General features: G+C 41.8%; 6 protein-coding genes across 16 annotated transcripts; 2 read left to right on the plus strand and 4 right to left on the minus strand.

Annotated features, from left to right (window-relative positions):
- The first annotated feature begins 9,863 nt into the window (after positions 1–9,863).
- Positions 9,864–20,096, plus strand: ACTA2 (actin alpha 2, smooth muscle). The gene is made up of 9 exons (XM_032695678.1): positions 9,864–9,970; positions 12,501–12,672; positions 14,008–14,136; positions 15,458–15,568; positions 16,069–16,153; positions 16,242–16,403; positions 16,650–16,841; positions 17,735–17,916; positions 18,647–20,096. Exons 2-9 carry the CDS (start codon positions 12,544–12,546, stop codon positions 18,788–18,790), a joined length of 1,134 nt encoding a protein of 377 aa, XP_032551569.1. The 5' UTR covers positions 9,864–9,970; positions 12,501–12,543; the 3' UTR covers positions 18,791–20,096.
- Positions 20,097–20,560: 464 nt separating this feature from the next.
- Positions 20,561–42,413, minus strand: STAMBPL1 (STAM binding protein like 1). 4 transcript variants are annotated; one of them, XM_032695675.1, is made up of 11 exons: positions 42,209–42,413; positions 30,988–31,182; positions 29,848–30,065; positions 28,431–28,506; positions 26,922–27,017; positions 25,898–26,252; positions 25,235–25,317; positions 24,174–24,311; positions 23,438–23,550; positions 21,808–21,907; positions 20,561–20,864 (listed from the first exon to the last, which is right to left on the minus strand). In XM_032695675.1, exons 2-11 carry the CDS (start codon positions 31,069–31,071, stop codon positions 20,808–20,810), a joined length of 1,320 nt encoding a protein of 439 aa, XP_032551566.1. In that variant the 5' UTR covers positions 31,072–31,182; positions 42,209–42,413; the 3' UTR covers positions 20,561–20,807. The 4 variants fall into 4 exon arrangements, with proteins under 4 accessions (XP_032551566.1, XP_032551563.1, XP_032551564.1 ...); XM_032695672.1 differs by having other exon boundaries at positions 25,193–25,317; positions 42,209–42,408; XM_032695673.1 differs by lacking the exon at positions 42,209–42,413 and adding an exon at positions 41,979–42,099 and having other exon boundaries at positions 25,193–25,317.
- Positions 42,414–42,735: 322 nt separating this feature from the next.
- On the minus strand, positions 42,736–52,495 carry LOC116790239 (lipase member M-like). Its single transcript, XM_032695020.1, is given in 11 exon segments — positions 42,736–42,866; positions 44,735–44,796; positions 45,470–45,537; positions 46,846–46,887; positions 46,890–46,922; positions 47,750–47,890; positions 48,833–48,969; positions 49,834–49,943; positions 50,717–50,924; positions 51,177–51,291; positions 52,364–52,495. Coding segments are annotated over 11 exon segments (1,179 nt in total).
- An 824-nt stretch (positions 52,496–53,319) lies between these two features.
- On the plus strand, positions 53,320–65,741 carry ANKRD22 (ankyrin repeat domain 22). 2 transcript variants are annotated; one of them, XM_032695681.1, is made up of 7 exons: positions 53,320–53,910; positions 54,851–55,164; positions 61,039–61,230; positions 63,026–63,133; positions 63,460–63,537; positions 64,406–64,504; positions 65,274–65,741. In XM_032695681.1, exons 2-7 carry the CDS (start codon positions 55,144–55,146, stop codon positions 65,349–65,351), a joined length of 576 nt encoding a protein of 191 aa, XP_032551572.1. In that variant the 5' UTR covers positions 53,320–53,910; positions 54,851–55,143; the 3' UTR covers positions 65,352–65,741. The 2 variants fall into 2 exon arrangements, with proteins under 2 accessions (XP_032551572.1, XP_032551571.1); XM_032695680.1 differs by having other exon boundaries at positions 53,320–55,164.
- A 1,482-nt stretch (positions 65,742–67,223) lies between these two features.
- Positions 67,224–80,467, minus strand: LOC116790575 (lysosomal acid lipase/cholesteryl ester hydrolase-like). 2 transcript variants are annotated; one of them, XM_032695676.1, is made up of 11 exons: positions 80,393–80,467; positions 80,099–80,180; positions 76,333–76,471; positions 75,110–75,224; positions 73,868–74,066; positions 73,156–73,265; positions 71,503–71,639; positions 70,784–70,924; positions 69,276–69,347; positions 68,282–68,350; positions 67,224–67,709 (listed from the first exon to the last, which is right to left on the minus strand). In XM_032695676.1, exons 3-11 carry the CDS (start codon positions 76,462–76,464, stop codon positions 67,476–67,478), a joined length of 1,209 nt encoding a protein of 402 aa, XP_032551567.1. In that variant the 5' UTR covers positions 76,465–76,471; positions 80,099–80,180; positions 80,393–80,467; the 3' UTR covers positions 67,224–67,475. The 2 variants fall into 2 exon arrangements, with proteins under 2 accessions (XP_032551567.1, XP_032551568.1); XM_032695677.1 differs by lacking the exons at positions 80,099–80,180; positions 80,393–80,467 and adding an exon at positions 77,251–77,320 and having other exon boundaries at positions 67,231–67,709.
- A 2,603-nt stretch (positions 80,468–83,070) lies between these two features.
- Positions 83,071–116,536, minus strand: LOC116790420 (lipase member M-like). 6 transcript variants are annotated; one of them, XM_032695338.1, is made up of 11 exons: positions 116,090–116,536; positions 112,159–112,225; positions 91,749–91,860; positions 90,484–90,601; positions 89,621–89,819; positions 88,813–88,922; positions 88,005–88,141; positions 87,341–87,487; positions 86,238–86,309; positions 84,620–84,691; positions 83,071–83,447 (listed from the first exon to the last, which is right to left on the minus strand). In XM_032695338.1, the coding sequence occupies exons 1-11, from the start codon at positions 116,157–116,159 to the stop codon at positions 83,214–83,216; spliced, it is 1,338 nt and encodes a 445-aa protein (XP_032551229.1). In that variant the 5' UTR covers positions 116,160–116,536; the 3' UTR covers positions 83,071–83,213. The 6 variants fall into 6 exon arrangements, with proteins under 6 accessions (XP_032551229.1, XP_032551230.1, XP_032551231.1 ...); XM_032695339.1 differs by lacking the exons at positions 112,159–112,225; positions 116,090–116,536 and adding an exon at positions 93,300–93,493; XM_032695340.1 differs by lacking the exons at positions 83,071–83,447; positions 84,620–84,691; positions 86,238–86,309; ... (4 more) ...; positions 90,484–90,601; positions 91,749–91,860 and adding exons at positions 109,317–110,619; positions 110,805–110,944; positions 111,678–111,749.
- Positions 116,537–141,911: the final 25,375 nt, after the last annotated feature.

The following is a 141,911-nucleotide window of genomic DNA, read 5'->3' on the forward strand; positions in this document are numbered from 1 at the left end:
CCTACCTTCACCTACTAACCCATTTCTATCACACACATGCACAAAAAGCAGAGAGGCCTGGGTAGCTTATGCAGCTGCAGGAGTGAGTCATATCTTCTCTGTTCAGCTGCACAGCCCACTGCATAGTAAGTTTTTATGAGCTGTAGCAAATGAATTGAGTATATAGTACAAACTGATTCATGTTTCTTTCAAGATGCAGTTGGTTGTTTTCTGTCAGTGGTTCTCATCAGCAATTAAGTGATGGGCTTAGAAAGCTGTGTGTTTCTAAGGGTGGTCATAACAAGAAGGGATACATCTGTGTTTGCTGTCTGAAGCAGTCTGCTAAATTCCCAGATAAGACGTTAGTGATATTTTTCAGCTGAATCATTTATCAAATATTTCTTGGAAGTGAAGTATTTTGAAAGAGGCAGCCTTTCCACACTGCACAGTAGCTGCCTCTCCTGCTGTCAGCCAGCTCAGATGCAGGAATAGGAAACTGGATGAGGGATTGAAGAAGGATGGACAGCAGAATGTGCATTTCTCATTTCCTGGGATAGACAGGAGAATCTGGTGCCAGTGCAGGCCACTGTTTTAACAGCCACAGGTTTCCCATGTGTTTCTCCCAGCTTGGGGATACTCAGAAACCTCCCTGCCTGGAGGTAGCCAGCTGAGAGGAGAGTAGTCCCTCAGTTTCAGGTGGGAAATGAAGAGGGACTCACAACCACTTGCTGTAATAGTATAGGGAAATTGTCTTATCTTCTTGAAGTAGAGGTTTTGGACTGAATTCTCAGCTTTTGTTTCATCACTTCAGTGAGCCATGTTTTTTTTTACTTGAGACCAATGGTAATTTTGATGTTGTCTTGTTTGAAGATAAGATTTCACTACACATGCACAAAGCACATGTAAAGATATGCGATATTGATATCTGGGGACTTCCCTCTTTTTGGGAGGCAGGGCTGGCCACCAACCCCTTCTCCATCAGCTCGCTGAAGGGGCAGCCCAGTCTGCCCTGCACTAACCACATGGCAGAGCCTGGGGCGTCTCATCTTGCTGCAGTGAAAGGCTGTTGATTCGTGGAACTTGTTCCTTGCCCTCCCAGCTGCTGTTCCACTATTCCTGAGTGACCTGGTACAAACCCCACATGTTTTCTTTTCAGGGGGCCTACCTGAAAAACGGGATCTGACAAAAACAATTTACAGAAAAATAACTATAAATTATTAAAATATAGGCAATAGGGAAGGTTTTGCCCTCATGCAAACAGTAGCTTGTATTGTGTATGCAGAATAAAAGAACACAGATGTTAGATCTTTTTCCCAAGTGTGGTTGTCTCCTGTTCCTCCCAACCTCTTTTTCTGAGAAGGCCTGGCCATTTGCAGTGCAAGTGGCACTGTACCAGCACTATTTTATTTAAATGCAATTCAGAAAGGGGAACATATTTATGCGGAAGATCTGCTAATTGCATAATTTTCTCCTTGTATTAAACAATGTGTTCATGCTGTGTAGCACAGACTAATCAGTGTGCAGGGAAATGATTTATATTGTTTTGAAGAGGTCTGAGCATTTGACCTTGTAAATGAATTTCCAGAGAGAGCTAAATACAATGCAGTAAGTAACAGGCTCTAATTAAGAAGCTGGAAGAGTTGTGTAGTTCTGGTATCCTGATGTGGAAACTATCCAGGCATTTTCAAGATCCTTGGACAAAAGTGTTTTGCAGCAGTGAAAGGATTTACTACATCTTTTCAACAAGTTACTAGCAAGGAACTGAAAGAGAAAGAAACTTGGGAAGTACTTACAGGACTGACAACATGGTAGAAATTATAATTCTAAGACCTTCTTTTAGTGCTGTTACTGACTTGCAGGAAGAACAGAATATGAATCAGCAGGCTTTAGCATTTTCTGCCCAGAGGTACTTGGAATATTCTTGAAGTCCTTAAAATTGCAGTGAAATCAGGGAAATGTTAGCCTGTCCGTGGAATGGAGAGCTGTACCTGTACCAATCCCTATGGAAACACTATATGGATGTGTGTAATACAGGACAGTATATATGATCTTATCCTAGTTAAGAAATGGATCAAAAAGCAGTTGAGGTTGCAGAAATCTCCCACTGAACTGTAGGCAGATTAGACCTGAGTCCTGACAGTTTTCATCCCCCATGACACCAGTGGTACAACAATTGGTCTTGAAATGGGCTAGAATGAGGAAAAGCTTTGCAGAATTCTGAGTTTTTCTGTATTTCTGAAAGATGGTTATGTTTGTTTCAGAATTGTGTATCTAAGTCTTCCTTACAGTCATAAAAGGGAAAGAATAAATCTTTATTTGGCCTGAGAAGGAAATCTGAGCAAACAGTTAAAGCTGGGCATGTAAAACACATTTAGTGGAAAAGAAAACCCTGAGTTTGACTGGAAAGTACTGGTACGCTTTCAGAAAACCAACCAAATTATTAAACAAAAATAGCATGTTATCTGTACTTTTCCATAGTTCTTACAACTGCCTGTAAGAAAGAGGAAGAAGAAACTACCTTATGTAACTAAGACGCATCTGCAAAGCAAGGACCAAAAACCTACCTGCTTCAGTTTTCTTGTGAGGCTTTAGCATTGTTTGGGGAGTGGTTTATAAGCCAAATATGTTAGAGCATGAATAATAGCTGTGTGCTAAGTTCCTCCTGGCTAAATGACCAACCATCATCAGCTATCTGTCTCTTGGGGCACCACACTAGGTAGCAGGACGGTCTTCCAGGCCCAAGCAGCTGCCAGGATGCGTGCAGGAAGGTGTGACAGAGGCAGGGTGACACTGCTCACGAGGCAGAGGAGAGCACCAGTGAAGTCCTGTCCTTCCTGCAGGCTGCAGTGTTTAGGCACCTCTTTGCCAGGTGTGTTTGTCTGTACCTTGTTTTCATGAACCAAAATGACATTCAGCAAAAGTTCCATGGAGGTAAGGAGGGGCAAGGATCCTTTTGTACAGGTCAGAGGTGGAAAGAGTCTTCTCAAGGCTTCATATTACAAACAGGATTCTGTTGGGGACAACTCTGTTTTATCTTAGATCAGTAATGTAGGTTGTATCAAGTTATAAAAACACATTTTATCTGTGATATTTTTCTGTAACTTATGTTATTTTTAGATCACTGATGAAGGCCAGTGATGGGTAGGGAAGGTCCCACAGAAATGCACCCACTCAGTGGTGATTTCCCTGTGCTGTGCTGAAAGGCTTCAGCTTCAGGGGCAGTTTGCTTGCTACTCTGCATATGTCGGACCTGCATTTGCTTTATTTGTAATTATTTCATGTTTCAGAATATAAAAGGCTTTAGAGGGCTTTGCAAATGTGTTTATAATATTCCTCTAAAAAAGCTTTACAAGAAGTCATTTTCATAAAGCCTTACTCATCAATGTTTATTATATTATCTCATTTTATTTTTTATTATTTGAGTTCTGTATTGGCAGCTGTGATAGGTTAACTCAGAGTGGTGTGTTCATCTGGCAAGTTTGTAGTTAGCTACTTCTTTTCATTATATGCTTGAAATTTTTGTTGAACTGCCTTTCTTCCTGGGGAAAACCCCTTAAGCATTTTTAAGAGCTAATGGAAATAAGTGTTAATTGTTCTGGAGGCACTTTGGCCTGTTCTTTGGAACACCTGTGTGGATGCAGGCTGTTCATACCTGCTGCAATGTGCATGCCCAGTTTTACTGCTCTTTTAGCACCCTCTTCAAGTGGAGTTGAAATAAAAAAAAAAAAGAAGCCACAAACAATTTTGCAATTCTGGCTTTCCCCACACCCCGGTACAGAAAATGCACATGTATTAAATATGTTTGCATTTGCCACATTATTTTTTACTCTTGCACATAACAACATACACTTTCATATAATGGCATGCCAGTTCCAAAAGTAGGTTTCCTTTTTATCTTAAGGCATTTTTAAAAGTATATGTTCACTTTCGTCACACAGGTGGTAGATTTCTGCTTGTATATTTTGTACGTTCTTGTGTTTATTGCCAGTAATGCTCATTCCTTCACTGTGATACAGTTGTTCTTGTGTAGATTTTAAAAAAAATAAACAGTTCAGTTGTGCTCTTGGTTGTTTGCAGGTTGTGCTGAGTGACTCATACAGAAGATGAGGAAGCTGCAGCAGAGCCACGTCTCCTTGTCCTGCCCAGCAGCGACACCTAACTGCTCCGAGTGCTCCAACCCAGGTGCCAGCAAAAAGGGGCTGGAGACCAGAGATGAACGCTTGGGAGAGGCAGGTACTGGCTTGGTGACATTTGTGGTGAGAGTAACTCTGCAGTTTGTCATAATCCAGAGCCTATGGGCAAAGAAGATGTGTTGACTACAAAAAGTGAAACTCTGGCACTTCGACAAATTATTAAATTCACCAGTGAAAGAGATGACCTTGTAGAGGTCCTTTTCCTTATGGTTTGCTGGAGGGCCAGCCAAACTGGCTGATACAGGCATTGAGTTTGTGAGGCTTTGTGATATAGCTAAGCATGCAGAGCCCACAGGTTTGATCTGTAAGTAATAGCTCCATGAAACTCACTTCCAGCAAATTTCTCTCATGGGAACCATCTGATTTCTTATATTGTGCAAGCTCACCTTGAAACTTTGCTCTCAGTGAAATAATAACAGGAAAGCCACTTGCAGAAATGTAATGGGAATTGGCCTCCTTGTTGCTGTCAGCCTGGGAATATGTTGGTTGGGGAGCTTGGAAGTCATTGTGGAGGAAGGACCACTGTGCTCTGCCTGTCCCACACACATGTAGTGTAGGTCTGACTTCCTTAGAAGTACAGGACTTGTCTTCCACAGTGGGAAGATTTCATTTACATTTTGACAAATTTAGACAGCATGTTACTGAAGAGGTTCTGATAATAGTCTAGGGGAATCTGTTCTCCTGTAACTCTTGAGAGATCTGCCAATGTAACATTATTGTGAACCCTTATCTACAATGTAATTTCAGACAGATATGTCATCATGAACTGTGAACAAGCTACTGAGGTGCTGCTGATAGTTTGCATAGTGGGGCAGAGCTTGGCCTTGGCCAGTGGCCTGAGGGCTTATCCATGATCTCTGGTGGATTTGCAGCTCTTGGTATAGACAGTGTTCCTTTGACTATGCTTCTGATATATTTGAGGTTTTCTTTCTAATATTAGGCAAGTCTATACCAGCTGGAGTGTGAACTATGGGTGATGCCTTGCAGACAAAATGTAGAGCTTATATCTACCAAAAAAAAAAAAAATCATCAAGGGCTTTCAAAATTATGTGTTTAAAATTATGCAAATTTATGGTGGAAAAATCTGCATCTATTATGCATGAGGACATGAGTACAAACTCCTGTCTCAAGAAATCCTTCTGTTGCATATATGAAAGGAGAAAGGCTATAGGAAAAAAAATACCACTGTAGAAGTCCTATTTCTTTCCTGAGATCTGGTATCAGGAAATCTCAGAGACAGGATGCTGAGCTATATGGATATCAGCCTGACCCAGCAGGGCTTGTACTTATGTTCTGTTTATTTATCTAAGAAGGAATGAGGAGAGAGCCATTATCTCATTTTTACTTTGAACGTGTTCCTTTGATTTTGAATGAAAGATAACTACCGCATTACCATGGAGGAAGATACCTTGTCAAGATGAAGGAAGGTTGTGAATTAACATTCTTCATCACCGTGCTCAAGAGGCCCAGGAGGCAAACACTGGCTCTGTTAGCTCTTGAACAGCAGAGGCAAAACTATTTTCTAAACTTTGTAGGTTGAAAACTGCCATATTTGAGAATGATTAGAGTAATTTTGGCTTAGTTCTTAGAGAGACACCAGTGCAAGAGCCTGACAATCAGAGAAAGCTAATCTATGGGTCTGACAGTTTATGGTTAATCTGACACTTTACAGATGCATACTGTGTGACAGCTGCAATGAATCAGATTATTAGAGCAACTTTCTGCTCCCTAAAGCTTATTTATTCCTATCTTTCTCAAAATGAGGCTGTGTGTGAGTGGGTGGGGTGGGGAAGTGTAAAGCCTATCAATGAGATAGAGGGCCTGAAGCCAGACAAACCAAAACATTTAAAGATTCTGCTAATGTTACGAAGATGAAAGGAATCCCCAAATAAAAAGGAGCCAGATACATATTTAGCAGAGCCTCATTCCTAAACAGCCAATTGGATGCAGGCAGGAAGGTCTCCACGCACATCTTAGAAGTTGTTTTCCCTTATAAAGTAAAGCAAAGAGTTTACTTTATTCACAGTCTTCTATAGCAGTTGGGATAAGCCTGCAGCTTCTGTCCTCCTTTACCAAAAAAGTATGGCATCTGCTCACTGGTGTGGAGCCTCTGAGCTGGCATTCTTCAGGCCAGCTGGAGCCCTTTTCCCAGGCATGGTGGCTGCACAGCTGCTGTGGAGTCCCAAGTAGACTTTGGGCCCATATGGAAATCTTCACAAATTACTGAAAAAGAAAGAACTTAAGGAAGATGTAGCTAAGAGTTTCCACTGATATATTGAAAGATGCTTGAAATCAATAGGGAAGTTCCCAATGTGCATTGGAGCTTTGCTAGTGTCTCTATAAAGAGATCAGGGAAAAGGGTATTAAGAGAGAGGCAAAATTACTTTTTCCTCTTGTTTTTCTTTCTCTCATTGCACTGCAGACATACTCCTGTGATAGAGACTGCGAAAGGGTTTAGTATGGAAAAACAAAGTTCTGAGGGGAAGTTAATGAAAAACATAGGTTTTGGCTATGGATACAAAGAAAGAATACCTTGGGATACAGACACACCAGGCAATTGGGCTCTGTGATTTCTATACAAATGAGTGGCATAAGAACTGAAAGATAGGCAGCAGAAACTGGTGATGGAAGTAGCCTCCAGAGGAAAAGGTAAACTACTTTCAGGAATGGTGTTGTGTTGTTTTTTGAAGAAAAAAAGAAACAAATAAAACCAATCTACCTTATATATATATATATGTATATACACACATATAATACACATACATACATACATATATACATATTTGGGCTAAGCTCTTTTGTGTCGATAGCTGCAGAGGAGAGTTCAGAGTTTTGATCCCCAGCATTTAGGTTTGATTCTCAGAAGACTTGTTCTATTCAGTTCTCTTTAGGTTATTATTCATATCTCATGCCGAGTACATTCTCCCCTTCCCCCCCGCCGACAATAACCTAAGCTGCTGACAAAAAAGGTGTAAACTACTGATGTACTTTTATGTCTAGTAATAACTGTGTGACTGTAACTTCAGCGTGGACTCACCAAAAAGAAAGGAATATTTTCATTCTATAATGTCCCTTGAGCTGGACTGACCTAATTTCCTTGCATAGTTCACCTGTTTGCCTGCTTCCTTCCTGCCTCAGCCCTTTCCATAACATCACACTGCAGAGACATGCTGCCTGCTGAGCACTGCTCTTCACTGTGTGCTGGAGGCATGGCTGGGCAGCATCTCTACATTTTTCCTTTGCTGTTTCTGTGTATCCATCACTACTGCTTAGTCAAGCCTCTGGCTTACTTCTTCCTTCTAGTCTGCCTATGTCTGTCTCAAACAAATGTCCTTCATACAGCAGGTCCTTCCAAACAACTGGTGTTTACTCTGTGTCACCATAACTACCTGCTCTGAGTGAGACTGTGTCAGCTGTGTCTTTTTCATGAGCACCCTGAAAACTAGGACTCCTACATCTTTGGTGCCCATGACAGGGTAAGGTGATGTGTGATCCCCACCCAAAAAACCATTCCTCAAAGCAGCCAAGATGCTGCTGCTGCCATCATTACCACCAACAGGAATTGTGGTGTGCACCAGGCTAAATTTATAGGTGTCGTGATGAAGCTTAGTAGAGGTACAGGTCTATGGTATCTGCATGGCAAATCTTTCCTTAATGTTCACAGAGGCCTCTTGTAGAAAACTGTTGCTGATATTTCTAGTTATGCTGAGATGCAGTGTGAATGATGTATCAGTTCTACTGAAGGGTTGTTTACTTGGCTCTGCAATCTCATATATGCTGTATCTGCTATAGCATCATCACTAGTAAGCTTTTTTGGGAGTGTAAACTTCTGCTCAGTAAGGCAAAAAGTTTGGATTCTTTTGAATCTGTGTCCCAGTCTTGATATTTCCAAGGAGTAGTAGCTGATGATGTTTCTGAAAACCTAGGATTGTGTTTCTTCTAATCTAGAAGGTAATTGATGTTTTTATCAAAATCAGACATGATACTGCATTGAAGGGTTATGCTGTGTGAAATTCTTCCCCTTGACCAAAGTTCCCTATCTAGTACCATATGTTCTATATGATGTATACGAGTTTTCTCAGCTGCGTTATTGAGTGTTATTTGAAAACAAAGAATTTGGTTTTGGCTGTCCTTTGAGTGTCAGTTGGAGATATGCAAAAAAGGGCCTGTTTAGATCCTCTCTTTTAGGTTGCTTACCTTGGTGGTTTGAGTTTTTAAAATTTTTTTCCTTTTTTTCTTTTTCTACTTTTTTTTTTAAATCTTTGTCTTTTGCCCCGATGCTAGCAGTGAAATAATAAATAGCTTTTGCATGGCTCATGTTTCAACATTTGATAGCTTCTGTTTCTGACTCTCCAAGGCAGTTACATTCCTTCAAAGTTCCTTTCCTTAAAAGTTAAATTCCTTTTGGTCTTCAATCCATAATTCTGTCTATCTGCTATCTCCACTACTAGCTTATTCCTTAAATTTTCACATCAGAAAAACTTTCACTGTGGTTTTGTGGGAGATTTTCTCGTATTAAGGCTGCTCAATTAGGCAGCAAGCACTCCGTAAGCAAACGCACGATGCCTCTCCCTATTGCAACAAGACTCACAAAGCAAGGATCTCACTTGGATTTTCACATCCTCCCTATTGCAACAAGACTCACAAAGCAAGGATCTCACTTGGATTTTCACATCTTTCTTGGCTCGTGTGCTTGGACCAGTTTTAAATTTGTAAGGTTTAGCATTGGAGTTAAGACATGCTGTTTCTGGTATTTTGTAAAAACTTAATGACAAAATGTTGGCTATGAAAGAGCTGCTACACTAGAATTAGCCTGTCCAGAGAACAGTTGGCTACAGCTGTAAAAATTGAGACCTGTGATGAAAATAACTTGTACAGGGAGAACTGTTCCTTTATTTGCTAAAAATATGTTCAATGGAAAAGCTAACTGGGGTTATAAAATTCAACTACTTTACTACAAACAATTTGAGACGTGAGTTTATGGCAGTCCAAACTTGTGGCCTTCAGTGAAGTAGCACTAGGGCATATTTGGCCTGCAGGTCCCAGGGTTGAAAAACAAGCTGACTGAGAAACAGAATGGATTCTAAACCATCATAATCCAGAGGGGTTCATAATAATCTTTTAACTGAACTTTTTCACAACCTTCAAAGACTTCTCTGTGAACCATAAACAACAGCAGGTACTTTTTTTTATTACCTTTAAGCCTATGGGCAATATTTATATACAAGCAAAATGCCAAGCTTTTAAAGAGACTTTGTAGAAAAACTGAGAAGCTGTTTAGCTGGCCAGAAATATTTTCATTGTTTTTGTCAAAATCTTTAAGGACAGGAAAGTGTTTCTTTAAAAACACCTTCCCTGTTATAAATGACTGCTCTTCCAATTTCTCATTCTGCCTCTTGGATGTTACTGTGGAGTCCTGGACCTGTCCTGTTTGAACACATGATCCTCCTGCCAGAAGATGTCTATTGTGGGCATGCTCTGACTCTCTGTATTTTAGCAACTCTCCTCAAGTTTTAAAGTGTTTAGATTACACAGCTGAAACTCTCCTCCTGTTTCATGAGCTCTACACTGGAATGCAGTGGAAGAGACCCAGGGCCTGTGGCCACCCAGATTAGAGTTTTTGTATTAAGGTCCCTATATGGTTTTGTTAAAGACTTCAGCTCTGTCTCTGTCTGTCTCTGCTCCTTGTTTGGGAGGCTAGTGGGAGGAGAAGAGCTGAAGGGGCTATATAACCTCAGAGCTTTCAGATACAGAGTGCACCATCCCAGAGCAGCTAACCCCAGCCAAGCACTGTCAGGGTAAGTGGCACGGAACCAATAGTATGATTTACAGATTGCTGGAGGACTTCAATTAAATAATGTCAAATGGAAGCTATTCAGGAGGATGTACTGCTGTGCTGTAGTTTGCTTAGGCAAACTTACTTATTAGAATTGAGTTGATAAAATACTTGTAGTATCTGTACTGAGTTGACTTTATAGCACTTCTGAAAGGGACAGAAAAGTTCTACCTAATAATTTTGCTGATTCTACCAGCACTTCAGTAATTGTATAAAGAAATGGTTTGTGTAATGCCACAGCTGGAATTACAGCTATGTTCAGGTTTAAATGAGCTCGTGTGACCTTGGGGTGTTAGTCTGTGACAGAACAAAATTCCTGAAGGGGTATGCAGTCGTGTTTCTTAGCAGATTTGCTTCGGTGCAGTTAACCCAGTGTAATGTATATGAGTGTTTTGGGAAATATGACTGCAAGAAGAGCTGGAAGTGTGCAAATTAGCAGTGTCTAACAGGATAAAATGAGGATGTGTGTGTATTCATCCTTGTCTCTATGTATACGAAACTACCATTCTGTAAAATGCCAAACATTAAGAAACACACACAGACTTCTTGTGGAGGTGGAGTTCTCTTTAATAGCTTGTTGTGGAGATTGGTGAAGTGATTGATTATATTTAGAAATAAGGCAAGGAGAAGAGACTAGAGACTATTGATTGCTTGGGAGAAAAATGTCCTGTCTTCCACAGTACTCAGTGACATTTGCTGCTCTTAAATGTTGCTACTGCATGCCATAGCAGTCCTGAGCTGTAACTTGCTGGTTGGCAGCAGAGCCCTCTGTCTGATTTTTCAGCTTTTTGTGCTTTATTACTAAATATGGTTTTCATTTAGAGTCCACTAGGCTCAGAAATGTAGCCTTTCCTGCCCCCTTCTTTCCCCTCCCCCCAGTGATTTTTGGCATTGCATTAGCTGCATTGGTTTGAACAAACCCCCTGACCTCGAACTCAGTTCCAAAAACAGATGGTTGAAAAGCCTATTTCCTAATTAGGAAATGGTTTGTCCAAACCAGTCTGTTCATTCATGTTAGATAACAGTTGTACTCCATTCAGTAAATATTTGAATGTAAAGAGCCTGGTTCCCCAGGAATTTAATAAATGAAGAAATTGCAACCTACTTTCCCAATTGTAATGATAAAATATCTGCAGTACACAAATTTAGGATTTCTTTATCCATGTCTTCTCCTGGGAATTCTGGCCACTCATTCTGCGGGAGCAGGGTTGCAGCCATGTCTGGTGGCTGCCTGGGCAGAGGCAGAGGATCTCGAAGCATTTGGAAGAACTGTCCATGCTTGTTCCATCCAGGTAGAGGATGAACAGATTGTGGACTCCCTTGCCCATCGGCCATGACTCTTGCTGACTGCATTTCCACTTTGTCCTGTGTTTCCAGTATTCCTGTGGCAGAAGGTTTTGACTGCATGTGGAGCCAGCTGGTCCATGGATGACAGCTGTCTCCTTTAGCTGTTAACACATTGCAATTTGTTGAACTCTGCATGGAAGCCCAGGCTTGGAGTGAGCCAAGTGATTCCCTAACACACTATAAATTGCAAGCAAATAGTTCTTCTTGAGTCCTGGTATTCAGTGCTTGTTTTTGTAATTGACTTTAATACAAAGCCTTTGAAGTATTTTTATTACCCATATTATCTTCCTATTGCCAGAGGAAGAAAACAGTTTCTTTTTACTGAGTCAAGGAGCCAACATGAATTGCTCTGTCACTCTACAAATGTAGTTTATTAGCTGCTTTGAAATGATGAAATGGCCTGTTTTAAAAATACATACTGTCTCTGGCTTCATTTTAAAAGTGGTGTTTTTTTCTGAGTGATTAGGGGAGGACTGAAAAATTCTTAGGTTTTTTTTTTTTTTTCCTTTTTGATTTAGAACATTTCTTTTCTTTTAAAAGGTTCAACACAAACTTAATTGGCCATCTTCACCCAGTGGGTTAATATCTGCCTCCAGAAAACACCCTTGGTACATGCATAGCATTTCATGTGGTTAGTTGTTGGGAAGCACAGGACTAAAAGGGAAAGATGAAGTGCTCTTACCTTTGACAGTTTTCCACATGTGTCAGGATTTTATCAGGGTGATAGAAAAGTGGAAGAAGTTGTGCTGAATCCCATGCAAATGGATCTTTGTTTTTGCAGCTGTCAGTCCAGTTCTGTCTTTTATCTCCCACCCCCAGCCATGGATTTCTGTGACCAAATTTAGATAAACATTTGCTGCTCCTTGATCTCTCTGGCCATGCCGCAGGGCTGGAAGTCTCCTCTGGAATTCCCTGGATAATGCCTAGTGCACACAGCCCCTTGGCAGACATGATTGAAACCTCTCACGCTTTCAAAAGGAAGCCCATTCCCTTGGATAGCCCAGCAGCCCTTGATTGCCAGACCGGGACCTTGCCCCTCCTTGCTGTGCTGCTGCTTTCATACAGCCATCTCTGTCTTCAGGGGGGATCTGATACCTGACTGTGTTTTTTGGTTTTGTTTTAATTCTTCTCTGCTGTTTTCATAGGGCTGTTTTCTGTCTGGAGGGCCAGAGGACACTGACATAGAAGATGTGTGAGGAAGAAGACAGCACTGCCCTTGTGTGTGACAATGGGTCAGGGCTCTGTAAAGCTGGCTTTGCCGGGGATGACGCTCCAAGAGCAGTTTTCCCATCCATTGTGGGTCGTCCGAGGCACCAGGTGATGAACAACATTGATTATTCCTTACTGGACTTGTAGAAGGCTTTGCTGTCCTGGCCCCAGCTCTTCACCATTTCCTATGTCTGGAGCTAGTCCAGCCTGGGGTGATCTGTGTAACACAGTATTTCCAGGCAAAATAAGTCCAGCAGTGCATTCATCTGAGTGAAAGCAAGTCTCTTGCCTTATGAAAGGAATCCTTCTAAAATTTTTCTCTCCCTTCTATACCACCTTTTCTGTGCCCCTTAATTTTGAATCAACCAGAAAATTTGGTGAGTACAGCTGGTTTAAAAAACAAACAAACAAAAAACCAACCCAAACCCCAAGTAAGCCCAACAGAGAAATATCTGAAAATTTTGACTGCCCTTAAAGTTAATGATAGGTAATATGTGGAAAACTAAAGGAGGAAGAAGTTTTTAGTCAGCTTCCTACTAACCTTCCTGAGTTTATTAATTTAGTTGTATCACAAATGGGCACCCGCCTAGGGTTGAGTTTCTTTTAGCTTCAAGGTTTACATTTGAGTATATGATGCATTCCACTATATTTTAATAGTTTGCAAAATACATTTATTATCTGAGCTGTTAAATATAGGAAGTTTATGGGATGGATCATCATTAGCATGAACTAGAGCAGCTTGGCTAGGCCACAACAAACTAATTCACATAATTAGCAGATCCACCTAATTGCTTCTACGTCACCTAAGGCCCTGGTGGAAAGAAACAAGCTGGTTGTAAGATGTGGCACTTTATATACTCAGCAAATGCATTTTAAGTTCTTCAGGACTGGAGAAATATCTGCCTGTCAATATAGAAGCTAGGATTACAGGATCCATGAAAATACCTATAAAAAATCCTGTACCATTAGATTTAAATTGTCTTTCTCTAATTACAATATTATAGTGTTCAAAAAGAGGATTAAAAAATGTGGAAACTTAAGCTTTGGGAAATATAAAGTGTGTATCGCTCCATCTTGACCCTTAGATGGCACAATATCACTTTCTGCTTTTACTCTACTGTATTATAATTTAGCAGACATTTCATCCCTAAATAATAACAAGCATTAAAACAACTTTATTTTTCCACTTTATCTTGATGTATTTAATATTGTACTTGTTCTGTTTACTTAAACTGTAGTGCAAACATGAACTCCAGGGATTTAAGTGAACTAAACGTTTAATATTGGCAATTTAAAAGCAATGAATAATTCTACATTAGTTCGTATTTTTAAAGTATGTTGTAACTAGTGTAACTGGCAACTGGATTTATTTCACAGGTAATGTTTTGTCTACTTTGTGACACTTCTCCCTGAGAGACTAACTCAATTTGTATTATTTTATAGGGTGTGATGGTTGGTATGGGTCAAAAAGACAGCTACGTAGGTGATGAGGCTCAAAGCAAGAGAGGAATCCTGACCTTGAAATACCCCATAGAACATGGCATCATTACGAACTGGGATGACATGGAGAAGGTATTTCAGCTTTGAAAAGTTGATGTGTATCACTAGTAAGCAAAATTACTTGAACCAAATATTTACCCACTAAATTTTAGATGAAAGTGTCATGCTATCCAGTGCGGTTTAATGAGAAGCTTGTTAACAGCCAAGCTTAACTTGCATCTAAAGCTTGAGTATCACTAGAATTCCATCAAAATAGTCATTGGGAGTTCTTTTACTCCCATCTGATCTTTGCTGATTACTGGGGGGGAGGGGGGGCAAGGTAAGGAGAGGGAAGAGAGAGGAGGAAAGAAAGAAAAGGAATATGTCAATTTGCTAGTAAGAAAATGGAAATTAAGAAGGTGTCTGTTTCTGCAAAAATGCAAAGTATGTATGTGATTCTTATGTGAAGGGCACTGTTTATACACACACTTTTTAATGCTAGAAAGATTAGCAATATTGCAGTGCAATGCATCCATTTCAGAGACAGTATTTGGATGAAAGGCTTCCAGAACTATGTGTATAGTCATAATTTGTACAGATAATATAATTTCTGTGATTCTAAAATGGTATCTCCATTTAATGTTGTTCTGTGAAAATGGAGCTATTTGGAACAGTGAGGACATCGCAACACACTGTAAATGTGTGGAGTCACAGTACTGTAGATTTTACTTGAAAGCAAAGTCTTTTAGATCCAAACATATTAACTGATCCCTAATCACCACCACCTTGAAAACAAGCTTAGCAAAAACTTCTTGGCCTTTAGACTAAAGTTTCTGGTTGGTTTACTTCTTATTGGTGTCTTAACCTCCTCATTGCAATCCACTTGGCCTCAGATTTTTACAGCTTGTAGGAATGAGTTGTGTGGAGGTGATAAATACAAGTTGCCTTTCAACCCCACAAACCATTTACCTTCATTTCTTTTTATGAATTCTCGGGCTGGCCTCTACAAACCAAATTGTGAAATTGTCAAGAAATCTATTATTTGTTGAACTCTGTGTATGTTCTAGAGTTGTTCCTAGAAGTGTTTAACTTTCAGTAGTTGAAATAGCTTTGCTGGAACCAAATCTGTCCTGCTCACTCTTTTCTACTGTAAGAATAACATCATTTTTTATTAACTTATGCGTCCTTAAAGTAAATCATATATTACTGGCAATAAAACTTGAGGATAGTGCTTTTATTTCTACACTTATTCTGGTAATCTCTATGAAGGCAGTAAGAACAACTGCATGAGAAACATCACTAGTCTATATCTAGTGCTGTAAGCAGAGTGCTGGAGCCCAATTCCTGTCTGGAAGTGATCCTGACCTGCTGGATGATGGTGTTTCTTTCCTTTGGCTTCTTCCATTATCCTCAGATCTGGCATCACTCTTTCTACAATGAGCTCCGGGTTGCACCTGAAGAACACCCGACTCTGCTGACTGAAGCACCACTGAATCCCAAAGCCAACCGTGAGAAAATGACCCAGGTGAGCTCACACTAAAGCTATGGGATAATCCAACTTTGCAGTTCAACAGGATATGACCTTCATCATTTCAGTTAGTCATGTTGTCCAGCAGTCTCTCTCCCTTTGTTATGGAAGATGGAAAGTGCATAGTGACCACCTGTTTTATTTACATGTTATTACATTTACTTTAGAAAATCAGTGTATCCACTTCACATGTGAATACTTTGGTCTGTCCAAGTTTTATGTCATCTCAATCTATTTTTATGCCCAGATCTATTACAAAATTATCTTTAATATGAACATATGTCTATATTAATACCTTAAAGATATAGGCCAAATACAGGGAGATACCTTACTGGACAAATATTTTTGGATTTAGATTTTGTGTTTTACTTCCTTGTAACACCTTGTAAAACCATTGAGAAATATGAAAATCTTTTATTCTACCTCTCTTTCAGTCAATTGCTTCAAGTAAGCTAAACCCCTCCAGTATTAAGACAATTATTTTCATTGCATTTCAGATTATGTTTGAGACATTTAATGTGCCAGCCATGTATGTAGCTATTCAAGCTGTTCTGTCCCTCTATGCCTCTGGACGTACCACAGGTAGGCCTCTGGGGAGTGTGACACAGAGTTAGAAATAGTTACGTGTGTTGATGAGGGCCTGGGAATGAATCGTGTTGTCTTCTCAAAGGGATCGTGCTTGACTCCGGGGATGGTGTCACCCACAACGTGCCAATTTACGAAGGCTATGCCCTGCCACACGCCATCATGCGTCTGGACCTGGCGGGCCGTGACCTGACAGACTACCTCATGAAAATCCTGACAGAGCGTGGATACTCCTTTGTGACCACTGGTAAGGACATGCTGCTGACTGAGAAGGAGAGTTTTTAATGTGCAATGTTTCTACTGGCCTTAGAAGGACTAGCAGTGGTCCTGCAGTTAAACAGGCAAAAGAAGGATTCAACGTGAAAGTCCCTTGCAAGACTAGCAATGATTTGTTTAAAATATGGGGAGGGTGTTGGAGGATGAAAGGGAACAACCTGTCAGTATGTCTGGGTCCTTCCTGAATGCCATTGTAAAGACTGAATCTTCTTGACAGCGGAGCGTGAAATTGTCCGTGACATCAAGGAGAAACTGTGTTACGTGGCCCTGGACTTTGAAAATGAGATGGCCACTGCTGCATCTTCCTCCTCTCTGGAAAAAAGCTATGAGCTTCCTGATGGTCAGGTGATCACCATTGGAAACGAACGCTTCCGCTGCCCAGAGACCCTCTTCCAGCCATCTTTCATTGGTAAGTTGAATGACTGTTCTACCTTGGTAAACTGCACATAAATAACAGGTCCCTATTTTCTTTTGACTGTGTTCCATTACTATAACTCACTCAGACCTATACACAAGCTGTCCTAGAATCCATTATAAAATAATCTTTCAGAACAGTACTATTAATGTGGTGGGAAGAACCTCATGTCAAACAATTAGGCAAAATACTTTCCCAAAATAAACCCACAATGTTTATTCCTGGCTTCTGGCATTGGACCTGTGCCATTTTGAATGTTTGAATGTGGTTGCCAGGAGTGAGGAGGGGTGGCAGGGGAAGGCAGGCAGGCAGGCAGGAAGACCTACTTTTATTTTTCCAAAAGACTGCTCAACATCCAGTATCCATGGTTCATCGCATTTTCAGAGCAAAGCCAAGGCAATGCCATGCTAATCAACATCCATGAAGGCAGATTTGCAACTAGATCACACAGAAATCCAATGTCAGTTCTGCCAATCGGCAGAATTTCAGCTCAAACATAAAGTAGTTGCATACCTAGAGGTATTAGGACATATTTTGACTGTTCTGTGTCTAAGCTAACTTAATTTAAAAAGAAAAAAGAAAACAAGTTATTCCAAGACCATATAAGGAGTTCTTAGTACAATTGAGATTGCCTGCAAAAGCCGAGTGGAAACTTTACTATTCCACACCCCCAGCTTTCTTTTTAAGGAGGAGATGTGTGCATAAGGGGGAGAGGAGAGCTGTACACCAAGGAACTCTTAAGCAAGAGTTGCAGAATGACCTTCCAGATTTCCAAAGCTCTGAAGACTGGTATCTTCTAAAGAGATGCTAAAGTTCATGTTTTATGTTAACAATTTTCAGTCTCTGTACAGAGCTGCTTCCTCAGTGTTGTTCTGTACCTTCCCCAGGCATGGAGTCTGCTGGCATTCACGAAACCACTTACAACAGCATCATGAAATGTGACATAGACATCAGAAAGGATCTTTATGCCAACAACGTGCTGTCTGGAGGCACTACAATGTACCCGGGTATTGCAGACAGGATGCAGAAGGAAATAACTGCTTTGGCTCCTAGCACTATGAAGATCAAGGTATGTAGGGTGGAATAATTTGTAGACTATATAAGCTGGCATTTACAAAGTCCTTAAAGATCTAGTGAAATATAGTGACACTTTACAAAGTAAGTGCTTTTAACATATTTTGAATCACATGTGGACTGTTCAGCAAATAATCACCACCTGGTAACTTCGGTGCTGGAAGAAGAGTCCTCTCATCTCTCATTTCTGCGTTCATGTTGAATTCTGCCAACTGCCCTAACATGGCCAAAGAAGAATACCGTGGACCCAGCAGCATAAATTTTCCTCTAGGGCTGTATGTGATATTTTTTCAGTCCTTTTTATCTGATGGACATGGGAGAGAGAAATGCTGGCTTTGTCTTTGGCCTACAAGTTCAAAAAAGGAGACTGACAAACCAATCTTCTTCCTTCTTGTTTTTTCCAAGTCCTCCTGGACTATCATTATTTGTTTCCAGAGCAATTATCTCTCTTTTCTCATATGAGGCAGTGAGTATACAAATACATCAGGGATAGAGGTTAATGTGGAGGCTGACTCAGGAAGAGAAATTGAAAGTATACACTTATATAACAAATTGTTAACTTTACTGCTTGCAGCAAAGGCTAGATATAATGCCAGTGATGACACTAGCACATATATGCAGTATTTTTGTTAATATCATGTATCACTGCTTTACTAATTTTGTATAAAAAAATGCATTTTATTCACAGTAGACAATTGTAATTAATGCTTTTATTTTTTAAACAGATCATTGCTCCTCCTGAACGCAAGTATTCTGTCTGGATTGGAGGTTCTATTCTTGCCTCCCTGTCTACTTTCCAGCAGATGTGGATCAGCAAACAGGAATATGATGAAGCTGGCCCATCCATTGTTCACCGCAAATGCTTTTAAATTGCTTTGTCTTTATATGTCTCCTTCGTGTGAATGTATTCAGGAAAATACATTCTTATAATTTCATTCCATAAATCCGTCATCGTAATTAATCTAATTAATTGGATACTGTGTATTTTTTTAAAATAAATTTTAATTATGCTATGAAATTGCTGCTCCTATTTAAACAAACAAAACCAAAAGCCAAGCTGTGCATGTGTGGAGATGCCATTATGGCTGGTCTGAAGCACCATCTTGTGACATGAATTTGTTACTACACTGTACTGGGCTTAACAGAAAAGGGGTACCTTTACCTCCTCAATGATACCAATGCCAGAAAATGCTTACCTATCAGGCTGCACGTTCTCAAAGTTCAGCCTCAGAAAACATTTTAATTTGCAAACAGAACATGTTGTGGTTTTTTCCAAAGTTCTGGGCCAGTACCAAAGGAGCATAGCATGTGTCCGATATCAGGATGAGCATGGGCACTCTGCTTTGCATCTGCTCTATCCGGAAATATTCTATCTCTACGTCACTTCTTAATTCACAGCTGTCATGCTGGAAAATCTAATTGCTTACAGGACATGGCCCAGAGGTGTACAATGTGTACCACAACATTTCTTTGAAGAAACAAAACCTGTTCCTTTGGGAGCATATCTAAACATTAATATTAGGTTGAACATATGCCCTCAGGATGAGTGCAGCCTATTATTTTTATGTTGTGATTTCTAGCAAGATCTAAAGAGTAATTAAGCTGGCTTAATACACTTTCTCTTCAGAACTTTTTTTTAGGGGGGCTGGTGGGTGAGTAATGTAATCAAAGTAGCTAAAATAATTTAGACAATTTTCTTTTTCTGTGATTTTTCTGATTCCTTTTGTAATCTTAAATACATCAAAACTGATAGTCAGCTAAAAGCATATGCACAGAAGCTGAAGCCAGTAATACTATCTGAAAAGTATATATATATATATATATATATGAATAAAGAATTCACTGAGACAGACCTGGAAAAGGTCACTTCTAAGGAACTTGCTGCAATCTGTATTCATTAGAGTTCAGGATAAAGGATGCTATTTATTTTTGTTAACCTGTTTTCCTCCCTAAACTCAGTAGTTTATCTCACTTGCCTGTTACTTGTTATCTTTCAAACTGTAAGCTCTTTGCAACAGCACCTGTTATTTACCTGCATAACCCCGGAGTTCCAGATCTTGTCCAGCTTCTGAGTGTTAGCACATGTTGCAAACCTCTTTGTACTAACCTCGCATTTAAAGTATAGGTCATCTAAGTTCTTGGAACAATTACTAAATAAACTCTTGTAAAAGCAAATAACTTTGTATGGTTCTTCCTTCTAACTCTATCTAGTTCCTTTTATCTAACTCTAGAGAGATCCAGGGACTCCTTTGCAGGATAAGAAGTGTCTTTAAATTGAAAGTTTCTACTAGAGGATTGCTGGAGGAGACACATTTCTCCAAAGGACTCTGATGCATCTTTGCTATCCCAAGATGTGATAGGGGTCAGCTCTCAGGTAAAGGATTTGTGTTTTCCTAAGTGTTTCCTGTTAGCTGAAACTTGAGCTATACCAAGTCGGAAGAGGGGAAAGGATGGAAAAAAGAACCACCCAAACTGATCTATTTGCCGCTACTACATAATGTAAATTCACTGAAGCATTGAATAGATGTACATGGCTGGAAATCACAAAAAGTCAACAACTGTTAAAGATCTCTGATTCTCAGAAGTCAATTAATTCCAGCAAGTGATAAAAGAAATATTACTTATTTCAACACAGTTACTGTTGTTTGAAGTTCATTTTATTGTGTTTTACAGGTGAGGTTTGTTTACAGATTCAGGGGTAATGCCACTGAAGACCACCTTGACAGAGCAACAAAATAACTCCAAAACAGGCTACAGCAATAAATATCAAACCATTCAATCTAAAATGTATAAATATAAAAGTAATTTCTGAAAATGTAGGAAAAACAGGAATCCATTTTTCTGTTTTGGCCTTTTGTAGAACAACATCAGTTTCATCCATCCGTATCACCTCAGATCCAGCACAATTATCTTTATGTCTTTCCCAACCACATGGGTACATGGCTGCAGAAGAAGTCAACCCATTACTGACAGAAATCAGTTTCAGTAAAATAGCCAGTAACTTCATTCATGAATCAGGTTTGTAAAGGACCAGTGAAAAGGGCCCACTTGGAACAAAAAATCTTAACGTTTTTCAGAGCTGGACTACCTTCTCATTACCCCTACAATGAACAATAAAAGAACAGAACAAAACAAAGAACCCTGACTTCTTCTTTTGAGGACTAATACTGACATTCAGAAAGTCTGACAACAAAGTAATTTCCACTGTCTCTCAGCATTACTTCTCTGTATTTGATCACTTTGTTTTGAGCTATATGAGATGCTTAAGTATTTAAAGTGAGGCCTATTTAAAAACCCCAAATTATTCAAAGGTAAAGACTTATAAGAAATATTACTGTTATCTGGAAGACAACTCTGACTGACTCTACTGTTGAGCCATACATATAGCTTACTGTGTTATTACAACATAGTTGTTACTATCAAAAGATATGGTAGCCAGGGGGAAATTATGGGCAATGGAAGAAATAGGGCTTAACCTACTCATAGCTGCACTTTTTAGCAGCTAGGATGTTCTGTTGGGACACTACAGTTGGAGAGATGAACTAAACTGATTCTCTGTTTAAAAACTGAAGAGCTCAGGAATAACTCCCATTTGAAAATGTGGTTTTTGCTCCTTCAGAAAGCAGCGAGCAAGAAGTGTTGACTGATGGTAACTGCCTCTGGTTAGCCACCATTTAAATGGCAGCATGTAACACTCATTTCATGGCTGCTATTGATTGCTTAAGCAGTCTCCTGCTGTCCACCTTAGTCAACTAAGGGTAATGAAACATTAAGACAGCAGGAAAGTTATTAAGAAATCTAACCTCAAGCACATGTGATTTCTGCTCATAGCAGATTCATGGGCAAGAATTTAAATAGTCAAAACCATGTTGGATTATATACTTACATTAAATAACCTAGGGTCCTTTGTATGTGGATGGAATCCCTTCTTTTTACAAGCAGATACTTCTAGCATGCCAGCATTAGTAAGTCTGAAGATGCCGGTGCTGGAAAGCAAAACAAGAAACTCCTGTTACACACTGCTCCCATAATACATGTCCAAGGTTTCACACACAAATGGCTTAGCTTAAGAGAAGGACAACAGAATGGCATTTGGTGACCTTCAATACACAAGAGCCCAGGCTGAGTTGGATTTTTAAAGGTATTTTAAACCAAAGGGAGTTGCATTCCTATAAAGGAAGAGATGATGAAGGGAAGGGGATAGAAAAAGAATCACAGTAGTGGTGCTACCCCCATTAGGCAGGTTAGCCTACTGAGGGCTAAGGCTAGTTCCTACAGAAACTTAGGTGTTCTGGATTGCATTTCACCCAGGGCAACTTAAAAGAAAACAGCCTTTAAGCTAGCTGCCTAAATGACTAGTGGTGATTACCACTCCTTTAGGTAATCATGTAATGCAAAGCATTAGAAAATGCACTGCTGCACATGTGTGAGCTAATACTTTTGGTATTGAATAAAATGTTAGAAACCCCACCCTTCTGTAAATAAGATTGATACCTATTAACTGCAGGACAGCACCTCATAATAAATGTTACAGGTTAGAGTTGGTTACAGGGTATCAGCATAAACTGTGAAAGAAGTTCGGAAAACCAGAAATTTTAAAAGGTATACAGATATGCTCAAGGTTACAAAGCCTAGTGCTTGTGCTCTTGCCACTCAATCTTTATTCACAGCTCTGCTACCTGAATGGCCCATATAGGAAGTTAGGTACCCAGGACAGGGTTCATTGAAGTCATCTAAAGAGGCAGAAGGCCAGAAGAAAAGGTTGAAGAAATGCACAGTCTAAACAATGGAGTTAGCCCTGGTGCCCTGAAATGCCAAGCACACCAAAGGTGAATCAGAAAATTGATGAGGCTGGGAGGAACCTCTGAAGATTGTCTGGTTCAACACCCCTGCTCTGGCAGAATCACCCCGAGCAGGTTGCCAGGACCATGTCTAGTCAGGTTTTGAATATCTCCTAGGGTTAAGAGTTCACACCCTCTCTGGGCAACATGTTCCATTACAAACCTTCACATTAATATTTACACGGTTCCATATTTTTTTCAGATATATATTGTTTATATTTTATGAAATAGAAAAATAGACTTTTATTATCAAAAAAGGTAATCTTTATCCTTCTGCTTCGCAAACTGCAATTTTCATACAATTCTAGAGAAATATACCTAATCTCCCTCCACTTCTTTAACTAGACAGAATGAAGATAGATCTATGGTAGGTCACTGGCAATGAGGACTCCAGAAGAATAGCTCTTGTCCCTACTACGTTGTTGAGCAGAATATAAAAATAAACAAAATTTAAAACCTGGGTCTGGGAAGGGAGGAGGAGAGAGAAATCAGAAACAATGGTGTGCGTAGGGACTGACTGAAATGCAAGTCTGAGCTACTTATAGAAAACAAACACTCAACTCAATATTCATGCCCTTTATCTGAACTGGCATGTACTTTTTGCATTTGACCAAATTTTATGAGAAGGAGCAGGGAAAAATATCTAAATATTACTTAAAAAAAATCAGAACTTACTCATTATGCTTTGGTGAACAAACAATTGCAATGGCCTCTGGCAACATTAGCTGATAAGAACAATGAGTATGAAGATCAACACTGGATAAGAATGCAGTTTGTGTTGGATGTGTCTAGGAAAAGAAAGGGAAAACTCAACATCATGAAATAATTCTTACAGATCAAGGTCAACATAAATTCAAGAAGGAACAATTATTTGTGACAAGTGAAAGCATCAGTACTTTCTCAGATTGGTTTCTTAAGTTCTTATTAACCCAGATTCTTTATTGTTAAGGTGGCTCTTCAGGATGAGATTCATGGAGGCACATTCACAGTCAGGTACATAAGCAGTTTTCTGATTACAGGGAGGGAAAGGTTGAATGAAAAAGCACAAGACAAAGGGAAATTCCTTGATTGTACAAAATCCCTAAGAGTGAAATGAATATAAAGTTTCAACAACACAATACCTCCCCTCCCCAGCTTTTGAATACGGCATTAGAAAGTAATAAAATACCCTTAAATATAAACAAAAGTTGCACAGGCAGAAGCAGGCCCATTGTGTCAACAGGATGCCTCAACTGCATAAAGAAATACTCTGTGGACAACATTAGTGCTCATTTACATCACTACAATTAGAATTAAGTAAGCAAATTAATTTGGATTATTCCAGTTGTTTCTTAAGTTTATTTCCAGGTTTCTTTTTCATACAGTACTTAGAGCCAATATAGAAAAGCCAGAATTTATGAATCATACGTACATGGATCCAACCCAAAGTGAGGAGATTATACTGATCCTGAATACCAAATAATTCTTCCACGTTCTCCATGTCACAGTAGTCTGGTCCTGCAGTTTGCTTTGGCACTATTACATGTGTAATAGTAAATTCATTATGTGTCTGTAAAACAAACGTTGACTTAGAGTGGAACAAACGAACTAATGAATAAATGCTGAATCAGAATCTGAAAGATGTCAGCCTATCAGCTAAAACAAAACAGGATGGGCTCCACTGATTCCAGTGCGGCTCTACTAACACACTGCACCTGAAAATATGCCTCAGCACTTTATTATAAAAGCATACAGGGTAGCATTAGTCACAACACGAGACTGTTGTATTGAAATATTCTCAGAGATCACTGTGAAAAGATTATCCTTTAAAATAATTAAAAACATATACAAGAGGTTTGAGAAAACTATAATTATTTTCTGTGAAATGTGGAACATGACTACTGTTGCTATTCTTTCTCTCCATACAATTCAAATACACTTGAGATCATCTTCAGAATTCGTTGGATGCCAGCATCAGCCATGACATCTTTTCCTGCTCTGAAGGACATTAAGTGTTATCTAGGTCAAAGGGAAAAAAACCAGACTGAAAATCAGATGTTCTACAGTTTGATAGGGGGATTTTCTTCTTCTTTTTTGTTGTGGCACTATGAATTTGATGACTCCAGTGGATTCTAGCAGTCTTTATATTTCATTGTCCTGTAACTAAACCTCACTTACCTTAGATGAATGCCAGAGAAAGTACTCGCAAAAGCCTGTGTTGTACACCAGCTGAAAAACTTGCTACATTTTATAACAACAACAGAGTACTTTGATCAGATGTTTTCCCAGTAAAGCAAGCCCACCATGCTGAAGTGATCACTCAGATTATAATATGAAGTTAATTACATTAAAGACTGATCATTTAGATCTACTCTGAAATCAATACATCACAGGATAACACAGTACAATCAAATACATCTTCCCCATACAAATGTGAGCATTAAACTGTACCAGTTTTCCACAGAGAATTCCACATGTCTCTATTCCTCTTACTGTATTTGCCTCTGCTAGCAGCAGAAATTTGTGACAGAGATCCCTGGGCAAAATGACACCTCTGAGCGCTTCAGCCAGTTGAGCTAACCAAGAATAAAAAAAATTTAAAAAAAAAGAAAGAGAAAGAGAGATAAAAAGGCAATTACAGCTTACACAGTGAAGATCCTTAAAATAAGGAAATACACAAAGTATATTATATTCTATTATTAAAGGTGAAAGAATTATATTTACCACATCATAGATTTCTAATAAGAATAAATCTACAGAACAAGCACTTCATCTAAACTGAAGTGGCCAGCCCATAAGATATGCTCACTAGCCTGTCCCTGAGGTGACAGTGAGCTGATATTATCTCCCAGACCAGGGCTTTTCAGGGTGAACCACTGCAGGTTCTGCCTCTGCTCCCTTGAGGTCCCATGGCAAGATTCAGACTACATTCCAGAGGAACACTAAGTCTCACTCTCTAGATCCATTCATTGGTACTCAACTGGAAAATGTGAAACTGTAACTAATGTCCTCCTTAAAATGAAGAACCTATAAAGAACTACTGTGTGTACACTAATCGATTCACGGTTATTTCCCTATGGAAATCCTCACAGTGAATAAATACATATGCACATAGATAAAAAAAAAATAGGAGAAAAAAGAAATCTGTGGACTTACTCTGAACAGCACTTAGAGTAGCAGCTGGCTTTAAGACCCGGTTTACTGGAGGTGAATGTCCAGCACAGCCAGATGTGCCGCTCCTCTCTTTTTTCTCAAGCACTGCAGTAGATAGGGAATTGTTCTCTGGTACAGAAATACAAGATAGCATACTTCCATCTATCTGTTCAGACACAGCCACACTCTCTTTGATTTTCTGATCTCGAGCTAGTTCTTGCTTCTTAAGTTGATCCTCAAAGAATTGAAACTGTTCTGATTCAAGCTGCTGTTGCCTCATATGTGCAATTCGTTTCTTCTCTGCCTCTATGAGCTTTTGATGCTCTAATTTCTTCAGAATTTCAGTGTTACATTTGTTCTGAAACATATGCAATATAATGGCATTCTCAGAACACAGAAAAAGTTACAAAAAATGAAAGCAAAGCAGCAATCTAGCAGTTTAATAAAGCCATCAAATCCTGTCATAAAAAATGGAGTCTTTTGGAACCTATTTGCTGAACTGGAATATAAAACTATACCCCCCAAAGGTAGTAAGGAAAAGATAATAAGTATTTAAGTGAGGGAAAGAAAAATACATGTTTTCTCAGATGCTTTTTCCAAGACAAGTTTTTAAACTATAAATCCCGTTTTCAGTGACTTCAAAACAAAAGATGCAGGTATTTACAGTTACTTAGAGACTCAATTCAAACTTGAGCATATTTGGATTCAAGGGACTTTTTCCATATACTGATATAAATATCAACTGAATCCTCTTTATAAAACAGAATCAGTGCACCAAAGGCCTATCCAGATATTTGTAGACAGTTATTAAGTAAATATCACAGGATATGTATTTCCTAGCACACACTTGCATCACTTATTTTCAAAGGACAAGTTGATTCTAAAGAAGAAATGAAAAGTCATTACTAATCAGCCCAGAAAATTATTAGGTTATTGCAGACCTGGCATTTTACTGCTTAATTTTAAAGTTTTATATGACAGAAAAATATTCATGCAAACCATTATTTAATAACCATATAAAACTTACTTTTTTTTGCATGTATTCCTGGTATTCTAAGTTGTATTTTTTTAAAAGATCTCTTTTCAATTCATCTGTCCGTGGAAATGCAACCTCCTTCAATTTCTTTGGGGTGGAATGGGGGAGAAAGATAGGTAAGTTTACTTTTCACTTTTTAAAAGAACCACCTGGAAAACAAACTCAGCTGTAATAGATTTAAAAAAATACAAAATAGAAAAAAACCCTGCTCTTCTCTCAGGAAAAAAAAAGGAAGAAATACATACTAAATCACCAGCTTATGAAACTTCTATAGTACACTGATTTCAATAAAGTTATATTAATTTATATTAGTGAAAGGTGTGACATGGCTACTCGTTATCTCAAGGAAAGATCAGCTCTTTTAATAGCAATCTGTTATCTCTGTTCTGTTTAAACAAACAGAGTGTGGTGACTAACAATTTTGTTGCAGGTGTAATTTATAAAAAAAACTAAGGCCAACTTTCAAAGTTTCAGGTAGGATCATTGCATTGACTTCCTAGTCATAAATATGTCTAAATATGCCTGTTTCCAGGTGGGGGGAAAAAAAAAAGTTTCTTTGAAGAGCCCTGTAGCTTACTCTGACAGCCCTGGAAGACAAAACAATATTGTTTGTAAAACAAAACCAATGCTCAATGTTTTCTACTAATGTGAAGGCTACTACAAAATAATTCAGGGGCTGTAGGCAAGGAAGGGAAAGAGACCATTTGCTTAATCCTGCTGAGTGCCATAGGGGAGGCATGTTGGATGCCCCTTCTCAGTAGGGATGTTTTCCCTCGACTGTGGCCACAGTCGAAACTTTGGCATAAAGCATTTTGATTTTGATTATAACACTCAGCTTTAGCAGCAGAAAAAGCATGCAAATATGGGAGCATGAAGCAAGAGACAATTGTGCTCCTTCTAACAATTCTCACTGGGCAACTCCAACTGTTTAAAGCTCAGTATAAGGCTACATTTGAAATTCATTTTCTAGAGGGGGAAAAAACCCAAGTAAAACTATTTTGTATAGAAATGGAGGGAAAAAAATCTGGTAAAAACTATATAAATATATATTTGGTAATAAAGAAAGCAAAAATATACTTTGCTTATTTAGCAGAGTAAGCAAATACTGCACAGACACCAGTAATGTCACATATCTCTCCCTCTGTTTGCAATCATTAGCTTGGACCATTATCCATGCACATAATTGGGACCAGAATCAAACTAAGTACTGTTAATATATTGTATTTTTAATATGTAAACTTTCAGAAAGAGATGTACCTGAGTTTCCAACAGCCTAGCAACCATTCTCATTCATCTTCTAGACTGATAATTTAATTTCCAGTAATGATCAAATAATTAAACCAAAATAAAACATGAATGGCTAGTGGAGAAAGGTATCAGAAATTCAAGCTGTGGTGGCTGCCATGGACTACGTGTGCATAGGGGGAAAAGGAGTGCTGGGAAAAAACGGAGAGATTCTGTGCAAAATATTTCTTAAATGCTAGGAAACCATAACCCTACCTTAATAATATCTTGTTTTTCTGGTACTGCGCATTGGTGATAGTCTCGGTGACTGGGCAGCTTTTCTACAAATAATCTAGAAAATTAAACATGCATGTGTTTGCCTCAGAATTCAGAGAAATATCCATAATAGCTTTTACGCTGGCAGAAAAATCAGTTTCACATAACTGTTAAACACTGAATTCCAGATGATTTGGAGCAGGTTTCTACACACATGTTTAAAATAACACATTATTGTATGGACCTGCATGAGACACACAGGATAAAGACAGGAGATTATTTTCCACATCTGATATATAGTTTGGCTTTCATTAGTAGTGGGTTGGATTAAAAGAAAAGGACTAACTAGCAGGCAGCACCTAAAAATATCCATGAAAAGCACCCTCCACTCTACTCAGCATTAATAAATACTATTTCTACTGTCTTTATCTATTCTTAGCCAAAACGCTGAACCTTAAAGAAAGAATGTGACACTGACTATCATTAAAGCAGTTATTTTTACGAGACCAAGCTGCACAGCTACCTGACAGATAAATTATGGCAACACTCAACTGCACAGAGTTTGGAATATACAGCTGCTATCATTCTTTCAGCAAGTTGCACAATGTTCACCTCTAGACCCTCTTTTTATGGACATAGATAAATTTAAAATCAAGTGGGATAAGAAAGGTTTGGTCTAGTTTTCAGAGCATGAGGAAAATAAGGAGGGAGGGAGGATGTTTCCTATTATAAAAATTTTAGAATATGCATAAAAAAAAACTTTCAGAAGTAATAAAACAAACCAAGCAACACTACAGCAAAACTACCTAGGTTAAACATTTAAATCTGCCACTAATATATTTTTTGGCTGTCTATTTTGAGAGTTGTAATGAAAGCTGGCCAGAACTGTTTTTTTGCAGTGGGGAGAATAATCATACGATGAACATATATTATAGGTTTTGCATTTATTCCTGTAACAAACTTGATCATTTTGGGGAAGAAAAGTGAAAAATAAGCAAAAAGCCATTTTTTTTCATGTTTTTGAAGTGCTGTGCATCTTTAAGATCAGTAGACACTCATAGGGCATAACTACTAAAGGCTCAGAAATCTTAAAACATCGCTTTGTAAGTCAGACACTGTATTTAACCAACATGCTGATATATACAGAATAATCTGTGGGCAACAGTGCTCATGGTTTGGCCTGCACAGTAAACTCCAACCTCTGTATATTAGGATAATTCATGCCTAGCAGTTAAGAGATGGGTAGGACTACCATACAGGTGAGATGCAATTTTAACAAAGCCTGTGCTTAGCATAAAGACCTCCAGAGAACAAAGTCATTCTGCAAGAGCACACTGAACAAAGGGGTTTTCACTGCAGCTCTCTATTTCAGTTCACTCAGAATTATAAGCTGTAAAGACTCCAATTGGTTTCTTACGTTATGAACTTATTATAAAAAACAAAAGCGTTCTCCAGGTTTCCCTCCTCCATGTACACTGACGCCATTCGCTCCATCTCTACTCCAGACCTAAAGTAGCGGCGTGGAGTGATATCTTCATTGATTGTGATATTGCTGCCAAGCTTGCTTAAGGCACGTACTCTCTCTTCTGGAGTCACAGAGATGTCTGTGTGGTCAGGAATAGCTACTAGCTTTTTCTGAAAAGGAACAGACAGATTAGCAAAGAGAATATTCCGTTTCACTTTCAGTAAGCGGTCTCAGTCCTAAGAAGCTCAAGGGAAAAATCTTCAGCTAATTTTTTTCTCATGACAGGCATTGGTTTCCCCACTGCTAGCCACAGCTGAAACATCCTAACATGTTTCTCAGTTGAAAAATAAATTGTGATTACAATTAAAATAAAAAGTGATCTCTTCCCCCTTTCCCCCTCCCCCCCAAAAAAAGACAAAATTAGGAAAACCCCTGTAGAAAAAAAAAAGAAAAAAAAAGATAAAATCAAGTAACCCCCTACAGAAATTACCAAAGGCAATAGAACCCTTTAGAATGCCCTACACATGTATTCTACAAGGGTCTGTCTTAAGTATTGAAATTATTGAAATAATTTGATGGAGGTCCTGAATACTCAGACCCTATTACATGATGTATAGCTCTGACTGCTTGGAATAGTTCAGGTAACAAAGAGTAATAAGTTCCCCTGATTCAGTCAACAGCTCACATCAAATCTTCATTTCTAATTTTAAATGAGGCCACTAAATAAATCAGAACTAACTAGTGAAGAAGAAGCACAGCTGCTTATTGTGGTCATTACCTTCCTGTTAAGTAGCTCAATAATTGGCTAGTGCAAGTTGTTTCCTCTCACTTTGATGAAATTTTTTACTCTTTCTACTCAAAATGTCCATTTCAACTTTTTAAAAATCTGATTGCTGAAACCCCATAAACCACGCATACAGAAATAAAAAAAAATTCCAACAAAACCATCAGGCAGAATGTGGGAGGAACTGGCAGCATGCAGAAAGAGACCCATGGAGCTGATAGCCAACACTGCTAAACAGCTCTCTTGAACTGATTCCTAATTGAAAGAGGAGTTGCTCAGCCACTGAAGCATTTCTTTGTAATACACACCAATGAGCTGACAGTGAATGGTTGTTCCATGCTGTTGTCTGCCTGCAAACCAAGGAGATTGCTCTTTTCCTCCAGAGTCTCCATCTGACTGAAAAGGGCAGTGTCAATCCAGCACTCAATATTTGCAACCAGATGTCTCAGGGTTTAATAGCCCAAGGGAAACTTGAAAATAGATATGTTGATTGTGGTTGTGTGCTGGAAAAAATAAGACAAGTCATTCAGATTAGAAATACATTCAAATGTCACATAAGTTTGCATGCCAGCACTCACTTATTACTTTGATGACACAGTACTTCCATGTTTAATAACAATTTAGAACTCACCAAGCATCTAGAATTTAAATTGGGAATGCATGGAGGCTTCAGTGCAGTTGTGGACTAGCTGACCTTCACTAATGTTATTACAGTGGATTTGAACATGATATAACAAATTACTTTTACAATTTTTACAGCAACTTAAAAAATGCCCAACTTTCAAGCATTAAGTGAAAAACTCAGAAGTTCGAGGACTAATCACAGAATCTGTGCTTCCTTGAGCATATGTTTTGATGAACAGTGTGAATCTGGCATCTTTATTTCCTGCTAAGCCTGTAATTAAAAATAAAATTTTACACACAAACATTTGTATCAGTAACATAAAGCAGAGAAAATACTTCAAGCACCATGTGTTCCACCTGCACAGCTTGCTGACTTCAAAAACACTCAAAATACGATGAACTCTGATGAGTCAACTGATAATAACTGCTCCTTGCACAGCTTTGAACAAGTTAAGACAAGTATTTAGATGTTGTGGTCTTCAGAAAAAAACCTGACCAAAACTAAACCAAAACCAAAAAAAACCCAACACTGAAAGAGGAATGAATTATTTAAATTACACGGGAAATGTGAAAATTAAGTTTCTAGTGTGTTTTTTCCCTTCTGTGCACTCAGTCTAAACAGATTTGATCCTGAATGTCGAAGGCACTTTATATGTTGCAATAAATATGCTTATGCTTCTGTAAAAGCATAGAGTGGGTTCAGCAAAGATATTTCCTCAGCCTACCTCTTTCTAGAGGCCAGAGGACTCTGGGTTAGAGAAAAACAACCCTAATGTGTTTTTAGCTGGCTGTATTTCTCAAGTATTGATTTTTGTATTTGTGTCTTCCTCATTTTTTCCCCAAACCAACAGTATCTATTAGATTAGTCCTAAACTTTAACCATTAGTGCAAGTATTATAGGAGACATTAAATTCATTTAAGTAATACACTTTATTTAGAATAGTCAGAATCATCCTGTTTTACTTGTAAAAGCCATTACTGATAGATTCATTCCACCTTATTGAATCAATCTTACTCCATTTTTATGTATGACCTCCCGATCTCAATGATTATATTCTTGACTGCCTTTATACCAATGTTTTTCATTTTCAAGATTTTTATTCTCATCACAAGGTATGGTCATAGATATGTGAATTCAATTTCAAGGCCTGCTTTTTGGAAATTTAGGTATTCAAACTGTTTGCACCATTTGTAACCAAAAAAACCGGAACACAGCTTATACACCCAAGAAAGCAATCTTAGTTGTGGTTGCTGTGCTAATGGAAACTGCTCTCTAAACAATTCAATTTTATATACATGGAGCTCTGGCGTAAATGATCAGCCTGGCAGGAGAGCCTACTCATTACCTATTCACAAACTGTAGAAAGGCCCTTTGGGACAACAATAATGAAATATTTTTGCTTTAGCCTGCTCCAGGAAATACTCTGCTTTACACCTAGTTCCACCTGAAGCCCTTCTTCAGCTGAAGCACTGGTAGACTGTGAAAGGAGAGGGCTAAAAGCTTGGCCAGTGCAGAGCTCATGTTAATCTTCTGCCTATGCAGCTCAGACTCTAAGCAGAAATGAAATCATCAGTGAGAGACTGCATTCATATGATCTGTGGAGCTCAGGAACAAAAACTGAAAACCAAACCAAACAAATAAATGAGCAAAAAAAAAAAAAGGAGCTAAAAAGCATATATTTTAAAACTATTTATCCATTCTCTTATCCATTACTTTTGGATTTTTTATTTTATTTCCCCTAGAAGCAACTGCGACATCTACAACACCTGAATGAAAGGTTGGATTTGGTCTAAAGTATGCATCCAAGCATAACAAACTGCAAAATAGTCTAGTCACTCAATGTATAACAAAAGTTTTTCCTTCAAAAGTAAAGCAGCAGAAATGCATTTCTGTTCAATTCCTTATTTCAGTTAGCAGCTTCTGAGCAAGAAAACCATTTTTCAAGGCTTTCTCTCTCAACAGACTTTCACCAAAGTCTAGTGAGGAAATGGACATTGAAGAGACTGTTCATGAGATGCTTTCCTACTGAGGACATGGGCTATTGATCAAATACTTCTTTCAGCTGTCACCACTGCTTGAAGACCTCTCAGCCGAGCTGGTAGGCAAGTGGAAAAAAGTTGGTGCAGCAAGCGGCAAACAAGAGCCACTAATTAGTGGTTTGGTTTGGTTTTGGGGGGCCAGTATTCCCAAACAGATCTTTGTTAAAGAGGCCTATGGTATTCCCCAGTCAAAATCTCTTCAAAAAATGGCACAGGGAGACATCACAGAACCCTTTACTTGCAAATATTTGTCAACTTGGTTTCCTCTAATATTAAAGTTATAAACACAAGTTAATTCAGTGAATTTTTAACCTAAAGAAGGATTAATAGTAATAGCATTAAAAGTGTAAGAGTAGGTATTTTAAAGAGGAGACATCTGGTAATAGCAGAAACTCACACTTCCTCAGAGCCTGGAAAGGATGAAGAAGCTCTGCACAGAGCATATGACAAGTCACAGTGCAAGAGCTTAGCAGAAGAATGGCTACAAATAAAAGAGGAAACAGACTTTTTAAATTTAGCTTCAGGAACACTTTAAAAACCAGACATTGCAAATAAAGAAGAAATACTGAAATGAATTTGTATCACTTTTACAAAAACCTCAAATAAGACTCAAATATATTAGCTATTACAGGTGGCAGTGTAACTTAAGAAAAAAATTCTGAAAAGAACTCTGGCTGTCTTATGACAGCACTTCAATATATTATATGTGGACACACTGGCAGGATAATGAATGATTAAAATGCAGAAAGTTAAGCTTTACTAAAAACACCACCACAGGCATGTGGTGCCAGCTCCCTGGAATGCCTCTGTGCATAATGTTCTTCACGGCACAGCCTCACAGTCACCTTTAGCCAGCTGAAGGGCATGACACTGCCAAGGGGCTCACCTCACCCTCACCATGCTTCTTTGGACTCTAATTTTGTTGGCTCCAGTGACTTCGAGGCAAGTTGTAGCTGATCCAAATCAAAATTAAATGGACTTTTAAACTTAACTACTTTCTTCTCAAAATCAAAATGCAAAGGAGGAGGCAGAACCATGAAGCCAGCAAAACAGATAGATTAGTTCCTTTCTGAGGCAGTGCTGTCCTAGGTTGATATAAACTGCCTTTGAAAAGACACCATAAGAGCTTGTACGGTACCTACAAAAATTACCCAGTCCTGACATGTTTTCTGATAATAAACTTATATTTTACTTTACAAGAGCAAAGATAAATTCAAATATCCAACCACTCTTTATAACTAATTATACTCAAATATACAAAATAGTTATGCTAATACAGTGAACTATACTCCAACCACAATCACAGGGGACAAATAGCAACACTAGCTTGGAGTTGTCTTAGGCTATTAGACTGTAAAGTGCTCTAGATTCCAAGAGTAAAGATGCATTTTTCTGCTTTGCTAATTCAGGCATTTCAAATTAACTTAGATCGACTTAAGTAATGTTTGTTTGAGAAGAAATGCCTGGACATTTGTCATTCAAATCAAGTTTTTTCTAATTATGAGTTTTCTGATAGTCATTACCAGAATATAATCATTTAACATCCATTCAACAGTTAAAAAACTTTTCTTCATTTCATTGGTATAGCATTCCTCACCAAATTCCATTTCCTCCTCAAAAACCATTGTTTTCCTATATGATCCATCTTATTAATGCTATGTATTAATCCCTGAAAAATCCAGCTTTATTAAATCAAACCTTCAGCCACAGGAAATAGTGCAAAGTGAGAAAATCAACATTTTAAATGGCATTGAAAGTAATTTTTCTGTTCGGGCTAACAAGCATGGTACCAAGCACCAGGGAAGTGAAAAGCAGAGAGAGCAATTTTTACTGAAAGTATATGCAAACAGTAGTGCATGAAGACAGAATAAATACATCAAGACATATCAAGTACCTTAGGAGTAGGCTAATAAGACAGAGGTGGTATGAGAAGATCTGGGGAATGCATGCACAAACTCTCATGCTTTTCTGAGAGGTATAATGCCACAATTCATCACAAGTTCTCCAATGCCCTCACAGTTTGCTGCATGATGATGTTTCACACAATTGCCAGGATGGATGTGGACAAATGAGCCACCCTGCCTGTTCTCAGAGCCCGAGAGGCACAACCCTGCTAATTTTCCAAGCTGTGTAACTGCGGTGTGATAGTGAGGGGTGGTACACGTGGCTGCACAGCAAGGCTTATCGGCTCGAGTGCAGTAGGAGCTATTTAACTTGCAGTTTGTATCTGCAGTGCCTTCAGTGGAGCCAGCTCACAGCCTGGGCAGAAGGAGCTTGTATCTGTCTTCACACCTTGCTATGACAGACTCTGAGATGTCTGATTAGTACGGTGTGTCCTTCACTGATACAACCCGACTGAGCGAGACGACTGTACCAGCACAGTCAACAAAGCCGAGCGGGACCACGTCCTGCCCAAGGATGCACACAGTGACTGTGGCACCCCAGTGGGAGCTGTGTGCTCCAACCTTCTGGAGAGGACATGGGCACAAAGAGGAGCTCAGAGTGTCAGGACCTCACAGAAAGTAGCTGACTGCAGACTGTGAGGACTGAATTTCAACACCTTGTGATCATCTGGAAGCTGTGTTTCCTTCTTCAGTTCTTCAGAAGAGGCTTTTAAATGTTGAATCAGCTTTTTGGATTTTTTTAAACAAGTAACTGACTAACTTCAAAAAATATTAGTTTAATACTCAGTTTCACTTTTTAAGATTACTTTGAAACATTGTTATTACTTAATTTGAAATATTAGTTTCCTCTTTGTAACATTTTTAAATTCTAAGGGAATTATTCATAACACTGACTTCACTGCTATCATCAACATTTGTCAATATTCTGACTATTGATCTTACTAAAAAGCTGCATTAAAGAGATCACTGGTAAAATTTTCCAAAGCATTTTCTTCATTCAAAGATTAGGTTCTGTTAAGAATAACAGGAGCTTACTTATGCAATGATTTATTCTTTGCATATTTTTAACAGTGGATTATTTCAGAATTTCTCATCCTTTTGTCTGATATTTTGGTGGAATGTAAATACCAGATGAGGTTCCCATAAATATCATTCACTCCAGTACATTGGGATCAGGATCCTTACAGTATATCTAGAAATACTTGCTAACATAGCAGCTAAAATGTGGTATAGTTCTACTTTTTACAAACTGCTTTTGAGAGAACTTTTCTGCATTCATCCCATGGCACGAAAAAGCTTGTTTTAATATTGTCATGAGAAGTTAACACAGTCAGACTTCAATTTACTATTCTAGGAAGTGTGATGATTACAGAATCCTAGAATAAAGATGCAGCTCAAACCATAAAGAGGCCAGTTCTCATTAAAACAGCCAAATTAGTAAGTGCAAATAGCACCTTTTAATTACCCATAATGGAACTGAATTGTCTCAGCAAACTTTAAATAGGGCACGCCAGCGATTGCCAGATGAAGGTAAGGGACTGTTTCAGGCCAATAAGTCATCCATGAAGCAGATACTTCTACTTCTGTACTTGGGAGTGGATATTCAAGTGAATGTGGTGAAAAATAGGTTAGAAATACAGGCATCTACCTCACTCAGCTCTTTTTGAAATGCCAGGCCATGTATTGGCACAGCACATAACAATTTATATACACACTTGGGTTTGATATATAAATATGCTAAACACCAGTCTAAATAGCAAACGCTGGTTCTCTCCAAAAAGAAACAGCCTGTTCATCTGTCAACATGCTTTTTGTAACAACCGTTCAGAATCACAGCAAGTGATTCAGCTGGTATAGTAAGGAGTCTCTTCTGGAAAAAAACAGCAAAGCACTGAATGTCATGGCAAGATCATTCTCTTGTGCAGAGGAAATACCCAATCAACAAAACCCAACAGAAAGGCCTTTCAATGAAAGGAAGCACACTGCGAGGAGTAGCTTCCTAAAAATCCTGCACCTTTCAATGGAGAAGTTGCTCTTCACAGTAGGAGCTACTAAGCTTGGCTCTAGAAAAGCCCATCTCAGTAATGGTTCATACTTTAACATTGGTCTTTAGCTCCATGGCTTCATTTAAACAGCATTGCTAAGACCTCCTCCTAAGCTCCCCTAACTCTCAGAGGCAACTTCCAAGCTATATTATCATCTCTCCTAGAAGCAGGTCAAGATTATTTCCTGTTTTTCACCGGTGAAGGACCAGTGCCACCATGTCCCAGCACACTGCCAAGAGGTCTCTCTGCAGACCATGTCAGTGGTGTATAGACAGTAGCACCTTCATTGGCTTGGGTGCTGAGAGGGAGAAATCACATGCAGGGAAGATCCTCCATGCACAGATCTGCCAAACCCATGCCTTGCTTATATGGTTAGGCCACTCAGTGCTGTATCTCACATCACAAAACTGAGCTTTATTTTCATCTAAAGAAAAAGTGGGTGGCACGAGGCTCTGTTTTCTCACAGTTAAAAAAGAAGGTAGAATAATTATTTGAAGGCTTTTAAAGTTGGTCTGCAAATATTTGGATGACTGCAGTTAGTCAATGTACTTCCTTGAATATAATTGATTGGCTGTCTTCTAGGGACAGTTCTCCTTTCGGTACAGATATGAATAATAGTGAATAAAGTAGCTATGTCAATAAAATTAGTTTGCTACTGGGTCTGTAAGAGTGATAAACCACTGCAATATGCAGGTAACATCCAACATGGCACATGCAAGAACCTGACTATTACTCCCTACAGAGTATGTGAATACTTTTCCTCTAGCTTCAAAGGACAGAGGAAACCTCTGACTTTCAACTATTTTCTCATTCATTTTTAGGCAGACTGTTTTGAAATCAACATTTAGTATGTTTGTGCTATTATAACATAACCCTGTGCACTTGAGCTGTACATCTTGATGATGGCTTGCTACCTGATTTATTAATATGCTCTGTCTACAAAAATATTAGTTACAGGATATTTAAGAGAATGTCCTGAAAAATGGACTGGAAATATCGAACATTCAAACATGCATTTGTGAACTGACAGTTCTTTCTCTTGAGGTTTTTCGTGTTGAAACAATCCCTCTCCTCTCTCCCTTTTTGGTAACACCTTTCGGTTGCAGCAGAAAAGCATTTTTAAAATAATGGATAAAGTATCACCAATGGTAGAATGTCTTGGATTACAAGCAATAGCCTCTTAGGCATTCAGTGAAATATACTTATGCAACACAGAACAGCATCTTTCCAGTGACCCACTAAAAGGATGTTCTAGACATGGTGTAGAAAAACAGTGCCATTTCCTTCCTTTAGGAAATCCACAACAGTCCCCCAACAAAATTAGTGTACCAGGGCACAGTAACCCAGAAGAGGGTAGAAATAAAATAAATAGCTGTTGTTATATAGTTTGTTCTTTGATGATTCAACTGAAATACTGAAAAAAGGAGATACCTGCAATACAGAACATCATTGATAAAACTAACTTCCACCATGAAGACAAGAAGCTGTGCTGCTAAGGGAAACAAATGAGAGGCTAAAAATCAGCACAGAGGCCTGCAACTTCATAGACTTCCAGGACACAAAGAAAGCATAATTCCTTGCAAAGTCTTAGGTTTCACAGATTTTTCTGCCTGTAGTCCTATTTCTCTCAGAAGAAACTCTCCTCTCCTAGGCTAGGAGGGTTAAGAATCTTCTGGGTTTTCCTATAAAAGGTAATGACTTTTCTGGCAATATTTCCTACTTCATTTTGAACACTTTCCGACTCCATAGCCTCTAATAAGGACACTTGTTAATTGAGTGCATAATCGGTTGCAACAAGCAATTTCTATCTGATGACAAATTCCTACTCCGTCTTACTTCTTATGTTCATAATACGGGCTAGAAAATAAAGGAGAACCAAATTTACTCGGCCTTTCTGACATACAAATTCACAGTTCATCTGAAGTCTATTAAATTGCCTATTATAAAGAATGAAGCTTGTCTTGTGGCCTCAAATCTAGAAAAAATAATTTGGGGCACTAGTTCCAAGGATTCTGACTGTTTTGTACACTAATGGTTAAGTAATCAAAGGGCAGGTAAGAAATGGATAGTAATATTACCTACAGGATAAAGTGTGATCAACCAATACAAATATCTACCATTTAATCTGGTATGTTTCTGTAGTATGATGCCTATATTAAGGTAATACAGTTAGTTGATTTCATAATGAAATCTTTGACCTTCTGCCCTAGCCTAGATGATTCAGGATGTCTCATGCTATGAGCAGATGGGAAAAACAACAGGAATGTCTGGCTCTATGAGGAGAATTTAGACTACTTTTTCTACTGGGATAGTTACAATATTTAATTTCTCTTATGTAAGTTTGCTAAGATTGACAATGCTAAGCACAAGTTTTACAGCAGCACAGTGATCTGTAACACAGTCAGCTCACAGGGCTGCTTGACAGTCAGCTGAATTATCCAGAATATCAAAGCTGAGTGCAATGATTTGTGGTTAACATTTTATACGCTTGCAGGCCACCAGGCTATTCATCCCAGTGAAGCTATGCAGACAACCTTTGAGTCCATTTTCAAATTATTTGCTTTTCCCCTCAGGATGAGTTCATTGATCTTTGCAGGCTATACAAACTCTTTTCCAAGTCAACACAGAGCAATAGATATCTCTGAGGGCATTTTGACAATGGTTCAGAGATGCTAAAAGAGGAAGACACTTCCTACGTTGATTATGTAGTGAGCCCACAGCTTCCATAATGTAATTCCTTATGTTGTGTGCTGAACTGTGAGTCATCTGGAGCTGCCAGTAGGAAGTGGTAGGCAACGGGTTGTGTCTGAGGAGCTTACTGACTCACAGCATTACCAAGAGGCATCATCGGCCATGCAAGATTGAAAATGTTGGATTTTTATAAAAGGGATTTCTATGCAACAACAGTAGTAACCAACTACATATGGATCATTCAGAAACTGTACAAGCAAGATCATTTGCTTTTATGGACTGATACTTCTATTTATAATGGAAACTATGACCAGAAAATATGTTTCCTGGCATGAAAATCCAGATGTTCTAATTTTATTAAAATTGTATAGACAAAGACTTTCTTTATGTGGCAGCAAACTACTTTTAAGAACACAAACTGGAGGTGTAACCTTTGATGCAAAAATAAAATTTTAGGAGTGAGATAAGACCAGAAAAAAACCCACTGTTCATACATGTCCAGCAAACAGAAACCAAGTACATATTTTTATACAACATTTTCTCAGTGTCTTCATGCCATTCCCTCAGCAGCTGAAGATTTCATGACCCCTCACCTTGAGCTATACTCTTCCTCAGCTTGGTGATTAACTTCAAAAAATGCCTTAAGGCCTGAACTTGAGCATGCTTCATGCACATAAGGAAAACCACATGAGAAATGCCTTCACGGTATTTGCATAGCAGTACCAAGTAATACAAATGATTGCAGGACTGATCAAGATACTGAAACCTACTTTTTAAATGTAACACTACCAAATAACTCCCCTGCACTTGTAGCCATTTAAAAATACTATAAACAACCTCCCCCACACACTATGAAATTTGTACCTAAACAATGATACAGATTTTGGGATGAATGCTTCCTACATTCCTACAGTGTCCTGTGATGTATGAAACTCCAGATTTGTCAACACTGGCCTTCAGTTTAGTTATTCAAATATTTAGCACTTAGACATGCAAGATACCAGCAGAAATGTTTTTAGTATGTCAGAAAATCCAGCCTGTTTCAGAGTAACACAATATATTGCCTGAGCAGCACCCACAGGAACAAACTTAGACTCCATCCTCCTGGGAATATTTCATGAAGTTCTGGGTCTGTATCCTATTTTCTAGGACCTGATGGTCTAAGGCAATTCATCAATATATGCTAAGTACAGCTTTGGACAGTCATGCACCTTAGCTTGCAAAGAGGAGAAAGCCCACTTCCGTGAAGACAGAACTTTCTCAAAGCTGGTCTTCACCTGGGGATGAACTCCCTCGGAACTACTGTCCATCCAAGATCTCATAATCTCACCACTTCCCATTCTCAGTAAACGGTGGGGTTTTTTCTGCCCATGACTTCTCTGAGTATTCAGAACCATGTGCAAATTAACTAAAAATAATTTCAGACCAAGAGGAATTTCCCCAGAAGAGACTTTTGGGTACCCTTCTGAAACAGAGCAGACTGTGCGAGAGGAGTGAATTACATTCCTCCGTGAGCTTCGGAAGGACACCTTCGATCCTACAGAGGTCAGAAGGAGGCAGGTGCAAAATGAAGTACATGAGCAGAAACCGAGAGTTACATATACCCAGCGAACACAATTTCTACTTTTTCACATTCTTTCACTTTCTATTCCGATGATAATCTTTCACATGTATATGGAAATCATTTAAAAAACTAGAATATTGTTATCAGTGTGATTTCTCCCTGGAACACGATAACACCCTGGACTCGGCTCCCCACCAACCTGCCACCACCTCTTTGCGTAGCCGCAGCGGAGTCAGCAGCTTTAGGCGGCCCGGGCTCGCAGCCCCCCGCCTCCCGCACACCCCCAGCGGCACCGCGATGCCCGCGCTGCATCCCCGCACCGCCAGCCGCTCCCGCTCCCCGCCGCGCTCCCGCCCGGGGCCGCTCCCGCCCGAAGTTCCGCCCTGCCCGGAGGAGGGCTGTTTCCGACAGGCCTCCGCGGATCACCGCACCTGACACCGGGGCGGGCACGGGACCGGGGACACCGGCGCGGCGCGGCGCAGGGAACTGCTACCGGCCCGGCTCCCACCGCCTCCCGGCTCCGGAAGGGCTACCAGCCCCTTTCGCCCTCTTCCCGCAGGGACCGCTGGCGCAGAGCAGCGGGATGGAGGCGGGAGACGGCGGGAGACGGCGGCGCGGCAGCTCCGCGCTCCCCGCACCGGGAAGGGCGACGGCCGCTTACCGGGTCTGGCATCCGCGTGAGCGGCGCCGCGGCGGCTGCCGCGGACAAAGCGCGGGGCGGGGGGAGGCAGGACCGGCGGGGCGGCCTGGGCCTCCTCCTCCTCCTCTTCCCTCTCCCTCTGCTCCGCCGGCCTCGCCCCGCCGGGACGCGGAGCCCCGGGCGCCGTGCGCGGGAGCGGCGGGCAGGGCGGCAGGTGCCGGCGGTGCCGAGCCGAGCCTTGCGCCGCCGCAGCCGCCCGGGTTACGGTGCGGGGCGAAGGGAGGAGCCTGCGCCGCGCCGGGCGAGCGGCGTGGCCGCGTCCCGCTCTGCGCCGCGGGGTCCGGCCGCCGCCGCCGCTGCAGCCCCGCGGGGGCGAGAGGGAACGACGGCGAACGCAGGCAGAGGGGCCCGGGGGTGCAGCTCACCTGGCGTGTATCCCCCCCTGCACCTCCGGCGGTCGGCCCGCCCACGCCTGTGTGCCGGAGGATACGCACACCTCACCTGGGCTCTCCTGAACTTTGCAGCGGGCTAACTGGGAGAAGACACTGTTAGCAGCCTTGCTGAGGAGGCTGTCTGTGAGCAAGGAGGAAGAGGAGAAGGGGTAAAATGAAGGTGTAGTGGTCGGTGTAGGGCTGTGGTGCCTGGGAGGAGGGATGCTGGACAGGAGAAACTTCCTCCCCTAAGGCAAAGGAGGTAGGGGGTCACAGCTTGGGTTTCTGCGGAAGTCGGGCAGTGCTGTGGGTTGGCCTAGATCTCTGATGGGAATGTCCTGCCAACACAGCAGTTACTCACACCATGGTATCTTTGGATGACCTGCTTGTTGTCTTTCTGTTGAACTTGCTCATCAGATATTGATCATACTGATGTCTTTCCTGTGGCCCAAACCTGGACATGGAAGTCTTAGATGTGGTCTAAGATTTGGCTCATCCTACACCCCCAAACATGGTAAGGGCATTTCCCTTTTAGTCCTTTCGTTGTGTGGAAAGCTGTTCTGGCTGCTGGGCATCCCAGCTTTGAAGTACCACTCTTGGTGCTGGTGGCTGTGGAGTGCGACAACAGGTCTTGGTCCTGCTTTAAGAACAGGAGGGACTGATCTGGGCAAGGAACAACTTGTTGCTGGTTGTTAGAGGCTCCAGCCTATGCCATGGAAGGGTTTCAGTGGGGCTGTTGAGTTAATCCCATCCTGAAGCAGACATGGAAGGGACACTTACAGTGCTGCAAGGAGTTTGTCTGGGTAGCTAACAGTTTTCCAAGGTGAAGTGTGAAGAGTGGGTATTCCTATTGTTCAGATAGGAGGCTGCATTTCTGATGAATGGCAGTAAGAAGATAAAGTTTGGTTGTAGGAAACTTTGGTAAGTGCAGCGCCTATCTAATGAGTATTTGGAAATTGTCTTCTGTTTGAAAAACTTGTAAAACTCAGGTCAGAGGTGATGTTAGGCTGGTTTAGATGTTCAGTGTTGAAGACACTGCGCATTGTGTTCTTTCCCAAGCTGTGTTGTTCACAGACCTGAATGCTTCACTGTAACCTCTTACAGGGTGTGTCTGTGGCTAGTTCCTGTACAGCACAGGAAGATGCTCTAGGAAAGTTTGAACTTGATGTCCTGGAGTGGCCCTTGGTGGCTGTTTCCAGGCTGACTAAGCCTAATTTCCGATCTCTGTCCACACAACCAGATTTTGAGGCATTGCTAGATCCACCTTCATTCACCTCCCTAAAAGGGCAGTCCCCAGCATCTACCCAGTGCTTTCTATAGTTGGGCAGAGCTTTGTGCTCTGGTTCATGAGGAATCTGAGTTCCAGCTCACAGTTAACCCTGATTCTACAGCAAGGAAAAGGCACAACTGGTCAGGGTGGAAGGATTTTGCAGTTGCAATTCTCCTTTTTCCCCCTCCCACTGTACGTTTTGTGCAACATCACGTTGTCAGGTTCATCCTGTATGTGTTGTCTGAATGTTGAATGGTGCTGCAGATATGTGAATGGGAGCAGAGGTGAAGGACTTTGCTGCCAGACACTTCAAAGAGGTGGACACTTCCTCTTTGTCAAGCTGGAATTCTAGATCCTACTCCCCCTGTCTTCAGACCAGAGCTCTTGTCTGCATTAGGTACAGTGTTTGTTGTGCCTGTGCCAGGTCTGCCCTGCTGTGTTATGGAGGTGGACCAGGTCTACTGTGAGTTCTCTGGGGTGGTCAGAACACTGGGATTTATAAATAACGTGGTGTAGGCAAGAGTAGCCACTCTGTGTCTTGGACTGCAAACCTCTCCAGAAGTTGAGAACTCGGTTCCCACTGGTACCACAGATTGCTAGAGAAGGTGTGTCATTTGCATATGTTTGCATGAAGATGTCCTTTGCATGTGTTTTCTATATTGCATGAGAAAAACATGTTTTGCTTATATATTGATGTCTATCTCCCGGATTACAATCAAATGGGTTTCACTTTCCACAAGTCTTGATTGAGGAATCTGGGCTTATGTCTCCACCCAGAAACAGCTACAGTGCCTGAGCTACCCTGTCTTGCCCTGTAATGATGAGCCCTTAGATGTGATCTTTCACCTCCTGGACCGGTCTTGTAGGTGAGCAAGCGGGAGACACTGACGTGGTGAGTCATGGTGAGTCTAGAAGTGAGAACCTAGAGGAATTTTAAACAACTTCTTTACTGATAGTGGCAGGAATATTGAGATGGATGCTGTTGTCTTTTGTGTGCAGGTTGCTGCTATGCCTCCATCTTCTCAATCCTCAGTTACCAGGTTATGAGCATGAAGACAGTTATTCTCTTTGTAATAAGGGAGTTAACAAGCCATTAGTTAGTGTGAGGGTAAGAGAGTATCTGCATCTGTCCAACAATCAAGTGATTTCTCTCTGACATACATTTTCTGGTGTTGGATTTCTCCGCATTTAGGCCATCATAACCAACTTCTGCCTGCTTAGTTGTCAAGGCAGACCTTGAGGATTTTTGGAGAAGTGAAGAGCTCTGTACTCATCCAGTCCTAGGACTTGGGTGTGGCTCTTAGGCTTTTGGAAATGGCAGGTAAGTTGACTTGTCATTGGACACGTCCCTGAGTCAATGGAGGAGGCAAAATGAACTTCTGTTAGCTGTCTGCAAGGACCTGTCCATACCATGTCTGTGAATAAACTTTGACAATTATGAGTATTAGATTCTGGTGAAACATTACCTGAGACCACTCTCCCCCTCTTTCTGTAGCACTTTAGGGGCTAAAATATGAATTTTTCTATTATTAGTTTTGCCAGGACCCAAGCATGAGTTCTCAGAGAAATGTATTGCCTTACCTGGTGGTATTTTTCATGTTTTCCTTAGAGCCATAGTTGTAAGCTTGAAATTGGTCTGCACATTGTAGCTGTTAATACTGTAACAAGGACATATAAAAGGAGAGTGTTAAGAGACAGAGCAGAGTGCAGAAGTTGTTTTCTTGCATGTGGTTGAAGTCAAGTCTTGAGCTGTAGACAGAATTCCAGGGATACTGAGAATGGATCGTAGGGTGTTTTCACAGCCTTTCCCCTTGCTAACATTCTCTCCAGATCCTCAGTCACCACTCTTGGTATGTTCAGTTATTAAAATCTTGCTGCATTATCTTAGTTGGCTCTTTAGTTAGCTAAATTAGCTCTTTGTGAGGCAGGAGTGTGCCAGGGCTGTTACGTGCTTGTGTTGCCTCCTCACACACCTTGACTGTTGTGTGCCAGTTTTGTCTAGTCTGCTCACAGTAGTGGCAACAATTCCACTCTGCAGGCTCTGTACTGCTTACAAGAGTTTGGCTGTGGGGAGCAGGGTGTAATCAGCTTAGCACTAAGCTGTTGTCTTCTTGAATGTGATTTTTCTAAACTAAAATAAAAATAATAAAAGATGAATCTGTCTTACTGATGTGTGTGCATTTTTTTTATCCAAACCTTTAAGTAGCTGAGGATATGATAGAAATCTGCTAGCTCATTTCTGTTTTCTGGCTCTGGGTGCTGGTGGTTTGGATACTAGGGATTATGGGCAGGGGACTGTGCAGCAGCATGCATATATTTAAATGCTGGCTGAAGTGACACAGTTGTGTGCACATACAGTGATGTGTTTCTGAGCCAATGCTCTCTTGCCCTGGTCTGATTTGGAGCATAGACAGAATAAGCTTAGATCTGAAAGTGGCATGAGATGCCAGCAGAAGAGGCAGTTCCGCTCTTTGCCATTGTGCCAGCAAAAGGGTTTGTGCAGTTAACTGGCTTTGGGAGGTGATCCAGGCTGCAGTTAACCTTCTGGGAGACAAGCTTTAACCTAGATGACTTCTTTGTGATCATCCCCTGGCTGCTAAAGCTTTCATTATCCTCCTGCTTCCTGCCAAGTGCCTAGATCACACTTGCATTCACTTCTGCATCTTTCAAGGCAAATGTCTTTATAAATAAGAATGAAGGCTGGATGCCATTAAAACCCAACATGGAGATGCATGATGTGCCCTGGGGAAATCTGAGCCTGGTACCAAAGGGGCAATTCAGGGAATGATCTGGTGAGCCATGGGAAACAGTGCTCCCTCTGTGACAGGTGTTCACAGCAATAGGTGTGAAGGCATGATGGGCAGATTCCCAGATCCATCACTTCTGTACTTCCCTGTAGGCTCTCAATTGCATAAAAAGCAGTAGTAAGAGACTGTTTGTGTGTTTCACAGTTATACCTGATGCCAATGAATAATGTTCTGTAGTGATATTCCAGCCGGGAATATTCCAGTCCTATATATGTATCAATTTGACTCTGGAGAGAAAGCAGAAGCATTATAAAGGCAGAGATCCAGTGCTGTGACAGAATAAAGCTGTGAAGGCGCTGAGCAACATACTGCTGCTGTGTTAAAATCCCATTTTTATAGAATATTCTTCAAATATATACAAGGAAGTTGAAGAAAGACTCACAAATGTGTGAGTTTACAGCAGGAATGATTACATAGGATTTTATACCTCTGGGAAGAGTCTTTTCAACCTGAGTCCTTAGTCATATGGAAAATATCATTTGGGGAGTGTGTATGGCATTTGTTTTTCCCAGTTTCTACAGTTCATATAATGCCTGTGCATAATCAGTAGAGGACTATAATGAGGCTACATGTGTGAGAGCTTTTTATGGGAACACTTATTAAATAGTCTGCACATGAGAGATAGAAGGTCTGTAGAGAACAGACATGTCTAGGATTGTAAGAAAAACAGGTACCAGTCAGAGTAAAGGAATGCATTCTTGCTTTTGGAAGAATTGTGAAGAAACAGCTTTGAGTTTTGACTGGAAATGTTTTGATGTGTAACAAGCAAAAAGAAACCATCTCTTATTTCAAATGATCCAGATATCTTCCTGTTTAGCAAGGAAAATATATGAATTGTCCAAAAGAGAAAAAGATCTTTCTTCATCCAGTTGTCCATTGTAAAAACATTTGGTGCCTGTCCAAAATTTCTTTGGCTTAGCCCCAAAAGAGGGGACAGCTCCAACACATTGCTCTACGTCCTTGCAACTGTACATAGGCATCAGGCAAAATAACTGTTTTTCCTTCAAAACTACTTTAGATTTACTTGTATTAAGCTTTTCTTGGACATGCTTACCATGTTCAGATTTTGTATCCTGCCCCCAGCTATGAGACACATGATACTGCCACAAACTTTACCCAGAGATCCACAGAAGCATGTTAGAGGTCCTTTCATCAGTTCATTCTGGTGAAGAACTCCATTGCAGCCAAGTAGTAACTGAGGGAGGAAAAGTGTGGAAGTTTTTTTGTTGTTACAGAATTATTTCATGCAGAAAACTGTCACTACCTCTTCTTTAATAGCCTTTTCTCTTAACTAGAGGCAAGACTGCTGAAGCTACTTGCCAGCTATCATTTATAGTGTGTTCTTCCCAAGGGCATACCACGTGTTCTTCCTGCTTCTTATTAGGTGAGTCCTGAAGGTCACTGTCCATCTGTTTTTAGTCTACTGATCTCAGTGAGAAATGTAGTTGACTGCACTGATGACTGCAGAATACAGGAAGTCCCTTTTTGCCCTAATATTTCTTTCAGGCAGGTGCACAAACTGTACTGTGAGTGTTCCTACTAAGGAAAGAGGGATCAGACAAATGAGAAGGGTGTAGAGCTGGCTGCTCTGTAGTCACATCATGAGTACAGCTTGGACAGAAAGAGGATGTACTCCTGTGGTTTGACAAAGTATAGCATGCATGATTTTCACCATTCTGAGCAAATTCTATGAAATTGACACATTCTGGTGTGAAATAGATATTTCCCTTTAAGTTTTGTTTATCACTTTACAAATATTTCACAAACATAAATGAACTGCATGTCTAATAAAATTAAGATGTGAAGTATCTTATTTGCAGTTTTTTGTTAGTGCTTAAGGCCAGATTTAGTAAACTATATTAGTTTTGTTCTGGTATTTGTGAGTTTCCTTCAGAAACATTTGATATAAATAAATAATGATGAAAGTATACCTGTTACCTTAAAGATGCTGCAAAAGAGGTACCACATCCAGCCTTGCAGCTTAGCTCTGTGGGAAGTCTGAAGTCTACAGGCACTGTCAGCAGTCTGATACACTGAATTCACTTCTAACTCATCACTCCTTAAAAGTTCAGGTTGAATGAGTCCAGTAGAGACAAAGCAGACAATACTATGTCTTCTAGAAAGAGAAATTATATACCCTGATCAGTGACTGGGGAAGACGTGTAAACGCTACCGTAGGACTGGTAGCATGTGTGATTTTGGCTACTGGTCCCAAAGCAAAGAATGCTCTAATCTTCTGAGGCAACTCAGGATAAGTAGAAAATGCTACGAAGCCTGCAAGCACAGAAGAGTCAAGTTAATGAAGAGATCTCCACAGACCAAATAAATAAAAAAGTGGTAGGCAGCAAAGAAGGGAGACTAGATTAGCATTCAACTGGCTGTTCACTTCTGTCCTGCAGACCTAAGGAGAATGTTTGATTCTTGCTTGAAACTTATTTGGAAGATAGAGTTAATTCTAAGGATATAAGCTCATTAGAGCATGTCCAGACATCAATTTTCTCAGAACTGACAGTTTTGGGTTAAGGCTATTTTTCGGGGAGAAGGCCCATTAATCAGATTTTTTTAAATTCAAATTCTCTTTAAAGTTCCCTAAACTCTAATAAAATAATTAGTTTCTTGGCTTGCAGTCTCTAAAAGACTGTATATGTTTATGCTGGCATGCAGCAATGCAATAATTATCTGAAGATTAGGAACAAAATTTTTCTTGTAACTAAGCACATACTTGTGTGAGAGTGAATGCACAAATAAAGGAGGAGTATAAGGAAGGAAGGAATGAAAACCAAAAAGGGTTCATCCCATCCTGTTTTCTGAACATGTCTAAATTTCTCCACTGATGGATTGTGTTAGAATTTTGACCAGTTGACATAAGTATCTAAAGACAAAGAAGGTGATGACTTGGTCTGAATTATTCATTCTGCAAAAAGACTCTTAGAATGCACATATGGAAAGAAAGGAAAATAATTGAAATAATTGTCTAAGAATGGGGCGATATGCCACTTCCCCCCATTTTTCCCTCTGTTTCTGAGTTTATTTTTTTTAAAGGACAATGGTACACCATGGAATAAATCCCAGTGTCTGCTCACATGTATAGGTCATAAACCCTAACAGTGTTTTGTACCCAGACAATCCTAGCATTACCCGCAGTTGTGCCTTCAGAGTGACCAACATAATACACATCCTTCTGTCCAGTTTTATTCATGATGAAGTACAGCTCTGCTGGAATATCATATTTTCCTATCTCATCAAAGCTAAAGGGAGAAACACAAAGGCTTGCAGATAATTCAGCCATCACAGTGTGAGTTACTGAATGTCAGTTTTGTTCCTCGCATGCAGCAGGACTCATTGAAGGATGAGGTTGCAGACTGTGTCTGCTTGATTTGGGGAAGTGGGCAGAGGGACACAGCTGTACAGCCAGGCTGCCTGATGCCTTGGGCTCTCTGTGGAGGAGATACCAGTTTTGCATGACAGCTGCAGCCCTTGGGGAACTGAATTTAATCAATGGTTTCACCAGCATGGGTTACAAGAATTATTTTTCTCCCAGTTACCATCATTTGTGGTAGATCAGATTTCTCAACAGAGTTGATCAGTCTCCTTTCTGCTCTTGGGACATGGTAATGGTGTGAGACTTCAAGGCTACAGATGCCTCCCAGTTTTGGAAGCCTGTTCCCAAAGGAACCAGCATGGTGTATGGACAGAGGTGATCTATGTACTTCCAGCTTTGCTTCTGTATGTGCTGATTCCAAAAGAGCCCATCCAGATCATGTAGTCCTTCTTATGAGCCCCCTGACACACCCAGAATTGGCTGTATCTGTGGAAAAGAGTTGGTCTAGTCTTCTTAGATGTTGCATGTCCCACGTGGAAGTCAGATTATATGAAAAACAGTAGTGTTTTCATATAGTTCAAAAGGTATTTTTTTTCATCGAACCAGAGGGCAAAAGTTTCTGCGTTTTGATAGCAACCACCTAATCTTGCTAGTTCCCTGAATGTTGCTTTCTTCAGTAATTCTTTTTCCATTAAGTACCTGAACTGCCAGAACTCACTCTGGCAGAGCTTAAGGGTCTTGTGTTTTAAGGAGGAGGTGTCTCCTTAAGACCAGGTGTCTCCTCCCATCCAGACATCATAACCAGCGTCTGCAAGAATGAAGCCTAGGCTGTTGACGGGCAGGTTAGAAATCCAGTTAATAGAATCTGCTAGAACACCATAGTGTAGCAAAAGTGCAGGCTTTTTCCCTAAAACAGTAGAGGTTTTCTTAGACTGTAATAGTAGCTAATGTGTAGTTAAAACTGGGGTGCAGAATCTGGTTTTGCAGGAGTTTTTTAACCCATGTACAGAATTTAGGCCACGTTCTAGGCTGAATGACTAGGTACCTTTGCTGAGATGGAAAGGTATGGAACATGCCATTGCATGTGCAAAGGGGAAAGATGGGGAACCCATGTAAGAGTTGTCTCTCAGACCTTCCTTATGTCCTACAACTGTCATACCTGCATTTTGGCTATTCCTTCCATCGGGAATTCTGAAAACACCAAAAATGTATCCATCCTCTGTTGTAACTTCATATTCCTTGCTGGAGTATCCATGATACCTGATAATTTCACTCTGTGGAAAGCCAAAGGACAGTTTATTAAGATGCATTTACAGTGTAGATATTGGTGTAGAAGATGTTTAGAGGCTGCTTCTGTCCAGGAACATGAATGTAGCCAAGAATATGCCAGTAAGATAAATGTGATAACATATTGCTAGCTTTTCTCTATTGCTGTGTCTTATACTGGTAGAAAGGTACACCAGAAGGGACTCCTGCAGGGAAAAAAAAAACAAACCACATCTCTCTCTTTCATGGATGATCCAATATATGCCATGCATTAGCCACGGAGGCTGGAGGATGCAAACGGCAGTGAGAGTAGTTGGGGTGTGTTTCTGTGATGTAGTTTGTGTACACTACATTGTGCTGTGTGATTCAAATTGTAATAATTGCTGTAGCATTGGTACTCAAGCACTACACAGACTTACAAGAGTAGCAGAGTGCAGCAAAGTCTTCTTCAGACTTGCTTAGATGGTAGTTGTCTGGTGTTTGACCTATTATGGGACAAAAAAGAACTGTACTGAATGACTAACCTTTTGGGAGATATTTTGTCATGTTTTGCAAGGCTGATATAGGTTGTATCTTTCTAGAGAGTAACCATGCATCAGTATCTCTATCTGGTCCATAATGAATCCTTTCTTGCCAAAGTATGGTTAGGCAAGCCATGTAGGCTGGATCTCCTATTACAGACTCACTCACAGCACCACGTGTTACACTTGCCACAGTGAGGAAATCTTTGGTGATCCAGAGCAAGGGGTCTTGAGGTTTTTGTTGTGAGAGTCTGCTGTTTGAAGAAGGGTTTCAAGCTGCCTTACCACTGTACTGAGCAAACAGGTTGTTATAGAAGGTTAGACCTTTGCTTCACTTGAGACTAGAAACCAGCCTTTGCTTCCACTCTAAAGGAATTCTTCTCTCTGGCTCAGACTGTTTGGAGAGGAGCATCAAAGTTTTTTCTGGGCAGGTGCTCACAATTCTGGAGGGACCCTTTTGAAGGGAACATACTTTTAGCCTTGTGACAGGAACTGCTAGTGTTAGTGGTACTGGGAGAGAAGCTTTAGAAAGAAAGGGGGAGAAGGTGACCCAACTTACAACATTCATAAAGCATTCAGGGTTGCGAGTTTTCTTGCATGAGCTTGTGTCTACACTGAGAGTGAAGGATGCTGTGATTCCTGCTGAAAAGGCAATTCCCTGGGAGCAGAGCAGAAAGAGGAGGCACCACATCTTGGGGCTGTGTGAAAGAGAAAATGCAAGGGTGTTTGTCTTAAGAAGGGAGTGGTGTGGAATTCCACAGGAAGACCCAAATGGGGGAGTCTCTGTAAGGTTGCTCAAGGCCTGTTCCCAATGGTGCTGCCAGAATAAGTACCTGTGTGAGGAAGGACTGTCTACAGCTCACCCTGTTTAATATGGGTCAGGAATGAGTCAAAGGCTCCAGGAACCAACCTGGGGGCATGTGTTTGTATGACATCAATGCTAGTTTGTGTTGAGTACCTTCCTTTCTCTCTCACATATGGTCTTCCCTGTTGTAAATCTGTCTTTCGTGGACAAAAGGCTGAATTTTTGTGAATTTTAAGGGTTGTCTAATGATCACAGTGAAACTTGTCTGAATAGAATTCATAGAGTGCTCTCTCTCCATTTAAACTCCTGCTTTTTGGCTGTAGCCACCTTTGTAATCAGCATGGACAAAACAGATCATAAAACCAGTCTTGGCAAAAATCTTTAAGATTTGAAAAGTGTGGAAAGAATAGGCAAAATGTTTGTTTTCTCTGAACTTGTTCATGAGGGAGGGACTTCTCAATTATTTTTATTTTTTATTAAATCTATCATATCCCTTGAGTCTCCAGTGCTTGGAAATCAAAGAGACAAATATCTTCTGTGTCTTTTATTGAATGTGCTGTTCTGAAGTTTAATTGATATCTAGTTTAAAAAATTAGTTTCTTGTATTATTTCCCTGACGAAGGCCCTTCTGTCAAACTCTTAGTTCCCTTTTGGCTCATATGAAACTTTTGTAGTGTTGTTAAATTCTGTCAGGAAGTAAGAATCATGTTTCCTACATGCTGAGTAGGTGACAGTCTGCCCATGTACTGAATCTTGGCACCTTTTGGACAAAAAAAGACATATTCAACAACAACAACAACAACAAAAATCAACATTTTCAGGATTCTAATCTAATTATAAGCATGGCAAAGAACACTAAAGCATATGTGAAACAGAAGTGAACCTGTGACTATATAGCTTTGCTTGAGTCTCATACCTCATCATGGTTGAGCTGCTTATCTGTTCTGCAACTGAATCTCTGACCAAAGTGCTTTTCAAGAGGACCTGAGATGTGATGCTGGATTAAATAGTAATTTACACTCTCTTGGGAGAAATGTTGCCTGAAGCTATTACTCTGATTTGTAGACGATGGGCTTTTTGTTTGCTTGTTTGTTTGTTGTTTTTTAAAATAGTTTTTCAGATTACTGTACATTTATTTATTTGCGTTAGGAAAGGATTAATTAAATTACTAAATTGTTATATGTAACTTCATAGTGATTTGACAAATCTTTCAACAAGTTGTAGTTGAGAAATTTCAACAACCTGGCCAGCTGATGCAGGAAGATGTGAATTCCTTAGGAGCTGGATGTGAAGAAGTACTGGTGAGGAATACCTTTTCACCTTTGAGGTGTTACTCACTCCTCCATGTTGTTAGTCCTACAGAATTTTCACCAGGTGCTGAAAGAGCAATCTATTGTGAGGATCCTAGTGAGTTTGTCACAGGTAGATGTCTGTTTCTGTTACATGTCAATGTAATTTTCTTCAGATAAACAGCCATTAAAACTGGTGTCAGCAAACAAACATTACAGCTGTGGTGCTATACTAGCACTTTAATTAGAGAAGGATAGAGATAGTATAAGTAATTTTATATGGTCCTCCACCTCATTGGAGAATAATTATTAAAGTTATATGGAAATTAAAGTTCTCAAATGTAAGGTGAAGGGCTTGGATTTAAGATGCATACTTACATGCATATGTTTTAAAACTTGTTTTAAAATTTGCTTGAAATACAGGCAACATGAATTTAAAATATAAAGGGAAAAGATATTTTGAGGTGAGTGCAGACACTTGAAATACACATGCCCTACTCAGAAAGCCTGAGTGTAGTACAGCATCTTATCATCAGAGCCATCAACAATAATTCTCTTCCGAATTAACATATAAAATTATCAGGTTAAACATGAATCATATTCATTGTTTGGGCTGGGCTAAGAAGAGAAGACTGAGCAAAAGGTGATGAAAGCAGATGGCCTGTTTAATTAGAGACTGAGGATAATTATACTGGGAGGTCTCATTAAAGGCGTGGGATTTAGTTGCTTCCCTTTTCCTGAAAGGAGTCTTGAGACGTTCTTGCAGAGCGTTTGGAATATGTTTTAGTCAGAAGTAGCTTGTGTGGCACGCTAGCTACCATTCATAGTTACTTATTTTAAGTTTTAGATTTCATGCTTTTTATTCTATTCTCCATTTCTTCACTTGTGAAACTTTCTTCCTCTCTCTCTCCCTCCTCCTCTCCTCGACCTGTTTTGCTGCTTTCCTTTTTAGGCAACTGAAGGATGTTATTGCGAAAATGACAAAGGAAAATGCTTCTGTGTTGTAACTTGTTCTGTCAGTCTTCTGCAAGCTGCTGTTCTCACGTTTACCTCCCTGGGTTGGGTTTTTGAAGACAATTGTTTTATTCTACCCAGCAGAAAGCACTGAAAGGAAATGTAGCATAAGAAAGTGTGATACTTTTAAGTTAAATATTAACCAGATTCAAACAAGCTCAAGAGTATTTTGAGTGTGGTTAACTTGTTGGGCGGTCGAACAAGAACGAACTCAAGCAGTGAAGAACAGGCATGGGGATACTCTACTCAGAGGTACGTGACTGTTTTTTGCACAGTAACTGAAGCTGTTGAAGATGTGGATATTCACTGGGTTTGGTTTGTTCCCTTCGCAGCTCCTCATACACAGGCTTATACAGATCTGGAACATTTTTCCCTTTGGAAATGTTTTTCTTTGCCTGTTGCGAGTTGTCAGAAGTACTTCTTGTAGGAGCAATAACCAGCGTAATCATTGTGATTTCACGAAGTATGTGTTCAACATTTTTTGTTGTTCTGTGTTGAGATCAGAATGATTCTGAATGTGGTGCAAGCAACAGACAACTTTGCAAAATCAGACAACCCCTTGGCTTACATTGAATATAGGTAATAAAACTAATGCCTAAGAAAACATTCCCCTCCCTGCAGACTTGTTTTAGGAAGGAATTTCTTTTTTCTTTGAACTTATCTTTATGGTTTTGTCCACAGGCCATGCTTCATTTAGTATTTTCCTAGATTTTAGCGTAAATGCTACCTAAACATATTGTTTTATAAACTTTCCATTTGTACACATGGGAACAAATAAGGATTTTGGTCCTTTTTGACTATGAACAGAGCGTGTTGCACTGCTATTTCTTTTTCTGGAGATAGCATCACATAGCTGTTCCTTTAAAAGGTTACATTTCTTTGCTGAAAGACACTCTTTTATTTTTAAAAAGCTATTCAATGAAATCAAGTACCTTCTCCTCTTTCAGTATTACGAGGACCTTGAATCTATGCATTCATAAGGTGATTGGTGAATAGACTGTAGCTTATTCTGAAACGATTTTTTGCCTCTCTCCAGGTCTACTCTTCTGAGATAGTATTGCACAGGAAACCAGTATCATCTAGCTTAATTAAATGGGTGTTTAAAGAATGTTCAAATGCTGTCCATGTTTTCCATGCTTATTAGTCAATATTCTCATATACATTAGCTTTCTTCCTTTAAAAATTTTGAGGTACAGTTTTCTAGGTAAAGTATGGTTCATTTCTACAGGACAGAAATCTAGAGAAATAAAAATAAGACAGTGTAAGTTGCCTTTTCTGAGAAGTATGCATTGGATATTAGGGTATTCCTCAGCATCCTAAACATGATTTAGACTTCCCTGTTTAGTTCATACTGTGCCTTTGAATTAATTTAATACACAGGAAGAGGCTGTGGATTGGTTCAGAATATTTTGACATTGCAATGTATCTCCTTTTTGTCTAAACAACTGCAAAGTGTTGATGTAATTTAGGCAATCCCCTGCCGTTCTCAAAGGAGGAAGCAATTATAAACCAAAATTGCTCTCCTAGTTGCAAGACAGGCTTTACCTTCACCTCCTCTACTGGCTGAATCCTTTGTCCTTCATACTGTGCCTTTAACCTTTATTTCATGTGTGGTAGAACTTGCTAAATAGCTCGAGATTTATCACTAGCTCAGCAAAACTAAGCAGAGAGGGATACAAGAAACCCTGAAAACAAGAAGACAAATTCAGATGTGGCTGTTCGTCTGGATATGAGTAAACTACCAATCACATGTCCCACAATTAATTAAAAATTAAAAAAAAAAATATCAAAGAATCTGTTCTGCAATTGAATTTCCTGACAGTGAAAGTTTTTTGCTATTCTTGCACTCCTTATCTGGTTGTCTTGTACTGAGTGATCTCAGCCATGAAAACTCTTGTCTCTCCTATGAGTACTTCTCACTTTTCCTGAAGCCGTAAGTAGATACTGAACAATGAAATCCTGGTCTGAAGGGCTTGCAGAAGAAGTATTGTAGAAAGAGAGATTTTAAGCACTCAATCATTGGCATATATAATCTTCAAACTCCACTCTCCAGTGTCTGTTCTTTGCTTTTTTCAGTTGGGCAGACTGTGCTCTAGTTCATGGTTAGCCCTGATGCTATGGCAGGGAAAAGGCACAACTGGTCAGGGTGGAAGGAGTTTGCTGTTGGGATTCTCTGTTTTCCCTCCCTTCCATCATGTGTTTTGTGCAGCATTGTGCTGTCAGGCTCATCTTTTGTATCTTGTCTGAATGTTGAGTGGTGCTGCAGATGTGTGATTAGGAGCAGAGGAGAAGGGCTTTGCTGCCAGACACTTCAAAGAGGTGCTCTCTTCCTCTTTGCCTAAACTGGAAATCTTGGTCCTGCTCCCCCTCCCTTCACACCTGAGCTCATGGTTTTATTGGGTGCAGTGTTTGTTGTGCCTGTGCCAGGTCCGCCCTGCTATGTTATGGAGGTGGGCCAGGTCTTTTGTGAGTTCTCTGGGGCAGTCAGGACATAGGGATTTATAAATAATGTGGTGTAGGCAAGAGTAGCCACTCTGTGTCTTGGACTGCAAACCTCTCCAGAAGTTGTGAACTCAGTTCCCACTGATGCTTTCTTCAGAGTTTTTTGTTGTGGGAGCACTGGCCCTTGTTTCTCACACATACCTAAAGGAGATGTCACAGACATTGTATCTGTGCTCCAGTTGCCAGTGCATCTCTAAGAAGGGAAGCTGCAGGGGCTCCTGGCTGTCTTCCACTGCCATCAGATTTCTGCTCTTGTATTCCTGCTCTACTCCACACCTGAGCACAAGTCTGAGGTGTGAACTTTGGATTCCTTGGATATGGCTTCCACCTTGCATGTGAAGCCCAGTTATTCTGAGTACGTATCCCATAGGTTTATTCCCCCCTTGTGTATGATGGGTGGATAACAACAACATGAAAATCTGAAGCTGGTTGTTAAGCTATATCACTGCTGAGGCAGTCTTCTTACACTGTAGATAACTGAGTGAGGTTTTGCAGTCTTTTATCCTCCAAGCTTTTCTGTAGACTTAAAGAAAATATGTTTTCTTGAGTTTTGGATAGAATCTACTGCTTGTACCTAACATTGTTCTAACTCCATAATTGGCCTCCCTGCTGATCTTCCAGATAGGTGCTGTCTAACTGTCTGTTTGTAAGAAACTCTATTAGTCTTGTAAGCAAAGTTTGGAGAATTGTTTAAAACAATCTTAAGCACAGTTAGTCCTCCTTTAGATAGGACTGCCAGAGTGACAACCCAAAAAAGTGAGAGATGGAAGAGTGATTTGTGGCAGAGACTTCACAAACACAGAAATCCTGGCACGTGCTCAAGCTCCAGCCTGGAGCCAGTCAGGTTTTGTGTCCATTCTGCTGCTACTGAAAGCCTGTTTTGTTATTTTACTCTGCAGATTAATAGAAATCTCTTTATAATTTTCATGCTAAATTTCTTGGCCAGATATACCACCTTTTTTACCTTGTTCCTTGAAACCAATTAACACCCTTTAATTTATTTTGGAACAACTACAACCTTGTCTGTACCCGGCCCAGCTAAGCAAATCAATCTTTCTTCAGGCTCTTCATATTCCTCAGTTGTAGAGATGGTCCTGCCATAGTCTGATCTCATTTTTGGACACAAGTCACAAGAACTGTATTCACTATCCCAGTTAAGTGCCTTCTATAACAACTCTCTTATCTTCCTGTGAGAGAGACTCTCTAATACAGCATTTGCCACTGGTTGCTGTTGCTGTTGCCTTTCTTGGACAGGTGACTGATTGCCACTTATTTCAAATTTATTACAAGTTTATTACAATAACATTGATTTGTGTTCTTTCCTAACAGGTTTTCTGAATCTCTATTGTTATTGATATCGATATAATGAATTTATAGTTGTTTGTATTGCTTTGTTCCCTTACTTAAATATTCTGCTACTATGTTTGTCCTTCCAGTCATGGAGTTGTGTTTGCCAGTTTGGGAGGTATACTACGAGTTTGATCCGTGGGACTTTTCACCCTTTTTTGACTAAAAGAGGCATTTTCTAGAATATAAACCAGCAGAGTGGGCCTCAAAAAAATCCCACAAAACCAGGAAAAAAGTTTGACTTTTTTTTTTCTTTAAACATGAACAGAACATATTAATGCAGGAGAGAATAATTTCTACAAAGAACCACCACTGCAGTGGAATAACAATAAGTAAGAAAATACTTCAAGTACATCAATTACCCATGTATTAGCTGTAGGAATGGATGGGAATTGCTTCCTTACATTCTCTGTACCGTGGATGTTTTCTGAGAACAGCTGGTTTCGGTAGGTAAAATAGCATGCATGAGTCATATGTGCTGGTCGCTGTGCATGACTTCAGTCCTAAATAATGTGGTCTCCTAGGGAGTGGTATGTGCTCCATCATTATTCATGGCTCTAGAACTGAGTTCAACAGTAGTGTAAGGTTTAGAAAAAGATCCCATGGGTCAGTGAGAGTATCAGTCAGAAATGCCTTGGGTTTAATGGCCTAGCAAGTAAAGAAAGAAAAGCAAAAAAGCGTATCATTTGCTGACATGAGCTGCTGAACTAGCAAGTATCATTCTAGGAAAGAATAAAACTGTATGGTAAATGACTGCAATTTGATTAGGTGTTCAACCAAACAGCAAATCTTCTGTATCTTTAAATAAGCAAAGCAATACCTAAAAGCAAGAATAGAAGGGAAATCAGAGGTGCAGACAGACTCCACTTACCTTCTGTTTCCTGGACCTGAAGATAGAGTACTAGACACTGACATGACAGAGAAAACTGATCATTTAAATGGCACCTATGTGCTGGTCACACCAAAAGGGGTTTAAAGGAGGGTTTTCTCCTCAAAACCATTAAAACAGTTCTGATTCTGGTGGAGTGCAAAATAGCAAATGGTATATGTAGGCTTTTATAAGAATACAGACAGATGTGCAAATTTACAATATTGCAGGTGTTTGCTGTTGATATTTATCTGAAATAATAAAAACAAAACAAGAAGTGGTGCGAGGTCTGGTAAACATGTAAATATTTTCTTAGGAAACAAATCACTTTCTTATGCAGCTGTCCACAAGCAGTAATGATGCTGGAGGTAAACTTGTGTTGTAGATCAAAGTTTGCTGAAGTGAAAGTATAAATAAGAAGAATAATTTTAATATGGGGGGAGAGTAACTGCAGGCAGAGTGAGGAAATAGCTTGGAGTTCAGGGCCAGATTTTTTTTTATGTAGTGTATTTAGGATGTGAAAAAAGGAGAATGGAAAGGAAAAACTGCAGACAGTATTTAAAGAAAATTACTATTTTGTAAAATGTTGATTAAAATCCTCAGTATCAAAGACAGAAAAAAAAAGAAAATTGTTTTCTTTTTGACTGGAGAACTCAAATGCCACCAGTCTGCCCTATCTGTCACTGCTACTTTCTGCCTGTATTAGGCTGTTAGAAACTTGTATTACTCTTGCCATTCTCAGCCTCTCCTTAGTCTGAATTCGTGCTGCTGGAGAGGGAAGGAATTGCAATTTAGGTGAAGGATGTGTAGAAATACTAAGCAAAAGTTGAGCAGCAAGCAATTCTCCAAAGCCATTCAGGGTCTGAGTTGTGGGCATATAGACATATATTTTTTAGGTAAAAAGTTTAGCTTCAAACTTGAAAAGAAACATTGGGGGGGTTGTTTTCTCAACTTTTACCTGAAGTGTGGTTCTGTTCTGAGAACTAATGAGTCAGGAGTGGTACCTTCTGTTCAGAAGTGCTCAGACAAAGGGAAAGCCTGTTGTAAACTCAGAGAGAACTTGGGCTTGTCTTTGCTTGCTGCTTAATACAGTGACCAGTTCCTATGAGATTGGAAGCCGTTTTTTTTAAAGGCTGCAAATGAGCCGTATTTATTTCTTGAATTATAGAAATAACATCAAAAATTAACAGAAAACTCATTCCACTGTTCAAAGGCTGTGACTTCTGGGGCTGAGGGCTGAGAGCTGTTGTGTGGCAGCTGCAGGAGTGTCTCCTACCACCATCTTCTGGAAGTCACCAAGAACTACAAGCTTTGTCAATTATTTTGGGATATGCAAGTAGTAAGTCAGAATGGGAAGTATGGATGTCTTAATGAAACATATACTGATTAATATTGTCTTCTCCCTTCAGCCCATTTGTCAGGCAGCTTATAACAACGATTTCAATAAAGTTCAGTTCCTTTTGGAGAGCAACTGCAACTATCTGAATATCCAGGACAGTTTCAGTGGAGACACCCCCTTAATTTGTGCATGTAAAAAGGGAAACAACAGGATAGTTAGCTATCTTCTAAGAAGACATGCTGATGTCAACCTCAGAAATAAGGTAAGTGGACACTGACTCCTTTGCAACAACTGTTCTTTCAGATTCTTGGAGTGCCAGTGGGCACACTGGCAGGCACAGCCAAACCTGATGTTTGTTTCCTACTGAGGCTTAACTATAACCCCCAAATTATAATCCAATAAACCTATATGTTTCTGTTTGTCTCCTCATTTCTTTTCCTAACTTGTTAATGCACACAAGATAATAAACATTGCAAACCTGAATTTTTCTCTGTGTTCATGTTCCCCATTTAGGTAACACTGTATGCCATCCCCGGTCCCCAGTGGATTCTGCCTTACCCATGCAGCACTCCACATTCATTTTGCCCTCCACCTTGTGTCTGTCTCCTCTGTAGTCTTTTTTCCTCTGCTTTTTTTTTCACCCTGGTTAAAAGGAAGATCTGAACAAGAGCCTGTTGACCTTTCACAAATATGTCCCCAAAGAGAGACCGACTCTATAAAAACCTTCCTTATTTCCTCACCAGACATGCAGCCTGTCGTAGTACAGAGCAGTAGCATCCTTGGGGGCAAGGAGAGAAGCCTTCTCTGTCTTCCTGCCCTGTTCTCTAATTTAGAAAACCGACCTTCCTTGCTGTTGTTGTTTAACCCCAGCCAACGACTAAGCACCATGCCTAGTATGATGAGAAAGTGTGTTTTTGTGATAAATTTTCTAGTAGGTTACAAATAAAAAGTGGCTGAAAGATGTGTGTTCTGGCTTCATTAGTAATTTATTCTTATGATGTCAAGGGTGCTAAAAAGGAAAAACCGCACAGCATTGTCAATTGTGTTATATCATCTCATACAAGGCAACCTTTATCAAGTTCCTACACATTTGTGGGCTATCTCACATATCTGCTTTCCAGTGCATTTTTTCATTTCATAGAAGGGCAGCAAATGTTCATGAGGCCAGTGGAATATTCTATCCCACCTATTCTTCTTAATGCAGAAAGCCGTCCATCTTACCTCAAAGTCCCTTTTAAAGGGTTCAGTGTTTTGCATTAAGATAGTTTAAATTTCATTTGTAGCCATTTGCTAGCCATGCCTGGCATTCTGAAATGCCTCCCTGCTTCAGCTTCACATGGAATAAGGCCCTTGGACACAGAGCTTAACTGTGGTGCTCAAGATTGAGATTGAGGAACAGCAGGTGGCACAGAAGGGCTTGTCTGCTTACTTTGGGCCCCTGTGTAACATCATAACCTAGTTTGTCAAATTCCAGTTTGACAATCTGCGAGAAGCTTAACACTTCAGCATGAAACTATGTAGCCCTGCCCGTTAGTTGCTGTGGTACATTCAGTATTCAAAGTTTCTTTAAACTCTGTTCTCACTAGGAATTTGTGGTGGTTATTGCTACTTGCCTGTGTTTCTCAGATGTCCCAAAGGAGATGTCCTAAAGTCTCATATGTCCTTGTTTCAGTAACCAGCACCTCCATAGGAAGAGGAGCTGTGGGGATTCTTCCTGCTAATTTAACTTGATGGATGGTGATAGTACCCACGAGATGTCCACTCTGTCTTTTCAGTCTCTGCAACCATGTCCAAGTGTGCAGACATACCCATGGAATCCTTTGGATCCCACATCCTCCTTGCACGTGTAATCCAATTTCCATGCCCCTATATGTGTTAAATATGCTTCTACCTGAAGGAAGCAAAATGCAAAATGTGTCTGTTTCTGCTTGAAAATCAGAGGAATATTTCCAGTAGGTAGTCTAAAAGAAAGCTTGTGAAATCTAAAATGTGTCTATATTAAACAAATAAAGTCAGATCACTGAATCTGGTGCTAATCAGAGTTATTTTGTGTTTAGAAGGACCGCACTTGCCTGCATTATGCTGTGAGAAAACGGTTTACCTTCCTTGACTATGTGCTCATCATAATCCTCATGCCAGTTATGCTTATTGGATACCTTCTCATGGTGAGTCTGGATGAAAGAAGGAAAAACACTGTATCTTTCCCTTTCCCTTTATGACATTTTTCATGGCAGTATTTCAGGCTAGGAACCTGTATAGTACACAGGACTGCTTTCTTAAAGCAAGGGCTAGATGAATACAACAGAAGAAACAGGAATTTTGCTGTGAATATAGCTGGTGTAGGAACAGAATTGTAGCACTGCATCAGCCTGGTATTTGCAGAAGACACTCTTCTTTTTGGAAAAAACCCACAGTATTTAGCCCAAATTTACTTAGCACTATATATAGATGAACTGTCTTACTGTGTTACTCTTTCTCTTGCACCAAACAGGTCTCGAAGACGAAACAGAATGAAAACCTGATCAAGATGTTGCTCAGAGCTGGAGCTGATGTGAATGCTACAGACTCTGTAAGTGGATTTATAAAAATGTAAATGTGGTTTGCATGCATGCAACAATTCTAAAAACAGACTTCAGAATCTTCTAGCAACATAGTCCTGCTGTAGAATGGGATCAGGGACTGAACTGACTGTGATGTTCCGGGAGAAATCAGTATTTCCCCTTGACGTTTAGGCAGCAGTTTTTCAATATACTAATGTACACAGAAATAATCCCCACTGATCAACTAATTATTTTTTTTGAACAATGCCCGCATAAGAGAATCCAGGTAAGCTGAGCTGAGATACTTATGTATTAAATACCTGATCCTATAAAGATTCTACCGATATAAGGGCCTCAGTTTATCAGCATTTATGAGTTCTTGGACTGGAGCATATTTTTGAGCAAAGATCATGCCACACGGCTAGACCCTGTTTCTACTCTTGGTCATCAGAGTGTGCTGATCTGCCATAGACAGAGTCCTGAATCCACTAGCCTACTTGGGTGTGGTAAAGACCTCCTCTACTCTAAGACAGAAGAGAATGCCCTATTTTATCAGCAACCAAATCCTAAAACGCTGAAGTGCAAGCAAACAGTATTGTTGGGATCAATATCCTGGAATCCTCTGAAATTAGTAAAGAACTACTGGCTTCCTGCTGAAGGTATCAGACCTGTTTTAGCAACTGCTTTCCATGGAAGGAATGGTTGTTTGTTTTTTTTTTTTTTCTTGTTGCTCATATGATAATGTATTTGTTTTACTGTGTAGTGTGTTATGATAGAAACTGATATGTGTGTTTTGCATCCAGCTGTTGAGGGAAACTGATAAGGCTACAGGTACTTGCTTAAGGTTTACTAAAGAATTCATAGAACTAAAATTCATCTGCTTCTGTCTCCCTTCAGTCTAGTAGCACAGCCCTTCACTATGCTTGTGAAATGAAAAATCAGGAAGTCATTCCTCTACTGCTTGAAGCTCATGCAGACACTTCTGTAAAGAATCAGGTAAGAAGGTGAAATTGATAACTGTATTTCCTTATCATGAAGGTGAATCAGTATGCTGTAAGTCTTAGCTGGTGTGCAGCAATTTAAAGAAAAGGGTGCTCAGCTTCCTGGCAGTGGAGTTGTTTCCTGTTTGGTACAAAACGTTTACTCCATTGCTTTTGTTGGCAAGAGCAACTTTGAAGTACAAATCCTTCACTGCTGGATTTCTGCCAGTAAACACTGCCCTTATGTCCCCTGGTTTGGCATATCTCATCTGTCTTTACAGTACCTCTTCTTAACTCAAAGCTGCTCTACAGTTCTGTTCCTAAGAAGCAGGCTACAGGGGAGTGGTAAGAGCCTTCTTAGGTCCTTTTCATGCTGTTGTACACCATTATTCTGAGAGAGGCTAAGTCAAGCTACTCCTGTCACCAGAATAGCTCAAATGTTGCCCAAATCAATATTGACCTGGGAGTATCTGCATTACTGAGTTGAGGTGAGTAGTGTATTACCCATGTTGCTCTTGAATCCAAATCTTAGCTGTGCTAAGATTTAAGGCTGTGCTAATATCCAAAATTGACTTTTGGATATTAGTCCCAGGAAACAGTGGAATGGCTGTCTGTCTTCAAAGTAGTATTAGATCCAGCATGTTCTGAAACCTTTGTTTTAGAGCATGGATGTGACAGGGGAACTTACACAGGAGACCACTGCATCTGGGTGACAAGTTCAGAAAAGTTCCTTGTACTTGATCGATATCTATGATATTGCAATGTATTTTATCTGTTTCTTTCAGGATGGGGAGACTCCCTTAGATATAGCAAGAAGACTGCAGTTCCACAACATTGAAAGCATGCTAAGAAAAGCTTCCTAGTCATCAAGGACTCTCAAACATGCAGAAAATTACCTCATCTGACAATGCATCTTGCATAACAGCAAATGTCCAACAGAGGGTGAAGGCTGTTACTTGATAAAAACTTGGTCCACATCCACCCATTCCTTGCTGTAGACTTTGATAACTTTGTGTGAGACTTGTCAGTACCCCCAAGGCCATGTGTGGGGTGAAAGGAGTTAATTTGATTTTACTGAGCCATGAATGATTGCAATAGTGGTCAAAATATTGCCCTTCCCATCTGCTTCATCAGTCTTATTACTTGACTTCTGCAGTCTGTGGATTTTGAAAGCTAGCTATAAAGTATCTGGAAGCCTAAATATTGCATATGGTTGGCAGCCAATGCAAAAATAAAATATCCTTTAGAGTGCACATTGCTTGTTCTATAGGGGAACCAAACAATATGCTACAGCAGTTGTACAAAGTCTGGTACCCTTCCTCTTAGTATTTCTCTTCCCACAATGGGAGTGACTGGGAAAATAGGTCTCTCAGTTGAGCACTTTTCCCTTCCATCCTTCCTACAAGTTTCACACACCTTAATTCTTACTATGTTGCTACAAGGGTAGGATCATCTTCTCCCCCTTTTTTTTTTTTCATATAAGACACAGCAAAAAGAGATTCAATGGCTTGCTGGAGACCATAAAGAAAGCAAATTCCCAGATCACTTTAATGCATTAAGAAATAATAATGAAAATATGTTTGGCATCGTAGAGAAACAGGTCTCTTGACTACCTTTCCAATATAAACAGTGTACTAAAGAAAAAAAATCAATAAATGAAATGCTGTTGATGAGAACCAGACGTATCCTTCCCATGGGACTGGACAGGATAGTATGCTTTTCAGAGTGGTGCATGGAGCAGGGGATAATACCAATAATAATAATATATCCATGAATCTTATCTTGCATAGGTAAAAGCAGAGGAAAACCTGCATTTGTAAGCAATGTATTAAAGTGTCCCGCTGCTTTGTGATTTAATAATGCAGCAACAAAAGGGAATCTCCTTTGGAAGGCTGCTGTATTTTGCCTTCTTGATCTAATGGATCTTTGTTTTTGTTGACAATTTTGGCCTTTTCCCATAAGCTGTCAGAAGTGCAGTAGATAGATGCCATGATTAGCATTGCTAATGGGTGCTACACGAGGTACAGGGACAAGCTAGTGTATTTTTCCTGTGTTGAAGAAGACAGATATTTTTCAGTGTAACTATTCTATTGGATGCCAACTCCAACTGCAAAGGGTCTTGGTTGGGCAGTTTGAGTTTGAGTCTGCAGCCAGAAAAACCCTGCAGCTTGTTTTTTCCAAGCTCCTTGTTTGAGCCTGGAATCATGAACACTTTATGTGTAATCTGGGGACAGGTGCTCTTACCTGCCAGATCTACGTGAGTAGATGTGAGGCACTTCCATGGATAATGAAGATGCCATCTCTTAGGGCTAATGGCTGGAAAGGAAAAACAACTGACTGCTTTCCCATGTTTTAGAATCTACTTAAAGGAAGAATGGACAAGACACAGAGCTGTCTAAAAATTGAAGATGATATCTCAGAGTGCTTGAAACAGCTTCATTGCCAGTTTCAAGAATAATTCATGGGGTGGAACCTGTATTGCTTGGAGTGCACCTTGCCAGATGGGTCTGCATTTCATTATTCCTCAGCTGCCATCCATGGTCTTCAGAATTGAGGGGTTTAGAGTGTGTGAACAGACACAGGGGTGCTTTGTAGGCATGGAGGGCAGCAGAATACTTCTATGAGTTTCTCTGAGGCTGGATTCCTTGATATTTGGTAATCATCTATTGTCTACTCTGTTTCTTGTGTTTGAAGATCTCTGTGAGGACGGGAAAAAAAAAAGCCAAGTCCTCTGTCAAGGGGATAAATAATTTAATGTAAATAAAGGTGCTCATTTCAACAGAGAAATGATCAAATCACACTTTTAGGTCTCCATAGGAAGACACACATTGGGCATGGGAATGCCTTGATGGAGTACATAAGATATACAAGAGAACAACAGAATGTAGGCTTAGGCAAATCAGTCTCATAGAAATAAAAGATGGTCAAATTAAGTGATCCCTGCAGTACATGCTCGAATACATTCATGTTTTCAGCTTTCATTAATTTCAAAAGTATTTTTTTATTAGTTCAATGATTTTCATATACATTTTCTCAGTTGCATCAAGGCCCCAGATGAAATCAAGATGTCCCCATGTAGGAAAGTGCTCATGGTAAATGAGATTACTAATCTGAGGAAGTAGCCTTGCCGTGTCTTTTGGATCTGCAAATGTGTCCTCTCCTCCACTCCAAACAGCAATTGGTATGGTTATCTCCTCTATCTTGTACACAGGAGGAGCAGTCTGTAAGAAGGGAAGAAGCCTGAGTAAATGCTGTTGTATCAAAGTTATGTTTAGGGAAGGATTCTGTGCAAACATCTCTCTTTCTCTTTCCTGATATTCAGGGTGTGAAGATCTATAAGTTTAGTTGAGCCATGGAGTGCAACTGTTCATTTTAGTTTTCATACTTGGAACTTAAGTGACAAGGAAATAATTTGGCCATTTATAATTTCACTCTAGAAAATTTCTGAGACAGTAGGCAAGATAGAAATGGACTGATTATATCTCTGGAGTCTTTCTGTCTGTGGTTAGCAGACAGCACAGGACAGTGCAAGTCAAATGTGCTGGTTAGAAGTGAAATGATTGTCAGTCCATTGGAGAGATCACTGTAGCTGTGAAATTCATTTCCTCCCTTAATTGAAGGGCAGATCCTTAAGATTTTGGGAGAATTGAAGAGCACTGTACCCATCCAGTCCCAGGACTTGGGTGTGGCTCTTTGCCTTGGTAGCATTCACATGTGCTAAAATTTGAATTTTTCTATTCTTAGTTTTACCAGGACCCAAGAATGAGTTCTCAAGGAAAACATATTGCCTTACCTGGTTGTATTTCTTCATGTTTTCCTTAGAGCCATAGTTGAAAGCTTGAAATTGGTCTGTATGTGCTAGCTGTTAAAAGAACGGATAAGATGAAAGTGACAGGAGACCAAGAAGCAGAGTGCCTATGATTTAAGTCAAGGCTCTGGTAGCGGACTGTGAGTTACTCCCCCACCTTTCTCTGGTTGCAGGCTTCCTGGATATTGAGGGTAGATCATAGGATAAGTGGCTTCATTGCCTTTTCTCTTGCTAATTTTTTATCATGATCCTTATCTTCTACCCTTGGTATGTTTTGTTACTTAAAATTTTGCTTTACTACCTTGGGTAACTAAGGTTGGGGTTTCTGTTCATAATACAGAGTTGTGTTCAGTTGTCCCATGGAAAGAGAACCTGAATGTCTATAATGTGTCAGGGCTATTACTAGTCTAGTGTAATATGCCTTGCAGGACTGATCAGTGAAGGGTTAAGTACATATACCTGGAATTTTTTGTTTGCTTTGGTGATTTTATTTTTTGCACGAACATGACAAGTAATTTCATTTGTGAGTAGTTGTATGTAATAGAGGCTGAAAGAAAGCCAGGGTCTCTCAATTTAGAAAACCTTTGCTTCAAGGATTTAAGTAGCTGGGTGTGTGCTAGAAATCTGCTTGCTGTGTTGTCTCTGCTATTTGATCTTGCTGTATCTGTGTTTGCTTTTATCTACCTGACTTTGTTAGAGGCTGGCAAAATAGACTGTAAAGTCGCTAGCTGTCAGTGGTTTTTCTCCATTTCCTGGCTAGTTGTATCCTGTGGGACTGACTGCTGGGAATCATTGTCAAGGGTGTCTTCAAGAGCAAATCTACATTCTAGACTACATTAAGTGTGCAGGTGCTCATGGCAGCAGGTGAGAAAGTGTGATGCTCAGTTTTCCAGATCCATAATCTCTGGATTTCCTTGTAGGCTGTTGGTTGCATAAAAAGCAGTAGTAAGACTGTTTATACATCTGTGCGCAGTTATACCTGTTGCCAATGAATAATATTCTGTACTGATGTTCCAGCTGGAGAATGTCCTACGTATGTGTCTATTCGACTCTGAGGAGAAAGCAGAAATTTTATAAAGACAGAGACCCAGTGTTGTGACAGAATAAAAATGCAAAGAAACTGAACAACATCCTGCTGCTGTATTAAATCCCCATATTAATGGGATATTCTTCAAATATCAGACAGAAAACAGAGAAGCAGACTTCAGAATAGCTGGTTAAGAGTATGTATCTGCATACCCTCTCCAGGAAAGCAGTACATTCCACGAAGACAGTACTGCTGTGGGATCCTGTGCCCAGCAAAATTAGGGAAAAACCTTCCAACTCTTTCAAAGTAGACTTCCCATCTCACACCAGACCCCCATGCATCTATAAGTCTTATGAAGATTTGGGTTTTTCTTCACTTCACTCCAAGTCCTAAAGAAGCCAACTTACAAAACTGATACATTTTGTTTCTCTTTGTATTTTTTGTAGTTCTATTAGGGAGATGGTCCAGTTCCGTCTCCCCAGATTCTTCCTCAGCCATGTTATCTTGCCCTGAGGACCACATGAGTGACTTAACACAAATCAGGAAATATCCTTAATGGTTTAGCTCTGCAATTCGAAAGGGCTGCGATGCCTTTAATTTCTTTTGCATTGAACCTTTGATTCTAACTGCTTTTAAGTGGTTATAGATGGAAAAAATGCCCCCCTGTCATTACAGATATTGCAGTAATAAACATTATACAGGCCAGCTTCTGCACTTTGGCCACTGTAAAGGGGCTTGACACCACAATGTCCATATGCTGGCAAGCACACAGAAAACTCTTCTGTCTCTCCTTCCCCTCTGACTGATGAATTAGTGTTTGTGAATCCCACTGTAGGTGTGCTGCACTCCTCAGCACAACGTAAGGACTTTGTGTAGCTCTGCATCTTGTAGATTGAGCTGTTGAGTCCAGTTCTAAGGTCAACAAAATGGGAAAATGCCCCTTACGGTTCTTCTTTGGGACCAAGTTTTGGTGCAAGTAGTCTTAAAAGTGGGAATTAAAAAGGGGCTTTTTCCTGACTTTTAGCTATTCCAGTGTTCAGAGGACCCCAGCGTCCACATGTCAAGGGAAGAAACTGGCAACTGTATTGCCAAGAATAAATCTGACTCCATCATTAACTGTCTCTTTTTAAAGTACATCTGTGTGACCAATTCTGTTTGGCTTAGCCCCCAGAGAGAGTACATCTATTAACATATACAATATAGCTGTAGTCTGAAGTCAGTCCTTTCTTTCTGGAATAGGAATGTGCCTAGTTTTTGGTCCCATCTATCACTGCCTCTAGTCATGCTGCTGCTATTGACAGCACACAATGTCCTGGCATTCCCTCAGTCTGCTGAGAACTATGTTGTGGTTTATGTATGTTTACATGCACGACAGTAACTGGGTAAGGAGAGAATGTACAAGCGAAACTTCCAAAATAACTTTAGTTTTACTTTGAATAGGTGTTCTTGGATATACTTACCGTGTTCAGATTTTTTATGCTGCCTCCAGCTATGTAACAGAGAACATGGGCACAAAACTTATCCAGGTTTGTACATAACTGTGTCACGGGTCCTTTCAGAAATTCGATCTGGTGAAAGGCTCCTTTGCAGCCGAACATTAACTGAAGGAAAGGAGAAGTGCAACACTTTTTTTTCTTGTTACAGAAGCATTTTATGCAGGAAATTGTAGCTAATAGCTTAGCATCCTAGAGCAGTATTCAAAGAGTGCTGAAACAGCTTGCCCTCACAGTACCCCTTAAAACACACTCTTCCGCACAGTGCATCATTTATTCTTCCTTTTTCATATTATTATAATCAATCCTGGAGGAAGCCATCCTTCTATTTCTAGTGTAATGACCTCAATGCCTAATCATTTTTGAAGTCCCAGAGACTGCCATGGCTGCTATTGCACTGATTTAGTTCCTCCTGCATGAGGCCAGCAAAATATTAGTTAAACTGCAAGAGTTCTACAAGAAGATAGAGTTTCACTAGTCTCCTGCTTCACAGGGATCTGCTGCTGAAAGCTCTGTATCCTGACTGTTTTCCCCATGGAGTTTGGGAACAGATTTTTCAAGAGCACTCAATTCATCCCAAGCTCAGTGTCAGCAGGTCACTTGTTTGGGAACACTTCATCTCAGGCTGAGTGAACCTTGTGAAGGTTAGTAAGGAATTGGGCCCCTTAGAAGGAAAAATGACATACCCTGAGCAGTGGTTCAGGAAGATTTGTTATCCTAACCAGAATGCTTGTAGCATGTGGGCATGCAGTTACTGGACCCAGAGCAAAGAACACTTTCACCCGTTGGGCCAGCTCAGGGTATGTAGAAAATGCTATGAAGCCTGCAAACAGAGAAGAGACAGACTGAGTTAGTGAAGATACCTTCCACAGATAAATTAAATACATAAACAGTAGGTACTGATACCAGATTTGCTGTCTGTTGTTCATGTGTGTCTGTGCTGCATGTTTTGCTTACGGCAAGTGTTGAAGATAAGTCCTGAAACTAAATTTATTTGGGAGGCAAAGTTCGTTCTGAGGTTTAGAGCATGTCTGGGCATTGCCTTCATCAGAACAATTTTTGTAGCAACATGTCAATGAGGTTTTCATGATAACATTAATTCCCTCTAAAGTTCAAGAAACACTCATAAAAAAATGAGATTTTCAGATTATAGTTTATTATATTATATATATAATATATATATATTATCTGTTTATGCTTTCATGAAGAAATTGTACAATAATCAGCTGAATACTGGGAGGTTTGAGTGTTTTCAACTGATTGTTTGCATCATCAGTAGTTGAAGAATGCCTAGATGGTTAGTTTGTTTTGCCATGAGGGTCTTTAAATCTCTTATGAGAGGCAAAGAAGGTAAGATCTGGAGCTGTGATAATATTATGATTTTCCCACTCTTCCTTGTCTTTTTTTTCTGGGTTGTTTACACTAACGAACTGGCAGTTATTCATTTCTGATCAATATCTGTTCATGGATCTTACATATAAACCATAAATATCAAGAGCTTTCAACTGATGCTAGAAGAAAGTTAGGTGCATTCAGAGGCCATGAAATAAATTAATGCTAAAGGTTGGGCCTAAGAGAAAAGAAGTCAATAATATTTTTTCTTTCCTAATTTTCAGTCTCTAGCACTATGCTTTTAAACAGTAATGTGGCCAGTTATAGCCACTCATCAACTACACTTTAAATTGTAGGATTGACATTAAGTCAAATGACTTAGTAATGTTGAGGTTATTTTTCCTTGTCTTCTGTTAATTTAAATTATGTATTATATGTGCTGTTTTATCTTTTTAGTTTTTCCATCCTGTTCACAAGGAACAGGCTCCCAAAGGAAGTGGTCACAGCACCAATCCTGCCAGAGTTCAAGAAGAGAAGAATTTGGACAATGCTCTCAGGCACATGGTGTGATTCTTGGGGCTGACCTGTGCCGAGCCATGAGCTGGGCTTTGATGACCTTTGTGGGTCCCTTCCAACTCAGGATATTCTATGATTCTATGATTCTAGTTGTATGTCTTAATACAAACAAAGAACTTAATGAAAATTCCTATTGCTGAGAAAAACAGCCAATGACAGTACCTGAAGTACCCAGTAAATGTTCACTTCTATGTCTCTAATTATTTACAAAGTTAAACTATATTTCCATCTGCTATTAGGTTTATTTGCTTATTAACGGTGACCAAAACTGTTTTTAGAAAAGTTTTGCATATTTTCCAAATCTGAACCCAGAAAACCCTCTATGTTTTTCTAGCTCTCTATGAACAAGAAAAACAACAGAATCAATGGGGAGACCCACCTACTGATCAGATAAGAACATGAATCATTGTGAATAAGTGTCCTAACATTACCTGCAGTTGTGCCTTCAGAGTGACCAATATAATACACATCCTTCTGTCCAGTTTTATTCATGATGAAGTACAGCTCTGCTGGAATATCATATTTACCCATTTCATCAAAGCTAAAGGGAGAAACACAAAAAGCATGCAGATAATTCAGCCATCACAGTGTGAGTTACTGAATGTCAGTTTTGTTCCTTGCACGCAGCAGGACCCATTGAAGGATGAGGTTACAGGTTGTGTCTGCTTGATTTGGGGAAGTGGGCAGAGGGACACAGCTGTACAGCCAGGCTGCCGATGCCTTGGGCTCTCTGTGGAGGAGATACCAGTTTTGCCTGACAGGTGCAGCCCTTGGGGAACTGAATTTAATCAATGCTTTCACCAGCATGGCTTACAAAACACATTTCTTTCTCGGTTGAATTCAACTGTGAGAGATTAGAGATCTCTAGACAAGGCTGCTCAGCCTGTTCTAGCTGAGGTTCTTGCTCTCCCTCTCACAGTACTCCCTTTTCCTCAGCATGATATTTAATTTCCCAGTGTCTGAAATTCCCAGCCAATTCTCCCAACTCTGAGTAGCTATGAGCATCCTTCTTCATCTGGTTCTTTACTCTCCTTGGTTGGTGTAGATCCTGTTATGATGCTGGTTTAGGTAAAAGCCATAAGGCTGAAGCCATCTAGTCCCCTTGGAGTTTCTATGTTGAGTAATTCTCTCTCTACAGAGTACCTGAACTTCCAGAATTCTTTCTGGCTGGGATTAAGGGTCCTGTGTTTTAAAGACCAAGTGTTCCCTCGGGTGTTTCCCAACCACACATCACAGCCAGCATCTGCGAGGATGAAGCCCAAGCTGTCGTTGTGCAGGTTAGAAATCCAGTGAGTAGCGTCTCCTAGAAAAGCATGCTGTAGGAAGACTACAGGCCTTTGCCCTGAAAAAGATTAAAATATTCCTATATTGGAGCAGTAATTAACATTGAAGTGCAGAGTTCAGCTTGTGAGAGGTTTCCGTCTTCAAGAAGCTCCCAGGAGAACTATACTTATATATTGTTCTGAGAAACCTGGAGGTTTGTTCCATGCAAGCAGGAACCTTTTTATGACATTTCATAGCCACTTTATGACAGGTCTGGCAAATAAAGAATTTACTGAGGAGGCCTGTCCTCACCTCTTCTAGCACTGGAAAGCCAACTTACAGGGCCTATACTGAAATCATCTACCCAAAGCTGAAAACTGCTGAAGGCGTAATAGGGTACTGAAGACAAAGAAAAATTCATCCAAAGAAGCATATCCACCCTTAGGTAACAAAGTGAGCAGGGCTGAGAGGCCCTTCATCTAACCTTGGTTAGCCTTACTTTGAGAGTCAGGCTGGTCCAAATGGTCTCCAAAGGAAGAGATCCAATTAGGAGAAGGCATCTGAAATAAATAATTCTATAATTCTAACGAGGAGTACTAAACAAAGTAGCGGTACCCAGGATGCTTCAAATTTCAGCTAGACATTTTTATTCCATTCAGAAAATGTGATGAAACTACTGATGCAATGCACTTGCTTTTCACCAATGACATGATTTCTTACCTCCTTCCTCAAGAATATCTCTGTCCTTCAGAAGCCCAGGAATGAATATTTGTATGCCTAACCTCAGAGGCTTTGTTATCAGGCTTCTATTTTATATGTTTATTACTTAGTGTGTTAATACAAAACCTTCCCAAATCCAGTTTACCAATCCATCCCCACAGCTCATTTGAGCAAAAAAACCCCAAACTGGGATACGACAAAATTATTAGAAAAGTCTAAAATAAGGGCAGAGACAGTGAATGTGCAGACTTCAGATGGATTCAGTATTCAAACTACATTTCTGATGAGATGCTGTTGTGGAGATGGAAAGGTGTGGTACATGTCATTGCATGTGCCAAGGGGAGGGCACCCAAGTAAGAGTTGGGTTTCAGACCTTCTTTATGTCCTATAACTCTGTCACACCTGTATTTCGACTGTTCCTCCCAGCAGGAATTCTGAAAACAGCAAGAATGTATCCATCCTCTGTTGTAACTTCATATTCCTCACTGGGGTACCCATGATATCTGATAATTTCACTCTGCAGAAAGCCAAAGGAGAGTTTGTTAACACGCAAGTTGTCCTGTTCTGGAAGGTAACCAAAATGAACAGTGTGGATGTGAGATGTACTGTGATGGTAGGGCAAGGCCCCTGGCCACAAGGACCTTGGTTGACAATAAATATTACAGGTCTTGTAAAAAGACACAGCAGAGTTCCCTCCAGACCTGCTTAGATCGTAGTCGTTTGGTTTTTGGCTCCCTATTATGGGACAAAGCAGAACTGTACTCAGTGACTAACCTTTTGGGAGACAATTTGTCATGCTTTGCAAGGCTGATATAGATCGTACCTTTCTACAGATTAAATATGCCGCCCTATCTGCATAAGACAATGCTAAAAGCTGTGGGGAGGTCCATAATGAATCCTTTCTTGCCAAAGTGTGGTTAGGCAAGCCATGCAGGCAAGGCAAACAAGGGCGGAGACCTCGTCAAAGGAACTCATAAGACCACCTACACCTAATTTTGCATGTACTCTGAGGAAATCTTTGGTGATTCAGGGCAAGCCATCTTGGATTAGTTCGTGTTGTGAGAATCTGCTGTTTGAAGGAGAGGTTCAACTTCTCCTACCTCTGAGCAAACAGGTTCTTACGGAAGGGCAGACCTTTGCTTCACTTGAGATTAGAAACCAGCCTTTCCCTCCATTGCAAAGGAATTCTTCTCTGTGGCAGCCCAGACTGTTCAGATAGGAGACTAAAGGTTTCTTCCAGGCTGTTGCTGGAGGGCTCTTTGTCCTCTTGCCAGGTTCGCACTCCTCCCTTTGTGCGGTAGCCCAAAATACCAACATGTGTTGAAAAAGCTAGGGAGTTGCCTAGCCTTGGAGCCAAAAGTAGCAGCCAGCATTCTCTGGCTGTGCACTGTGACACAGCGCTATGTGTCTGCCCTCGTGCAATATGTCCCTGGCATGTTCAGAGCCAGCCCTCATTTTGATGGTGACTCTAAGGCAGCGGTTTTGGAAACAGCAGATTAAGAAAATGGGAAATGCAAAAGGAGCCCTTCTTAGCTTCCTGACAAGGACTGTTAGTTATGGAACAGTGGTAATGGTACTGGGAGAGAAGCTTTAGAAAGAAAGGGAGAGAAGGTGATCCAACTTACAACATTCATAAAGCATTCAGGGTTGCGAGTCTTCTTGCACGGGCTTGTGTCTGCACTCAGAATGGAGGGTGCTGTGAATCCTGCTGAAAAGGCAATTTCCTGGGAGCAGAGCAGTAGGAGGAGGCACCACATCTTGGGGCTGTGTGAAAGAGCACATGCAGGGGTGTGTCTGTTAGGAAGGGAGTGGTGTGGAATTCCACTAGAAGACCCAGGTGAGAAGTCTACTGAAGGTTGCCCAAGGTCTGTTTCCCAAAGGGCAGAATAAGTATCAGCGTGAGAAGGGGCTGTGTACAGTTCACCCTGTTTAACAGGTAGGGTTGCAGAACAGGAGAATAAAACACTTGGGGATACGATGCAAGAATATGGCTGAGCACTCTGTAGATTCCTAGAGAACTGTGGTCAATAGGCAAGGCCAGCTCTTGGTATGAGTCTAGGAGAAGCTTGACAAAGAAGCATGAACACCTCAGATGACTATCACCCAGCTTGCCTGCCTTTATCTCTCTCCACTCTTCTACCAGCAGAAGAGGTGAACGGAGAAGAAAGTATTGTTTGATTCCTGTCTCCTCAGGAATGAGGTGAGAGAGAATCAGGATGGGCTCTCTTTAAACCTGCCCTCTCCTCTTCTGTGATCAAATGCCATTCCTAGGGCTGTCAGTGGCATGCTGGAGTGAGGGATCAGATAATGAGGCTCATGAAGGGGCCAGAAGTGATTCAAGGACTCTGTGAAGAGATGTACCTGGCTTAGGGGAACATACTTGCACCGGTTCAGTGCCAGCTTGTGCTTTCATCACAGGATGATGTGCCCAAGACCGGGTTCAAGTCCTGCTTGAAATTAGTTCCTCTGAGAATATGAAGCAAACAAGGTGGCCATGTGTGGCTCCCCACAATTCCCATGAGTCAGTTCCCAGTCAGCCTTACCTCTCAGCCACCAGCCAAGCAGTCTGAGCAGTGAGCAGTGGATCCCGAGACTGCTTTTGTGTTGCCAAGGGCCTGTCTCCTTTCTGTCTTAGAAATGGTTATCCACAGTGCAAATCTTGTATTGGTCATGGGGAGGTGAGATCTTGCCCTTTCCTGGGTTGACTGATGGTGCCAGATTAGCTTTTCTGAATAGAAATTGCAGAGTGCAGTTGACCTAGTACAAGTTTATGTCCACTCCACGTACAGTAGGAGTAGGAGATATTGCTTCCAGGCTTTAGTCTTTATTTTCCAGAATCCAGGTCCATGAGAGCAGGAACACTGCTCTCTGTGACCTTCCCAGACCTTTTTTTCGACATGAAAATTTTGACTTGAATACAACCTAGGAAAGGGAAGAACAGATTCTGTGACCCAGAAAGTTACTTAGTGTGGGATTATGGGCTAAAATTGTTTGGAGAGCAAGAGAAGTGCTCACAACTTCAGTGCTCCTTGCCTACAAGACAGCTGGAGGGGATGGGATTTGGGGATGGGATTATTCTTTCTAAAAAACTGTACAAAAAGATTAATGTATGAAGCTCAGTACTGTGCTCACACATTCTGGAAAAGCCCTTATACATCTGATTTTTGTTGTATGCTGTGCTTGAATGTGTGAGGGAGAATGAGGGCTGTGAAGGGAAAAGTAGCAGCCATTCTGCATGTGTATAAAGACCATAAAGATCAGGCAGGAGACCCAAATGTTCAACAATAGAATCCATGGGACAAAAGGTACACGTAATGCAGTGTAAGGCTTCAACTCATCAAGCTGTCTTGTAAGATTGCCTCACCAGTAATGACTGGGGACATTAATGCTCTTGTGAGCTTAGTTTCCTCAGAAGAAGAGGACATGCTTCTATGACCATGGTGTGTTTATGTTAGTTCACCTTTCTGTCCATCCCATAATTAACTTTTGATATAATTGTCAAATATCTGCCAAGTTCAGCACTGAGATACAAGCCTGTAAAGTAATGGGGTTCACAAGAGCTCCTGAGGACTGTTTGTCAGGGAAGGACTGTTCAACAGGGTTTAGCCTTGCCTGAGGGGAGGCAGGCTGAAGGCAGCTGTTGTATGTCCGGCAATCAGCTGAGCAGTCAGCAAGAGTGATCTAGTCAACTTTTCAGTGTCCATGTAGCTTCAAAGTAGCTACAGCATGCATGGTTTGTGAGCGAATTTTGTAGGACATGTGTCTGCTGTACAGTTTTCATTAGGAAGTTAAGCAGACCCAGGAGACAAGTCTTTCTTAAACCAGGCATTAGAGATGGAGAATGTAATTCTTAATGAAGAACAGAGGTTCTCATGCAGCCACATGTTTATTGAGTCTGCTTCTAGCATAAGTCATCTGCTATGATGAGATTATGGTGCTCTATGAAGTGTATTTGTACTTGGAAATGTTCAATATCAAGATCAAGAGAAAATAAGAAACTATTCCCTGTCAAGTAATGGAGAATATGAACAGGATTTGTGGGAATGAGAGGGGGGTAACCAAGAGATTTTTTTAGTCTCTAAACATCCTTATAGGAAAATATGTTTTGGCTTTTTGTGATATTCAATTTAACCTTTAAAATTGACTGAACAAATTTGAAGAAGTTAAATCTCATGAGTCATCAAACAGTTGAAATGAGGCAGCATTTGGAAACACCCAAAACTTTAAACTTGGCATCAAAACACATTCATCTGATTCCCTTTGTATAACAAATACTTCTTAATTTCTGTTGTCAAAACAGGAAGCCTCACAACTACATACTCAGGCAGTGCAACACTGTTTTGCTTTCTGCTGTTTTGTTCTGTTCTAGTGGGAGTAAAATATACCTCTCTCTCCTTGCACAGGGAATCTCATTTGGGAAGAAAAAGTTCCGCTCAGCTTGTTTCCAAATCACTACCAAGATTAGCTGTGGCAATGCAGAGGCTAAATTATTCCTCTTGTTAGGGCAAACTTTCCTCAATGCACTCTGTCATCACCTGGCTTAGCTGGCATGGCTCATGGACTTCCAGGTATTCACCTTTTAAACGAGATAGAGCAGGCTGAGTACTATCAATCTTGGCAGGCCACTAGTCTCTTAAGTTTTAGGAATATAGACAGGAGATGTGAGCAGCTGTTTCCACCTAGTGAGGTGAAATAACTAAGTAACTACTGGGCATGGTAAACTGTCATAAAAGAACATGCTTAGATGGAAAAATGCTCAGAGAGAGAAATGCTCTTGAAAGTTCTTTAGGTACTTATAAGATTTAGTGAAACCAAACTGTTATAAAAGAACATGTTTTGACGGAAAAATGCTCAGAGAAAGAAATGCCCTTGAAAGTTCTTTAGGTACTTATAAGATTTAGTGATACTAAGATGAAAGCCATTCCGAAATTCATCCTTCTACCCTTGTGCCTTAAGCAGTCTAAAATTTATTTCACAGAAGCTGTAAGGCAACCACACACCAACCAGAAAAGCAACTGTGACTAAACATATATGAGAATTTGCTGCCTTACTCACTAACAAAACATGCATGTGCATTACACGGCAGGAATGGGAGGTCCAGATTACACACACTGTTGCAATTCTGGGACATTCATTCCCTTGTTCTCAGACTGAAGAAAACAAGTAGAGAAAAATTAAATAGTTGCTCTTTTTCTTCCTTTTGTGCACATCAAACTTATTTGTCTTGTAACTTGAGCAAAGAAGCACCTCTGTGCATAGCAGTAGGCTTACAGATCAGAGAGGCAAAACACTGTCTATTTTTACAATGAACTGCATAAAACCAAGAGCACATCTTTGTGGAGACAGGCAACAGAGAAAGAGACCATGAACACATATGTACAAGCAACTTACCTCTGCTTTGACTGCCTTGCTTGTATCTTCTGCCACTGTCCCTGCTCCGTCTCCACTAGCAGACTGATTCACTGGCAGAAACCTGCGCAGATAAAAGGAAGTCAAAACAAAATGAGCACTTCGGGGAAGCAACTGTGAGTGTCATGAGCTGGCAGCATATATTGTAGAACGTGTTTAAGTGCTGATTTGGCAATGCTTCAGAAGTGGGGAAATCTTTGTGATGAAAAAGATCTTCTGGTTTAATTCACAAACCCAAAATGCACTATGGAGCAGGAGAGTTTACAGACTACCTACAAATCAGTGGTTAGGATGTTTAGCTGGGACCTGGGTGTTCCAGTTTGCTGGGGCTGTGGCAGACCTTGACCAGTACTGTTGCCCAACTGAGGGGCTGCTTCAAATATAATCTTTTAATATGAAAAGTGTCCAGCTTCTCTCAACACAGTCTCTCAAGAACAGTCTCTGCTGTTGCTTTTCATTTGTTTATGTTAACTTTACGATTCCAGACTGACCTAAATCTGTTTCCCACTGAGCATCACAACTCATGAAACCCATCTTATTCTGCATTTATCACACTCCAGTGCCAAAGAATGCTTGAACACAACATACAACTTTTCTCCCAGTGAGGGAACAAACAAGGGGTCTTGTTTATCCCAAGCCATTTTCATCAGCTCTGAAAACATGGTATCTTTGGAGATCTTTGCCTAATGGCTGAATTAGTTATAGTCAGCCTGAGGGCTCAGTGCTCGCTGAGATTGGTTTGATGACCATGGGCAGAAGGACTCATTCTATGCCCTTGGGCAGCTGGGCTATAAACTAAGCAGAATCCTCCTATGTGAGGATCAGCCTGTTCAGCCAATACATTCACAAGTGTCTTCAGAAGAACTTGTAAACACATCATAGGCTGATGAGCATTTAGAAGAACACCAGATGAAAGGGGTGTATTCTTGGGAACACCATTGCAAATGATATGATACCTTTGACTAGTGAGGGAAGGAAAAGAGCGAAATAACAAGATGTCATTGAAGGCACAGTAGCAGTTCTGCTTTACATACAAAGTAAAGAACATTGGGACAGTGGAAAATGTCATTTGATATTTTCTCAGTGAAAAGCATTATAACTTGGCTTCTCTGATGTCTGTAAGTGACAACAACTTTCATTAAACCATAAATTAATCACTCAGACTAATCACATAATTAATCACATGATGCCTCATCCCTCCTCACATCCCAAGCTGAGATCAACAGTCCCCACAATTTGTCCAATGCTGTTTGCCCAACCTGCTTTTACTGATTTTCAGAAAATTCAACACCCTGCCTCCTCTATGGTGTCTCAGGTAGTAAGCTGTACAGTTGCAAGCTCTTTCCTAGGTGACCTTAAGGAATACTCTGGCTACTTTCAGGTATATTGCAATTTCATTTGCCATTGAAAGTACGGAAAACTTATGATGTAGGCCTGAAGTCCTCATACATTTCCCCTACAAGCAGTGAGAGACTTGAAAGATTGACTCTCTGAAGGGTATTTGACTCCAGGAATTTGTATTTGGTGTAAGGAATGTCCCTGTCTGGAGGAGAGCTGTTTTGTTTGGATCAAACTCTAGTTACATTTGTGAAGCAGAAGGAGACAGAACAGGCTTCAGTAGTGGGCTTAGAAGATGAAACAGGCCTGTTGTTTGTTTTGGAAGGGAAAGGTGCAGAACTGGCAACAGCCATGGTTAATTTGTTTGGCTAATGAATCATTACGCAGAGTGAGGCACTGGTCTTTCGGTCATACAGTGTCACCGGTGAACTGTCTTAGTCTAACAGCTGTACCTGCCCTGGACAGCATCCCAGACTTGGCCCACATTACATTTCATTCAAATGGAGAATGAAGTTGTCATGCTGAAAGGAAACCCCTAAATGCACTGTGTTTCTTTTCACAGTGAAGCTAATGGCATTTTACTGTGGAGGGATGGTGACCTATCATGCTGTAACCTAATAACCATGGAGGTTTACCCTTCAACTGAGTGGTTTTGTGCAGTAACTACCTCTCTGAAAGAAGATTGGCAGAGTCATAGTTATCCTGGGAAATTAATAGGATGACAGTTTCTTCAGCACTGTTTTGAAAGCAGCCCTTTTCAGTAGTGGTCAAAGTGCTCTAAATACCCATGGGGTGGAGATAATGGATTTTTTTCTAGCAATGTTTGGGTGCTTTTCATTTTAGTGTTTAAACTCCAGAGAGGCTGCTCAGAGCCACGATAAAGGTCAGAACAGCTCAGCTGTGTGGTAGCCAGTAGCTTACATGGAAAATAAAAGGAGATGTGAGATTTCTGCTGGGTTCAGGGTATAACTTTGAACTAAAGTGTCCCGTGAAAGTGTTGCCAAAATAAAATCGGCTCCTTTCTCCCACACTGGAAAGATCATGTACACAGATCCTGAAAGTGTTGTCAGCAGAGATCGAGTTTGTAAATATTTCCCTATCTCAGGGTGGGCCCTGAACCCAAGTTTGCCAGCTTCCAAGTGCATGCTTGAACCATGAGACTGGCTATTGTTTTCTGTTGGGTCTCCCTGTGTCCCTTGCTCTTCCTCATGAAAACAGTGAGCAGTCCTGTTTAAAATTAAGACAAACCATCTTCTTTTCAGGAGTGAGGATTCTTTTGTATTAACTCAGTTTTTGCTTTATGGTTATCATCTCATTTAGTAAGAAAATTAATAAATACTACAACTGTTAGAGTTAGTCTTGGCTTACACTATGCCTTTAAATAATTGTCAGCCCAATAAACTGAGAAATAATATGAAGAACGGAAAACATCTTGAGATCACTGAATGTATCCAGAGAAAGTAAGTGCTTTTGTTACTGTTACAGCCTAAAGAAGAGAGCAGGCTGCAAGCAAACCCTGTGCTCTGTTAGCAAAGTATGGTTATCGCAGAATCTAACCTGTATCAATCAAGAAAGTATTACAGAGCCACGGGGTTGCCAGAAAATATGAAGTGCACTATCAGGATGCAAAAAGCATTGGAGTGACAACGGGTGTGCAGGAGGAAGCCTTTCTCTGGCTCCAGATGCAACAGAAGGGGGTTTTTGTACTGAATGAAAGTGAATAGTGTTGAATGAGTCAGGTAAGGCTACTGGTTGTGGGTTAAGGATACTTCTGCATCAGATCAATAATTTCATTGTACATATGCAAAGGTGCATCCAATCCCCAGATAAAATCCAGGTGTGCCCATTCAGGAATCTTCTTGTGATAGATAAGCTTCTTAATTTTAGACAGTAAAATGGCCGCATCCTTGGGATCTGCGAGCAAGTCTTGTCCTCCAGTCCACACTGCAGTTGGTACAGTCATCTCTTCTATGTTGTAGACAGGAGGAATAGTCTAGAAAACATGAAGCAGTACAGGAATGAATGTCCAGGAGAGCACAGGAAACTTTAAATGTCCATTTTGGGCTTTCTTCTGTCACTTTTCAAAGTAGAGGTGCCTAAATCAAAGAGGAAGGAAGTTCTCTTGCTCGCCTATCACTGCTCAACTGATAGCAGTGTGAAAGGTAAAACACCTCCTGGGCTGACAAAGAGTTACTGTTGGGTCTTTGCCCTCTCAACTAGGAATCTTAGGGCAAGAACCTGGAACAAGACAGAAGATGTCAGGATGCCTCTGGATAAACCCCCATCATGGTCCTTTTGAAGTGCTGGTCAGTCCCAGAAGACATGATCTAGCTAGAAAACACATGTGACAAGGATGAAAAGGATCATGGAGTGGTTTCTGTAGGAGGAGAGAGAACGTAGCTTAGGACTTCTGAATTTGGAAAACAGAGGCCAGAGCAAGTACAGGAGGCAAGATTATACAATCACAAATAGTATGAAGAAAGAACACAGGAAGTATTTATCCCATTACTTTTCATAACAGAAAACCTAAAAGGCATCCAGTGACTTTCCAGGAGCAAGCAAATTCATGTCAAACCAAAAGAAGTTGTGTTTCATGCAAACCATAATTAAAACATGTAGCTCATAATGACAGGTTGTTGTGGAGACCTAAAGGGTAGGAAGGTCAAGGATGGGATTAGAGTCTTGAATGGAGAAGATGTTCCTCAGAGTCTTCTTGAGGAAAAAGTCCTTTTGTCTCTGGCTGCCAGAATTTAGGAGTGGCTGTTAGTTCTTCAGTTGTACTCTTCCTAATATTGTTTCTGTGAAATCTCATGCATTGTCAACTGTTTCAGATCCACTAGTAGGTAAGATATCTCTATTCTTTTCCATTAATTTTCTTTTTCAAAATCCATTTTATATAATTTCTGCCCTTACTTCCTCTTATTTTCATTGATCATGTAATTTAAAAGTTTTGCTCTTCCCTGCTCTCTTTCTTCCTTTTAAAATGTATTAAATTTGTTATTTCCATTAGTGCTTGTATGCTTTCTCCACTGACTTCCCAAGTGAAAAGTAGTAATATTTTCATCTACTTATATTCTGAAAATGTGTCTCCTCCTACATACTTGCTCTCTTCCTTTGTGCTTCTGTGATGTCCAAGGGTGGTAATATTGTTTCACCAAAACATACCTGTTGGTATTTTTCCATGTTCTCCTTTGAACTTCCCCAGTCATAAGCTCGGAACTTTCCTGAGCGGGCCACCTAGAAGGGTGAACAAGAGAAGGGCAGTTATAAAGCCATTATTCAGGAAGTTTGTGTGTTCTTTTCCTGCTGAGCCTCTGACTCCAATCTAAAGCCCTAACAGAAGTTCTTCTAAGAGCTATGAAAGAGCCAGTAGTAAATTAATTAAAAATGTCAAACAGTGAAAAGGAGTCAAATGTTTTTGTCAGAACCAAAAAAATCATCTCCTCTCTAGAAAGACGCAGAGATGTCCTTGCAGACAATTTGTTCAGGTTGGAAAACTGCTAATAAAAACTGCCTTCAGCAAGTTCCCCTCACTGCTACTCTCTTGTCCTCTTCTGACAGTCGTGTTGCCATCACTCAGCTCTATGAGTGGCTCCATCTTATATTTTCTCTTCCCACTCTATTTTAAGTACAGAAATCGCCATTTCTAATTCTTCTCATATGCTCCTTGGCTTTGCCTACAGCATGGATTATTACTACTGTGAGAGACACCTTCAGTGGGATCTTAATATTGAAAGTCTGTTGGCTCCCTGAATAGTAATAACAGCAAGGACAGTGAAGACTCAGGAATATTACTTCTGCATGTTTGTGCTTGCCAATCTGTGGTTAGATGCTGAATTACATCTGCGTCAGTTTGCAGAACTTCCCCCGCTGTGTTTTTGGGACCCTTTTTCTTTACAGATCTAAGTCATGGTTACAAAAGCAACTTCATCAAATCTAATATCTTATTTGAACAGCCAAAAGTATTGTTTAATTTTGAGTAAATGCCTGTGCAGATGTCACTCAGACATACCCATGTGTTTGCTGTGCTGAAAAGTGCGTTCACACTCTTGCAAGCTCACTGTGCTCAACACTGCTTCCTGCGCTGCTCCGGAGACTGCAGTGCAGCCAGGAAACCAGCCTTGCTACAGGGGCTTCTGTGAGTGAGCCCAGGCTTTATGGATCCTGAAAGTGTGAGCCCCAACACAGAAAGGCAGCTCCCATCAGCATTGCTGCTGCAGGAGTACTGTGGCAGTACCTGGTAGGTATGGGATATAAAGAGTCTACTAAATAAAGAGTTTACTATTTATGGTTATATTGCCGTCTAGACACTGAGAGCTTTGAAAGCAAGAGATGAAACTACATGGGCTTTTACTAGGAAAATTGATCATTTACATAGCAGCCTAAGTCCTGCTCATTTCTTCACTCCACACTGGAAACATGACTAATGTCTTAAGAGAAGTTCTGTACAGAACTGTGGACATCATTTATAAAAGGTACTAGATACCCCATAAGAAGAGTGATATATACATCTGGATATACAGCTTTCAGAATACATGTTTTTACACAAATGCAGCACTTCACTGTTGGCTTCAAATGTACCTGTATCACACAAGGTATTTCTATCCTGCTGGCAAAAGAAAGATCAATGAAAAACAGTCTTTTGAACTGAGATTTTAATTGTAAACCACAAGTTACATGTGTCTCCAAGAAATAAGCCGTGGCTTCATGGCAGGATATCTCTAAACCTCTCTATTCACCCCAAGGTGAGTATGTATTTTGTCTTCCAGGGGTTTGCTCATACCTGACTCCAGTGGACTATGTTCTGCACAGAAGTTCCAGCGGAGGTTTGGGCAATATACACATTGATTCGGTTCTGAAAGAAAATACTCAGTGAGCACTCTCTTCTTCCCTCCCATTCAGACATACATCAAAACATCTGCTACAGCAGTGTCATGGATTGATAAAACCAATAGAAATTGGGGTGGTGTGATTGGAGACTCCTTCAGATTTACTCCAGATATGGCAATGTGTTAGGTTAAGAGTAGCACTGGAAGAACAATCCCCAATCAGAACATTTTCCAGTATGACTGAGAATCTAAAAGAGTCTACAGGTGGAAAGTATAGAATAGAAAGTCAGCAATTTAGACCCCAAACTAGGTCGTTTTTTTTTCAGAAATCTGTATCAGATCCTATGTGAGAGAGCATCACTCTAGGACAGAATAGCAAAGGGAAATGTAATTGCCTTAGGAATGCATGACTATTTGAAAGAAAACACACTCTAGTCCTGCCAGGTTTCTTAACAAGCTGCTCTGTGATCCCTCCTCGGCAAACACACTCAAAATTTTGGAGCAAAATTTTGATGTGGTCTGACCTAGAGCTGAACAAAGCATGAGGTGCCCAAGTATGTCTTAATAACCCCCTACAGTGTCTGCCAACTCTCTCTCAGGTATCCCCAAGGTATCTTGTGCCTCTGGGCATGGAGGAGGACAAGGTGAAATATATGTGCTTCTTACTCTGTTGCAAAGAGAAAACATGAAGTGTTTTATTTCTTCTTCTGCAGTGTGCCAGCATACTAAATATTTCTCATGAGACCAGTGGCAGACACGGTATGAACCAGGAGTAAAATGTGCCCCGGGTGAGGTCTGGCAGAAGGCAGACTACAGAATTTTGGGGGGCTCTGAGCAGCTGTTGACTGCAGGGATGCTGCCAAGTGCTCTTCTGAGGAGTGAGGCAGTGGTCCCCTGCTAGTGATAGGGCAATCAGCACATACTGCTGTCCAGTAGTGGAGACTGTTCCCTGCAACATCACACTAACAGAAATTCAGGATTTACACTGCAGGACAGAAGGTGAGTTTTGGGAGCATAAGCTTAAACTCTCAGTAGAGCTGGCAAGAGTTATACATACCACATCAATGTTTTTCAAGTTACAGCCACCCAGACTGAAGAAGACACTTCTACAAAGGCTGGCAAAAGCTCGGTGGCTGCAGACAGGGGCTATTATCCTTGTCAGACCCTCAGTCTGGGGAAGGAATTCTCTTTTGCCAAGCATACCCTGTGAAATACAAAGTAATGTTCACTTAAGAATGTACATTGTTCCTCTTCTCCAGCACTGTCAGTGGTTCTTGCTTGCTTTTCTCCATTTGCCAATTGATGTTCCCACAAACAAGAAAGAAATAACTTGGTTTTGCATTGCATCAGCCTTCTTGGGCATTACTCAATTTCTGTTACATCACTTTTAATGAAGAGGTACGTTAAACATTAACTCCAATTCACAGTTAATTTTAAGCTTGCATATCAGTTGTGGTTTTGTCTACACAGATCTTGGACACCTTCGAGGGTCTGCATCTTTGTGCCTCTCTGGGTGACCCATCCCAGTGCTGCAGTATTGCCTTCAATAGAAAGCTTTTCTTAATGCCCAAGTCTGAACTTTCAAAGGCTTCAGCCGTAAGGTAAACCTACCCACATGCAAATAAGTAGACTTCACAAAGCCCTATACTTTCTGTTTAACCATTTTAAGAGCTGAACAAGCAAACATACAGTTAAACAGTCGAAACCAAGATATCACATACCCTGAGCACTTTTTCAGGAAGGTAGAGGAGTTTTGTGGCGGGGCCTTTAGCATACTTAATAGCAGTGACAGGTGCCAATGCAAAATAGAGTTTGATTTTTTGAGCCAGCTCTGGCATTGTTGAAAATGCAATGAAAGCTGAGAAAACAAAAAAGATGAGTTAAAAAACCATTGTTTGTACATTTTTTTCATTATTAATAAATGCTATTCCGCAACTTCAAGCCTACAAGCAACCTTATTAGTTGCTCAGAGACTATGGTTCAGTCTAGATTTACATGAAATCCCTCATCTCCATGAGTACCAACTTGTAGGTTTTTTCCCTTTTTGGAGAAATCTCTATATTTTGCCTTTGCAGCTTTCTTGCAGGCCTGTTTAAACAGAAATGCATATTTCTGATGTACATTCATGCATTTCATATGAGGAGAAGTTGTTTTTGTTCCTGTCAGTCCAATTTCATGTTTTCTTTTTTTGTGTGTACATCCGGTCCAAACTGGCCAACTTCTCTGTCTGTACTCTCATCTTCCTGTTTTGTTTATTTTGGTCGACTGACCAGATGCTGTTGGGCACACCCCTGCATCTTGGAAAGAAACAATTTTCATGGTCCACAGTAATTTTCAGTATAATTTTAAGTTGACAGACTTCTGGTAGCAGTGCATTTGGTCCATTATATTTTACTGCCTTTATAATAAATGTAAAATGTATTTTTCACACCTGTAAAGAGTAAACCCAGGTACATTCAGTAGCTCAGTATCTCAAATCACATTTTACTCCTGTTTTTCTGAAGGATTCATCTGTTGTGTGTAACTTACCGTTGGTAGTACCTTGTGAATATCCAATATAGTACAACTTTTCCTGTCCTGTTTTCTCCACAATAAAATTTATTGCTGCTGGAAGATCAAACTTTGCCATCTCATCAAAACTGCAGTAAGGAGATTGAAAGAGAGGCATGCAAAAATGAAAAATCAGACTTTGAATTGAATTCCCATTTTTATTAATGGCCTGTCAGCAAAGAAACAGTCTGAACCATTCAGTGAATCATTCATCTGTTTTCGGTTCTGTGTTTTCCTGACACTGGATATGGAAGATACTATTCAAGAATTTCTGGAGTAATTTCTCCCTTGACTTTAACAGAAGGACCATAGCTTCAAGAAGTGTCAGATTGAATTGTAACTGAATATACAGAAGAAACAGAGCTCCTTCCTTGGAATCACACATTTTATACAATTTGGCATTACAAAAAAAAGGTCTGTTTCTAAACAGTCATTAAAATAAAGGTAAAAATTATTTACATTTTTCCTTCTGCCACTTTTGTTCTATTGTAATATACAGACTAATGTTTCTAATAGCTGCCAAAATTGCCTCCAGGGCATAGGAATGGTTTGGAGATCACCTGTGCAGGTTCCTCTGAGTTGCTCTGCTGCTATGCCTCTAGTTTGAAGAACCTGTTCTAGCAGTAATTAAAGTAGTCTCCATTACTATTACAGTTCACATGCACGTATAGGGGCACCTCAGCAAAAGTGAAGGTAAAGAATGCTTTTTAAAAGGTAGGATTTTTAGCCAGCTGAAATTAATACGTGAGGACGGGCAATGGATATGCCCTTCAATGTTTCTGTCTACCTGAAAGCCCAGAATTCATCTTGATCAATGGAATATTTTTGATGTTTTCGTGACCAGCGATTCCCTCTGCTATTTCCCATCCAAACATCAAAACCAACATCAGCTAGCATGAAGGCCAAGCTGTTGTTGGGCAGGTTTGTGACCCAGTTACTAGCATCTCCCAATAATCCATGCTGGAGAAATACAACAGGTTTCGAAGCTGAAAAGCAAATCAGAAACAAAAGAACAATTCATAACTTTTTTTTCATTTCCTTCTAGTTGAGGGATATTATTCAATACTGGGATTTGTTCCTGCATCAACTAATCATAAGAACAAAACATCCCTGTGTGTAAGAGAGAACTTCTAAGCTTCTGTAAGGATTTACAGAAAGATCTGCCTGACATCTAACTGGGCACCCTCTGGTCATTGTTTGTGTAGCTCAGCTGCTTCAGCTTGAGATTTTCAACTCTGATACAGAGAATGAAGGTGTGGGATTGTTTGCAGAGGTTTCCTTTACTCAAAATATGAATCATTCACTGATATTAACCTCATGTAAGCAAAATCAAAGCAAAATTAGAAGCCAGAACTGCTTTCTCATAACAGGTTGATTAGGCAGATTACAACCTTTATCCTATTTTTATTTTTTTTTAACTCATCAACTCTTATTAGGAGGCATATGCTCCATATTATAATGGATTTTTATTATAAATAAGTATATTTGACATTAATTTTGTAGATCTCGCAGGTTGTTCAGGGCAGCCAGAACACTCTTAAAATTTCACTCATGTATACAAGCTTTGGTGGACACTATATAAATACAAGGTATCACTTTTTAGAACATGCCCTATCTAGGCTGGTCTTGTGTCATATTAAAGAACTGTACCTGAGCTTCCTTGATTCTGAGTACCATAAGGGATTCTGTTAATGGTAATGGTATAACCATCTTCTGTCATCACTTCATACTGCTCGCTGGGGTACCCTTTGTAAGTAATGAGCTCATTCTAGAAGAGAAGGTACAAATGCATTTGCTTGCAGAACTCCATTTCATGTATTACATGCATAAGATAGAATGAAGAAATGTTAGAAAGCAGATTGGGCATTTAATCTACATATATTAAGCATCTGAATAAAGCATCATCAGACTGGATATTGTAATCCTCAAAAAAACAACAACAAATTTCCTTTATTCTTTTTGTTATATCTAGGGTTTTACCATTCAGTTAAAATATGTCGTGTAAAACTTGTATTATACTCTTGCCATACAGTCATCACAAGATCTTGCATTCTGATGATAAAAGAATCACTATAAACTCATAGCAGGAGTTTATGAGCTGAGATAAGGTGTGTGGCTGAGATGAGGAGCTGCCTGAGTGCAATGCTCCTGGTCTGCTGCAATGGAAGCTGTAACCAGTTTATTTAAACTACCTTCAGAGAAACCCAGAAAGCTTCACAACTGCCCTATTGTGAACTGCATAGATTCAATGAGTACTGCTGAGAAGTTGACTACATTATGAAAAAAACAAGATTGGGCAGTTGCATAGTCATGAGGGAAATCACTAGCACAACCCGTCTTAAGATCTGAAGTAAATATTACTTTTGCCCAGTAACATTCAACCTGTTTTTTACAAAAGAGAGTTGTTTTTTATAACTTGTACTCAGAGAACTACTCAATGTATTTTGTCATGCAGGACAGAAACCCCAAGATTTTAAAAAGCAACTAAAGACCCAAACAAGTTTGCTTGGCGAGAGGTGTTCTTCTGAAAAGCTGCCATTTCTGATCTATGCTGGTCACCACTAGTTATTTAGAGACTTCTTTGCTGATGAAATGTTGACATTCCAGATGGTCATTCTTTCAGATATGCAGATAGTGCCAGCAACAGCAAACTGGTAAGTGATGTGTAAAAGGAAATTAACTCTGCAGATTTACTAAGGAGAGGTGTTTGCCTCAATTTCTATCAAACAGAAGATGTGCTGTTAGACATGCAAACAGAAGAGAATAGAAGAGAAAGCAATACTATATACAGTGACTACAGAGGATAGGTCAAATAAAGTAGCTTATCTACCTTGTTCTTTCTAACACTTTAGGAACCTCTCTACTGTAAGACATGCATTATGTCCACCCTCAGGTCACTCCACCGAGCAACTTACAACATTCATAAATGCTTCAGGATCCACAGCTCTCTCCATTCTTCTCAGTTCTTCTGAATAAGTAATTCCCTGAAACAAACACATCACAGCAACAAACACCCATATCTTCTCTCTGCAAAAAGCGATACATTCATCTGTCAGTAGTCCTGCTCTGCACTTGTAATCCAGACAGGTCTCTGATGAGGGAAGTTCTGCCTAATAGTAAATGGAGCCAGTCTGGGACACTCTACTTGTTAATTAAACAGAACAAAGCTGATTTCAAACACCTATCTGAGGGAGTTCGGCAGCAACCTGGGTTCTCTGCTAAGGTGTGGACCAGGATGTTGCTCTTGATAGGGCAAAAATATCAATAAATCCAAGTAAAGGAGCAAAGCTTTTGGAGAACTGGATTTCACTCATTTGTCTGAGAAGTAGGTCACTTGCATTACCATACCACACATTTGTTCAGCAGATGAATTTGAAAACATTTCTGGCTAACCCTGGAAACAGGTGTTATTGGGTAACTTTTAAGTAAACCAATCACTGTCAGTGAAGTTTTCAAAGTGCAGACAAACAAGTTATTTGATAGTTAGCTGAAAAAAGCAAAGACAATTGAAAATAAAAAAAAGTAAATAAAGTGAAAAAAGTAAATATCATTTAATCAAAAACTTAGGAACCTTAATAGAGCAGTTACTTTTAGTTGCCTGGTGAAATGTATACAAAACTGCTCAATGGCAAAATTTTGAAGGAGAAAGGAAAAGAAAGCTTTGCTAAATGTAATGCTAGGTAGAGACTGAGTGCAGGGACATCTAGTTTTGTTCAGCAAGTAAGGAACAAAAAAACCTGAAGGGTAACTATCCTGCTTAGATGCACACATAACAGCTCCACTGTCTGTGAAGACCTACCTACTCATAGCTTAAAGAAAATGCTGTGTTTGAATCAGCATCCTCTCTACATGACACAAACCCCTGGAGGCCACATCTGAACTTCTGTTGCCCCAGTAACAGATCTTTAAACCAGACTGAATCAGCCAAAAAACCTATTGCATTTATTGTTTTCCTAATCAAGAAGACTTCTAAACCTTTTTTCCAGAGTAATATGATAGCCTATTTTTTTCTTATGACAGAACAACAATTTATATTCTAACTTCCTAGCACTACATTCCGGTACAATCTGTGTGTTGAAAATATATGGTTCCTTTTGCAGAAAAAGGAGCAGACATTTAAAAAAACTGTTTTGTTTTACTGAGCTAGACTCCTTTCTTTTGGTTTAAAGCTGCTGCTTTCTTATTCCCTCACTTTCCATTTTCCCATACCTCTGCAGCTATCCCACAGTTACCTAAATTCAAGGTAGGTGAGCCAGGCTACTCCTCTTTATCCAAAAGGAACTTCTAAAGAAATAGTCATATGGTCACATATGAGCCGTATGAGTTACAAACAAAACAACACAATGAAATATATTTGTTTCCAAATATTAAAGCAAATCCTCAAGCTCAGGTTTGATACCATCTTTTGAAGCTCCCACAAAGTCTTCATAAGTTTTGGATCAGAAATAATTCAAAGTATTACTGACCTTGTGCCAGAAGTCATGAGTTTGGCTGAGCAGCTGTGGCTATTGAAGAATAGAAACTCAATTCCTGGCTGTTAGGAAGCTGTGCTGGGTAAAGATGGCAGTGAAATGATGGTCATGCACTGCTTTTTCCCCAATCATGCAGCACCTTGACAACAAGTAGCTATTTCTTCCCCACTCCTCATTCCTTCTACTATCACTTCAGCTTTTCCCTAAGGTAGCACCTTAGAGAGAGGTGACTCCTTTTATCCTTAAACCTCGTGCTTTCCAGCTCCTTAGCCACAACTGCTATAACAAGGCTCTTTCATTATCACAGATTGCTGGATTTTTAAGGAGAATACCAGTCTCTGTGGAGTGGTAGAGCAGGATCAGGAATTTTGAAAACAAATATATTCATAGATATACCTTATCATACCTAATGAAATTGTCAATAAATCTGCAACAATTTTCTCTTTTACTAACAACCTACCAATTCCAGCTTCTCATGTTATCTGGAAAGGATGGAAGGAACTCTGACTCTTGATACCTCTACAGATGTTATTGCACATATTTTTCTTTTATTCTTTTAATGCTCTTGTTGCTGTTCTATAATTCTACATTGTTGCAGGAGTGGTTTCAGGACATTTTCCTCTATTTATATTTTCATCTCTCAGATGGCCATAGAATTCAATAGATTTTTCCTAAATGAATAGTTATGAAACTAGTATGCTTTTCTGTAATCTGTATGGACTCAGGAAACATTACCATAATGGGCAGACTTGTGTCAGTGGTCTCAAGCACACTGGGAGTGGGCCAGTATTGTCCAGCAATGGCAATTAGGTAGGTAGTTCTGAGTAGACAGTTATGTCTTTGGGATAGTGGCCTTTGTGAGGCTCTTTTTGTGGAGCCATGTTTCACCACAGGAGTGGTGTCTTCACTACAACAACAGTAAAAACTTTGCAGAAGTATGATTGAGTTGAGGCTTTTTTTTCACCTATGTACTCTGGTATAAACGTGGTGGGTTTTACATTCTGCCTTTCCAGCATGGTACTTTTAAATCTTGAAACGAATTATTCTTTCTTGTTCATTTTGCTATACTTGTTTGTCCAAATATTCATTCTGTCTTACAGATACTGTTCATCCACATAGAACAGATCAGCTTAAACACTGAGATGAACGTTGGGCAAGGTTTTGAACAGGCTTTGACATTTCTATTTATTTTATAGCTTGCATGCTTTCTTCTTCCAGTACTGGCTGTTGTTAGGACTAAAAATATTTAATATATCCTTAAAAGTTATTTTCTTTAATATTTACAGATCAGAAAGAAATATGAAAGAAAATCTCAAGAGAAGACTTGTTCCTACAAGACTTGTTATCAGGCCTTCAAAGAGAAATAGAAAGATCTGAGTTCAGTTTCTGGCAAGGAATTAGGAGAGGAAATGATTTTCAAAGAGCTGGTTTAGGACATGGAGTGTTTTCAAATATTGACTCTACACATGGGATGGGGTTTTTTCTTGAATCTTCTCATTATTTCCTTCCATATACTATAAGTTCTTTCATCTTCCCTCTAAGAAAAGCAGGTTTTCCCCTTTTTAAAGTCTCAGTTTCTTTTGAAGCTTGACATGAATTTCATGAGTGAAGTGTTTAAATGCATACTTGCCTTCGAGTACCTCCTGCTAGTCTAAGTCATTAAGATGTGCTATTAACTCATGGTGAACAAAGCCAGCTTCATTCTTTAGTGCAAAGCAATGCTTCAATGACAAAAATAACTCAGTAAAAAAAATACTGCATGAAAGGACAAGGTATAAATGGCATAATACCATAAATAGCCAACTATTGGATAAAGTCATTGCAGGTTATTGGCAGTACGTGTTTGAAGTGAGTGTTTGAGGTGAGGAAAGAAGATGAACAAGAGTGGGTATTGGGCTGATTTTCTAAAAAGAATAGACACGCACACTCTGTTGTAAACTGACAGGTTTCAGGGGAAGTTACTCACATTATAATCAGGTGTAGAATTAAGCGGAAATGCTTAAAGGTTGAAATGTTGCTGTGAGAGGTGTGGTTGCATCTCCACAAATGTAGTCACATGTAAATGAACTTTTAACTGGTCTCTCTAGGTGCCCTTATATAAATAAGTACTTCTGTATAAATTGTTGACTGCACACTCAGTTTATGAAAGTCAACTCCTTCAGTGCTCCTTATGGATGAAAGCCCCATCAATGCCCAGCATATAATTGCTAGCATTTTGATCTTTTCTGTAAACTCTTTGCTCTCCCCATTCCCTCCTATTTTGGGAATTAGACCTGGCTCTGGAAGTGACTTAGGAATGAAAGATATTTGTATACAGCTGAATATAGCAGTTCATCATGGATCAAATATGTCCTTTTGGCTTCTTCATCCAGCTAGTGTACGTACTTATCAGAAACATTTGGCTATTTTGAGTATGTTAAGGAGGGCCTTTAAGGGGAGGTATGCTTTATTCAGAGACAGACTTGTTTTTGTGAAAGCTGCCATCCAGGAGTCTCCAAGGGAACATAAAGCAGCAAAAAACAGAAAGAACCCCTCAAGCACTCATATGGCTTTAAAAACATTTCATGCCATAATGGTGCAAGCAGTTGTTTATTGAGAGTGAGTAAAGCACTGAGAACTAAGAACAGGGTCTAACAGTGTGCTCTCCACAGTATCCCTGGGATAATACAATCAATAATGCAACAACTGCCCTCAGCCACCTGCCCCACACTGTTGCCTTGGCTGGACCACTGTTGGCTCCCAGGGCAGGTGTATTTTGGGGGGTGAAGGCAGACCTTCCCTATGCAGCAATGGACCCTACAGGTCCAAACAGTGAAGGAATTCCTCCCAGTGGAGTCCACACAAAGAGAGACCGGAGTGAAAAAGCATAAAGCACTAGTGAGAACAGGTGCTGAGCACTAGGGAGAATAGGGTGGAAGATTCTCCTCAGCATTGTCAGGCTGCAAAAATATTCCTGGTGCTCATCATCAAGGTCAACGGCATGGGCTGGCCTGCGGATTTCCAGCAATGAGGTTGAGTGGCACAATATTCATAAGCGATGAGTGAGGTAGCACTGAGCTGGCACTTAGACAATTATGAATCTTGGGTGTATAGGTATAGTAAGAAGTGCCAAAAGGAAGGGCTCATGAAGGACAGAGAGGGCTGCATGCCTGCCTCTTCTGCTCACTCTCCCAGCTCCTTGTCTGGGAATGTCCCAGGTAGTGTTGGCCTCCTGCCCAAGCACCAGTCACCTATAGAAGGGGCAACTTGCAAATGAAAAGCTCAGCATCAGCCTCTCTTTTAACTTATACAAGGAAAATACAATTTGTGAAAACAGCAATTATTTCTACAATACTTTTTGGCTGATGCCGAAGTTTTTGTAATGTATGGAAGCCAGGATTTCTTCACCTCTGAGGGTGGATGAAGTCTGTGTTGCAATTTATAAGCTTTGCATAACTGTTCAAATTGTTTTACCCCACAATCTGCAGGTGTAATTTTTATCCCTCTATTGATTTTGTAGTAATGTATAGAGTAATACCTCATCACCCCCATAGGTATCTATTGTAATTAGAGAAAAAAGGAACTCACAAATCTGCCTACACGTGTGGAAAGATGAAAATTAAGTATGCTTTATTTCTCTTGCAGTTGTTGCTAAATGAAAGTCTTGGGGTGTGTGTGTGTGTGAATTCAAATCCTCTGGGAGAAGAACTGGAACCAGTATGAGCACTGTACAGGACTTAACACTCAGCGTGCACCAGTCAGTGCTAGTGAGTGCCCTGGTGAGCATGGGCCATAAAGCATTGGCAGGCTTGGACTAATGAATGAGAGTGGGGCTGGGTCATGCAATGTGTTATGGTCAGTTTTGTGTTGGCATCAGCAGGACCTACCCAGCTATTTTTAAGGATGGGTCAGAGGGACTCTGGGCAGAGTGACTTGGGTTTTTCTTAGAGCTAAGAATTAAAGTAACAGGTTTGCTCTGAGACAGAAGGAGGTTGCTGGAGGGGGTTAGAAACAGGATCACAAAACCTCTGTTCTCCACTCAAACTGGGATCTTTGCATACCTGTAACTGGGCTAAGCGAGGATTGAGTTGGCAGCAGCCTGGAGTGGGCAATGAGATTAGGTCAGAGCTGAGCATCAAGGTGGCTGGAAGCTGGGACCACCTGTTCTCTTCCCATGAGCATCTTTTCCATGCCTTCTTTCTGCTGGAAAATTCTCTTCAAATATGAATTCCACTACTAATCGTCCCCATCGTGGTTTGTTGAATATTTTCATGCATAGAAAACAATATCCCACTAACTTTTGCTATGTCAACAGGTTAGATAATCACAGATGTGCTTTTTCCAAATTGTAAAGCCCTTATTTTTTCACTTGTACCTTTACACACAGTAGGAATTTTGTTTGAAACAGCAAAGGTATTGCTAACTCATAGATCCAATACTTTTTCTTTAAAAAGTGAAGATACAATTACCAATACAAACTGCTGTTCTATTCTGGGTGTCAACATTAATTTCCCCCCATTGTCTACTACAAAAAAAAAAAAAAAAAAAAAAAAAAAGTAATTATAAAATTAAGATGATTACTTCGCACTTAAGACTTACAATATTGTTTTGACCTTTTGTAAGGAAAATAGAACATGATAAAAATATTTTAACCTTAGATATAGAAATGCACTTTAAATAGCACAGTTGCTTATCTAATATAGTCTGTGTTTTTAATAGAAGCTTTCCCTTATAAAGACAAAATTTGTCTGCTGACCCCAAAGTGATTCTTTTCAAAACCAAATGAAGAATCTACATGTTCTATTTTACTTATGTCAACAAAATATTTCATTCTTTTGCTACGTGTAGGAAGTTTACTTCTAAAATGTTAGTGCCAACACACAATTCCACAACATTGCACAAAGGACAAATGAAACTTATGGACCACTTTCAAGCTCTGCTCCACTGGATGTTGCACTAGACATTCCAAGTTTTCATGAAGCAAGAGAATATTCTTTAATTAAGACAAGTAATATCAGACAAGGGCATAATTCTGACTGTCACAAAGGAAATCCATGTGTTTTTTATGATCAGGATGACCTTTAGAAGCATTTTGTGAAGTGTCTTGAGGCAGGAAGATATCTTTGCAGAGGGGTGTCATGGCTGTTTTGCTCCCCTGGAGCAGGTAATAGTGACAATCTGAAAAGTAGTGAGTTCCCAAGGTCTGTGTAAGAGGACACTGTCCCTCATCAGGGATGCCTCATGGATCCATGCTCTCTGCTAGTGGGACTGTCAATCTGCAGCAGAGAGGCTCCAATATTAGAGGACAAACAGGTCTGAACAGCTGGTAATTTGTTTTTCCTTTTGAAAGCCAACAGGAAACTTGGTCACATCTTCACTGTCCAACAAGTTGTGGTGCAGTGATCCTCTGGCTGATTCTGGTCTGAGCATCCCTACAGAGCAGCATATGGGGTACCAGCTAAGACCTGGCTCTGGCAGTATCATTTTTAGGAGCTGTACCCCTTGCACTGCACCCTGCCCCTCAGCTGCAAAGCTGGGCTGACACCTCCCTGCTGTTGCACTCCCTGGCACCCTACACCACTGCTCAGCCAAATCACTCTGCACTTGTTATATTCCTGTTATCTCATTCAGGTCATCCTGACATCTTGGAATAACTGATGTCCAGGTCTAATGACTAGGACATTGGGCACTCATCGGTATTATTCAATCTTCTTCCAGGGCTTTTGTTTCTTTCCTGTTTTCCAGATGGCACCTTCAATTAGGAGGATTTTGTGCATGAACTGTCCCTGCTACTTGTCTGAACAGCTTCTAAGGGATATTTCAGTTCAAGCTGCAGTCTTGCTAACCTGAATGAATATTCAAATAAGTAAATGAAAATTGTGGCTGAAATCCTTCCTTTTGCGCCCTAAGGGATGTCAGATTTTATTCGTATAAATCATAAAGACAGAAATGTCCTTATTAAATTGCACTGACAGAGACTTGTGAGAATAGACTACTGGAAATAAAGAAGTGATTTCTTTGACTTAAAAAAAAAAAAAAGAAAATATCTGAAAAAAAAATGAAATAAAATTTTAACAGGCAGGTAGATTCTTGGAGTTAGCAATGCTGTCAGAATCTTCATTCAATCCTACCAGAATTCTTCTGTGCTTAATAAATTGTTCCCTGAGCACTAGGTGAAGCAACATTGGTTTCCTGTCTGTTTGTACCTTACAGTTGATTGCAAGCTCCAGTTAAATATTTCCAATGACTGGGGTATCTCTCTTGCTCTTCTTCTTCCTCTTCTAATTTCCTAATCATGCTACAGTCTTCACTGGTCAGGACACCTGTAATCTTTCTCTTGGTCAACTTTTTGTCATGCAACACATGAATCTTTAGTTATTTTGTGGAGGACTATGCTGCTACGAGTGAAAACCAGGAAACATGCAGAAGAACAACACACAGACCACATAATCCCTCAGGAAGGCAGCTAAACCATCCTTCCTTAAGCCTTTGAATAAAATCACTGTATGCTTCTACACTGCTGCTGGATTGCTCTTGTCTTCATGTTTTGAAAAGGGATTTTGTCATTGCAAAAAAAATATTTTTTTTAGACTAGTATAATTTTCAAATTATAAAGATGTGTACCAGTATTTTTAATAAATGAGTCATTCCAATATTATGGACCCTCTGATGTTACTAACACAGCCTGATGGGCAATGAGCCATGCAAAACTTGTATGTGATGTGCATACTGGGTACCTGCTTTTTTAATTTCATAGGAAAGCATTTGTTTCCATGGGAGGCACCAGCCTAGGAAGCACCCTGAAGTCAGTGAGGTTGCTTTCTGCATGGCTGTGCATGGTTCAATTTCAACAAGGGAGGAACTGAAATAACACCTGTAAAACGAGAAGATGCAAAAACGAGCTCGAGAGTCAGAGACACATCCCCATAGAGGTACAGTCAATGCTCTAACTTTATTCCAAAAATACATACATTATCAAGGGTCCTACAGGGTTCACACGCTCTATTCTAACTTTCTATTGGTTACATTTACTTTCACACACTATATCTATAACTTTATTGGCTCTACTAGCCAAGGCACATTTCCAGGCCCCCCCATCTTCTGGTTTCTCACACTCTGGATAACAACCTCCTTCCTTGTTTTCCTCTATGCAGCTTTCTGATATCTGCTGCTCAAGGACACACATCTGCTGCTGGAGAACACAGGTCCCTGCCGTCCGGCACGCAGGCAGGATTGTGCAAGCAGGCCTGAAGCAGTATATGTCCTGCATCATCTAAGATTCTTTCAACAGACCTGTTCAGAGAAGACAGGATCCACCTAAAAATGGATGGGAGTTCCCAGTCTCTGAGGGGTTTGGAATGTACAGAGAAAGATACATTAGCATTTTGTGTAGTGTGAATTCTCACCTGGCATGTTCAACACCCCGGAGGCTGTTCCGGATGGCACAGAAGTGAACCGTGTCACCATACAATGTCCTTTTCACACTGTATGTCTTAGCAAGGGACATTGGGATTATCTGTGGAAGGAGACAGCCTTCCCTTTCCCACTGCAGGATTGCCTGGCTCAGCAGATCTCCCACACGATGCCTTCCCCATGTGCGAGGGCTTTCCCACGTGCGATGCCTTCTCCGCACTGCTTGTTGCCAGTGGCGCCAGGGAGGGGGAGCAGTATCAGGGGCCAGTCAGCTCTGAGATGGCTTCTGTGACCACTAGCCTGTAATTTTCACTTGGGACTGCAGAGAATTACAGCCTTGGAGTTTATTTACTAGAAATTTAAATCAAAGCCAGAGCTAGGGAATTGCTTACGGCAAACTGACTCCTCTGCATCGTACACCAGCTGTCAACTACCAGCAGGTGAAATCATAAACACAAGGTGTATAAGCACACAGGGTGTGCACATACAATCCACTACTCACAATGGCTATTTTTTTCCCTTAGATGGCAATTCATTTCAGAGAGAATTTTGGGGAAATTTTTTTTTTTTGCAGAATCACAGAATTTCAGGCACTAATCTGTCTGCTTTTTCTTTTTATTTCAGTCTTTAGACATTGCTTCCTAATACTCAACAAAGAAAGGAGTGTAGCAAAAGGGGCTACTTAACACACCAGTAATCAGTCCCTGGATCCAACAATAAGAAGCAACCAAACATGGGGTTTAGTGCCATTTCAGATGCACTTGGGCATCCTGCCTGCCTCTGGGATTTGTCTTTGGCTTTGTATGTAGTAATTTTGGCTGAACCAGTTTCTTGCTGGATCATGTCTGGAGTCTGTGAAGTGTTTACCTTATGTTTTATCCTTATCTGTTAAAGATTGCTTTATTTACAAAGCTATTAGTAAACAATGAAGACTGGATTTGCAGGTAATCTTCACTCGGTTTATGCAAAGCACAGCCAGATTTTCAGCTGTAGAAGAAATTGTCCATCTGTAACAACTGATGGGCACAAGTTGGTTAAACCCATGAACATCTATTGTCTGCAAAATTTATGCTATTTGTAGCTGAACATTATAGGGAAGAAAGGGTGAAAGCAGGAGGTTGTTTATGAGAGGAATTCTAAATATTTTCTCTTTAACAGGTGATGCAGACTAGTCAGTTCTGTGCATTTAAAGACACAAATAAACTCTCCAGGATCAGCAGGTGTTCCCGGTTTTCAACCTTTTTCTGTATGACTGAGGTATGACTCTTTCAACAGAAACTCAGTATATCCTCACATGACTCCAGGAGTAGTAATTTTAATGAAAATTACAACCAACCTTTCAATAAAATCTTAGTAAATTCATTAATTTATAACACCATTATGATTTAAATTATGGCTCTTCATAGCTATGACAAGCTTGAAAATTACTATCATGATCATATAGGCTTTGATATTATCCTTAGACTTAAGAATATTTTGTAGGTAATATCATAGTTTTTTATTCAGTTTTTGATGTTGTGCAGGTTAGAGGGTTTTGGTTCAGTTGTGTCACTTTTTTTTTTCCTGTTTCTGATATATTTGGTTTGGTATTAACTCTAGTGGTGAGGCTGCTTTACAACATTATTACTTTTCTAGCCATGGTATATTTCCTTACATGCAACAGACCATTTGGCTTGAAGAGATCTGTGATACACACTGAATGTGTGTGTAGCTGTGCTGCAGAGGTTGGCTCTGTTAGCATGTGAATCCCAGAGGGTTTTCACCCAGCATGCACACATGCATTTCTGTCTGGGAAATCACAGTCAGAAATACTGTCGCTATACCTAATTGGAGACAATCATCTTGATATTTCCCATCAAAGCAATGTGGATTTACTGCAGTGACACAGAATGAAATAGCAGGGTCTTATTATGCAATGCACATTTGTCTTGTTTATTAGTAATAGATAGGGGTGGTCATTTAGGGTGAACCTGGTTTGTTAAATACAATCATAGCATGAAGAGGTGTGGTACCTCCTGTATGAGCTGAGGAAATGCTGGTTAGCTGCAGCAGTGGCACTGTAAGGACAGGCCACTCCCATACACAGCCTGATGCACCATGTCTCAGAGTCCCATGCAGTCATCTCCATCTGCACTGAGAAGTGATGCACATTGTCCTGCTGCTCTTGCCACGAAACCACACAGCGATGCTGCAAGCAGCAGAGTATTGCACAAGGTTTTCAAACCATCTCAAAATTAAAAAGCTGATGGAAAAGTTATACAGGGCGATTAATCATCATGTATCCACGTTTCTTTATGTTTGCTATATATTTACCTTTTTTTAGTCTGCCTTCCGGTCTTTGAAGGGGAAAGAGCCACTTCTAACATATGTGACAATTTCAGTTTCAAATTCAACTATAAATTGCCATATTTCTGCTCAGGATGAAGGAAAAAAAAAATCTCCATTTACCTCTCCTGCTTTTTGTACACATCCATTTGTGAATGATTTACCCAAGGCAGAGTAAATTTATAGACTTGTGAACTCAGCGGTCTGTTAAAATTTCTCATGACCATTTTGAATAAATCAGATTTTAAATGTGATTAAATAGATCAAATGAGATATAAACCACAATATAGTAAACCAGAAATTCTACTTGGCTTCAGTTCTTCTTAGCAGCTACCCTGCACAGGTACTGAGCCATATACACACCTACTCAGCTTCACAAGAAAGTTTCCAAAGATGTCAGACTCTTTCTTAAAAGGATACAGCAAAAGCAAAATGCTATAAAAATTATCTTTCATCTTAGTAGCTAAAGCATTAAAAATCCATGGAATGTGTTCAGAAATATGATTCAACTTGTAATTTCTAGTTACTGTTAAGTGAAAACTCTACTTGATTAAAAATACTTGATTTTGTACTTGAGCCTAGCTTTGATTGCATGCCATTCAACTTGTAATTTTCACAGTGCTTGCCTGAGATGTACAATCTTTTTTAGCAAGAAAACACTACCATTTGAATGGCTGATCTGAATGCCAGCAACACAGGAGTTACAGTCCTATAAAAAAGATTTAACACATTGCTCAACTTGATTTTTCTTACATTTTTTTTTAAATTGTTTTACTGATTTAGCTGTTTGTGGGGCAATAACTCAAATAATTACTTTTTCAATAAAAGTATCGAGTAACAAAGGTTAGCTTTTGCACAGCAGTTCCATGCAGTCCTGAGTGGCTGTATGAGCATCTCACAGGTGTGAGCCACACAAGAGTGGGAGCCACAGAAGATGCTCAGGTGGGCAGGCAACTGGAGCTGAGCTCTGGGTATCTCTGTGCTGTCATTTACAGCTATAAGCAGGTAACAAGAAAAGAGAGAGTCTATCCAGAATGGCACACAGGACACTGTTTCAGGGCAGAACCAGCACAGTAGCTGCAACAGAATTTCATGGCAGTATAAATTCCATATGGTATTTTTGCCTTGTATTTCATGATCTGTCATGGTGCCCTGTCTAGATACACAGTATTGATGGAGTAATTCATACATATGGCACTCTTTCAGGAAAGGGTAATGCTACAATTAATGGTTTGGGGCATTCTTAGTTGTAGCTTCAGGACACAAAGCAAAAAATACTTTGCCATTTTGTGCCAGCTTTTCCATGGTTGAAAAGTGCTATGTAAGTGGAAAAGAAAGGCATGTAATTTTGACTTAGAAGGAATCAGTTTAAATAAGGAAATGTTTGTGCCTGTGACTAGTAGTTGGAAGGGAAGAAACTTGAAACAATGAGTAACAATGATAAAATAATTATAGCATAAATGCAATATTTTAGTACTGGATAAGAGCCAGGAAAAGTAATGACAAAAGCACAGCCTTCTCCATTTCCAAAGCAGTCAGCAGGAACTTGTTTGCAATTTCCTTCTTAGGGCACTTCCACGAGAGATGTTGACAGTAAGATTGTTATATTTTTTACACTGTCACAATGTGCACTCTCAGTGTGGAACATGCTGGGGAAGACACTTGGATTTCCATTTATGCAGCTGATGATTTCTTTTGTGCTTGCATGTGCTTACATGAGAAACAGATGCTAGGATAGAATAATAATTAATTTGAGAGGAATAAGATGAGGTTCACTTTCATGCCCGGGCCTGGGTTTTTGAGGGGAATGTGTGGCTAAAAGGTGTAATTTCATTCTCAAATCCTATCCCCCAAGAACCTCTCAGATCAAGCTTCCTTGCCATGTGGCTGCAAATGTATCCCAGAAAAGAGCTTCAGGTTAAATGGCCCATCTGACTTCACCCACTAAATCTGGGAGCATGGAGAGAATCCAGTGGAGAGAATACACCTGCACATTCATTGGCAGCCTTAGTCCTTCTGAGCACATGGTATGGGGACATAAGTTGGCAGGGAAGCAGGCTTGTTCCCATCCTGGAGACTGTCTCCTCAATAGGCACAACAGGGAAAGAAGTAATAAAGAAAGCAGAGTAAGCCTCCCCACCTTGAAAGGGAGAAATGCAGGGAGTACCAAATCCAACCACTCCTACAGGGCAGTTTTGGAGAGGGAGGGGCAGAAAGGAACTGTGTAATTGTGTCACAGTACATGTAATTTTGTTTAGTGTGACTCGATCAAGACGATGCTTCTTTTTAAATAGTGCTCTGGAGTGGAAAGGTTTGGAGTGAAGGAGTGTCTGGGCAGAAGGAAGAGATGGGAATGTAATGGGGATTAATGTTAAGATGTTGTTCACGACTTCTTCCTGGGCTGTAGGAAGTCTGGGATGCGATGAGGAGGAGCTGCCAGTAAACATTACCCTTCCCTTTTTTTCCTATTTTTATTTACTTTCTTTTCTCTCTGAAATATGGATTCCCTCTTCAGTCTGTGATCCAAAGACCTGGGTTGGTTCCTGGTGTTTTGCCAAGAGCCTCAAAACGAGATTCAATTTAGTCACACGCTGAGTGAATAATTGCCTAGAATTAGAATCCAAAAGGTGCCTTAATCATTCATTCAGATATAACCTATGCAGTCATTTCACTAGTGGTATGTCAGATGAGATATGGTGGCTGGAAGTCACATTCCCGATTTTGCATTATGCCAAGAAGATAAGGGAGCTGACAGCTCCAAGCAATCCCAGGCAGGTTTGGGATCTGGTTTCTGCTTCCTGTAACTTCCTGCACAGCACAAAATGCAGGAGGCCAGACAAAACAGAACCTACATTTCTGGCCCAGCACTTGGTAGAATCTCCTGAATGGGATAGAAGGTGCAGTGATGATGAGTGGTGGGGTTGCAGGTATGTCAACATGAAGCATTTGGAATCAAGTGGAGACAGGTCCTCTCCTGCATGTGGATATGACTCAATACTGAACTAGGAGCCACCCACACCACCGATGCTGACACTGGTGTTTGCTGCCATGGGTGTTGCAGTCACAGATACAAGCAGGACACTGCTGATTTTGAGTACTGACACTGCAGAAACTGAACACTTTTCTCTCCAAATGTACCTTATTTTCCTAACACTGCTGTTGTTTGGGTAAAACATTCATTTCCATGTTTCAAACATGGAGCAGTGCTCAGAGAACCTGGGGACCAGAGTCCCAGTGGGGAGCTAGGGAGTTTGGAGGGTGACCATCTAGGTACCTGGTGTGAGGTGGGAGCACTGTGGCAGGACAAGTCGTGTGGGGCTGTCTCTGGGGCTCTGCAACAGGTACTCATACTAGTGTGCAGTGGAGGCAGAGAAGAATTGTAACTAAAGCTTGCACTGAAATCTGGTTTTGCTTTCATATAAAACTTAAAATGGAGTAATTGTTTGCAACATAGCAGTTCACAAAGTTGTGATGGGAGCAGTCAAGTAGCATCGAAGAGTGTTTCCACTACACACGTACGTGCAAAGCAGGAAAATTTTTCCTCATGCAGGGATATCTTTCATGGAAACTTCGAAGGAAACCATTTCTGCCGGGATTACCTCACAGAGTTTTACCTTACACATGTATTTCATTTGGATAATTCATCTTGTTTCCTTTCAGTATGTGAATCCACAGGAGTTTACAGCTTTATGCACTCTAACTCGGTAAATTAATCTCAGTGGACTGGCTGAGTAATGAATTTTTGCAATGCAGGCAAAAATTATATAGCAGAGTTCATGTAGTGCTGTGTGGACTTACAGTTCAAGCAGCTCAAATTCAGATACTACTGCACTGCACAGTTAATAGCATCAAGTGCTTCCTCTTTTTCTTTTCCTGCAATTACCCTGCGTATATGAGAGTTTTTCTCATACAGACCCCTCACAGCCCTCCACAGCATCTCTGGTGCCTTCAATACCATCTGGGATAACCCTCTCAGCTAGATTTAGGGAGAGGGGCCAACAGAGAAGTGTACACTTGAGTGAATAATCTCTGAGGCCTCTGCAAAGTCATCTGACACCCCCTGAGGCTGAACATTTCCCTGCACTGTGATTTTAAAGAAAGCCTGAGGCTGTGTTTCTTTAAGCAGTTGAGCTGCTCTAACAGCTTTCTGCCTCTGAAAGAGGTGCTTTTATTCCCCATCCCCTTCATTTGTGACTGGCCCTCCCTGAATTTACTTGGCTCATTAACCAAGAAGATAGCCACCCGCTTTCTTTTTCCTAATTATTTTTCCTCTGGGCTAACAAGGTCTGTAAGCTGATGGAGCTGGAATATGGCACCAGGGGTGGGATGGGTGGTGAGGAGCAGAGCAGAGGAGGTACAAATGGACTTCTTGGCAGGGGCAACCCAGGAAGCAGATCAGCTCCTGTGGTGGGATCACATTCCTCTGGTGCTTTTGGGGGCACAAATTGTCTGCCTCTGAAGGAATATCCACTTCCATAGCACTAATGCAGGCACTTGGCTGACTCCAGGGTGAGTTAGCCATGGACCTTAACTGAGCAGTCAATTTAATACCACAGAAAAGATGAGCAGCTTTTTTCCTAGCCTTTATCTCCTGAGCCAACTAGCTGTGAGGCGGGAGAGGAGCCAGGCCGACACAAGGGAGCAGGCAAGAAAAGCGACCAGGTTGAATGCTATCTCCATGAAGGGTGAAAAAACACCTCACCTTGTAGCTTTCCCCAGTCTTGCTTCTGAAGGGAAACCTACAACAGACTTTTAAAAGGTGAGCCTAAAAGCTGAAACCTAATTCTTCAGACTCTAAAAACTACAAACTCATTCTAAGCATTTCACAGAGCAAAGAAATTTGTGCCCCCACACACTTCAGGGTGCCACAGGTGCTCTCACCACATTGCTTCTCCCCTTGCCAGTTGGCCCTGCTGCCCCATGTGGATCAAGTAAGGGCTTGGTCAAGTAAGGGCTGAAGGATGAAATTTGCTTCAGAGCAGCAGTTCTCATCCAGGCTGCCCTTTGCTGAGGGCTAGAGAGGAGTCTGCAGAATTGTGGTCTTTCTTGTCAGCAGATTGCCTGATACACTGGGAGCGGTGCCTTTTCAACAAAGTTTATCTCTCTGTGTGTAATTAATTATGCAATGTTCAAAGAAGAACCTTGAATGATGCAGAAAGCTGACTCTGTGTATGAGAGTGGTTCTAATTGCAGAACAGATGTGTAGTTGAGCTGGGGAGCCAGCTCCAGGCACAACCTTTTTGGGCAGTTGGCAAGGGTTGGTACCCTGTTAGCATGGCTGGGTCAGGACCTTCATGGGTGCAGGTGTGCTTGTTTGTCACCAACTTCAGAGGAAAATAATTTTATTTTTTATTTCCTAATGTGAAGAACACACTAGGTCAGGGTGGAGCTGTGGTTGGATCCTGGGCTTGCTGCTATCAGTTGTGCAGCATTAGGCTGGAACCAGGTGCAATCTTCTGAAGACATTGTTCCAGGTGCAAATCTACCCTAAACGCAGATGTGTACGTGATTCTTCTCCAACACACAATTATGGGGGGAAGGTTAAATTCTGCAGTTAGAAACAAGAGGTCTCTAATCCATGCATCATGTTTAGAGCAGATTGATACCAGCTATCATTTTAAATGCTGGTGACGCAACAAAAAGGTTTTGTCTATGTTTGATTGTAGGAATGACAAGCATGTGCAACCCTTCATAAGCTTCTCTTATTGACAGCGTTTCATTATCAAACACAGGCAGTCAAATATTGGGAGTCATCATCTTTCACCTTCTTCCTCATCCATCTCCTAAATTAGAAGTCAGTTTAAAAGAGTTTATTAAAAAGTACCACTGGTTTCTTATCTCAAGTGTTTTCTGATTACACTTTGACCTACACCGCTTTCCTGAATGAGCATGATGATTGTCACTTGGAGAGGTGAGATTTTAAAGAGAAGAAATAACCTATTTTCAAGAAAAACAGCCAGCTTTACTGGCTTCTACCTTATAAATAGTCTAGCAGGTCTCAAGGAACTTCTCTCTCTACTGTTGTCTTACCCCAATGCTGTGTGTCTTGGCTCTGCACAGTTACAACTCTTCATCCCAACAGGGGTGACAGTGTGGCTTAATGTCCCATGTTCAAGGAAACCCAGCCACTTGAGTTCTTTCCCACGTGTTCTCAGGTGGGATAGAACCAAAGACATAAGTTGAACTGGAGGGAAATGCCTGATTATATGAGAAGGGTCTTCAAGAGGCAGAAATTATGCTAGGATTAAGCCAGAGATGAAGTGTTCAGGGAAGAGCTGGCATGGAGGGAACTGGTGAGACAGCGATGTAATTTTATTATTGCCTTTGCCCTCTAGGGGCCATAATTACACACTGGGAGGGGCACACAGTCTGCCGTGCCAGCGTGGAGCTGAATCTCAGGACCTGAGCTAACACATCATCCCAAAGCTCTCCTAATTCAAGAGGTCTGTCCAAGCAGGGGACACCAGAAAGCCCCAGGGTGCTCCCTGCTGCCCCATAGGTGCTCCCAAGGCCAGAGGTAATTTCCCTGCTGGGCTCAGGGTGTGTCTCAGGGGAGGTACTGAGCAGGGGTGTGCTTGGTCTCAGCCCACCTCCAAAATGACATTTTGGATATCCCAGGCTGCTGCAGCTGGTGCAGGTGCTGTGAGGGAACCTGCAGGCTGCAGTGCCCTGTGCCAAACGTGTCCCAGCCCCGAGCTGTCCAATGTGCACAAAGGACCAAAGGGAGACAACTGCCCCAGCAGAGGCTGCTCTGGGGCATGTCAGTCTCTGCTTTTCCTGCCTGCTGCTGCCAGACGGGAGGCACATGCCATGGCTGTGATGTTAGGCAGGAGCAGCTGCAGTGATTTGTAGTGCTGTAACAGAGGGGTGACCCATGTGAGAGGCCATGGGAGCAGAAACCTCTCTGTCCTTGCACTACCCTGGCTGAACCACCGCCTGTCCCCTGGCCCTGCCACAACATGTGGGACCATGTAGGGTGGGCAGCCCCTTGAAAAGGGGAGTGGCACAGCTGCCACCCTGGACGCAGGGAGGGCAAGAAGAGCCACTTCTTGGAGCCCTTTGGCTGCTGGAGCATCAGGGAGCAATGCCAGTGCCAGGGGTAGCAGGTCTGTCATGTCCTCATTCCTGCTGAGGGCTCAAAAGAGCCCTGTGGAGCTGAGTGGAGCGACGATGATGGGGGCATCTGGTGGTGTGAGGATGGGTGTTGTGTCTGATGTGGTCTCTTCAGCCTCACTCTCCATGTCCTCCAAGCTCTCGCTGACAGAGGGGATGATCTGCACCACCTTCTCCTGGAAGTGCACTTGCTTGCGAGGGACTGACATGGCTGCTGGTTGGGCAGGAGTTACTGGGGCTGAGCTCCTGTCCTTGCTGCCCTTCAGGATGCTCTTCATGTGGCCCAGAAGTGAGTGGTGCTGCTCCCTCTGGGCCCCGTGGAAGGTGTAGATCTGCTCAGTGTCACCAACGATGGTTGGGGCTGCCATGGTGGCTGAAGGGTCCACGTACTGGCCCGCCTGGGGATGCATCTCTTTGTGTCCTGGGCTCTTCCTCCTCTTGCTCAGCAGGAAGTAGGCCAGGGCAGTGAGCACCAGCATGGACCCTGGGGAGAAGGCCATGTTGGCTGAGGGCTGTGGCAGGTGGGAAGAGCTCACCAAGCAGTGCTTGGTCTGGCTAGCTCACTACCATCTGCCACTGGTCCAGCATCCCACACACCCCCACCCTCACTGGCTCTTGACAGACCATGCTCCTCGTCTGTCTTCACTGCTCCCCACTCAAGCTTCTCACCAGGAATGGTGACATGCCAGACGAGGATGGGATGCAGGAAGCAAGCCACTGAGAGCAGCGTGTACCCCAGGAATTTCTGGAAGCTCCCTGGGCGTCTAGCTCGCTTCCAGCAGGCCTGTGCCAGGGATTCAGGCTTGTGACTGGGGAGAGAAAGAGAGGTCCTTGTGGGATGAGGCACCAAGCACATGGCAAGAATTTGGACCTAACTGTCACCCACCCAGATGTGCAGATCCTCACGCTGGTTTTCCAGGAGACTGGTGTGTTGGTCAGGGAAGGTAAGCCAAGCCAAGCCAAGAGTCTGGGGCTGCATCTGCCAGAGGCCAGCATCTCAGGCAATCTCTCAATGTGTTTGCCCACTTGGTCACTAATTAAGTGTGTATTATCTGGAGTAAGTTGTTGCCTCTGAGTAGCTGGAGTAAGGTGTTGCCTCTAAGATATGAGGGCTTTTGAGTTTATGCTAGAAGACAGTGGCAGTGCTCAGCCTCTGACAAGTACATAAGGATTTTGTACATTTTAATTTTAACTTCTGCACTGTCTCTGGAAGGGAGCTGAAGCTCATCCTGGCGATCTGGCTCTTTCCTCAATCCCCGTACTTGTCCCTACATACTGTGTTAAGTGGATGCTGGAGAGCAGAGTTTGTTGTGCTGATGTTCAGCAAATTAAGGCACAAGTGTGGTTTAAAACACAGGTGTAAATGGTGCTGGACACGGCCCCACTTACCTCACCCCTACCTGAGTACACTTGCCATGGCATTAGGGAAAGGACCTTTGGTCTGGTACTTGCAGCTCCCTCAGGTCTGGTGTTGCCTGTAAGAGGCAAGTTGCCTTAGGAGGTCCCACCAAGGCTAGAGAAGAGTGGACAGGGTCTACTCACGTGAAACACATCTCCAGGAACAAACTGATAAAGAAGAAGCCTTCACAGACAGTAACTGCAACCCCTGAAAAACTGAAAGGTGGAGCTGTCAGGGGGACAGGGCTGGGCTTAAGTGTGCTGTCTAGGTGGAAGAAGGGGCACAGAGAGCCAGAATTTACTATCCAGTTCACAACAGTCTGTGTGCTGAGGTCCAAACACCCTCTGCTCAGCTAGTTTGTGGAGGAGAGCTCACAGCCCTCCTGTCCCCACGCAGTCAACGTGCAGCCAGTGTCACCTCTGGCCTGCCTGAATCTGCAGTAGCATGTCTTTCTCTACCAGAAATAGCTTATTTTTCTGAAACCTCAATATGGAGACCTGAAATCCCCAAAGCCTTGGACACTGTTCCCTGCTGTTGTTGCAGTCTGGTCTGGTGCCATATATGGTGGAGGGGTTGACCGTGTCGCTCTCTGCCAGCTCTGAATTCAAGGGCAAAAATACTCACAGCAGATAGAAAGCCAGGCTTTTGAACTGTCCTCTCTGCAGAGTTTCTACGCCCACACCGATCAGCACTAGAAAGAGAAGATAGGAAAGATGTTGACTGCAAGGTTAGTTCCCGATTCCTTGGTGCCCTACCAGCTCCCAGGATCAATGCCCTCATTCCCCAGAGGCTAAGCAAGGCTGTTTCTCCCATGCAGTGCAGCACGTTAGGACTGGCAGCATCAGTGATTCATGCTGACACACCAGCCCATGGGAGTCAGAGCTCAATGCTGGCCTTGACACACAGCCCTGAAACCCATCCCAGTAGCACCACTATTATGGCAGCCTTGCCACTGCGTGGGGTGGGGAAAGGTGCTCTGGGGATACCAGCTGGCCTTGGACTGATGGGGCAAGTGAGCAGTGACCTGTGACCCTTTCACCCTTTACCACACCACCACATCACTGTTGCCACAGGGCCCACTGCCCACTGCCCCATCCATCTCTGCCCAGGTCCCCCCAGTGCCTGCCAGCCTCACTCCCCTGCCCTTTCTGCTTGCCCAGGCCTGCTTCATCCAACACAGGGCTGTAGGGCAGCAGCAGGACACAGGAACTGTGCCAGCTGCCTTCACAAAGGGCTGTAGCCATAGCATCAAGATCCTTTGCTAGCCAAACAGAAAAACATATAATAGGAGCAGGCAGATTAAAAACAGGGAATGAACATTCTCTCAGTGCCCCAGCCAGTGCAGCACACCAGGGAGTCAGTTTAAGGGGGATTAAGAGTATTAATAAGGCTGAAGTCTTCGATGGATTGGCCAATAGCTTCAGGGGATGGAACATTTCCTTCAACATCCTTCAGTTTCCTTCAAGACTATTTCTAAAATGGAGCAGAAACATAGTGACTTACACCAGCTGCAGTCACAGTGCACCAGTGCCAGCGGCACAGAGATGAATGGAGCCCAGATTTTATGGCCAGAGCATCACTCTGGACAACCACTACACTTGTGTCTGCACTTGATGTCTCCACACCTCACTGAGCAGTCCCCACCCATTCACTGGTGCTCAGGAAGTTCACCACTGATCCTGCTCAATGCCCACTGCCTAAGTTTTGAGATGCAGGTTGGATCCATTTCTCTGAGCTGTGGTTTGTCCCATCTGGAGAAGGATACCAGGCTCCCAAACAAGGATGCACATCACTGTCCATCAAGACTGCAGGGTGGGTCAACACCAAGGGTCAGCTCTCCCACCGGGGCTGAACAAAGAGCCTCTGTATTTTCCTTGTGTCACCTGCAGCTGCTAGCCCCTGTCAGCCAAGGGAACACATGGGGCCCATGTGCCACCCTCCTCCACTGCCTTTCCAGCCCTGAGCAGAGCACAGAGAAATTAGTCTCATCAGAGGGCTGTGAAGCTGCATGAGCTGTGTAATCCTACACGCAAAGTATTGTCCGCTACTATCTTGTGACTGAGAACTGTTCTCTGTAATCTTCCCTACAAATGTGGAGTTCATTCATTTATTCATTTATTCCCTGTGGATGAATGCAGAATTCAACAGCTTGGCTGTTACGCTCGAGCCTCTGCTCTGGATGGGGAGGTTTCCTCATTTTGCACGGCTTCTGCTTTATCCACAAAGCTGTTTGGATGAAGAATCTGCAGGAAGAAAAGGGCTGTTTCCGAGGTGTTTATTTGGACTAGTCGCTGCCTTGATTTGGATTTTGTCCAAACCATGTGGCTAAAGGCACATGATTAGGAATTAAATGGTTGAAAGCATGAGAATTAAGAAGTAAGTAGGAACTCTTTCCTAGATGTAAATATTACAAGGCCTAAAATCACTGAACTAGAGAGATACCTCAATATTGTAGCAAATTGCAGGGCTATTTGATTTTGCTAACTTGCCATAAGACAAGTTAGCCATTTTCTCATACAGAAGAAACCCTGTAGCTACACCATTGCAGACAGCTGTTACACTCCAAGATCCTGGGGGAAAGGGAGGTTTATATTATGTGCATAACCTGTATTTACTAGCAGCATATCGAGCTGGCCAGGCCTTCTCAGAATCAATTAGTGAGGCTGATGCACTCTTTCTTTCATAGTTTTTTTTCAAACAAAACCCATGGGAGTCTCTTCAGTGTGGTTTCCATTCCATGCAAGACCCTCACACACTTCATCAGGCACTGAATACTGCATCAAGCTGATTTCTTACTCCATTGAGACACACAGAGGAATAAAACACAGGCACATCCTTCAATGGCATTTTTGGAAAGTCAGGTGATACTGGGAATGCACCAAAGGTATGGAAAAGCACAGATTGGTCATACAGCTGTCCTATGCTCTGTGATGCTCAGCAGAGAGACAACTGCACTGTTCATTTAAAGAAAAACTAAAGAAAGAGATGCAGATGATGCAAAATGATGAAAAGAAAATAAGGAGAGAGAGATTATATTCCACTAACGCACTTCCACATCGTAAATTACTTTCAATTTTGTTGTTCTAGCTTTAGTTTTCTCATGGCAACAAACTCACATTTTATCCCAGGAAGGTCTCTATGAGTTTCCTGGGAGCTTTAAGTGAGAATATGATCAGCATGGGGCTTATAGGAGCCCAAGGGGGATGGGGAGGGAGAAATGAAGAGATTTGCATTTGCTGATTAAAGCTGTGTCCCAACTCCCACTGTTGCAGTCTCATCATGATGTGCACTTATCTACTGGGAGTTTGTGTAAACTCAGAGACTCAAATCACTGCTTGTTATCAGTATTAGTTGTTTGAAGCACATTCCAGGGCCTTCATTGTCCCAGCTGGGCTTTGTGTGTCCTCGGAGACCTGTGCGCTCTTCAGCTGACCTGTGTGCTTTTTACTTTGCCCATGACAAGAGTAAAGTGTGTCTTTTATGGCTGTCCACAGTTGATAAAGGAAATGCAAAGGTAGGAGGGCCTGCTGTGACTTCTTCTACAGTGTCTGATTATGAAATCCCTGGGGGTCTGAAACAGGAACCACAGGCACCACCTCAAGTCACTTCTCACCAGGAACCTCTGCGTCACACCTCCAGCCTTTAGACAAATCAGGCACCTTGATCTCTGCTTTACTGATGGGGAAACTGAGGCAGAAAGTGTTGTCTGTCCTGTCCCATAACAGTGAGTCAGCAACAGTGAATCAGTGCCGGACTCATCCCTTGAGCCCTCTGCTTTAGTTTCTTCCCTAATCCCATCTAGAATCATCCATGTTAGAGGGTTGTTCAGCCCTTCTGGGATGCTGTGTCTGACCCCTGGCTCAAAACACCTGCATGTCACCTGAAACCAAGTGCTTGGATGTGTCACCAAACGCAGAACACCCTGGTCCAAAGCAGCCCCTGACAGTGGGTGAGAGGATGCAACTAGCCAGGTGCGTGAATTTATGATGTTTGTACTGCAGCTATAACCTGAACTGCTCTGAGCCTGCTCCCCAACAGGTTACTAGAGAGGTAGAGCAGTGCTTTTGCAGTAACTGTGCTGTGATGACTAGGATGGAACCTCTCCATCCTGACTGGCACGGGACATTTCACTGTGCAAAGCACAGGGAGCTCTTCCTTCATCTTCACATGTCACAGAGCAGCCTGGTAGTCTTTCACAGCCATGAGTATTTTGCTTTTCAGTCTCATTCACATCTTGACTGTGCCCATGTCTGCTTTAGAAGAATATGGTTTAGTTTTCTTTTCTATATGTGCTTTATCTTGCCCTCTGACATATTGAGCGCTGGCTCTTCCTTTCTGATGTCTCACTGTGCCTCCCGCAGTGTTTGGAAAGAGCCTGGCCAGGCACTCAGCATGCTCCCTCCCTTGGTCCCAAAGCAAAAGTGAGTAAGTTTCCTTGTCCCCTTCATATGATGGGGCAGTGGCTGCACCTGGCCAAAGGCAGGGAGGCAGCTTGGGGGTCCCAACACCCACTCAGTGCCTTTTAGTGACAAAGAAAAAGAGAATTTCCTCTTACCTGCTGCGGTGGAGATGCCCAGCAATCGGCAGGTGTATTCCAGGGCACTCCAAAACACCTTGTGCTGCATGGTGAAGAGATGAAGACTGCGGTACAGCCAGGCAGAAACTCCTCTTCAGAGCCCCCACCTCATGTGCAGCTCAGCAGCTCCCAGAAACAGGCAGAGCCTCTCGCTCCCTGGACCGAGTGACCTTCCTGAAGGAAAGGACTGTGCCTGCAGGACTGGCCACCTCCACGGGGCCTCCCAGGGGAGGGTGGTCGGAGAGTGAGCTGCCACCACAGGGAACTGGTCAGCACTGCTTCCTGTTGCTCCCGTGGGGGCTGTGGAGACCTGGCCTTTTCCTGCTTTCTTGCCGCTTGCTCCTTGCTGGCCCGGGTGATTAATGATTGGTAAGGCAGGGGTGCGGCTTTGGGAGCATTTGTACCCCGGGTGCATGGGTGCATGGCCTTCCCTGCTCCTGAGGAGGAGGCTCTGGAAGCCCAAGCTGATTAAATGAATGTGAAGTCATTAGTGCTGTGCAACTCCCGGCAGGTTAACCATTTGTGAGGATGACAGTATTTGTTCTTGGTAAGAGAGCAGCACGTTTCTGGCAAGCAACAAGAGGCACCCCAGCCCCACTGCCCCCTGCAGCTCAGTCCCCTACCATGGCTGCTGCTCACTTCAGGTTCTTCCAGGCTCCAGACTAGTATGGCTTGGGAAGTGTCTGCGCTGATGTGCAACCACAGGAACAAGGAGATCAAATTTATTCACAGAGGTCCTACAGACTCTGGCCAACCATAGCAAGGGAGATTTGTATTTCTTTGCTTGGGAACCCCAGGGAAATGTGGTTTTGTGTTGTAGCTATCAGAGCCATTTGAGCAGCATCAGGGTCTCGCAAGTGTCCTAACATGCAGAATGGGCTGAACAGGTACTCTGACCTCTTCGCCTTTGATTTGGTAGACAGCTTGGGGGTCTTTGGCTTGTCTCTGCAGGACACATTGCCTCAGGATAGGGGCAGCCCTACGTGTGTCAGAAGGACAAGACAAGAAAGAACTGGCCTGCTCTGGACCCCAGCCCCACACTCCTACGTGCTTGAACAGGGTACATCTCACTGGAGGTCACCATCGATCCCCACATGCTGCTGCTCAGGGGAAGAACTGGTGTGGGCAACAGCATCTGGTCATGGTAGTCCCAGTGGGAGGGGTATGTGAGCACAGTACAGTCCCAGCACGAATGTCTGGTGCCACTGGGCTGCAGGTTCACAGGTCAGTGAGCTCACCTTGTGCTGCAGCCACTGTCTGGTGAGTCACTGAAGCCCCGGCCCCTCACTGCACTTGCTGTGAAGCTGGCAGTGGTGCAGGCAAGGGGCTGGGTGAATCACACTCAGCTCATGCACAGACAGCCCTGTGGGGAGGCAGCTACCTGCTGAACCTGTCCCCTGTGATCCCTTCTCACCTGCCTGACACCACAATGCTGAACCTGGACAGTATGTGTTGTACTGACTTGTCCCAGGGGTAGAGATGACTTGGTCCAAGGGCACAGTGACAGCTTCTCTTCCACAGAATCTGAGTCTGTATTTCAGGCTGGGATTCTCTCAGGGCAGTCAAATGCTTCAACTTATGAAATGAGTCTATAATTCCTGCTGATAGTGCTTTTCTGAACACTCACAAGATCGTGGGTAGAAGGGATTTTCCAGTAGGCAATGCTGCCAAGGGCAGTGCGCATTTTTCATGTGAAAAATGGAAAAGCCCACTGGAGAAGGGCTTCCAAAGCATCCCGAGGGCAATGCTGAATGGTGCAAACCCAAAACGTGTCTTTGCTTTGCAGCACTGGCACTGTCTTTGGGTGTTTACATTTCCTCTTGTCCTCCTGCACCATCTCCAGTGTTTGAAGGAACTACCCATTTTCCACAACTGGTGACTCACTGGTGTGTCAAAACTTCCTTTTTAAGAGCAACACAAAGTGGAAAACAGAGGCAGCCAGCAGGGAAGATCACATGAAGAGTGAGGAAAAACCCAGCCAGTGCACCCCAGCACATTGCCACAGGTTCCAGGGACACCCTCTGCCTCCAGAAATCACCAAACCAGCTTAAGAGCCCTGAGGTTGTGCAAACAGTCTGGGTGCTTTTTTTCCTTGCTGCCATGTTCCTTTTTTTTTAACATTGATGCATTGAATTTAAGGTGTCTCTTTGCAAACATGAAAACTAGAAAACTACCTGAAGAGCAAACAGATGAAAGGAAGACATAAGAATGTTTCAGAATCACTTAGAGCCATGAGCTTAGGCTTGATGAAAAGCAGAAAACACCACAGTGCAACCCTGAGCTGTCAGCACCCACACTTCAGCAGCACCCAGCACTGCTCAAGGCAGTAAGCTGCTGCCTCCTCCGGTGATGGGGGTCCCCTTAGCCAACATGAGCATTGCAGCATGCTGGGCTGTTACTCTGGGGCTCTTATTAAACTTCACTAAGCTCTCATTCAGAAAGTAAATGACTTTGTCCAAGTGCCCTTGACAGCAATGTTTCCTTTCTGGAAAGCAACACACCTCGGGGGTTTAAATAAATGTAAATTTATGGGTGCCGGTGGTGGTGGTGATGGAGAGACAGAATCTGTTTGGAAAACGCAGATTAATACATTAACAATTTAAACTTTCCATCTCCTTCCCGTGTTCCTTTAGCTATTGCCAAACCCCTGTCCTCTGAGTGGGCCTCTGAAGGTCCTTGTCCCCCATGTTGGGAAACCCCTAGCCTGGGGTAACATAAGGTCTTCACCCACTGTTTCTCCATGCACTAGGTCTTCCTCTCACTCCAGTGCCCAGGAGGGTAGCATGGACTGAGCTGGACAGGTATCTGCAGACGACTTCTACCAACACTCATTTAATCACTCCTTCTTTCCATTTAGGATTTCTTCATCTAGTGCTCCTACAAAGCAACCTCACATGAACTTGATTTTCCTTGGTAGAAGAATCTTTTCTCATTCTGCCTCTGTTCAAGTGGGGAGATGATACCCTCAATGAAGCTATAAGCCATTTGAGTGTTTTGGTAAGGTTTTTAGGAATGAGCTATGCAGTCAGAAGAGGACTGAGAACTTCTGATCTTAGAGGGGTTTAATAGACTGTAACCAACATTACAAAACCTATGCACCAGCACAGGCTGTTCCAGGACACATAATAGCAATGGTCTCCACTGCACATTAAGCCACTTCTCTGGCTCAGAGGCTTGCCATTTGCAGTTTGGCTGCCAGCCAGGATTCACATTTACAGGCTGCTTCCCGTGATTTATGGGTTGATTTGAGAGGATTTTATTTCAGTGTTAGGGTTTCATGGTGGTGGCAGTCTTTGCCTTAATCTCTTCCTCCTCACACTTTGCTCAAGTCATTTTTGCTGTGGCACAACCATTGTGGCCATTCTTCTGTGACCAAGGCCACAGTGCAGCACCTGTGCTGAGTGGCTGCCCTTGTAAGGCTGTGGGGGACCAGCACAGACACCTCATGTTTGTCTCCGAAAAATGGTGATGGTGCAAGAGCACTGTAGAGAGTGGAGATGCCCGTGATGGGGCACAGGGTGCCACAACCCGTACTCTGGAAGAAACTTACGGAAACATGCTCGACTTAGCTTGCCCAGTGTATAAAACCAGTTCCCAAACTGCCTTGTACAATGTTTTGGAAATCTGGTTTTGCTCTTTCCCTCCCTCCTCTCTCCACATCCTCAGCTATAACTACCATGTCTGGCAGCTTTGCTTGGCAGCTTTGGTCCCCTCTCTGAGCGGTGGCAGCAGAGGTCCTTCCACCAATGTGTCCATCTGAAACAGACTGACACCAACACCCTCCCTTGCCCACTGAAGGACAGGGAGCCAGCAGGCAGCTGCCCAGAGCCTTTGCAGTGGTGCCACGTGCTGCCTTCCTGTGCCCTCCTTCCACCAGGTCATCTGCTGTGGAGAGGAAATGGATTGTCACTGCAGCCAGCTAATGGTAGATGGGCCCAGCTGATTGGAAGCACCTACCTGCAACTGTGGGTTCACTGGGTGCAAACACCTGGCAGTCCAGAGATTTGCTCTGCCTTGTAACCTGAGAGGTCCACAGCTTTCCAAACCAGTCCAAATGAACTGAGAGCAGCTGAGGCAGCTTGGCAGATCTCCTTCCTCTCCTGGAGCAGAGAAAAACATGGCAGCAGGGTGCCTGAAGCCACATAAGCAGAAGAGCTAAAGAGAAAATCTTAAGTGTGCCCCCTCTTCCTATGTTATAACCACAAAATCATGCCCTCTGGAGTTTCCAAACCTGGGGCAGCACTACAAGCCGTGCTGGGGATGCCCAGCAGGGGACAGCAGGGCCCCACCACTACACAGACAGTCCGGCTGCTCCCTGCAAAAGGCAGGCTGCAGCCAACCCTCTGCAAGGTGGGGATGAAAGGGCACCGTTAAGTTTTACTGCTTGAACAAGAAAAGCATGATAGACACCACATGGATCTGAAGGGGCTGGGGAGAGTCCAGAGCTGCAGCAAACACAAATCAATAACCGACCTCTTTCGCTTTATGCTCTGAGATCAAAGGGATCAACATGCTGCCGAACATGCATCTGCTCCTCTGGGAATTTCCCACCCCACCAGGGATGCTAAGGCTCAGCTGTACACTGCCCCAATTGTCCCACATCAGACTAGCCAGCCCCAGAGGGTTTCGGTGCACAGCTCCAGTGCTGGAGGCTAAACCAGCAGAGAGGGTGAGCTGGAGGGGCTGATGAAGAGCCTTTGTGCTCACAGCCTCTCCTAGGGACACTCTCACTGACAGCAGGAAGGAGAGACACTGGGTTTATCCTGGGGCCAGGCCTGGCATTTGCACAGTCTGTGCCTTGTGCCTGGCAATGGCTGGGAGGTGAGCTCTCATCCAGGTATATGGTGTTAATGAAACTCACAACATTGTGGTGTGGGATGATGTGGGGATGGTGCCAGAGGAAGGGGCTGAGGTTGGTGCTTCTGTGGCAAAGGCAGTCAATGCAAATGGATGTAGGAAGGCATCCGATACACTTGTGGGGATCTCACAGACCTCTACAGCACCTCTATCTCCTCCAGTGGATGAGGGTCAAGGGTCCAAGTAGACTGAGCCTCTGACTTGTTGGTGATTCCTACTTTCCCTGTGAAACTTGCAAACCTCCTCACCTCATTCCCAGGCTAACTCCTCTCGGTCAGGAAGGCAACATGTCAGCATAAACTTCTCTTCTCTTATTTGGTCACCTATTTGACACCAACCTTAGAGGGTTCCCAAAAACTGGACTAACACTGGCTCCCTGTGGAAGCATGTGTGAGGGGCTCCTGGTTGGCCATCATCCAGGTCTTGGCTCTGCTCAGTACAGCTGGGATCAATCCCCATCCCAGTGCCACTCTGCTCTCCAAGACAGAGTGGGCTGGGCACTGTGTGCTGACCTTCTGGTATTTTACATAGTATTTGGCACAGAGATGTGTCATCAGGATGTATGCACACGTATGTATGTGTATGTATGTATGCAATGAAAAACCATAAGCTATAATAACAAGAATTATCAAAATGACATTTATTTATTATGCATTTGATCTTCAGTTCAATAGCAGGGCTCCCAGAGGCTCGTGTCCAGCTCCCAGAAACTTGTGATTATGCAAGACTCTAACTACAAGTCTAAGCCCCAAGACAACAAATGCCTTTCATCTCACCACTTCTCATCTGCCTGTGCAGTTTCTTTACTGACAGCAGAGAGTGAGTGGTTAGAAGGACTGAGGCAGGAGTGGGGCTGGGAGCTACAAAGCACCGTGGAGACAGCAGAGGCCTGACAGGAACAGGGATGCTCCCCCAAATTAGCAAGGAGGAGGGGATGCCAGGCAGTGGGAGGCATGAGCCTTCTGTCCAGGGAGCTGCTAGGGAGCTCATCAGGGATGTGCCTGGTGCACCCAGTGGTGGGTTGCTCTGGGTTGCAGGTAGAAGCCCTCTCCAGTGGGACCGTCTGCCCTGCACTGTGGGGCAACACAGCAAAGGAGCTGGTTGTCAGCTCCACCAAGAGGGAGCGGGATCAAGAGGGAGTCTCAGTGTGATGGGTATGCCCATCTGTGGTATACCCAGGGCAAAGGAAGCAGAACTCAGCGCTGGGCTTGGTAGTGGGGACTTGCAGGCCTTGTCCATCTTCCTTAGGAATCTCTGGTCTTTATGAGACTGATCTTGGCTCTCAAGTGGATGACAGAAGACCTTGACTTCCATGTAAAGAGGGAAGGGAAACATAAAGGGAGCTACATGTGTGGCCTTGGGGCATGGCTACACCCTGCACGAGTCCCTGCATGTCCTCTATATGTCTGCTGCCCCTCAGTTCCCATTCTTTCTTGCAGGAGTATGGGCTTGGTCAGACTCCCTTGCTGTAAACTGCTCCCATACGATGACTGTGGGAACTCCAGACGGGTTCAAAGATGAACTGACATGTCACACAGAACATGTGGCCCACACATACAGGAACCCCCACCGTGGATCAGTCAGCTGCAGAACTTGGGAGAGACTCATCACGCTGAAATTGGCATCAGTGCCTCTCAATGGACTGTTACACTAAAAATAGGTCCATCTTCTTTTTCCATAGAGCCTGTATATCTGAGTTGAAGTCTAAAACACTTCCCAAGTTTGATGTGACAAAGCTGTCCTAGCAGGTGGGTATGTTGGTTAGTACTGTCTAAGAGGCAACCAGAAGTGATCAGTAATGCACATATGGGCAGGCAGAGCAGATGGAAAAGGTTGTGCTTAGGATCACTTACTGCAATATATGCATAGCTGGTGATCTGGATGTGAAAGCCATGGATTTCACCTCACATGGATACATGTGAGCACACATCCACTTTTCCCACTGACACTGGAAAATTCTTCACCCCACAAGAAGTCGCATGGGACTGGAGTGATCAAAGAGGGACGTAATTGTAGATTGAAAGACCCATCCCCACCTTTAATAATAGCATATTGTTTCTAGCAGTGGACTGTATTAAAAGACGTCCAGCCCCACATCACAGGTCACAAGACACCACAGAGTCCAGGGGGCACCAAAGATAACTACACAGCAGCAGTGCAGAGGCAGAAAAATTACCCATTTAATACTCCAGAACAGCTTCAGTCTATTTGTACGGAGCTGAAGAAGGGATGAAATCAATCACACATATTCTGTCTGAATCAGCAGTTCAGCTGCTGGTGGGACCCCTGAGTAAAGTTTGTAGCTTGCTCCCACAGGCAGACAATTTCTTCCTCAGTAGCTGTCAGTGGATATGAGCTCTGGGCTGTCACAGTAGGTGTTTGAACTGCTGGCCAGTCTGCTCTAAGGTTCCATCTCCCCTCTTCCAACTTCTCCATCCCTTCAACCTCCACTCTGAAAAATAAATTTGTAATATCAGCTGTCACCCTGTGAGACAGCAGCTTGTAGCAGCAGTGCAGGAGCCACATGCAGGGGTGAGAGTGTTCACAAGGGATTGCTTTCCCTGGAGTAGTATGGCATCTTACAGTGTTCTGTATATGCAGGCTTATTCTCATCATTGAGACCTGAAAATGTGGCCAACGGGAGTGATGTGTCAACATAAAGTAAACGATCTTAATTTTTCCACTGCACTGACTAATTTTCATTTTGAATGGGGAAACTGAGGCAGGGTGATGCCTTGATCCAGACAGTATCACATGTCAGCACTACAGTTTACTCAAGGATGATGAATCTTGCCTGCCTGTCAGTGAGTCTGCACATCCCTTGTGAAATACAATGCTAGCTCTCAATCAAGGAAGTTACTTAGCTAAACTCTAACCTAAACCCATGATTCATTTCCAGGGCTCAAAATGAATGCTAAAAGTTGTTCTATAATGATGAAGAGTGAGATCCACCTCTGTCTGGAGCAGGTCTGCAACAAGACTAAAATACCACCTTAACACTACAGAATAAGGCTAATGTTCTACTTATTCCTGTACAGAGAGGAATTCCCACCACAGGAGGAAATGCAGTAGTGTAAAAGGAGCTCACAAAGAGATCAAATATTCATGTGCAGGCTCTTGGTCTGGAGTGTATTTCATAAGGAAGGCTGATGGAGGAGTATTTTATAGCACTAGTAATGCAGTATATACAAGCTCTGTGCATAAGCTTTAGCCCATAGACATTCATCCATCCATCAAAACCATTTGACTCTCTGCCCTCTTTTCTAGCAAAGGGGACTGGTAACTTCTTCCTGCATGGAAGCAAACAAGGTGTACACAGCAATGATTGATGCACCTGGTGATTGAGACACACATCAAAGAGCCTGCTTGCTGCATTTCAAGTCCCAGTGAGCAATTTATAGAAGGTTTTATGCAGATAAATAACCAGGGAGATTTGTGTGAATCAATACAAAACACATGTTTTTGGCTGCAGAGATGTAGAAATGCTCAAGCACTTGGAAGCTGTGTAGCTGAGCTTATTTGTAAAAATGTTCCTGTTCAGTAGGATTTATTCTGGGGCTTCCTTTTACTTGCCTCCAAAAGGCTGCAAAGCAAACAAGCACAGCAAGATCCACCACCTCTTTTACTAGGTTGTCTAAAAGAGTTTCAAGCATATAAGTTTAAAACCAGAAGGTTTGTCATGTCACCCCTAGGTGGGGCTGGGAATAGGAAGAGGCTGAGAGCAAGGAGAAGGAGCAGCAAAGGAGACAGACCTCCTGGAGATGGAGATTGGAGAAGGTTAGAGGAGTCCCTGGAGGGACCCAAATCCCAACTCTGTCTCCCATCCTAGGCACCAGGCACTGGGTCTCTAAAAAAGGACGCTTGCCTTGCAAAACTTGTGACCCTGCCATGGCTACTGTGATTTGGAGAAAGAAGAGGAGGCTGTCCCAGCCTCAGCTGACAAGCTGGGATGTAAATGTGAGTTTGTCCATCACATCAAATGTCCAGGTGAGTCCGTGGTAAATGGGCAGAAGTTTCTGCCATGTGTTATATTCATCTGGCTTGGGCCTCCCCTGTGATCCTGCACACCACTAGCTGTGTTGCATCTCGCTTCACACTGAGATCCAGTCAACATCCCTGTTGAACAGCCCTGTGATTAATTTTTCAAGTCTGAGCTGCTTCCCTTTCAGGAAGGAACAAGGGATTCACTCAAATAAATTATCTCCAACTGCCCACATAAGTTGTCCACCCTGTTCAACACTGATGTACACATACACCAGCAACACAACAGTAAGACTGGAGAAATCCCTCCCTTCTGGTTGCATACCATTTATCTGTAAAAATTCCTCCCCACATCTCCCTATTCCCTGACCCTCTCTCTTCCAAGTCTCCATCTTCTGGTGCTGGAAGCAGATTTTAGAGTGCCAGTGACTGCCATTTTCTACCCTAGGTACAGAAAAAGATCATCTGTTTTAAGAAAAGTTGTGACAGCTCCTAAATCTTAGGTTCCCTTTCTCTGTGCAGGAGTGCAGGGCTGGGATTTGCTTGGCAATCAGCTTTCCCGTCCATGGGAAAGGCCCCCTGCTCTCACATGTGCTCACCACATAAGCCATTTTATTTACATAGCTGAGTCCACACATTTATATTTAGCATGTTTGAGAGGCCACCATGGACTTAGAAAGCTAAAAACAAAGATGGAATAAGATGTAAGAAGGCTAAGGGGGAATATGAGTGAAAACTGAGGAGGCTGGAGGTAACTCCAGGGCTTTCTTGGCTTGTGTGGCCATTATTGCCTCTGTCTTCTGCTGTAAACTAAAGGATCAGAAGTTGAGGTCACCTTTGGATATGAACCTGGGTCAGATTCAGGCCCTTCTTTAAACATCCTCACTTTAATGCAACTTGAAATTGCAAAACTAGCCCAGACTTATAGACTATAAGACATCTATCTATCTATCTGTCTATCTACTGATTTGATCATTTTTAGTTATCACGTAAGACTGACCAGAGTCAGGTTTGAGGTTTCTAGCTGCAGTGCTTTAACTCGGATCTCTCACGTGAGCATCCAGGAGATTTGCTGCCATTCTCTCAATGAACACCTCCCAGAAAGAGAATCATTTGATGACAGTTGGGAGCGGATTATGTGTTCCTCTTCCTCCCACACTCCTCCTCTCTGGTATGTATTTATTTCCTTTTGCTTCCTACAAACATGCTGTGCAGCAGCATTTGCTTCTCAGTTGCGAGTACTTATTAAAAAATGAAACATTAGACAGGACTGTTGCTCAACTGCTGAAGGCATGGTGCAGCTGTGGAGTTACCCTCTCCCCTTGCCAGCATCATGATGCCCATTGAGGGTGGCAGGACAAAGATCTGATCTGCTCATGGGCAACAGGGTTGAGTTTGAGGAACGTCTTTCAGATCAGGTTTTGGTGCCAAATAGGAAGTAACTTGTCTCAGATTTGCCTTTGTCTTCTTCACAGTAAGTCCTTGCATAAAGTTGGTCAAACCAAACACCGAAAACAGTGTTTATTTTTCAGAAGTTCTCAGTTAAGAAGGAGGTGGGCTGGCTGCAGCAAAGGACCTTATGTGAATGTGGTCCTGTTAAGCTTGTGCTACTGCTCATGGCATATTTTTGAGTCAAAATTGCAGAAAAAAGCCAGAATAAAATCTCCAAAGATGCATGAAATTTTCTTGTCCCTTACTCCAACTGTACTACATTATTTCCTAATTAAATACAGGCTTAAAAAAATATCAGAGTAATGTCTTTCAGCCTGTGGCCTGGTGCTAACAAGCTCTTTGCTTGGACTGCCTCCTCTCTGCTGCTGATGATTTGGGGGATGTTATGGATCAGCTGGTATTGCTTTATTTCTGAATGGGAATGACTCAGAAAAGAGAAGCATTCTTATTAATTTAAAGCACAAAGTTATAACTTGCTTTGAGATACAAACTCTCTGACAAATTATTCCCATTAAAAAGAAAGCAAAGTATCAGGCATGTTGTTATGCAAACAGACCGTGTCCCTGAGCAGAACATATTTGTATTTGATTGTGTTTGTATCTGATCATGAACTTCACTTTATACTGTGCACTGCTGCAGCTTGCCCAAGCACAGTTTGCTGTCATGCCCTCCAGAAATGTTCTCAACATGTTGTTACAGGATTATCCCAACACTTAAAGCTGGGATCTGAGGCTAGCAACAGATATGATTACTCACCTACTGCTAGCATCTATCTGTTTGTTTCTTCCCCAGCCTTTTTCCTATTTCCCAGGCTGCACCTGGGGCAATTGTTGGGGTTTCAGGATTTCAGCCAAGATTCACCTGGAGAGGTCATCTCTTAGGCGAAGGGTGGGCTGGCTGGTTGTGGTGGCCTATGGGAGCACAGTAGGATACTTAAATATCAAAGGCAGCAGCTAAGTAAGCTTTGCTGGGTGATGTTTGTTCCTGTGGAGAAGGCAGCTCTAACCTGGGCACAGCCACTACGTGTTGGGAAGTGAACTTTAAGCTATTAGGGAATGACCCTGCCCATCTGTTGCTGCTGTTACTTTTACTTCCCCCCCAAAATAGCACCTTGAAAGTAGGACCTGCCTGGCAGTGGGAGCTGGAGACACTGGGGTGAAAGGCTGGTTCTAAAGGTGAGTGCCTCTTCAGACAAACACGCTACCCAGAGGGTCAGATGTGCACTGCTGGGTGCCTGGCAGGGTGGGTAGAAGCTTGTGCTGTGTCTGGCTCTGCTGGAAATTGGGGAGGCTTGGTAACTGGGCAGGCTGCAATGAGCATGTGACCCTGATGGGGTCTCGGGCCAGGTGACAACTTCAGCTGTAGCAAACTGAACCTTGTATGGGCATTTTGGGCATGCAGCCCTGCTTGGCAGTGTGCCCCATGTGCTAGTGAGGTGCTTTGAGTGAGATATGAATGTTTCAGTGTTTGCCAGTGAGCCTGCTGGGCACAAGCCTTGGTTAAAAGCAAAACAGAGGCCTTGGGCTTATAGGCTTCAGCTGAGTTATTGTCAGTGAGGACTGGTGCAAAGATAGGGGAGAACATAAGAATTTGCCAGCTAATGTTGATTGATCAGCTAGGTAATATATGGTGAGTCATGGGGTTTGATGCTGTCACTAGCCTTAGCATCACAGCTGCTGGCTAGCTGGGCAGGGGTGGCTAGTCCCATTTTGCTATAGTCTGAGGCTTTATGTTTGGCTTTGCTTCCAAACAAATTGGAAACAAGTTCACAAAATGTTTTGTTCCCACACGTGTAGAGGGTATTGAGTGGATCTGTTTCTGTCAGCAACTCTAGTGGCACACAGCCTGCTGCAGCTCTAGTGACTTTTCACTTGAAAGGTTTGCTGGAGCTGGTCTGTGTCCACAAATAGCTTTGGTCCCAGCTGAAAGGTTTTTTTCTTACCATAAATGTATTTGGTAGAAATGTTACATTCAGTGCCACTAATTCCTTCCTTTAGCAGCTCTAAGCAGAGTAAATGAAACTTTCATGAGTCTAAAGCACATAACTTTCCTTCAAGCTCCATGATCTGTTTTTCTGGTCATTCTGCATCAACAGGGGCTCTGCTGGTGATGTTGAGGTCTTTGGGGAAGATGGTGCTGCTCACCCAAGCTGGTGCTGTAAATGGTGCTAAATTACTGCTCATCACTTTGGTCCTTGGTAGACTTTGTGTAGCTGCTGATTGAGGCTGTTTGTGAGTTGGGGTTACTGAGAGCAGCAAGGGTTGTGTGCTGCTTACCTGCCCTGGCTGGGACTGCTCCCTGCACAAACAAACAGGACTTTTGGACCACCCGCTAGCCAGCAGACTGTTTCCATTAGTTGAATGCCCTCAATCTCCTCCCCTTGAGAAGGTAAATTGCCCTCATGTCCTCCGATGAGATGCACTTCAATTATTAAGAGAATGAAAAAGTAGTTCCCCTAGCTCCAAAAAGAAACTTCTTGACTCTCTGGACTGTTTTCTGCTTTTCTGGCAGAAAAGAAAGCTGGGGAAATAAGTGAGGTTTTGGAGTTCAAGCATGTTCTTCATCCAACTGCCAGCTTGCCTGGTGTCCATGCAAACAGCAGTTTCCAGGAAGGTAATTTCTGAATATCCAGGCTCCTAATATTGCAGTGCTCTGTTGAGAAAAAGTGGTAAAATCTTCCCTCTCTGCAGGTGTGCCCACTGTGAGCCCCCAGCAACCCTAGTCACTCTCCTCCTGGGAATGGGGTTTTCATTTCCACACTAAGGTATCCTGATCCCTGAGAGGAGCTAGGGCTTAGCTTGCCTTTTTTCATGCTAAAGCTGCCTTTCAAGGGTGTTAGCAGATAAAAATTTCAGTCAATAGTTCAGTGGCTTAACACATTTATGGAATAGCTGGGGCAGCATTTTTAGTTGATGGTTATGAAATTTCCTATGATTGAGGAATACAGGATTATGAATCTCCTGTAGCCTATGGTAAAACTTGTTTCAACTCTGGCATGAAATCCAAAGGAAATTTTAGCCTTTTTTAGAAAGGGAGAAAACAGTGGTCTTGACTGGAGGTAAAATTCTCTTTTAATGAATCCAAGCTCTATTAATCTGATATTTCTACTTCTAACAGAAGTTATTCTTGCTTTAGATTCATGTCGGCTTGCAAAACTCTCACCTTTAACCCAGCAACACTTTCTTATGAGAGAATGTTGCATCATCTAGCTTTAGGCAGAAGCCACCTAATTTTACTCTTTAGAGTGTGTTAAGTGAACTGAGGGGAGGTGACACCCTTCTTAAAGAAATGCAATCTGTGCTGGTGAGAGGTTTTAGGGGATTAGCTTCTGCTTGTCATGAAGAGAGACAGAAGTAGAGGCAAGATTTTTGCCTTGGTGCTCTATGGCCTTGATAAATCAGGCACCACAAATCAATGCTGTTTTAGCTACAGAACTTAAAAATTTCACATCCCTTAATGGTGGGAGGCAGAAGTGCCCTATCTTTTGATAAGATCCTCCTGTTTCTTACTCGTATGTTAATTTAGCAGCTCCAAAAATAGCAACCTATAGTATCTAGATTCATAACTCTTAATTAAAACTCCTAACAATGTTCAGGCTCCACTGTTGGTTTGACCTCTATACCTCACCATGAGCATACATTTCAAGGGATTTTTGCCCTCTTCTTGGGGAGAGCCATGTGACTTATCCCATCAAGTTAACAGAAGGTCATATAATAGTCATAAAAATATTATGGATCCCTCCCACATTCCTCACCCATGGCAAAATACTGCAACAGGGAACAATCAGTGCTTTTTAGCTGGGCATCCAATAAATCTGGAGAGGTATTAGGCAGAACTGAAGCACTACAGCTGTTGGGGTGGAGAGTGAATGCAGATAAACAGCTTGAGAAATGGAGGCTTTTTCCTCTGTTACTGTTTGGAAGCAAACCTGTATTTGAGGTATGTTTTTAGGAGCAGTAAATGTTCTATTTCTTAAAAGGTCTTGTTTACTGTTTATTGGTCAGCTGTGTTACGTAGGGAAGTGAATTCAATGCAGAAATGCTGTTCTGCTCAGTTGCTTTTTCAATTTCTCTCCAAACTCCCTGCCCTGCTCCTCCTGAAGTCTCACTGCTGCCAGACAAGCAGCTTTTAGCTTTGTCCCTTGGATCGCAGAAGCAGTGTGTAACTCCGGCTTTTTGTACAGAGGAACTGCTATGTCTCCTACAGGCTGTCCATCTTCACAGCTTCAGCCTACTGAGTCCTCTCCATCTGGCTACTCTCTTGGGCTCTGCTTGTAGCTGATGACTGAATTGTGCTGGCATTGTCAGCCCAAAAAAAAACCAGGGCATTTCTTCTCCCTATGGTGCCTGAGCTTGTCTCATTGACTCATTCCTTACCTTTCCTAAGCCCCTGTGGAAGGCCTGGGGGAATGTGCTGTTTGATCTGCCCTGGGTCTGAGCTGCTGTGTGCTCATTTCCTCAGGCTGGAGTATTTGGGGTGAGAGTTGTGCCATGTGCAGTGGCATGATACTGGTTGCTGCTGTTTAGGCCAACACAGGGTCACAAAGTTGTCATGTCACTTGGGTTTCCTGCAGAGAAGACTTGTGCAAATATCTGTAAACTTTCCTCCTTCACAATTCTTAATATTTTCTGAAACCCCTTGTTCTCCTGTGCTTTGTCTTGGCATGTACAGAGATACTGTTTGTGCCTTTCTTGGGGACTCTGCCACCATTCCAGCTCTTCTGTGCAGTGAGTTTGTCTTCCACAGCCCTGCTGAGTCCTGCATGTCATACTTCAAACTTAGCTTTAGCAGAACCTTTACCTATGAAATGCATTACATTTTGTTAAAAATGTCACATGGACCAGGAATGGAAGGACATTGATGCCACGTTACTGAAGGTGTTTCCCTTTCCCCTGGCCTGTTGGTTTATATTTGTTTTTGCTGTTTTCCATAGTGTCATATCAGAATTGTGCTGACCTTCACAAAGTTTCAATACGATTTAAATGAGCCTATGTCTTTTGAAATCAATGGCAAATTGTTACTACATTGGTATGGAGGATAAAAAAAAGCCTCAAAGCATATCAGGCTTTACTCATACTGTGTATGAGAGCCCATGTAGGCATTATCTGTATATCAGTTTTCTGTAATATTTTAAACTGACAGAAAAATAAATTATATATATGTAGAAGTGAAGTGAGTTGCCCAGGATCACTTGGGAATGAATAGTGGTTTTTCTACAGCCTGAGCTTCACTTGTCCATGTTTGCGTGCTCTTGTCTCCTTGCTGTAGAATGTTTGTTGTGCTGTGCCTGCTTAAGCAGGCAGCAAAACAAACCTTACCTAGCCTCTCTAGACCCAGCTATGTGACAGTCAAGAAACTCAGCCAACAGTCAATATAGAGATGACTAACTCCTGCAATGACATTACATTTCAAGTTGAACATTGATATTTATAGGCTCAAGTGTGTTTCTCCCAATAAAGTATGATCACAGCTGTATTCTCAAATGATTTCTCTGTGGACGGCAAGTAGCTGGAATATTAAGGGTATCAGAAGTGTGTACAGACAGAATTAACAATCTTAAGAAACTGATGTATGCTCCTGTCATTGACTTTATTGAGAAGTTCCTGAAAGTATTGCACAAACAAAGGAGTGGGCTGCCAGGTTATGTAGCTGTTGAGGAAGGTCTTCCTGATGCTGGAGGTCAGAATCTATTAAAACTTTATCTAGAAGTAAATTAACATGCTACTGGGTTGAGGTCACACACAGCCACTAGATTTTTTTTTCTCAGGGATGTATTTTTCTTCTCAGACAGTTTTCAGGCTTAAATTATGCATATGGAGGAGGGCAGGAGGAGAGAACTCCAGCTCCTCGCCTATTAGCATTTTGGTGAAACCTCAGATTTTGGCACGAGGGTGACAGCCATGCTATCTGGGAGGGAAGGAGTCTGATTTGCTACATTTGCAGGATACTGGGGACTCTGCATAACTTTGGGGTGTGGTGTATGAATGAGAAGTCTCAGACCCACAGAGACTCTGGGTCTAGGCTGGCACCTCTGGGATGCACGTGCTCACTGCCTTACAAGGATGCATTGTGGCCATCTCCTGTCCCAATATTCTCCATAGGGAGTGGAATGGGCAACTGTAGATCAGCTGCTGTGCAATTGCCCTTTCTTTGAGGGTGTCTGCCAACAAGATGCTGCCTGATGCAGAGCAAAGCTGGTCTCTGCAGGGATCCTGGTCAGCCTCAGTCTTGGAGACTTCCTGATGATCAGACTGAGGGCCCTCTGTAACCCTTGCTCAGGTGAAGGCCAGGCAGAAGGAGAAAGTAGACCTCAAGGAAATAATTTCCCCAGGGAAGCTCCTGCAAGACAAAAAGCCAAATCCTCTGTAACAGAGCCAAACATGGATGAAGGAAAAAAATCTAATTTCCCCTTCTTGTGGGGTTTGTAGTACAGGAAATGCGGTCCTCTGGGACTGATGTAAATTTTAGGCATATTAACTACTCTAATGCTGTACTTGTCTGAATACCCCAAATTCAGGATCTCCCTTTAAACAGTCAGTTGATTCTAAATGGGAGCTGTTGAGCTGGGGATGCTGTCTGCTTTTTCCACACCCCACCCACCAGTTTGTGCACAGTGCAGTAGGTGAGGGCCAGTGAATTGCAAAATAACTAGCATGGGTTATTTCACTTGATCCCTTTAGCCTTCCACATAATGTGCTACTGTCTGTAACCTCTAAGCTGTTTCTTCAGCTATTGCTGAAAAGGGGTGTAAAAATGCAGCCCTTCAGATGTGTCTGCCCTGAACAGCAGACTCTGTCTGTCCCTCCTCGTTCCTGGTGGTGCTGCAGCTTATCTTCAGCCAAGGTCTGCCTCAATTTGAATGGACTTGATTGCTGCAAAACTTGGGTCTCCTGCTAGTCCTAGTGATTTTGCTTGTGGTCAGGTGGTTTGTTGCTGAATTCAGTCTTGAGAATTGACAGGTCTGGATTTGTTTTCCAGTCCTGCCTTTGTGAGCAGGTGGGGTGGTCCTGGGATGGTCAGTGCAGGTCTGTGACCCAGTTTCCATACAGGTGCCTAAGGACTGTTGCTTCAAACTGCTGTGAGGTGGTTCAGCGCAGCCATGTGAGAAAAGATGTTGGACTGCATCAGAGTGAGTGCCAAAAACTGTTACTGTCACTCATCAGCTGTGATCTCCATAACTATAGTTACAGTGCAATAGACACAATCACTTGGCAAAGGCTTGTCAGTGATGGAAACCTGTCAGATGCACCACTGAGCAGAAACTGCTTGAAGAACCCATGTTTCTAACTTGGGCTCTATTTGGTTATCCTAACAAGAGGGCTGTGTCTTAAAGTAGTATGCTGCCTGAGGCATGCCAAGAAGAGAATAGATAAGTTTTCCTTGCATGGAGAAAATGCTTCTGGCAGAAACCCAGAAGGCTTCAGGGACAGCATTTAGCATGCACAAAAAGAACTACTTGAGGTGTCTTTTGTTGTGTTAATTGACTGATATCCAAGTATGTTTTCTCACTGTGCTTTCAAGGAGTGGCCTAGTCAGATGTGAAAGACTCTTTCTAGATGAAGGAGCAGCTGTGTGTACTAGCTGGGTTTGCTTGGCTTTCAGTCCCAGGGAAAGGGGAATCCGAGTGCTCAGCTGTTCCTAAAAAATTGCTGGTGAGGAACACAAACTAACAGACACAGCAGGGATTTTGCAGCAGACGTTTAAGGAGTGGAGATATTTTCCCCCAGCAAAGCTCAACACCTGTGTGGTCCCACACAGCCTGTGGGCAATGGGCTCTGTGCAGGGGCTGGGTTTGAGCCCAGACCCAGGAAACTGCCCTCCAACTTGGGCAGCGCCTGCAGTGCAGAGGGGCAGTGGGCAGTCAGCCCCTGCAGCCTGGACAGGGTCTGGGGTGTAAGGATGAAGAAGGGCTGAGTCCAGCCAGGACCAGCAGAGAGTGAGTTACTGCAGAGTTAGGTTTACTGACCGTAAAATTCAGGAACAGAAATAAAAACATGTTTTTTCTGTAAGATCTGTGCGGGTTAAACAAGAACCCATCCCACCTTGGTCCATCGTACAACACTGTCTTGTTCCTGCAACAAGCAGTGGAACATAACAATGATGCTCCTGATGGCAGAAGGGGGTAAAAAAGTATGTGATACCCAGTTGTGAAGGCTGATTTCATTTACTGCTGAAAAATTGCCCGCCTGTCTTCATAGCCTTGTATCCCCTGGGGACCAGTAATGCCAGTTTATGCAGTTGTGTAAGTACCCACTGGCTTCATCAGGCTGGAGCTCTTGGTGCAGTTTCTCTGTCATGTTAGCTGAGTGAGAGCAGGAGCGGGTGAGGTGATGTTACCCAGACCTCTGTTGTTTTGAGAATCACACAGTGATGCAGGCAGCTCCCTGTGCTTAAATGAAGCTCTTGGTAGCAGACTGGTTATATCAAACACTCGGTGCCCTGGCAGCCCTTCTGAAAGCCAAACTCAGAGTGAATGACAAAGTGTTTTTCCGTTCCTTAGAAAGTACAAACTGCTTTTCTTTTTGCTTCCCCACCATTCACTGCGTGTGGGGGATTTGTTTATGTTAGGTTGTGTTAAAAAAAAAAAAAAATCCATGTGTTATCACAGAGCTGGGCAGATTAATTCAGAGGAAGATTTACTTGAGTGCAAATCAAAGGCTTAGTTTTCTTGGATAGTTCTCCAGTGTCTTGAATCTAAATCCATCATGCTATCACTGCAGCACTCAAATATTTCAAAAGAATTTGGAAACTTTGCTGTCTGCTGCAGTTTGTAACCAGGCAAACTGTTGTCTTTTTTTTTCCCTGTTCTTGGGGCTCCTACTCTGCTATCTCTTATCTAATTTATTTTTGTTATGTGTAGTATTGAAGAGCTCTGAAGCCCAAAGGAAGACCGTACAAATAAAAGCTACAACGCAAATCCAGGACATGCACTCTCAGTTCTGTGTAAACAGATTCTAAGCTGAGCCTGTGTAAATGATGTGCCCAGGGCTGTACTTAACTAACCTCTCGCTGCCCAGAAGCAAGAAAATATTCCCATTACTGCTATACTTATCTAGTTTTGCGAAGTGTTCCAGGCAGGAACCCTTTGATTTTAATTGTATTAAATGTGTTCATCTCCTTGTATTCCTTGCTTCAGGTGTTAACTTATTTCCTGCATTATATTCTCAAGTTTTTGTTGTCCTGCAGGTACCAGCCTACCTGGAGTGCTCTGCTGCCATATCTGGATCAGACACACTAGGAAGTTGTTGGGAACAACAAACTCTCATGCTCAACAATTTTTTCACATGAGTAATAGGAATGGTAGTGAGCAGCTGCTTGTGAGCACACACTTTTTGGGTACCTCTGTGCAGGGAGGGCTTTAGAAGTGGATAACACTTTCATTCTCTCTAAAATACGAGTGTACAAAGAATATGGGTCTCAATGTATTGGTAGGTGGAGATGGGCAGTCCAAGAAATGTTGGCAGAGCTCTGAGATTCAGCAGAACAACATTGCGGGTCTGGCTTATTTAGAAAGTTGGGCAGGATCAGGTCTGGGTGTTGACAGATAGTTTATGGTTTGTGTATAGCAGCTTGGAGTACTGGACTCATTCTTGTTGCCTAGTGTGATCTGGAGGCATTCCTAGTGAGGAATTGACTGCTGGCTCCTCTGTTGCATCCACAGGGCAAGCTGGAGACTCTCTGCTTTTTCCAGCAGTTGTGAGCACTTTTCAGTTGAACATGTGTGCAAGTAAAATGATTTAAAAAAAAAAACCCAAACAAATAGATGTCAGCTGCTGATGCAGCTCTTTAGTCTGAGTGAAAAAGAAAGCAGTGTGGCCCTGAGGCTGAGCTCCACATCTGGCTGTCAGGCTGCAGGAACGCTGAATGCAAGGGGTTGGCCTGGAGGAGACAGGGAATTCAGACTCCGAGCCAAAAACACTGGGATCACAGGGAAGGATGGAAAACCAGGTGCAGGAGCAATGTCCGTGGTGTGATTCCAGTAAAAGGGCAGAAAGCTTAAGAGATAAAAGGTTAATTAGCTAGAGCTTGGGGTGTTGTTTGGTATGTGTCTTGTAAGTTTGGGAACTAGCACCTCTAATGAAGCCTCTTCCTTTGGGATTTAAATGCTGGGTTCAAATAGCAGTCAGGACAAGGAGAAGTTTTGTTTCCCATGTCGCATCAAACTGGAAATGGCAAGATATCCAAACCAATTGGTGGCTTGCACTGTCAGGTGCAGAAGACTGAGAATTGCCAGCCAGTTCTTTCCTTGGCTCTTCCTTTAGTTTCTTCAAGTTGTTAGTGTGTAAAGTTTGTCTCAATCATTTTTGCTCTGGACCTCTACGGACCAGCTTCTCTGCCTTTTGGTTTAGTGAGCACCAAAGCAGAACTCAAGTGACAAGCCTTTATGTACAGAAGCTTTCTCCTGCACGTTTTGTGCAGCTGTGGGCTGTCATGAACGCTCTCAATTTTTTAAATTCTTTATTCTGTCCATATTTCTGCCTCCAGCACCATAACTGAGAGGTGGGTAGAAATTTGGTGTGTGGTTGTTTTTTTTTTTTTTTTTGGTTGGGTTTTTTTTCTGCTATAGATTCTGTCTCAGTGCTGACATGAGTAAGGTTCCATGTCCATGTCAGCATGAGACTCTGGTAATTGCTTGCCTTTGCCTCTGAAAACATATAATTGGTGTGCTTCCAGTGCGAATAAAAGATGTTTCCCATGAAGGTGAGCTCATGAGCAGTTTTTAAAATATCTTTCTCTACTATAATGGGATTACCTGTGGATTTAATGTCCTCTAAAATCTTTATCAGCAAAATTTTGGATCTGCTGCTGCATTTGTTATCAGTTGCACATGAGCATATTTGGGAGACACTCTGTTAGTATATTTAGAACCATGAGGAAGTTCTCCCACTGATTTCCTTTTTCTGTGGTACAAGTCTGTACTGGTGAAGTTGATGGTAATTCTGACTAGTGTAAGCAAGATAAAATCAGTTCATTTCTACTCAGATCACAATTTTTTGGACAACTTTCTGGAAAGCCTAGATAAATAATAACCCTTCTTTTCATAAGAAACCTAGATAAACAAGAAACCTCTGCTATTGGAGGCACTGTCCACTTTGCCAAAGGTTTCTGGAAGCAAGTTACCTCTGAACAAGAGGCATATCTGAGCTATTCAATTTTTTTACCAGTGTTATTGAACAAGGTGAAAATGTTGCCTATGGCAGAAGGAGCAGACTCATTTGATTATACCCATAATTTGCTGTTGGTTTCTCTGGGGGACATGGACAGTTATTGTGACGCCATGCCCACTGCAATTTCTCAGATATTGTCACTGATGTAATAATATGCCAATTCTTTTTTTCATTTTTAGGGTCTGCTCCTTTTCCATGTATCTGTGGGTGAGAAGTTCAGAGCCCTACACTCTGCTTCTCATGTTAACTTTCAGATCCGTTTTATCCTCTGCTCAGATCTTGTTGGCATAGTTCTCTGTGCCCAAGCATTGAGGTTTTTTAACCTGGTCCAGATGAATCCTTTGTTTTAGTGACATCTGCCTTATTTGGATAGGCCCTGCTATTCCAGTCTGTAAATTCTTCCAAGAATTTACTTCCAGGCTAAGATCTATTTGAAGAAAAAGAATTTTCCTGTGTAGCACTTCTTCGAATTCTTGCAAAGATGTAGTGTTTTGTATATGGCCTAAGTCACTTGTAAAAGTCCCAATGGACAGTTGTAGTGCTGGGGTTGACTTGCCTCCACTACTGGTTCCAGCCACCATGTGAATTTACCTGACCTCTGCTTTCCTCTGGGTTTTCAGCTGGTTTCCTAATCAGCCTGTGGCTTAGTATACTTGTTCATGTCACTTTGGACCAGTTTTTGACTTTTGATGTTAAGCACTGTCCAACACCTTTTGAGCATATTGAATTTTTGATGGAATTTTAGAGCTTGAACAAGTTATGCTGTTTTGACATTGCCTTTTGAATGCTATGCTAACTATTTGTTTTCTTAGTGCTTCATCCAATTCCCTTCCAGATGTTTTCTCAGACTTTGTCCCCTAGGAGGTGCTCTGAGATAATTTCCCACTGATTAACTGACAAGTCTGTTTTCTGTGTTTGCTTCTTAAATCCTTGTTTAAGCTACAGCAGGACAATGTGCTAGTTTTCTTTTTTACTATAATCTAAAACTTGACAGTTGAAACACTCTCACTGTAAAGGAGGATCTCTTCAGCTAGTTATTTTGTGATCAAAGCTTGGGAAGGAAGAAAAGAAAAGAAAAAAGCTTTCTGGAAAGAAAGGAAGTTGCAGCCTGAACCTGCTAAAACAAAGGAGTGTATAATGCATTGCTTAAAGTGTAAATCTCAGCAAATATCCTTTCAGAATTTGTTCTGGGATTGATGCTTGGCAGAAAATCATGGCTGAAGACAGGGATATTTTTGGCCCAGTTAGGATTTCCCTTTGTTTTGTAGCCAAGTGCAAAACCACCATCCAGCTGTATTGCTAGATATAGCACTGACCTTTTTACCTTATTGGACCAAAGTTTGATTCTTAATTGAAATTGCACTATAATTACACCTTATGTCCCAATGGACACTTGTCTGTCTCATAAAACCAAAACAGTATATTGGAACAATCTGTTCTCAAGTGACACAGAGCAGGCTCTGAGGAACTGCTGCCTCTCATCTCTGGTGGTGGTGGTGACGACTCCTCCAGGACAGCATGGCTAAAGCTGCTGTCAAAGGAGGTGTGCACCTGGGTGTAAGAGGGTGGTGAGGTTGTGGCTGTTTTCAAGGGACTTGGATCCTCCTTTTAACTGACCCTCCAAAACATTCCCATGAAGCAGAAGTAAACCCCTCAGGTCATTGGAAAACGCTTCTTTGAGTTCTCACAGCAAGAGGAAGGTGCATCAGTGCTGTGACATTAGCACAGGTCTGCAGAGCAGTGTGCATGGGTCATGCCAGTGCAGCTTGACACTGGCTTCATGACTGGAACATATGTCCTGTATTTCAACACTGTAATAGGAAAAGCACCAGCTCCACTGACTTCTCAGAATCACAGAATTGGTCAGGCTGGAAGGGACCACACTGAGTCACCTGGTCCAACCTCCCTCCTCAAGCAGGGTCATCCTAGAGCCCATTGCACAGGATTGTGTCCAGGCAGTTCTGGAATATCTCCAGTGATGGGGACTCCACAACCCCTCTGGTCACTGTTACAGTGAGTAGTCACCTGCACAGTGAAGAAGTTCTTCCTCCCTCGCAAAGGGCAGAAGGAGGCTGTCATATGTTTGGCTAAATTCCTGATTTGGGCAATTCGAATATCAGCACCATGAGGACATAAATGTGCTGCTTGTTTTAACATGTTTACTTTTCTTTCCTGTAGTTTTGGTGCTTTCTGGATTGAAATAAAAGGCAATTTACACCAAAAAGTTCAGTGAACTTTGTGCTAAGGAATATAGTGATATTTATATGGAGGATCACTTGCATGTTGTACCTTAATGCTCTGCCTAAGAAGAGGGATGAAGAGTTTTGTAACACTGGTTGTGGACCCTGCCAGCAGGGAGTGGGAGGGACTTAGCTCTTGGAATTTGAAGGTCAGCTGTGAGTAGGATACTGTTTTCCACCTGAGTAAAACTTAGCTCCTCTGTGCAGCTGAAATATCTGCAAAACAATGATACAGAAAACAAATGCTGTAGTAGCAAGCCAGTTCTGCAGTAGTTATTTGGCATATGATCATAGCATGCAAAAACTCAATGCAATTATTTCTTCCTGAACTCTGTCCAAACTACCTTTTAATGGCCTTATCTAAAGGGAAATCTGTCATTTTTTCCTGGACTCCTTGGTCTAGGAGCCGTTTTTTCCAGTCAATCTCCATTTCCTTTCTTTTGGTCAGATTCATACAATTATACCTTTTCTGGTCTTTCTCTGATTCCTCCTCTTTGCTTTATACATGCATATGAGAGCTATTCAGTCTGTACCTCTAGAAAAGTTGCCTGTCCCAGAAGGATTTTGCCAGTGCTGAAGATAGATTATCCATCATGATAAAAATGCCTTATGGAGACAAAGTGAAGTGTGGAGTCTTGAAGACTTGCCTGAAAAGTTGGTTAATTGGTTGCATATGAGGCTGGTTAATCACTGTCATAATCTTGTGTGCTGAGTGTACAAGAGGAGGGTTGTGTGGTGGTTTGGGGCTGTCTAAAGGGGATATGCAGAGTTGAGAAGATGCTGTTACAAGATCAGTGTGGCAAAATGGCAAATGTTGGTTAAATCCTAGAAAGGCAGTGTAAAGTCTGTGCAAATCATGTCCTCAAACATGTGTCTGCACTCAAGATGGCCTGGGATTGACAGACATGGGTAGATGTGGGCCAATAGTGTTATTCTGGGAGAGTGAAGGAGCTGTGATGGCCCTACTTCAAGTGGGTACCTAAAATCCGATAGAACATGGACCTTGACTTCTCAGCATGGCAACTTGTGATCTTTAGCTCTGTGCCTTACTGTTCTATCTGTAAATTGGGGGTAATGCTGCCTATCTTCACAGAATCTTACCAAATTTTGTGTTTGTGGGGCACTGGGACTGAGTAGTGTTGAACAGGATACATTAAGGTAGGTGAAAGCAATAGTATTGTGCAGACAGCAGGACTTAAGAGCCCATGCTGAGCCATCAAAGAGGAAGAAAATTGTGAGGAGCTGTTAAATGAGTTCTGCCTTTCCCATGGCTCATGTTTTGTGGAGCAATAGTCCATAACCTGTATTTTTAGCACTGACTACACTGGGAACTTTTGTCTGCTGTTACAAAAGGTGATTTTGGCTTTTCTTGATCATTTTAGCTCAAGTGGGCTGGATATATAAGTGCTGTGTGATGAATCATATAAGGAAGATGCTGGGGAGTTGGGAGATACAGCTGATGCTCTCTGCACACTGACTGTTCCAGCCATTTTTCCTCTTCAGCTGGGCTGCAATGAGTCGAACTAGCTGGGTGAGCGTAGGGACAAAGCGACCAAAAGTAAATCACTTAAGAAATTGTAAGCCCAGAATTATGGAAGTTATCTCTATTCAGTGAACTTGTGGAACCTTATGGCAAACTGCTGTTTTGTCCATTGATGGAAATAATTTCCCTGATAAACTATTTGCAACTCTCTGTTAATTGTCTTCCTCCAGCTCATGTCATGACATCTGGAATCACCAAAGCCTGTCAATTAACAACTGGCTTCTCAGCTCAGCAGGAAGACTGGGCTCCTGATTTGCTAATCAGAGTATCAGGCAGTTGCTGCTGCTGCTGCTGTCTGGGCTTGTGGTGTGAAATACAGGAAGCTTATGGCTGAGGGCAGGTTACTATGTGGGGCACTCCACATCTACCCTCCTGTCTGTGAAGAGCTGGCTGTGAAAACACTTCAAGTAAGCAGCTGGTTGGTTCCTTCCCCCATCCCAGACAGGACCATTTCTGCTTAGGATTGTCCAAGGAGCTTGGAGAATGCACCACTCTCCTCTCACAGCAGGTTGATACTGAACTCCCCTTTGTGAAGTTTGAAAGGTACAGGTAAAGCTTTC

This window comes from Chiroxiphia lanceolata, chromosome 8, assembly GCF_009829145.1.
Source record: "Chiroxiphia lanceolata isolate bChiLan1 chromosome 8, bChiLan1.pri, whole genome shotgun sequence".
Taxonomy (NCBI): Eukaryota; Metazoa; Chordata; class Aves; order Passeriformes; family Pipridae; genus Chiroxiphia; species Chiroxiphia lanceolata.

Coding starts and splice junctions, on each gene's coding strand:
- ACTA2 (XM_032695678.1), top strand. CDS start 12,544: ATGTGTGAGGAAGAAGACAGCACTGCCCTTGTGTGTGACAATGGGTCA. Junction 16,154..16,241: donor TGCCTCTGGACGTACCACAG/GTAGGCCTCTGG, acceptor GTCTTCTCAAAG/GGATCGTGCTTGACTCCGGG. Junction 17,917..18,646: donor CTAGCACTATGAAGATCAAG/GTATGTAGGGTG, acceptor TTTTTTAAACAG/ATCATTGCTCCTCCTGAACG.
- STAMBPL1 (XM_032695672.1), bottom strand. CDS start 31,071: ATGGAGACTCTGGAGGAAAAGAGCAATCTCCTTGGTTTGCAGGCAGAC. Junction 25,318..25,897: donor TACTCTAAGTGCTGTTCAGA/GTAAGTCCACAG, acceptor ATTCTTGGTTAG/CTCAACTGGCTGAAGCGCTC. Junction 23,551..24,173: donor TCACTTTGGGTTGGATCCAT/GTACGTATGATT, acceptor TTCTTTTCCTAG/ACACATCCAACACAAACTGC.
- ANKRD22 (XM_032695680.1), top strand. CDS start 55,144: ATGGGGATACTCTACTCAGAG. Junction 55,165..61,038: donor TGGGGATACTCTACTCAGAG/GTACGTGACTGT, acceptor TTCTCCCTTCAG/CCCATTTGTCAGGCAGCTTA. Junction 63,134..63,459: donor TTATTGGATACCTTCTCATG/GTGAGTCTGGAT, acceptor TGCACCAAACAG/GTCTCGAAGACGAAACAGAA.
- LOC116790575 (XM_032695676.1), bottom strand. CDS start 76,464: ATGTGGTGCCTCCTCCTACTGCTCTGCTCCCAGGAAATTGCCTTTTCA. Junction 69,348..70,783: donor GCATAAAAAATCTGAACACG/GTAAGTATATCC, acceptor CTTTCTCCTCAG/AGTCGAATAGACACATACGT. Junction 67,710..68,281: donor ACATGAAGAAATACAACCAG/GTAAGGCAATAT, acceptor CCCTTCTTACAG/ACTGCTCCTCCTGTGTACAA.
- LOC116790420 (XM_032695338.1), bottom strand. CDS start 116,159: ATGCAGCACAAGGTGTTTTGGAGTGCCCTGGAATACACCTGCCGATTG. Junction 90,602..91,748: donor CTGAAGCATTTATGAATGTT/GTAAGTTGCTCG, acceptor CTTCTCTTCTAG/AATGAGCTCATTACTTACAA. Junction 87,488..88,004: donor TTCCTGAAAAAGTGCTCAGG/GTATGTGATATC, acceptor TGTATTTCACAG/GGTATGCTTGGCAAAAGAGA.